Raw genomic sequence first — 130,105 nt, forward strand, 5'->3', positions numbered from 1 at the left:
AACAAAAGCAACGACTCTGTCCTTGACAAGCTGCTCCACTACTACTCTTTCTTTCTTTCGTCCTCTGGCTGTTGAAGGCAGCCCCTTCCCTTTGGAGCACAGCTCCGGCTCGTGGCTGACACCCATCCTCACCTCAGTCTCCAGGATTTCGGGCTGCTGCTGGAAAAGATTTTAGCCTTTGTCGGATGCTGTGAGTACGCGCTTGCAACGTACCTTGTATTTTCTTTCAGCAGCATAAAACTGAAGAGGAAGACCACCCTTCGCATCATCTCAGCAGCTCCACTTTCTCTGCCACAACATAAAGAGCAACACTCGTATTTTTTCCCCCCCTTCAAATGACAGCACAGCTTTAAGCCGTGTTCCTCCATGTTTGCCAAAGTGTTTCCAAGTGTTAGACGTCTGGTTTTTCAGATAGTAGGTGAAAAGCTTAGCTCCCAGTAAAATGCATGAAGTCTGAAAAAGAGGTCATCTCAGAAATCTGTTATGTAACACATCTTTAAAGAAGCTATTTCTCTCTATGTCTGGCAGCACCCGTTGCCAATCGAGACAACAAAAGAGCAATTCTGGGAAGGGGATGCACTGGTTCTGCTCAGCAGAGCATCCGGAGAAGAGGACAGAGTCTCTCAGGAAAAGCCTGAAGGCTTACCGCGAGGACATGGGACACATCAAATGATGCACAACATACAGACAGAGCCATGAATCCACCTGATCTTCACTTTCTGATTTCTTCTGATCTAATGAAAATGCTAAACAAGGCAGGATTTGCTAGGTACAGTAAGTTCCCATTATAATAATAACTATAATAATTTATATTTAATTATTATAATAATTTCCGTGGCTCTTTGATACCCGCATATATTTATACACTTGTCCAAACCTAAACTATATTTCCTCCTTAATGAAAACCTGGTAATTTTTCCCATCAGCCTGGGTGGCTTGCTCTTTACAACTCTGTAGTCCAAGCGTCTAATCCTGCAAGATAGTGCTTACAGTAGTTGGTTCAATTAAAACCTAGTTGCATCTCTCCTACTTTCAACATTCATTATTTTGAAATACAAAGACTACTTTTAATTCTCTCTCCTCCTTCAAGAGTATTTTCCCAAAACACAGATTTGCATGAAGAAATTTGGATACAAATAGGCACTGCGTGATCCTGACCATTCTCCGCAGTACAGCAGCATTTCACAGAGCAGAGGGTCACTGCCAGGGGGTCTGAGTCTCTGCGCTTTGCAGCCTAACACCAAAATCTTTCTCTTTTGTTTCATGGGAACCTCGGGAAGCCACAGTCAGGACTGGCGCCTCGCTGGGCTAGAGGGTGGATAAGCAGCTGTGAGGACGGGGGAAAGTTTGCAGTCCTCCCTGCTTTTTCCAGTGCACATCTATTTCCTTATGAAAAGCGTTAACAGCTGCTCCAGATGAGTTCTGGTAGTTCTAGAGACAAGCACTTTGAGGTGCTTTGGGCAAATATACCTGATCTTGCTCTGCAAAGACTTTTCACATTAGATTAATCCACTCTTCACATCAACTGAACAAACCAGCAAGGCTGGCAGTCCTTTGACATGGGCACCTGCCTCTTGCAATATGGATTAAAGTCATAAGACTCATTTCTTACATACCAGAGGACCTTTCTGAGAGCATCACAGACACCTTGGCTGGGCCGGGCCAGAGCCAACGAGCAGGGGGTGAAAACTCCCCATTTCACAACAAACCTCTGCAGCCGTCCCATCCATCCTGTCAGCACAATGTTGGATTCTGTTCCAGGGAGCCCCTTCTCCATCCTTCTTCAAAGAAAGGTGCGTTTCCTCCTTACCAGGGCTCTGTGAGAAAGAAGAGCTACACTGTAAAAAAACCACTGCTATCACTGCTAGATAAAAACAACCGTGTTGTTTTAGAGGAAATAAAGCACAGAACACAACTGCAAAGTGAACTCCTTGGCGGTCAGCTGGATCGGGCAAAGCTCCTTATCCTTCAGGTAGTCCAAAAAATTACATGTTTTAATGCTTGACAAGAGGTGGCATGCTGAGCATAAATGCCCTAGATGCTGAGACAGCTAAAGAAATGTTTCCATTTCCAGCAACTTCTTTGGTGAACTCTTTGACACTTGAAATAAAAAAAAATGCAGACAAGTTCATTAAATACAGCCCCTGGTACATCTGATCACTTCATGGTATGATGTCACATGCCTACTGCTAATACCTAGGAAAGACAGAAAACCCATCATCACCTGCTGAACCTAAGGACTTCTGCTCCCAAAACGCTCTTTCCTATAAATTTCTATGAACTGATGAAGAAACAGCAGCAACAGAAACAAGACCTGTGTGTCACCTACCCCAATCAAGTAAGCACACAATGTCTTTTTCCCAGGTTTTACACTAACCAGTCATCATGATGAGTGTGACTATGAAACCCAACCAGGATACACCTCCCTAGGCCTCCTGCCCACTTACAGCCATCCCTTGCACTGCCAGTGCAATGAATCAGTTTTAGACTGCCAGTTCACAGAAAATCCTATGCCCACAGTCTTTTCTGCAGCCTTGTTGAAAGCCATGACCCCAGAGCAGACCTTAGCTTCCTTTTGGTTCATGTTTCCAGCCCCACCACCCCCATATGCTCCCTGCTGAAAGCTGAGGGGGAACTGGAGGACTGCAGGGCTCAGGCCCACAAGCTCATTTCTAGAAACCCCACTCACACCAACAGGAAGCTGCAGGCAGTTCCCATGCTCAGCAGGGACACAGTCTTTTACATGGGGCTTCGTGGTGGCAGTGGGCAGCGAGGAGGAAGACTGCTGGTGACCAGGGCAGAGCTCTCCAGGGAACAGGAGGATCCCTCCTGGGCCTCGTGTGCAGGATACAACCGGATTTAGGTCTCTCTGGGCACACAGGGAGAGCAAAAGCTGGGGGAATTGGCTGCCAGCTTGAGCTTTGTGCAGTGGGTCAGGACACAGCTGCAGGCAGCAGAGATCTTGATTGCACCCTCTACCCCACCCAGGGGTCCAGCCTCAGGAGGGAACCCAGCATGCTCCCCATGCAGCCTCCACCTCAGCCCCCCACACCACAGCAGCTGTGGGCTTCCCCACTGTGTCCAGGCTTCAGGAAGCTCAGGGCTCCCACACTGGCAGACCTCATGCCTCCAGAGCAGGACACAGCTGCATCCATGGTGGAAGAGAAAAGGAGGGAGCAAGGGAACCCCTGCGGCTGTACCACTGCACAACCCACTCCTGCACCCACAGAGTGGCAGCTGCTCTTTCCTCCAAGGCTCCTCCCAAATGCTCTCTCTACACCTAGCAGATGAACAGTGGTAGCTCCTGGGCCAGGAGGACAGTCCAAAGCAGCTGACCTGGCAGCTGTCCCCAGCTGCTCTCCACACTGCTGAAAGCAGCTGTCATGTACAGATGAGAGAAAGAAAAGTCTCCTACTTGCACAAATACAGCATATCACAATCACAACACACAGGGTTATCCCCACTGGTTGTGGAGCCTTGTCTGGAAACCACTTAATTATATGTGGGTCTACTCCCTTCCAGCAAGCACACATCTGCCAGCTGAGCAATAGCTTGAGATCCAGGCACTTGACACCTTCCAGGGATAGCTCCATTTTTTCCTCTTTTCCTCAGGCTGACAGAAGAAACAAGTTACTTTGTAGACACACCCAGCACTTGCTGAGGCACCCTTTCCACTGGGGGTCCATTTTATGCTTGGTAGCTTTTAATGAAACATGATCCATCATCAATGGACCCTTATCACAAGGCCTTAAGGCAGTCAACACTGCTCCATGAAGTCCAGTTGCATCAGAAAGTGGAATGACTTATGGTTTGAAGGCTGGAGAAACAATCCCCACGTGTAGCTTTCTCTGCTGAAGAGATGCTGCTCCCTTTCCATAAACCATCTTTGGAAGATGTAGATAATGCCATAAGGCTTCCTGGGAGAACATCCCTCCGATTATCTCAGCTGAAGCCCAGTTCAATTACTAGTCTTGGTTTGATGCATATCAAAAAAACAAAGAGCAACACATGCATCTGGCCTGAAAGGATATTTTCCTGTTTCCACAGGCTCCAGGACAACCCCCAGTGTGTTTTGCATGCTCATCACCAAATGCCAGAAGCACTGCGTTGGCATTTCCAGGAGCTAACAGGTAGCACAGCTGTTTGGGGGCCTGAGTGTGAGACACCCAATCCCTGTCCACAGCAGGCTTTTCAGACCACACTGTGGACACAGCTGCATGGAGGAGGCAGAACATGCCCAGGCCAAGCAGTGCTGCAGGAGCTTTGGGTCCCAGCAGCTGCCTCAGTCATACCCAGGCTTGAGGAGTACAAGGCTTGGCTGCGCAGGCTGACTGGAACACACCAAGGAAAAGATGTCTTCTTCAGCTCTGGGGCTTGCCTGAAGAGCTCTGCCCTTTTCTTAGTAGTCCCCATATGAAGGACAGGCCAAGGGCAGGATATGGCCTCAGCTGTAAGGAATTCCAGCACATCTGCTAAGGAAAAAGACATCTTGGTGAAGAGTTTCTGGCACAGGTACTTACTTCTCCCACACCACAGGTCAAGGGACACAGTGACACAGCCAAGGCGGGCGGAAGGGACACAGCCAGGGTGGGAAGGCGGGCGGGCGGAAGGGACACAGCCAGGGTGGGAAGGCGGGCGGGCGGAAGGGACACAGCCAGGGTGGGCGGGTGCAAGGGGCAGAAGGGCGGAGGGGGCGCAGGGGCAGAAGGCGGAGGGGCGGCGGGGGCCGGAGGGGGGGGGGGCGGGGGGCAGAGGGCGGGGGGGCCGGAGGGGGCAGGGGGTCGGGGGCTGGAGGGGGCAGGGGGGGCGGAGGGGCCAAAGGCCCAAAACAGCCCCCTGAACCTGTTCTCCAGCACCAAAGCCCAGGACTAAGCCCCCTTTCTGAGCTCTGAGACCAGTCCCAGCAGCCTGGGCTTGAGCCCCAGACTCACAGGATGAGCCTCCATTTTGCAGCCCCCAAACGAGCCCCTGGAGCCTGTCTGTGAGCACCAGAAATGCAGGACTTAGCCTCCATCCCCAAGCACTGCGTTTCTGGTGCTCCCAGACAGGCTCCAGGTGCTCATTCGGGGGCTCTGAAGTGGAGACTGAGCCCCCCAAACTGCCCCTTCACCCTCCCCTCCCTGCACCTCCCAGCCCTACACCACCCCCATTTCCAGCCCCACAGCAGTGCCCTGAGCCCCTTTCGCAGCCCCCAGGCACCAGCCCTCCCCTCCCGGCACCAGCGGGTGTTAGCCAGGCCCCTGGGCCGGGGGGACCCTCCACTCCCTGCAGGCAGGGCCCAGCCCCGCAGCACTGGGCAGCCCAGGCCGGGCAGGCGCTGGGCTCCGGCCCCTCGGCCTTTACTGCACCGCGCCGGCCCCCACCAGCCCCGCAGCCCAAACCTGGCCGAGCGCGGCTGCTCTGTGCCTCCACAGGGCCCGGGCCGCGCCAGCAGCGGCACCAACAGGTAGGCACCAGGCCGGGCCTGCAGCTGCCTCCTGCCCCGCGCCCACCCCAGAGCCGCGTCGCCCAGGCAGGCAGAGCCCCCCGCCCCGCCCGCCCCGCACACGGCCCAGACCCTGCCCGGCCCAGAACCCCCGGCCTGGGCAGCCCCGGCCAGGCCGCCCGGCCCCAGGCTCCAGGCTGCGGCAAGCGGGAGTCCCGCACCGGGGAGGGGGCTGCCCGGGGGTCCCGGACACCGAGCGCCACCACCACCCACCGCCACTGCCCGCCCACGGGTCTGGGGGCCAGAGCAGCTGCGCAGGTGCCAGGAAGGGGCCACCTGGGACTGCCCTGCCCATGTCCCCGCCCACAGCTCCACCCCACACTGAATCTGGCCCTGCCCACTGCTCTGGCCCCGCCCCTCCCTTGGCTCCACCCCACCTCGCTCCACCCTGCCCCTGGCACTGGCCCCACCCACCTCCCAGTTCTGCTCCGCCCCTGGCCTGGCCCTGCCCCACCTCACCTGCAGCCTTGCCCCGCCCCTGGTTCCGGCCCCGCCCTGGCCTTCAGCCCCGCCCCACCCCAGCTCTGGCCACGCCCCCTTCAGCCCCAGGACAGCAGCCCCGGCCAGAGCCCTGGGGACCCAGCGGCAAACGGGGGCGATGGGGGGCAAAGCGACTCCCAGGCCCCGGCACAGAAACACCCCCGCTGCTGCGGCAGGTTCCCGGCGAGGTTTATTTCAGCGCCGCCGCGGGGGCTGCTCGAGGCCGGTGTCCCGGAGGAGCCGAGCGGCCGCCTGCTGCACCCGCGGGTCCTTGTCTCTCCGCAGCACCCGCAGAGCTGCAACGGCACCGGCCACGGCGTCAGGGCCGCACCCGGCACCAGCCCAGCCTGCCCGGCAGGGCGACGCCGCTCCACGGCCGCCACTATCTCAGCGACCGCTGCAGTGCCGGGGCCCAAACTCCCCCAAACCCCTGGGCCTGGGGCCCCGTCACCTACCTGCCGAGAGCAGCATCGCTTCCTCCCCTGTCAGCCACTCGGTGCCCGCGTGCACAGGGCGACACACCGACATCAGGGCGACACACCGACATCAGGGCGCCCCCGCAGCCCCCCGGCCTGGGCAGACGGGGACAGCAGCAGTGCAGGGGAAGCAGCCGCAGAGATCGCCCGCTCCAGCTCACCGGTGACGTCGAGGGCCGCAGCCTGCAGGTCCCCGCAGCTCCCCAGGAAGCAGCGCCTGGCAGCGACGTACAGAGTCTGCTGGTGCTCGGGGCTCTCCTGGGCCTGGGGGACGCGGGACACGCTGTCCTTCGCCGCCGCAAAACACCCCCTGCCGCCCCGCGGCAAGCAGGTCGCGCGGACTGAGGGGCATGGAGGAGATGAAGCGGGGCCGGGAGGCATGGCCAGGCCCAGCGCCAGCCCCGCAGCAGTGCCCTGCCGCCCTCAGCGTGTCGCCCGCTCCCTCTTTTGGGGCTGGCAAGGGCCCCATGGCCCCTGCAGTGCACAGCTCCTCCTCAGCTGGCTGCACAGGTCGTCCTGGAGCTTGGCCACGCTCAGCCTGGTGTTGATAGCAATACCCTCCTGCGGGACCCTCCTCAGACCCAAAAACAGAGCACGCAGCCTCTGAGTGCCCTGGCACACCTGACAAGGAGAGTTGAGCCCTGTCACTGCTGTCCCAGCACAGCTGGGCCCTTCCCAGGGAGCTCGTCATGCCGCAGGCTGCCAGTCCCGGCCCTCAGCCCGGAGAAGGGGTCGCGCTGCACGCAGTATCCCGGCGGGAGGGAGGGATGATACCGTAGGACGGAGCCTTCCCCAGCCTTGTCCGCGGCACCCTGCAAACAGCACTGCTGTGGATCGGAGGCGTCTGTGAGGCTGCTGCAAAAGCCCATCCCCAAAACTTAACACCAGGCCTACTCACAGCTTACCACTAAGAGGGCCACCCTCGTAAAACAGCTCCCAAACCAACCAGGGCTCACATGCACAAGCTCTGGGTAGGAAAACATTACTATTCCATGCCTAGGGCAGTCCCACAACAAGTGTCCTGCTCAGCTCCCTCGCCTCCTGTATCTTATGCCAGGCCTACTCATGGCTTACTACCAGGAGTGCCATCCTGTTAAAATGTCTCCCACACCAACCAGGGCTCACATGCACAAGCTCTGGGTAGGAAAACATTACTATTCCATGCCTAGGGCAGTCCCACAACAAGTGTCCTGCTCAGCTCCCTCGCCTCCTGTATCTTATGCCAGGCCTACTCATGGCTTACTACCAGGAGTGCCATCCTGTTAAAATGTCTCCCACACCAACCAGGGCTCACACGCACGAGCTCTGGGCACCTCAAGTTTGCCTCGGCATGACGAGGGCAGCCCTACAACAAGCGTCCTGCTCAGCTTCCTCCCCTCCCAAAACTTACACCAGGCCTACTCACAGCTTACTGCTAGGAGGGACAGCCTGCTGAAGTGACTCCCCCACCAACCAGGCCTCACAGGCAGGAGCTCTTGGCACGACAAGTTTGTCTTCACATGCCTAGGGCAGCACCACAACTAGTGCCCTGATCAGCTTCCTCCCCTCCCAAAACTTACACCAGGTCTACTCACAGCTTAGTCCAAGGAGTGCCATCCTGCTACAATGGATCCCCCACCAACCAGGGCCACACGCAAGAGCTCTGGGCATGACAAGATTGCCTCGGCATACCTAGGGCAGCCCCTCCACAAGTACTGCACTCGGCTTCCTCCCCTCCCAAAACTTACACCAGGCCTACTCACACCTTACCAGGATTTAAAGCGAGTTGCCCAAAACCTCCATACAGCTTAAACTGGATGCTGCTTTTGGGAAAATTCCTTTTTCCTTGCATAAAGAGGCTGCATTTATTCCAGTACCTGATCCTGGGTGTTACCTACAGGAGCCCTCACCCTTTTCACTGTGCTTTCAATTTTTTCAACCTTTCAGCTTTTTCTACCTTTTTGCTGATAAGCCCCTAATGTAATCACAGTATAGGAAGATGACTCACTCTATGCATAGATCAAGAAGTGTTTATACTTGGTGCTAACAGTCAAGAAACCTTCTCCTTAAAAGCTGGACATCCACTGCAAATTAGATTCATGTGGCCCCAAATTATGTTTGGTAATCACAGCTGTACTAAATTGATTTTCCTTACTACCATCCACACCCATCTGTGTTTGCTTAAAGATTATCACTATCCCTGCAGCAAATTAGTGACCTATATGGAATTCAGTTGAGTTACACATAATTTGTAAATTGTAAAATGTATTTTTTACAAATTGTACATTTGTAAAAAAAAAAAAAAAAAAAAAAGCTTGTAAAAAAGGAAATAAAACAACCCCAGGAGGATTGGTGCCAACCCTGCTGGTGCAGCTGCTAACATAACTGTTCTCCAGCCAAAGTGCATTAGGCCAGCCAGTATGTCAGTGCAGTTTACCTAGGAAGGTTTGTGCACACAGACCATGGGGTGGGGAGTGATTACTTTTGGCTGTATTGATCTGAGGTGGGTTTGGTAATTCTGCTTTGCATCAACTTCCACAAAAAGAACAAAGCCTTTCCAATAGCCATGGCTGATGGCTTTGGAGCAGCTCAGTCTCAGGGGAGAAATCCAGCAATACCTGACCAAACTAAAATTGGAAGCACCGGCTCAGTGTTGCTGCCCACATCCCCCATTCAAAACACTCCAGGGCTGTGTCCAGTCCCACCCCTCCCGTGCCACCCCCCCATCCCCATCCCACCCATGTCCATGCTGGGAGCTACCAGAAGACTGAAGATCCTCCCTGCTCGCCTCGAGGCACCCCTGGACTGCAGCGGGTCATCCGGCACAGCAGAGCAACTGCCCCATTGCTCAAAGGGGCCTTTCTGGGGGAACACATGGCTGCCTCCAGTTGCCCTTTTACAAAGCTGTCTGCCCTGGGGGGGCAGGGTTGAGCCCAGTAGATGGATTGAGCCCAGGCATTTGTGAGATACGAGTCTTCCCTTAAAGAAAAAAGCAAAAGAACCACAACAAAACTAACTGCTTGCTGGTTCACACAACCTCAGTCCAGGAGGCCTGATGCAAATCAGACAAGGCAGTAAGTCTGAACTCTTCCCAAGCTTGTTCAATAGGAGAAAGGGAAGGTGCTTCTTTAGGAAACACGTGTTTTGAAACATGCGAAGCCTGGGAAGCAGAAGGAAAAGCAATGCTGCATGACAGGCACTGTCTGACCATGGGGACTCAGGGGGACAAAGCCTTTGTGTGGGACCTTTCACAGTAGGAAAGACAGGGGAAGAAGACTCAAGTGTCTTTGACAAGGAGGATTTTCCAAGTCCTATATGGGACAGTTATAGTCTAGTATTCCTCACTATCATTTGTAAGGGAGTGAAACGTGCCTTTGCTTTAACAAGAGAGGAAGAGCTAGACTTTCTGTTTGCTCTGCAGCTCCGCAGGGGATGGGCTGAGCCCATCCCTGCAGAGCACAGTGCTGGGAGCAGGTCGTGGAGCTGAGGAAGAGGCTGAGCCCATCCCTGCAGAGCACAGTGCTGGGAGCAGGTCGTGGAGCTGAGGAAGAGATTGGAGGCCGGTCTCATCCCTGCTGCTGCCTGGGCCGTCCGTGACGCTGCTCTCGCCTGGCTGCCCTGGTCCTTGCTCTGCGACGTGGCCGTGGAGGTGAGGAGTTCCCTGGCACAGGACTTCTCTCTCTCCCAAGGTGTTACAGCGCCCGGCACAAAGGGGCCCTGGATTTAACTAACAGCCTCTTCAAGCAAAGGGAGGAAATGTTAATCCATTCTTCTTTGTTACTTTCCACCTGGCTTTTTAAGGTGCTTTTCCAAAGCAATAGGTTTTAAAGGGAGAAGAAAAGCCAGGGCAGCGAGCCCTTTTCAGGAGTAAAACGTTTCAACTGTTTGTCCTTTCTAGTGAGCGGGTGTTAAGGGTTCTCTCTTCTGAGGTGCCTCACTCGCATCAGTACATGACCTTGTAGTGTTTTGCACTGAAGGTTGAGCTGCAATTGCGTAGTGGCCCCTGAAACTACCATCGCTTACCTTCTCAAAAGCAGGATGGGGGGAGAAGAAGTAATGAAAAACAGTGGAGCAACTTGAAAATGCTTGAAATAAGAAAGTGACACAGCAAACTACCTGCCTTACTCTGGACACAACTTACCAAGAAAGCTAAGCAAGCAAATGAAGAGGGAATCGCTCAGAGTCTGACTCTCAATTGCCTTCAGCTCCCTTTGCACCACTGTGGAGATGTGACGCTCCCTCCCCAAGCACAAAGGGGTTCAGACTCATCGGGGGGTGCTATGAACAGGGGCCATGTCAAAGTGAGAATAAACCCTTGTGCTCAGTCTGGGCAGCTGATGGCTAGGGCTTGACTAGTTTCCTACCAATGGGAGTGGAAAGATACCTGCTGAGTTTGAAGGAAACCCAACTTGGCTTTTGTGGCTCATCTTCTCAGAGAAGGAAAATAATTCCTGATGGTGTTTCTGCAGTCTCTTGTAGCTGAACTGAAGAGCGGCTCAAAGGAGAAGCTCTTGATTCAGAGCCCCAACCTTCTTTGTACCATCTTGTCTGATCTGCTTTACATGGGAGAAGCTACTTTGTGATGTAGCAATACTCTGAGTTCATCAGGTTGTACCTCGAGACAGTTTCTCTTGTGTTCTCTTTTCTGTTCATCTTTCCCTTTCTCGAGCTGCTTTCTTTTCATGTTCTTATCAAATTTTTAGCAGACAGATGTGCACAGCAGTATGAAGAGGGCTGCCTCGCAGAAAATGAGTTCCAGAACTGCCGTTCATCTTAGTCACTATTTATTTTATTTTTATACCCTCTTATTTGATTTAGAGAAGGAAAATGCATAAAGCATGTTTGAACATCTTACACTTGCTTGGAGAACCCTTCCCTCAGCCAACAATGTCAATGGTGAGGACCAGGACTAGGATGTCGGAGGTGAGCCACTCAGTGGGCGAAACATGACCCGTTGCCCATGCAGTGAATTAGGAGCGGGAAGTCATGCCAGCTCTTCTCGCAGTGACTGTTGCATTTTTAAGTGCTTATTGATGTTTCTCCTGTTAATGGCAGCAGGATTTTCAGGAGCACAAAGAAGAGCCTGCTCTCCAGCAGGCCACTGGAGTGCTCTGTGACCTTGCCTTCTTAAGGGTCCTATTTTGCCCGCGAGCAGCTGAGGTTGCTGTTTCCTTCAGAGGGAGCTCAGCCCGGGAGTCAAGGTGCAATTCAGTTGTGAGCTGCCTCGTAAATGTGTCTGGGGAGAACTCCCATCCTGTCCCAGGCAGCCTTTGTGGCAGTGGAGGGGGAGGATACGTTCCCTTTGCACAAGTGCCACAAAATGTCTTCACCCACCTGCGAGGCAGCTTAAAGAGGGCACGAGGTGATGGTGGATTATGGTATTTGGCCTGTTCAGAAGGTGTGCGAGTATTGGCGGCGGCGGTGGTGGTGCAGTCTGGCTGGTCCTTGTGGGCTTAGCATCTGCCCTCGATCTACTGCCTTGTCTTCTGCTGCTTTTCCTGATTGCTGCCTGGGTCCTTGAGCTCTGTGCAAGAGAGAAATGGGGCAGCTTCTTGCAGTGAGTGCTGGGACACTTCGTCCGTGGCCTGGTAAGCTCCTACAGAGGCACCTGCTCACCCAGAGGGGCCTCCCCTTTGTCTCTGCCTTCTTCACGCCACTCTGCAAGCGCTTGTGGACTCCGCAGCCAGAGTTCCTGGCACTGCAGTCTGAAGGCTACCCGCACATCACCTTGGTGCAGTAAAATTGCTTTTGTTTTTTGTCCCTGGCAAGCGAATGACCAGGGATGACTGTTCAGTGCTGTTCAAACTCTGTGAGGTTTCCTCTTGCCAGGTTCATGCAGTCTGCTCCTGCGCAAGCTGGAGGATCCTTTCTTCCTGGGGGCAGGAGGGAGCCCTGGGTAGGTGGTTCTCAGGCTTGTTCTTTGGCCTGTGTCAAACGAGCCCTTCTTATAGGCAAGTATATATTCAGGTACCCTGGCATAAAGTGTGTAGTATCTTTCTTTTTCTATGCCAGTGCATTGTGGGTTGGACTGGCTTGGTGATGTTTGGTGGCAGATGGCACGTTTCTCCTGGAGGTCTCTGACTCCCCTCCAGGCCAGGAGGTTGTTGCTCTCAGGTAGCTGACAGTGTGTGCAGAAGAGTCTCAGTGTGAGGAGGGATGCTGCACAGGAACCTAGAGAAGTAGGCAAAAGACGCTAGTAGCCAAAGAGAACCATCCCCGGAGCTCCGTGCTTGGGGGACAGCAGAGGTGTGGGTCAGTTTGCCACCAGCGCTGTGGCGGGGAAACTCTCCAGCCCTCCATGCTGGGCTGGGCTGCTCTTGGCAGCGTTGTGTCCTGGGGACAGGAACCAGGGCAGTGGCTGCAGGGCTGTTGCCAGTGGTATGCCTGCTCTGTCTGTGGTCTTCAAGCAAGCAGGGGAAGGAAGAGGGAAGCTGGAGGATGTCAATAAATTAGGAACATGCATTACCACTTACCTGAAAACACGGCCTCTTCAGTGTTTGTATCTCTTCATTTTTCTTTCTTGGTACCCCTAATGCATGCCAAGGCCCCTGTCATTACTGGGAAGGGTGAGTGCCCAAAGTGTGCAAGACTCTCGGCCTTGTGTGTGTAGAAAGCCTGAGCTTTACTGGAAGCGTTTGCCTGAGAAGGTGCTGCTGAGCTTTCAAGCTTGAACTGGAGAGTCCGGCTCCTGGTTTGTCTCCTTTGTGACCGGGCTGGCTGGACTTGGAGCAGGTGACGGTGCTGTGAGCCTTCAGGGACACAATGGCAAAATACTGATGGCCTTCAGGGAGGCCAGAAATTCTCCCTGGGCCTTTGTTGACCCGACCGTTGTCCCTTTCAGTAGAGCTCTGTGCCTGCTTCCAGCTGGGTCTCCTTACTTGCCCAGGGCGCAAGAAGGCCTGGCAGGTTTTAAGGGTCCTGCGAGTCATGTGAATCATGAGCGCACAGTCCTTGGCAGGGTAGGGCGTGTTTTGTGAAATAGCTCAGTACTACCGGGGTCTGCTCTGCAGTTTTGCCCTGAATTAACAAGCTAGTAATGGCAAAATGGTTTAATATTTGTCTCTCCTCTGCGTAGAAAAATGTCATGTGCCTAGGCTCTCCTGTTTTTAAAACCCACACGTTTTGCTGTGACACCCGCACCGTTTCCCCTCCAGTGCACGCAGCCCATGAGTAATTTTCTTGGAACTGCAGACAACCACTGCTTCTCACTGGCTAGGTGATGCCCATGCAAGCTGTATTTTGCTCTGTAACACTCCTTGGCCTTGTGAGGGACTCTGGGGGGCAAAAGGAAATGGCTGAGCAATTAGCTTTCTGGCAGCGCTTTTGTTGCTGCCTCCTGTCCCCCAGCAGGTTTTCTCAGGGATTTGTTGCCACAGGTGGGAAAGCAGCCTGCAGTGCCTGCTGGGGACCTGGGCCTGGGGGCTTTATTTCCCTTGGTGCTCTGGAGTGACGTGCCCAGCCATGGACGGGGCATATGTGACTGCTGTGTGACGGATTGTGAGTGACGGCAGCTCATTGCTGGGCCTTCCAGCCCCACTGCGGGTCGTGGGAGCTTTTCTGTGCCGAGAGGGAACCGGGGAATTGCTGGAGGTGAGCGTCCTTGGTGGGTGGTTTGGGGGAAGCTGGGGCAGGCTGAGTGTGTCTGTTTCCATTCCTGGCGGCGATGAAGCCTCCCGGTGCTGCAGAGGGGCTGGGAAAGTCTGCCTGTGTGCTGCTGGCACCAATAAAGTGTGCGGCAGGTCGTTCTCCCTTGCGCATCGCAGCCCTGCCAAGGCAGGAACGTAACAGCACGGGTGTGGGGTGGGAGAGCTGTTCATCTGTTGCCATGTGCTGCTGACGTGGGTCGTAGCTGGGTTTGGTCTGGGATCCTTCACTCGTGGTACTGGTACGTGCCTGGAGGAGAGCGTGGATGCAGACGGTGGGGATAATTTTGCAGAGTTAGCATTTGGGTTTGATGTTTTGCAGTTGCCCAGAAAGGATCGTGTTCAGCGCAGAAGTGCCAGCGGGCCGTGCTTTCCCGTTGTGTTTGCCTCCCAACCATTTGCTCCTTTTTCAGCAGAGCTGGAGCAGCCATTTCTCCAACAGTTGCTGTTTGATCAGCTGGGGCCCAGCTGCTTGTGGAAAGCAGCAGAACTGCTGCCAGGGGTTTGTAGGGGGCCGAGTAGGCTTGTGGTCAGAGCACTGGGACAGACTTGTGGCGGGAGAAAAGCGGTGTTACCAGCTGATCTCCACAGGGCTGCTTCGGTTTATGCTGATGGGGCTGAGGCATCACGCTGTAGCTTGCTGTCACAGAAGGGGGTAGCTTGAGTCCTGCTTGATCATCTTGTTTCATATTCAGTGAAGAAGTGCCATCAGGCCTCGCCTGGCAGCTCGTGCCTGGAGTGGCAGCAGTACAGTGCATCTGCATCACTACGAGTGCTGCTTACATCCCCCCCAGGACACCCGGAGAAACTTCCTGCTGTCCAAAATCACTGTTTGGAGGACCTTGTTTGCCTTGGTGTCGTGTGCTGTTCAGGGTGCTTCCCGGTTGTGGGCGCAAGGTGGGGGTGCCACCCCGACCCCAGGCAGGGACAGATGCACAAATACAAGGCACACAAGGATCGTTAGAAGATCAAACAGCAGCTGTTGGAGAAATGGCTGCTCCAGCCAGTCTGTGTCCCTGCAGGGGTTCCCCCGTGTTATCCTCATCAAGGCGATAAGAAGATGGGAGAGTCCCCGGCACCGCTGAGCGTCGGTCCATGGCGAGGAACCCAGGGAGGGGGAACTAAGAAGTTTTTATGCAACAAGCGCATGCGCAATAAGCAGAATTACGTTATGCTCATGAAACGGTCATGTGACATTATAGCCACTAAAGCATGCCAAGCTAGGGGTTGTAACAGATAAGATGTGCAGGACAGTTTATACTGTTTCTCTTTCCTCCTGGGACAGTCTGGCTAGTTCCCATCGCCTAGCTCCTCAACGCTCTTCCGCATTACTCCATACACCGGTGTTTGCATGCGTGGAGTTGTAGGGGAAGTTTTCCTGGGGTAGAACCGGCCGGTGAGGTGAGGCGGGGAGCTGGCTTACATGGAAGGGGCAGTTTGAAAGATGATGCTTCTTGGCTGACAGACCTTCCAGTACAGAAGGCCAAGTCCAGCCGAGCAATCTCCAGGCAGCTCTGCTCTTTGGGCTCTGCCATAAAACCCTGGTCTAGTCTGCTGGAACAGCTTCTGATAACGCACGTAAGGATGAATTTCTGCACTGACAGACTCCTCAGGAAACTTCACAAGACAAACATGGGGCTTCTGTAACAAAAGAAAAAAAGCTTTCTAATTCTGCGCTGCAGTTACACGTGTTAGCGATCACAAAAACAAGACACCCCTCAGAGACGGACAGACAGATAGGACCTGCTGTCTGAACATGACTTCCACCTGCTGTACTTAAATGAGACTCTCAGTTTAACGCGTGCATCAAGCATGCAATGCGATTAGCTTCCTGTAGACTCCTTTCTCAAGGAGTTGGGCTTGTAGCAGAGGGAGGATGCCAGCAAAAGAGGAGGACCCAAACCTGCGGAAGCAAGGATGCCTGTTGTGCCAGAAGCAGCCTCTTGCTCAGCTCCAGAGGCTCTCGCTCACCACTTGAAACGTGGCCGCGGGACCTTGTTCGACAGCGGTGGGAGGCTGATGCTGGATGACTCCTTGGTCTGTGAGCGATGAACAGCAGTGCACGACTGCAAACCTCTGCTCACGACTGAGCTCCCTCATTGCCCACAACTGTTGGAGCCAGGCAGGGCAGACGATGCTGAATTCTCCGTGTGCATCTCTACCACGCTCCTCTACGTCATGCTTTGCCACTTCCCTAGCTATGTCCCTGGGAGCCAAACCCCTCCCTCAGGAGCAGGGCAGCTCAGGCAGAGCGGCTTCGTGCCACTCACTGCATTTGCACCAAGGAAATGATGCTGCAGCCTTGGGTCAGGCTCGGTGCTGTTGCTCGGGGCTCAGTGCAGGAGCTCGACCTGCTGGTTCCCAGGCTGGGCCATTTCCCTGGTTTTGCTGCTCCCCTCCCTGCCTTGGGAGAGACTTTGTGCGGGGCCAGTCTGGGCATTAGTGCTGGTGTCTGAGCAGGGCAAAACGCTGCAGGGAAAGAAATCCCCTCTGCAAGGGAGGACGAGGGCGCCTGTGTGGCGTCGTTCAGCCCTGCCGGGAGGAGACTTGGGATGCTTTCTGCAGCAGCTGAGCACTGCTCCCACTGGACTCAGCCTCAGGGCCCCAGAAGAACGGCCTGCCTTGGCGATGGATGCAAAACCCGTCACAGCCCTGCGGAGGGCTGCGATGTCTCCCTGGCTCCCTGTCCCCCACTGCAGAGCCTTGCCTGCTCCCAGGGGGAAGAGGGAGCCAAAATCCTCTGCTGGCTCACAGGTCTCTGGGCACCGGCAGCTGCACCCTCTGCCTGGGGCTGCTACACTGCAGTGGGGAGTTGGGGGAACCTTCCTGCCCCATGGGAAGGGACTCAGCACAGAGCCTGCTGAGAGCCGCTCTCCAGGCAGGCAGCTCCCAAAGCGTTTCACTGGGGGACATGGTCACGGCTCAACAGGGGCTGCGTGCTAGTGATTAAACCGAGGTGCCGGCCCTTTTCTCCCCTTGCGCTGCACCGCAGCCAGGAGAGAGGGGAGCCGCTGCTCTGCTGAAGGAGGCCCTGAAAGAGCCCAGGTCTGCCCTGTCTGCTGTCACGCAGCCGGGGTGCTGTAGCTCCCCGAGCTCTGAGCGCAGCAGTGTCCTGGGCTCCCGCACGTGTCTGGCGGCTGGACCGTGCTGGTCTGCGCCATCTCCCTGGTGTGGAAGGGTGGCTCTGTGTCAGCCAGGGAGAGCAGCTGGGACTTGCTGCCCCCGCACACAGTTTTGGGGCTTCAGTATCCCACCTCACTAGTGAATAAGTAAATAAAAAAGGAAGAACAATGTGTGGTTGCTTAATATCCCAGGCGAGTTTGCTTGCTTTGCTGTCTGAAGAAGAGGGCAAACCATACACTTTGGCAGCTGCACACCTGGTGCTCAGTAATTTGGGTTGTGCCCTATTAAGGCGTTTCCCTGCGTTCCAGGCAGGCTGCTCTCATCACTGAGCCTTTGGGGCCGTTGGCTCTGCCAGGCAGGGAAGAGCTGAAGGCTGAGTGCTGCCAGCCCTGAGTGTGTTGGTGTCTGACAATAATCAGGGTGTAGGGGAGAATTACATGGGAGTTAGGCACGTCTGTGTTGCCCCCAGGCAGTGGGGGACAGACCTGCATTCGCCGTGTTGCCGAAGCCCTAAGTGTGGAGAGCCTGAGACCCCTGAAATGTGGCGCCCGCAGGATAAGTGCAGGAGCCGCTCGCTCCACGTTGGTTATGGTGATTTCAGAGCTGGGACTTGCTGCAGAGCTTGCGGTGCTCCTTCACTGCCCTCTGTCAGGGTTTGGTTTTAGTGATGCCCATTTCTGCTGAGTGTGGAAGGGTTGTTATGGCTTATGCTGATTAAAACCCCCAGTGCTCTTTCCTTTCAGACAAATGCACAGCATTTCTTGTGATTTGCTTGTTCCTGGTGCATCCTTTCATGTATTTAATAATGTTAAATGTAGTACAGATTAAAGCCTGGCAGTAGGCTTCCTGTTGGGCCCGCTGATGCTCTGTGAGTCAAAGGAGCAGGGCTGCAGCTCGCTGCACTTTTCCAGGTGCTTTAACAAAATGGTGCTGGGGAGTGACATTTGTGCTGTAGCCTTGGCACCGGTGATGCATGAATCCAACTGTGTGTGCGCATGTGTTGTGATGGGCTTTGCTTAATTCACTTTGCATTTCACCCCCCGTGATGGCTTTCTGGTTTGATCTGAGCTGCCCGCTCCTGGTGCTGTCCGGCTGCTACCTGGAGCCTTTTCTGATCCTCGTAGGTTGAACCTGGGGTTACTGTTACACAGGCAGCGATCTGCTTCCATTCAATACAACGTGCAATTCCACACGTGCTTACTGATCAAAAGACACTGGATGCATGCTTATGCAGTTTTCATTTAGCTTTAGTTTCTCACAAAACACTCTGTATATGCAGGCTGATTTGAAGCATGACTTCTGAGCGCTCTTGCCTGTGTGCCTAATGCTGCAGGTAATTAAGAGCAGTCCTACTAACTTGTTATGTTGTCAGCAATCGCATGCCAGACGGTTTTCCCTTCCCACCACAGCAACAGTTGGAGTTTCTGTGGGGTGGAGTTGGCAGCACTTTCCTCCTCTCCTGGTTGCAAGACTGTCGGACACAGGGTGTGCAGGCAAGGACAGGAGGCTGTGCCAAGGGATGGGAAGATCCTTTGGGAGCCATTCTCAGTGGTCCCAGGGGCTGCTCCTATCCTTCCCTGCCATCACCCCATGGTTCTCCTTGTTTCCTCTTTCATCAGCTTTGCAGCGGAGCCTCTGCAGGGTGACCTGAAGCCCTGGGAGGGTTTTTGAAGGGCCACTTGGGTTTAAACCGCTCTGCCTCCTGTTCATTTGCAGCCGTGGATTAAGTGGGGCAGCAGAGCTGCCTGAAGGCTCTGTGGTCTCCACCTCCTCAGAGGTGGTCAGAAATCAGCAGTGACCAACTGCTGCCTGCACGGATCAATCTGTTCTGCTCCATGCAGCGCCGGAGAGACACAGTGTGTCGCCTCGGGGCAGCCGGTGCAGGAGCGGTCCCTGATGCCCTGCAGAGCCGGCACCTGGGTTTTTACCCACAGCTTAGAAAAGTGATGTGCTGCGACAGGAGTGCTGCTGCTTCTCTTGCGCTCGTGAGCTGTACGTCGCCACCTTTGCTGTGAACGAGAAGCTGTCAGTGCGGTCTGAGCTGCCGCTTGCATCCCTGTCACGGTGGTCGGGAGGATGGAGGGGGCAGAGAGCTGCCCAGCTCTTATCTTGGGGTTCGGAAATGGTGAGATGGGGCCGTGATTTCTGTTTTACAGAGGCAGTGTTGCCCTCACCGCCCAGCATCTCTCTAGGGTCCCTGGACGGACGGTCACCTCTGGAGGGATGTGTTACAGATAACTGCGTGGGAAGCCCTGGCTACGGTAAGGCTGAGTGCAGGTGTGTGGAGCAGTACTGACCCGAAGGGACCTGAAGGTCAGCTCATCCGCTCCAGGTTTGGGATCATCGGTGTTTGGGGCTCAGTGGCCTTAGTGGAAACTGTTGATCGCTGCCTGCTGTTGTGTGATTCCACGCTGCGTATTTACCTCGGGGAGTTCAGTAGCCACGTGAGGTGTGCGCCAAGCCGAACTCTGCTGGGAGCCAGGGAGATGCTCCGTCCCTCCTCTCGTTGTGTGCGGGGTAACTTTTTCATTTCTTTGGCTGGCTGATGTTTTGTGTGATTGTGTTTTCATTGCAGCAGTCGCGTCAGGATATACAAACTTTTCAACCTGGGGAGATTTCCCAAAGAGGATTATTGCAGCCTTTGGGATTCGGGCTGCCTCCTCACGTGCCCTTTGTGCCCCGTCTTTGTGTGCTCAAGGGAGGTCTTTTACTCTAGAATTTATGAGTGAAGGCTTGTGGCTGACAGTATTTGCTGTCTTTGCAAGTAGCATTGCAATTGCAGAAAGGTCCCTTTTCTCCTCCCTGAGAGCTTTTGAAGAGCAAGGAGCCAGCATTGCTCTTCCTCACTTGTTCCCAAAGCTCCAGGCTGAGGGGTGCGGCTTCATTGCTCCTGGGTACGTTAGCCTTTGCTGGCCGTTCAAATCCTTGTTCTGGGGCTGCCAGTGCACTCTGGGTGCTTTCTGAAAAACGCAAGCTGCAGTTGGCTGTGTGTTGGCTGCGTCTGGCAGCCTTAACAGGCATCTTGGCTCCCGGTCCTTATTACTGGACCTTGATGGAGCCCCGGCTTGCAGAGGGATTTACCTCCTCCAGCAGCAGCAGCAGCAGCGAGCACCAAGGCACTGGTGAAAAGGGAGGTGCCGATCATGCGCCAGCTTGCGAGGATCACTGCCGTTGCCTGGGTAGGGCAAAACTGCCTGTGGGGTAGCTCAGCAGTTCAGTTGATCACCAGGCAAATGAGCCCAAGTTTGCCGTTTTTCTAGATTTGGAAGAATGCCCTAAGTGGCTTCACAAATCCGTGCTACAGCAGGGGAGCTCCCAGTGTATTTGGGATGGGGAGGAAATCAAAGCCTGTTAGCAGTAAGTGTAGAGGAAGTGGGGCTCTGAATGTGCCCTGGCCTTTCTCTTTTGCACGTTAACTCCAACTATTGGAGCTGAGACACTGACCTAGAAGCATTTGAAAGACACGGCAGTGCCTGGCTGGGTTGAGCCGGAGTGACAGGAGAGCGGCAAAGCCTAGCAGGGCATTGCACCTAACCTGGGCTCCTTTTCCCTGCTGCAGAGGTCCCCGAGCAGAGGTGCCGCTCATCTGGAGTCCCCCCAGGAAAATGCGGGCGATGCTCCCCAGGAGCTGGGTGGCCGCTGCAGCCTGCCAGACAGTGCTGTGGCCACGGCCTCATCTGCTGCCCCTTCCTGGGAAGCTGCCGCTCACCTGTGAGCTCCTGCAGCTGCTCTTGTGTCTCCAAGGTCAGACTCGGGGAGCTGCTTTGCACCGCAGGAATTGCTCAAGGTTGGCAATGGCTGCAGTAAGCAACAGGCTGCTGTGAAATCCTCTCCGTGGTTCCTCTCCATCCCTTGTTCTCTTCTTGCTCTCTCTCTCTCTTCTCTGCCTTCCTCTCCTCTCTCTCTTGCCTTCTTTCCCCTCTCTTTCCCTCTCCTTGCCTCTTTCCCTCTTTTTCCTTCTTTCTCTTTCACTTTCTCTCCCTCACTCACTTTCTCCCTTCTTCTCTCTCTCTCTTCTCTCTCTCTGTTCTCTCCCTCTCCCTCTCTGTCTCCTTCTGTCTTCTCTTTGTTTCTCTTACTTTCTCTACCTGTCTCCTGCATTTCTCTTCTTGTCTCATTCTTTCTCTCTTCTCATTGTCTTTCTCTTTCTTACTTTTTCTTTCTCTCTCCCTCTCTTTCTCTACCTCACTTTCTCTTTTTTGCTTTTCTCTCATATCTGCCCATCCTTCTCTCTTTCTGTCTCTCCGTTTGCCTCTCGTTTCCTCTTTTCTCTCTTCTTCCCCCTTTGTCTTTCTCTTGTTCTTTTTTCTCTCCTTTCCCTCCTCTCTCCTTCCTTCTTTCTCTTTCTTCACCCTTTCTCCCTTTTCTCCATCTTTCTCTCTTTTCTTCTCTCCCTTTCTCCCTCCCTCTCTTTCCTTCTCCCTCTTTCTCCCTCTTCTCTCACCCCCCTCTAGTCTCTTCTTTCTCTCTCTCTTTTGCTTTCTCCCCTTTCCCCCTTTCTCTTTTCCCTTTTTCTCTCTTCATTTCTCTCTCCATCTTTCTCTCTCTCCATCTTTCTCTTGTTCTCTCTTCTCTCCTCTCACTCTCCCTCTCTTTCCCTCTTTCTTTCTCTCTTCCTTTCTCTTCCTCTTTCTCTCTCCCTCCCTCTCTTGCTTTCATTTATCTCATTCTGTTCTCTCCGTCTACTTGTCTCCTCTCTCCCACTTTCTCTCCCTTTCCTTCTGTCATCTTGTCTCTCTTCCTCTGTCCTTCTGTATTTCTCTTCCTCTCTCACTCTTTCACTCTTCTCACTCTTGTTCTCACTCTCACTCCTTCCCTCCTCCTTTCTCTTTTGCTTTACCTCACTTTCTCTCTTCCTTTATTCTTTCTCTTTCTCCCTCCCTTTCTCTTTCCCTCTCTCTCTCCTTCTCTTCCAGTCTCCTTTCTTTTTCTTCTCTCCCCCCTCTTTCTTCCTCTTTCTCCCTCTCCCTGTCTCTTTTTCATTCTCCCTCTCCCTCCCTTTTTTCTTTTTCTTTCCCACTTTTTTTCTCTCCCTATCACACTTCCCCTCCCTCTTTCTCTCCCTCTCTCCCTCTTTCTCTTTTGCTTTCCTCTCTTCTCTCCTACCACTCTCTTCTTTCCCCATCACCTTCTCTCCCTCTTTGCCTTTCTCTCACTCACTCCCTTTTTCCCTTTCTCCTTCTCATATTCTCTTCCTCTTTGTCTGTTTCTCTGTCCCTCTCTTTCTCCCTCTCTCTTTCTCTCCCTCCTTCCCTCCCTTTTTTCTGTCTCCTTCTGTCGCTCTCTCTTAGCTCCCTCTTTTCTTTCTCTTACTTTGTCCTGTATTTCTCATCTCACTCACTCGCTTTCTCCCTCTCTTCATTACTTTTTTGTCTCCTTCTCTTTTCCTCTCCTTCCCCTTCTCCCCTCTCCTTCTCCCGCTCTTCTCCCCCCACTCTTTCCCCCTCTTCCCCGCTCTTTCCCTCTTCCTCCCTCTCTTCCCCTCCTCTTCCCCCCTTCCCCCCCTTCCCCCTCTCTTCCCCCCTCTTCCCCCCTCTCTTCCCCCTCTTCCCCCCCTTCCCCACTCTTCCCCCCTTCCTCCCTCTCTTTCCCCCCTTACCCCCTTCCCCTCTCTCTTCCTCCCCTTTCCCCCTCTTCCCCCCTCTTCCCCCTCTTCCTCCTGCTTTCCCCCCTCTCTTCCCCCCTTTCCCCCTCCTTTCCCCCTCCTTTCCCCCTCTCTTCCCCCTCCTTTCCCCCCTCTTCCCCCCTCTCTCTTCCCCTCTCTCTTCCCCCTCTCTCTTCCCCTCTTTCCCCTCTCTTCCCCCTCTCTCTTCCCCCTCTCTTCCCCCTTTCTCTTCCCCCTTTCTCTTCCCCTTTTTCCCCTCTCTCTCTTCCCCCTCTCTCTTCCCCCTCTCTCTTCCCCTCTTCCCGTCTCTCTCTTCCCCCTCTCTCTTCCCCTCTCTCTTCCCCCCTCTTTCCCCCCTCTCTCTTCCCCCCTTTCCCCCCCTCTCTTCCCCCCTCTCTTCCCCCCTCTCTTCCCCCCTCTCTTCCCCCCTCTCTTCCCCCCTCTCTCTTCCCCCTCTCTCTTCCCCCCTCTCTTCCCCCCCCTTTCCCCCCCCTTTCCCCCCTCTCTCTTCCCCCTCTCTCTTCCCCCCTCTCTCTTTCCCCCTCTCTCTTCCCCCCTCTCTCTTTCCCCCTCTCTCTTTCCCCCTCTCTCTCTTTCCCCCCCCTCTTCCCCCACCTGCTTCCTCCCTCCTCCCTCATGCTATTTCTGGTTTTCTCTTTATCTCTCTGTCTCTCTAGCTCACTTCCTCTCTTTTGCTTGTCTCTCCTTTCTCTCCTATCTACCACTCCTTCTTTCTCATTCTTTCCCTCTCATTGCCTCTCTCTCTTTCCTTTCTCTCTCTTTTGTTCTACTCCTTCCCTCTCCCTCTTCCCCCTCTTTTTCTCCTTTTTTCTTTCCCTCCCTTTCCCTCATTCTTTCTCTCTCTCCCTTCCTCCTTCTCTGTTCTTTCTCTTTCCCTCTCTCCATCTCTCCTTTTCTCATCCTTTCCCTCTCTCTGTTCCCCCTGTCTTCTTTTCTTTCTCTCTTTTTCTCTCCCTTTCTCTCTTCTGTCTTCTCTCCCTTTCTCTCTTCTTTCCCTCTTTCTTTCCTGTCTTCCTCTTTTTTCTTTCTCTTTTCTTTTTCTCCCTTTCCCTCTCACTCTTTATCTCCTCTCTTCTTTCCCTTTCTCTCTCTTTTTTTCTCTTTTTCTCCCTCCCTCCCTCTCTATTCCTTCTCTCTTTCCCTGTTTCCCTGTCGTTCTCACTCTCTCCCTTTCTCTCTCCATTTCTCCCCTCTCTCTTCCCCCTTTCTCCTCTCCCTCTTTCTCATTCTTTTTCACTCCTTCTCTCCTCTTTCTCTTTCTCCCTCCTTCTGTCTCCCTCTTTCTTCTTCCCCTTTTTCCATATTTACCTCCCTCTTACTCCCTTTCTCTTCTTTCTCCATTTTTCTCTCTTGCTTTTAGTCTCTTTTCTTTTTCTCTCTCCCTCCCACTCCCCCTTTTTCTCTTTCACTCTCACACTTTTCTCTTTTTACCTCTCTTTTCCCTTTCTCTTTCTTGCTGTCTTATTTTCCTTTTCTTTCTTGCTCTCTCTTCTTTTCGTTCTCTCCGTTATGCTTTTTCTGTCTCACTCCTCCTCCCTCTTTTTCTCTCTCCCTCTATCCTTCTTTCTTCCTCCCTCTTTCTCAATTTCTCTCCCTTTCTTCCCTTTTCTTTCTTTTCTCTATCCCTCACCCTCTTCTTTCTCTTTTCCTCTCTCCTCTCCTCAACTCCCTTTCTCTCGTCTTTCTCTCCATCTTCCTCTCTCTCCTCTCTACTATTCCTTTTCTGTTCCTCTCTTCCTCTCCCCCTTCCTCTCTCCTCCCCTCTCTCCTCCTCTCTTCCTCGCTCTCTTCCTCTCCCTCTCTCCCTCCTTCCCTCCCCCTCTCCCTTCCCTCTTCCCCCTCCCATTTCTTCCCTTCTCTCTCCCTTTTTCTCTCACCCTCTCCTTCCTCCCTCTTTCTCTCCTTCTCTCTCTTCTCTTCCTCTCTTTTGTCTCTGCTGTGTCACTCTCTACCTTTCCCTCTTTCTCTCTCTGCCTTGTCTCTTTCTTGCTCTCTTCCTCTGTCCTTCTGTATTCTCTTCCTCTCTCACTTTCTTTCTCTTTTCTCACTCTTGTTCTCACTCTTTTTCTCTCACTCCTCCCCTGCTTCTCTTTACCTCACTTTCTCTTCCCTCTCTTTTGCTTTTCATTCCTCTCCTTTCTTTTTCCCTCTCTGCCTCCCTTTTTTTCTTACATCTCCCCCTTTTTTCTCATTTTCTCCCTTTCTTTCCCACTTTCCCTTTTTTTCTTCCTTTCCTTCTTTAACTCTTATTCTTTTTCTCTTCCTTTCTCTCTCCCTTTCTTTCCCTCTTTCCCTCCCTCCCTCTCCCTTTTTGTTTCTTCTTGTTTCTCTCTTTCACTTTCTCTTTTCCCCTCCCTTTCTTCCTCATCTGCTTTTCTTTGTCTCTCTGTCCCTTTCTCTCTCTCCTTCTCCCTCCTCTCTCTTTCCCTTCCTTCCTTCCTCTTCCTGTCTTTCTCTCTTGTTCTCTCTTTATTTCTCCCCTTCTCTTTCTCTCCATTTTCCCTTTTTCTTTCTCCCTCCTTTCTTACTTCTCTCTCTCTCCCCTCTTTCTCCCTCCTTTCTTTCCTTCCTTTCTCTTTCTCTGTCTTTGGTCTCTGTCTCTGCCCTTCTCTCTCTCTCTCCATTTTCCCTTTTCTGTCTTTCTCTCCCCTTCTTTCTCGCTTTCTCTCCTTTTCTTTCTTCTCTTTCTCCCCCGATCTCTTTCTCCTTTTCCTGCTTTTTCTCTTTTGCTCTCTCACTCTCTGACACCACTTTCTCTGCCTTTCTCCCTCTTCCTTCCTTTCTTTTCCTCTCTCTACCTTCTTCTCACTTGTTCTCTTTCCCTCTCTTCTCTCTCCAGTCTTCTCTTCCTCTCTCTGTGCTGCTCTCTTATTCTCTCGTTCTATTTCTCTTTTGTCTCAGTCTCTCCTCTCTCTGTACTTGTTGCTCTCCTTCTCTCTGTTCTCTCCTCTTTTTCTCCCTTTCGCTCTTTCTCAATCTCTTTTTTCCCTTTCTCTCTCTTTCTTCCTTATGTTTCTTCTTTTCTCTCTTCCCTCCCTTTCCTCCCTCTTCCCCCCATCTTCACCCCTGTTTCCCCCCTTCTCTTTCCCCTGTCTTCCCCCTGGAATCTGGTGAAGGGAGAAGGTACACCTTGTGGTATTAATATACAGAATCAGTAATTAATAGATAATAAATGTTGCTCATATGTGGCAAACTGAATTGTCAGTATTGCATAAAGATGGTTTTCTTCCTCCTCTGCATGAGTCTCACACAATAAACATGAACTCAGGGCCTGAAGTACTAGAGTCTTTGTGCGAATATGTCTGCGGCTACTTCCAGATGCGCTTGTCTGAGTCGCCATACGAGCTGTAACACTGTGAGGTGCTGCCTTGTCCTCTGCTGGTCTCTGGAGGTAAGCAGTGACTGTACAAAAAACATTCTTGTGCTTGACCAGGCACTCTGTCAAGAGTGTTTCTTGCTGATGTGAGCTGCGTCCAGGTTCCTCAGGCAACATCATTTGGACTGCAGATTTTGCCATTAGCAAAACGCGCACAACTGAGTGTGCACTGTTAGAGAGAGATCTCTGTCAGTTGAACTGGAGTACTCAAGCTTTTGAAGGGCATTGCGTTCATCATTGAATCCCGCATCGTGGGGTGCAGGTTATTTGTATTTCTAACCTCAGGACCAGGAGTGGAAAGGCGAGCAATTTTCCCCTCTGATGTATGGGAATGAAGCCTAACTGTGCAATTCTTAGCTGTGTTTTTTCCTGCACACAGGAAGTGTCACCAAAAACTAGAGCCAGTCTTTGCCCTTAGTGAAGACAGACGTTTTAATTCCTTCTGTAACAGACTAATTCAATAAGACGGCTCCATTTCTGGTAGGTTGTTAGGAATAGGCATTGCGTGTCCCAGGGAACTCTCAAGAGTCCCCCTTCTCTTTTGCGTATAGGTAGAAGCAGTCTGTGACACACAGCGAATGTGATGTTCCCATGTGCCCTGTGCGAGTGGCCGCTGCCCCGGGAGCTTTCCCCTCCAGCCATACCCTGTTGGGTGGTGAGGTGTGTTGGACCAGAGACCGCCCGGGCCCCGCAGTGCCCCCACGGCGCGTGGGCGGACCCGGGCAGTACCGGAACCAGCGAGGCGGGGCGGGGCAGGGCGAGCCGGGCCCTGGCAGTAGCGGCTGCAACAGGAGCAGAAGAGCAAGAGCAGCAGATACCAGCGGGGAGGGGGGCACCAGGGGCGGGACGGGGCTCTGGGTGTGCTGGGAGGGGACCTGGAGATACTGAGGGTCGCCGGAGCAGACTGAGGCAGGGAGGGTCACACCGGGACCGCCTGGCTCTCTCCCCTCCTGATGGGATCCCCGGGGGGCTCGGGCAGGGGCCGCCCCCAGCTCCCCCCTGGCTGCTGGCACCGGCGCTGGGCTGGGGCCCCTCCACTGGGAGAGCCCTGGATCGGGCCTGGTGCGGAGCCAGACAGGGCTGCGAGCGCTCACGGGACACCTCTTCCCTCCTGCAGGACCCCAGGAGCCAGGGAACGGCGGGGCCGGGGCTGCTGGGACCGACCGAGCCAGATGGAGCCGCAGAGACGCTGCCGAGAGCCCAGAGTCACTGTTGCCCGGCCCCGCAGCCTGGGGCTGCTCTGGTGCAGGGCCCCGCGAGAGTGACCCAGCTGGGAAGCAGCTGCTGTCCTGGGACGGGGGGGTCACTGGGTCCTGCTGGGGCAGCCCTGAGCCCCTGTGTGGGGTCAGCGAGTGACCAGCGCGGGGGTGTTGGGATGGTGACGAGCAATGAGCTCGTGTACATGGCATCAATATTGACTCGTTAGTTCATACTGATTCAATACCTATAAGCTAACTGGTTAGTTATTATTGAAAGTACTGACAGCATCATAAGTCAATCACTGCTTTAATAGTGGAGCAGTACTGAAGCCTTAGCTGATGTATATGGAATCAGTGTTGACTAATGACCTTATGTGTATGGAATCACTGTTGACTAATTAGTTACTAAATAACCAGTTACCTTATAGGTACTGAAGTAATAGTAAGCATTCAAAGTATTGTGTAAATGCTAACTGATCAGCTTCTATACGTTGAATCACTGTTGGCTAATTGAACTAACTGAGCAGTTTGCTTAGGTCTGTTGAATTGATACTGACTCAGTGATCAGTCTTGATTCAATACCTATAAGCTAACTGGTTAATTAGGGTTGAAAGGAGGGGATGAGTGTTGCATAAATAGTGGACTTGGCCAATGATGCCTACTGGTGTTTTTCTCCCCAAAAAACTGCTTTTGTGCCAGAAACTCTCAGATGCAAGGTTTGGGCTGGTGCATGCCAGCCTCCCTGCCCTTGGGGCACTCGCAGATCCCTGCACCCCCCCCCACTTTCAGGGAGGGTCCACACACCCTGCCCCTTCCCCCCAGCCCTCTGCCTCCCCCCACCCCAAAAAGGGCCCCCTCATCCCCCACTTTGGGGCTGGAAATGGCCAGACTCACCTCCGTTTCCAAGTCCCCACAACACAGGACTTGGTCTCCATTTTCAGGCACAGAAACAGCACATTGAACCTCCATTTGTGGCCCCCAAAACACAGGACTTAGCCTCTCTTTTGGACCCCCCAATGCAGGCCTCCAGAACTGGGGAATGCGCTTGAAAACAGGGACTAAGCTTCCATTTGTGGGTCCAGAAATGCAGCACTCTGCCTCTGGTTGTAGCACCCCAAAACAGTCAGCCTCACCTCCATTTCCAAGTCCCAGAAACGCACGACTTAGTCGCCTTTTCTGGACCCAAAAACATAGCACTTGGTCTCTGCTTTGAGAATAAAACCCAGCCAACTAAGCCTCCATTTCAGGCCCCAAAAACGCAGGCCTTAGTCTTCACAGTTTGCAACCACACAAGCAGCTAACAGAAAGCCCCTGTATCTGGCCCCCAAAACGCAGGCTTTAGCCTCTGCTTCCAACCGCAAAAATGGCGCGCTAAGCCTCTGCTGCTGATGCAAAACCACAGGGCTTCAGCCCTGCTTCTGAGCTCAGAGACGCAGGGCTTGGGCACCTGGTCTTGGCTCGAACACACAGCCTCCAGCCCCCAAACCCGCAGGATGTGGCCTCTTTTTGCCTGGCAGCCCCGGCCCGCTCGCAGCCCCAGCCCTGGCTCTCCCCCACGTCCCCTCCCCCGCGGCCGAGCCCCCCCCACTCCTCAGCTGGGGCTGCCGCCCTCCCCGCCCCCAGCGCCACGCGGGGCGACGGAAGTGGGACGGAGGCACCAGAACGACGGCAGCCGCGACAGACCAAACTGAGCTTCTCGCACGCGGCGGCCCGCGCATGCGCCCTGGCACCGCCCCGCCCCCGAGCTCCCGGCTCCGCCCCCACCCCCGAGAGCGGCCCCGGCCCGGCCCCGCCCCCTCACTCCGGGCCTCAGAGCGGCCCCGGCCCTGGCAACGGCCCCGCCGCGGCCTGTGTCACGAGCCCGCCGTCCTCGGCCAGGCCGCGCGCGCTGCAGGGGACTTGCCGGCAGTGCGGGGCGACCGGTGGGACGTGCCGGCAGTGCGGGGCGACCGGTGAGTCCCGCTCCCCCGCCGCGGGACCGGGCTGCCCGTGCCCGGCCCCAGCGCTGCGCCCCCCCCGCACCCGCGGTCCTGCCATGCCCCTGGGGAGCAGCCCTGCCCGCTGCCCCCTCGGGGCCCCTCTCAGTGCCTCCCAGTGTCCCCAGTGACCCCGGAGTCCCCAGGCACCTCCCAGTGCCCCCCAGTAGCCCCAGTGCTCCCCGCACCCCCACTTGCCCCTCGGTCCCTCTGCTCCCCCTGGGGCCCCTCCCAGCCCTAGTCCTAGTCCCACCCCATCAGCCCTCTCACTCCAGTTCCCCCTGGTCTCCCCGGGCAACTCTGGGTGCCCCCTCATTTCCCCAGGCACCTCCTGGTATCCCCCAGTGTCCGCAGTATCCCCAAGCACCTCCCAGTGCCCCCAGGGCCCCAGGCTGCTCCCCCTGCCCCCATCGCCCCCAAGCACCTCCCAGTATCCCCAGGCCCCCCAGTGTCCCATATGCCCCCAGGCACCTCCCAGTGCCCCTCAGTGTCCCAAGTGGCCCCACTGTCCCCACTTGCCCCTCGGTCCCTCTACTCCCCCTGGGGCCCCTCTCATCCCCAGTCGCACCCCATAGGCCCTACTCACCCCAGAGCTCCCAGTGCCCCAGGCTGCTCCCACTGCCCCCGTCACCCCCAGGCCCCCCTCACCCCGCTCTCTCCACTCCCCTGTGTCCCCAGGCAGCGCCACACTGCACCAAGGCCACATCTGGGGGGTGGCAGGGCCGGGGCCGGCGCAAGACCCCCCACAGAGCCCCACACGGCTGGCACTTTCCCTGCGAGGACGCAGCTTTATTGATCTCCTGCCCCGAGCAGCTGGGGGCCCCCGGCGTGGGGCACTGCGGCTGCTGCCCGCCACGCGCGGGGGGCCTCGATGGACCGCCACCTCCACCAAGCTGCAACGACACCGACGCCGCGGGGAGGCACCGTGGGCGCCTGGCCGCGATACCACCGGCACCCCGTGGCTCCCGGCCAGGGCGGCTTCCCCAGCAGCACCCCGGGGCCATGCGAGCCCCACGCACCCCCCAGCTGTTGGCATCCGCGGGGCCTCCGGACACCGCCTTGGCCCATGGGGCAGCAGTGCAGCCACCAGCACCTACCTCCCGACAGGAACGCCAGGTCCTGCTGTTGCAGCCACGCGGTCGGCACTGTGTCCAGGAGGAGGCCTGGCATGAGGATGCCACTGTCAGGACATGGCCACGGCCATCGCCATGGCCCCAACCCCACCTCGACCTCAACCTCGACCCCTGACCCCGACCCGACCCAATGCGGCCGCGAGCAGTGCCAGAACCCAGCGCTGCCTCTCACCCAGGACGTGGACGGCTGCTGCCTGCGGCGCCACGCAGCTCCCCATGCAGCAGCTCCGGGCTGTGCTCCAGAGCCTCTCCAGCAGCACGGGGCAGTCTTGGGCCTGGGGCAACACAGGGGCGCAGGAGCTCTTCGCTGGCTCCAAGCGCCCCTCCGTCCCCCCTCCATCCTCCCTCCACCCATGGCCCAGGCCCACGTGGCCCCCCGGCGCGAGAGCCACAGGGCGGGCGGCCGGCACAGGGACACGGCCCCAGCGCAGTGCTCGCTCACCAGGTGCCTGCAGATCTCATCCTGCAGCTCGGCCGCGCTCAGCCCGATGCTTGCGGCGATGCGCTGCCGCACCCTCTTCGACCCCAGAAACGGGGCACACAGGTGCAGGGAGACCTTGCACGCCTGGAAAAGAGCACCGGGCCTGCTCATGGGGATGCTGCGCGCCTGTCCCGGAGCTGAGCGAGGAACCTCGCCGCCGCAGCAGCACCAGCCAAGGCCTGCGGACACGTCGGCAACACGCGCCGGCCAGAGCAGCCCAAGGGCTCTTACGTTGCAGACGGCCGGGGCCGGGTCCCCGAGGTGCAGCACCAGGCTGGGAAATGCCGCCTCCACCTCTCTGCTGAAAAATGACCTCCTCCGAGAGGCAGAGGAGGCCAGGGCGCCATAGAGGACGAAGGCCGAGCGGCGCAGCACCTCTTCCTCCTGCAATGAGAAAGGCCGTTGGGCAGAGGCTGCGAGCGAGGGCGCCGCGCACGAGCCACTTGGCCCCAGCGGGGTGCTGCCCGCGGGGAACGGCGGCCCCGCGACGACTCCCGCCTGCCGACAGGAGAACGAGCGACTCCACTCACCGCCCCCCAGAACGCCCGGCTGGCCCTGGAGATCTCTTCAAAGGCAGAGCCCACGGCCCTCGCCTCCAGCAGCCCCAGCACCTTCGCCAGCACCAGCAGGCTCTCGGCAGCCACCTCTGTGCTGGCCGCGTCCTCCAGGCCTCTGAGCAGCACCGACACCACGGCCGCCCCGTGCCTCCGCAGCTGCAGAGCGACAGGCGCATGAACTGCTCACTGCTCCCACCTCTCACCGCTGCTCTCCGCTGCGGCGCCAAGGACGGCACTTGCCGGAGCAAGCCCGAAGCAGACCCCAGCCAAAGGAGCCCCAGCCGGCACCCCGTGTCCCCTTTGCCACCCTGATGATGCCAGAGCGAGGAGTGCGGCCTCAGCACGGCCCCGCGCCTGCCTCTGCTCCTCTCTCCGGGCTCCTCAAGCCCCCCGGGCAGCTCTCCACTCCGGGCTGCGCTCAGAGCCCAGGAAAGGCCGCCTCACCTTCGCGGGTGCTCCGCTGGCCGCGTTGCCCAGACCTCTCACGGCCATCTGCCGCACGGTGCTGACGGGATCGCGCGCTCTCTCCCCCAAGGCCTCTAGGAGCGGCTTCAGCAGCTTCCTCTCCTCCACTAGCTTGTCCTTCATCAGCTGCAATCAAGTCACGTGGCCGCTAGCATCGGCCGCGATTCGCGCCGGGCGAGACGCAGGAACCCCTCCGAGCCCCCCCTGCTCTGCTGCTGCCTCACCTCGGCAAAGAAAGCTGTGGCCGTAAGCCGCAGGTTGGCAGAGGGCGAATCCAGCCAGGGGAAGAGGCTCTGCAGCAGGCGCTGTGGGACGAGCTCTGCGCGGAGCAGCACGCTGCGCACAGAGCACGAGCAGGCTCGTGACACGCAGTCACGCGGGACGGCCGCAGGCCGCGACTCCCACCTTCTCCCGCTCCCACGCAGACACCGCTCTGCACCTCAGCAGAGCTCCCAAGTGCGCAGGAAGCTCCCAGCAGCCCTTTCCCCGGGCGCATCCCGGGCTCTCACCTCGCCAGGAGACACACGCCGGTGCTGTGAGCCCGGGGCTCTGCCAGGGACGCCCACGCTCCCTGCTCCCGGAGCAGCCGCAGCCACCGATTGTCCAGGCACCTCGCCAGCACCAGCTCCAATGCCGCCACAAAAAGGCTGGTGAAAAAACCCAAAGAAAGCTCCAGGCACAGCAGTTTGGGGGAAGATTTCTCTTCAGCAGAGCCCCGCAACGGCCCCCGGCCGCAACACAGAGTTTATGGGCAGGAACGACCGTGCTGCGGCCAAATCCCCAGGCGCGCTGCCCTGCAGCGACCAGTCCCACCACCTCACGGAGGCAGCCCAGTGCCAGCGGGACAATTGGGTGCTCCTGCAAGGCCATGGACCGCACGACCAAAGACCTGGGGCACAGGCCAGCCCTGCCCCTGCCCCTACTCCTGCCACTGCCGCTCCTCACCTGCCCGGCATGTCAGCGCTCTCCAGGTCCCCAACGGACGGTGCCAGCTCCTCCCCCAGCGTCTCGCTGACCTGCCTCAGAAGGCCGGGAAGCAGGTAGGGAAGCAGGCGCTGGACCAGTGTCTTCCTCTGCAGCACTGACACCACCTCGCAGAGGGCGTGGGTGATCTGCAGAGAAATCCAACCAAGAGCCACCTGGTAAAACAAGGGCTTTTCCCACCAGCCACGGCCCCTGCCAGCCAGGGAGCTTTCACTGTCTCCAATTCTCACTGCAGCGACAGCCTTGCGGCCCAGCAGCAGCAAACTGTCCCGGCTCCCCACACTGCTAACGCTGTCGCCACCCCGGCACAGCACCCCGCGAGGCTCCACGGGCACTCGCAAAGGGCACAAAACTCCCTTGTGCAGAAGCACGAGCTGGAAAGCAGACGTGGAGTGGCACTAATGCCTGGGCCGCTGACCGTACCATGCGAGGCTCCAGGGCAGCCTGGCTGCTGCCCAGCTCCCGAGTGCAGCACTCGCTCCTGTGGCTGCTCTTTCCCGCTGCCCTTAACTTTTCAGTTAAGCACACCAGGATTTGGCACCCCAGGACGCTTCTCCCCAGGCTCCTCCACACCTCCACCATGTCGCTGCAAGGGAACAGATGCTTGCCCGTAAGCCCGCATCCCCGGGTACCTGCGGCACCCTCACGAGAGGCCAAACGCTCCCCTCGTCTGCATCGGGGATGGCGATGCCCAGGTCCGGACAGGGAAACGAGCCCGTGATCCTGCAGCGCTCGCCTTTCCCGGGGAAAAACCACCTGCTTCCGACCGGGACCCCCCACGCAGGCACACCCCACGGCTGGGTCTGGCGGCAGAGGGAAGGGCGAGTGCACAGACCTGTCTGTGGGCAGGCACGCCTGGAGGAGGCTGTCGAGCACCGGCTGTGGGTGAGAGTGGGCCAGGAGGAACACGGCCCGCAGCACAAAGCACCTGCGAGCGCTCTGCCGGGTGCTCCGCAGGCAGGTGTAAAGGAGGTGCACGAGCCTGGGCACCTGAAAGGAGGAAGGCGACAAAGAATGGCTCGGCACGTCCTTTCCCCGTCTGTCTTCGGGGCCAACAGCCAACAACAGAGAGCAGCCAAAGGTGAATGCAAAAAACGCCTCTCTCACCTCCTCCTGGAATATTTGCTCTCCGCAATTCCCCAGGAAGGTGAGCGTCCACCGCTCAGCGGCCCACGCGCACACGGGCCTGGTGCACAGCAGGCTCTCCACAATGCTGCTCATGAAGCCTGAGGCCTGGCCTCGGGGGAAATATTTGCAAACGAGCTGGGGAGAAATCAGAAACACAAGCGACCACCTCACAGGCTGCTCAGATGCAAAACTCACGTCCTGACAGCAGCACCCACCCACACACACACACGCACACACGCACACGCACACACATACATATTGTGGCCCCCACTCTGCACTCCAGGGGCCAGTTACCTTCGCGATGTTGGTGGAGGTGGCCAGCAGAGACTCAGAGGTGACGGCACTGAGCCTCTCACGCAGGCGCCTGATCTCGTTGGTCCAGGGCGCCACGTCTGTGTTCTCGGCTGCAGCCAGGAGAAGGAGGAGTCATGTTCGCGGGGAACCAACCTCCGGCCACGCGGGTGGATAAGGGAGGACCCAAGGGAGGGTGGCGAAGGCCACGTCAAGCCAGGGCCCCCCAACGTAGCGCAGTGGGTTTGCCAGCCAGGCGAGGGTCCGGCCGCAGACAGGGACGGTCCCTGGCACTGGGGACACCGTCCTGCCCTCAGCAGCGGGGACAGCTCTGCCCGCTCTCCTCACCTCCTGTTCGGAGCAGGTGGCCGAGGCAGGTCACTGCCCACCAGCGGGACGCGGCCGACGTGTCGCACGTCAGAGGCCCCAGCAGTCCTGCCAGGGAGCCGAACCACTCGCAGGCACGGCCTCGCTGTGGGAGGAAGAGGCAGGCAAAAAGGTCACCGGTAGCCCCGTGGCCGCTCTCCTTCTCCCGGCCTCACTGCCCCCAAGCCGCAGCTGACCTGGGGGCAAACGAGGGGCTGCCCTGCAGCCCCAGGAGGCCCAAAACCCAGCGCCTGCCCACACAGAGCTCCCTGTGCATGGGGCCCCCGCTCACCCTGTGCTCGCATCTCTCTTCATAAGAGCCCAGCACCTGCACGCACACCTGCAGGGCCCTCTCCCGCTCGCATGCGTGGGCCGAGGTGAGCCAGCGCCGCAGGACCTGGCACAGGCAGACCTGTCTCACCACGGGCATCCTTCTGCTCGACACCCCTCGCTGGCCCCCTCCCTTCCCAACCCTGCTACCTCCACGGCCCCGGTCTCTCCGGGCGACCCGGCCCGTGGCAAGGAGCCCTTCCCCGTGGGGACCTCCCCACTCCGGGCTCCTGCCGTGGGCAGCATTGAGTTGTGCAGCACCCCTCGCTCACAGCTGCGGCTGGGGAGAAGCTCTGGCTCATCTAGGGGCTCTGCAGGACACTGCAAGCTGCCTGCAAGGAAGCTGCGGCCGATGGCAAAAGCCTGGATCCAAACTTTGGGCAAGGGGGCCTGGAACTAGGACCATTCCACTCTCCGCCAATGTGGGCGTTGCACCTAGTTACAGGGAAGCTCCCCTCCTCAGACCAGCCCCACGGGCACGATCCCCACGGCTCTGCCCCGCTCCGGCAGCGGCAACACTTTCCCTGCCACGCCGAGGACACTCACCTGCACCATGTCCTCGAAGCGGATGGGGGCCAGCTCTGCCCAGAGAAGGGCTCCCATGAGCTGGCCCAGCGCTCGCAGGGACGGCGCCTGCACACCCTGACACCAGAAAGGGGGACTGAGGCCGGGCACCCTGCGGAGACGCCAGCGCAGCCAGCGGCTGCCGGAGCATGGGGTGCCCGGACCTGAGCCCCCACCGAGGGGCAGCTGAGAAGGGCCAGCGCCTACCGGTGGGCATGAAGCAGCAACCGCCGTCTGCCCTCTCCTGTCCATCTGCTCCGGGCGACGAAGGCACACGATGCCCTGGCAGCACTGAGCCAGGAGGTGGCGGTTTTCCTCCCTGCTCAGACGGGGCTTCAGCTTGCTGCCAGCAGAAAAAAGGCACAGAAGACAGAGAGGCCGCTTACTAGCACTCTCCAGGCCGAGTCAGAGGACGACTGCCCTTGGCCCCATCGACAGCCCCAAATCCAGCACCCGCAGCCCCAGCCAGACCAGCCAGCTGCGCTGGGACATGCAGTGACTCCCACAGCCCCAGGGACAGACCCTACCTCAACTGCTGCATGGCCACGAGGGCCCGGGGGTGCACCGGGGACTCCTGGGGCTCTTCCTGAATCACCTCCTGCAAGTCACAGGCAGGCACACGCAAGGTGGGCAGCGGGCAGGGGTGCCGCAGAGCCTTCCCACCCACCCCGGCCAGGGGCTCTGCTGCCAGACCCCGCAGGCACCGGCTCCACCACCCCCATGGCTCCCACCAAGGCCCCGCAGGATGACGTGGCAGCTCCCTGCCGCCCGGACACACCACATTCCCCTGCCACGGCCCCGAGCAGCAGCACCCACGCGCCCCGCCGGCTGGGGATGCAGCTCAGGGCCCTCGGGAGCTTGCGCACTGCCCCAGGAGACCATCGGGCTCTGCACAAACCTGCCCCACGGCAGAGCCCAAAGCTCCCCTGCGCAACGTCCCCGGCTCTGGGCACTCACCAGCAGGGTCTGCAGCAGCTCCCGCTTGCAGCAGAGCTCAAACCTGGGGCCGGCGCCTGCAGCCTGGATGGCAAGGCTGATCTCAGTGACGCTCTGCACCAGGGAGAGCTTCAGCTGCGCATCCTGATCCCAGGGGAGAAAAACACACTTGGAGCTCTTCCAAGGCCCCAGGGCTGAAAGAGCAGCTGGGCTGGGGGGGGTCCGCCTCCAAGCACAGCACAGGGACAACACTGTGCCCTCCGGGAGCCCCGCGGAACCCAGCTCAGCACCTGCGCCCCACCAAGGAAACCTCTCTCCCCTCCTGGGAAGGAGCCTCCCACGGGGAGGGGAGCAGCTGCCCAGCTGCCAGCTGGAAAGACCCTGCAGACCCTGGCCCACGGCAGCAGGGCGAGCAGCACTGGTGCTGGCTGTGACGGGAGAGGTGCGCGTGGCAAGGCCCAGGAGAGGCCGGAGCTGGCGGCACCCGGCCGGCTCTGCCTCGCACCCCGAGCACCCACCTGGCAGCCCTCTCGGTAGAGCTGCAGGACATTCGCCACCACGTCTCTCTCGACACGGGCGAGCAGCTGCTCCCTGGGGGCGCGCAGCGCCATCCGGCCGTACATCACCAGCAGCGCAGCGCGAGTAGCGCGGGTCCTTCTTGCCTTGCTCTGCCGGGGGGTCGACGGAGAAGCACCGAGACGTCAGCCCGTGGCCCTGCTGTGCCCGGGACCCCGCGCGCTCCCGAGGCGGGAGCTGCCCCGCACCCGACCGGCGGCTCAGCTCCCCACACACCTCCCGGCAGCTCCCCGCAACAACACCCCGGGCCCTTTACCTTCTTGCGTTTCAAAGTCCCCGTGAACTCCTTCACCAAGGACAAGGCCAGCTGGAAGTGGCTCTCGGCACAGCGGGACACAACTGAAACCATGCCCTGCAGCACAGCAGAAACGGGGAGTCGCTCCAGCCCCAACGCCCAGCCCTGGCTGGCTCCGCTTTCCCCAGGGAAACGGCCGCAAACAGAACAGCAGCAAGGGCTGCAGCAGGGCACGCAGAGCCCCTCTGTCCCAGGGACATGCAGGGGACACGCGGGAAAGCAGGGCGACACGAGGAAACCTCACCTGCGCCTGCCACAGCTCCAGGAAGTTGGCTGCTTTCAGGTGCTCCAAGGTCTGCTCCTGCACGTGGTGGAGACACCCACAAGCTGCCAGGGCCGTGCCGAGAGCCTTGTACAGGAACCGCTGCAAGAGAAGAGGCCGAGCCCTGTCTGTGGTGACAGCCCAGCCTGGCCAGAGAGGGCCAGGCCACACTGGCCCCACTGTGCCAGGACCTGCCGAGGCGCCCATGGCACCGGCCCCACAGCAGCCGGTGGCCAGCCCGGCCCCGCCGCCAGCTCAGCACAGAGGGGAGTGCGAGCCCCTTCCTGGGGAAAGAGAGCAGGCAGCAGGGAAACCAGCCCGCGCGGCAGAGCACCACCGCCAGCCCTCGCCCCGGCCTGAGTGTCCCCGGGCTCTGCCGCCGCAGCCCTCGGGGCGCGCGAGCCACAGCCACGCCATGCAGGGAACACACCTTCTCCCAGGACAGGTGGGGAGAGCTGCCCAGCTGCCGGCTCAGCTCCTGGCTCAGGCCCACGGTCCAGGCCTCGCTCGCAATGAGCTCCAGAGAGGTTTGCAGGAACTAGGGCAGAGTGGGAGATGAAGCAAATGCCCCCCTGCCCTTGGCCGGGGCCTTTTGCTCATCCAAGTGGCCCCGGAGACTGCCGGGCAGAGCTCCCCCTCGCGACAGCCTGTCTCCTCACCCGCCCCTCTTGCAACCTACCTCTCGCTCTTCCCCTAATGCGCCACTCGAGGCCCCTGGGCTCGGCACACGCCAGAAGCAGGCGGTGCCACGGCATGGGGCCACGCTGGAGGCCTCTGCCCCAGCCTTCGGCTGCATTTGTGCTCAGCTGTGCCCCACGTGCCCAGAGCAGCTCCTCTGAGCGGGCAGCACCCACGGCTGGAGCAGGCGCCGGGGGCTTGGGACGTGCCCGCACCGCTCGGTGCCCAAACAGGGAGCCCCCAGGTTGCTCCCACCACTTTTCCTGCCCCCCGTTTGCCCTATCCAGCAAGGGCCCCCACAGGGACGCTGTACCTTCAGCAGAAGGCTCTCCCACTCGGCCACGTCCAGGGAGCTCACTGTTGTTCCTGCAAAGCCCGAGGAAGCAAAGCCCTCGCTGTTATCCCAGTGAGCACCACGGCAGAGCCCGGGTGTCTCCTTTGCAGTCTGATGCCCCAAAGCCTCAGGCCACCAGGCTGACAAGCGCCCGCGAACCCGGCACCGTTCCCTGCTGCCAGGCTGGGGAGCTGAGGGCATTTTGCTGCCCCCTCCGCCCCCAGCCTCTCCCTCCCGCCAGCACTTTACCTGCCAGGTGCTGCAGCAGCAGGGGGATGTCTGCGGCCCACTTCGCCCCCACGGCTCCGTGGATCGTGCCGGGGAGCGCCTGCAGCAGCTGCAGGGCCGCGGCTCCACGGCCACCGCCCGTGTGTGGAGCCACTGCCGCCACCACCTAGGCCAGGGCAGGAGAGAGATGGGCTCGCTCCTGCCCCAGGAGCTGTGGCTACCCTGCAGGCAGGCAGGTCAGCACTGCCCCGGCTCGCAGCAGGCAGCCAGTGGCTTTGCCCAGGGACTGCCGTGCCACAGGAGGAGCAGGAGCCCCTGACATGCACCCTGCGACACGCTCCTGCCTCCTCCCGGGGCACCCGGCACCGGCCTCAGCACCATCTCTCCTGCCCTCTGCCCTTGCCCCAGCCACAAAAGTTCTTTCCCCGGGGCCCCGCTACTCACCAGCAGGCGAGCCAGCAGGGCCTGGGGAGCTGGCAGAGCGGCTGTGGGTAGAAAGAAAGGCTGCGTGAGATGCCCAGCCCCACCGGGCCCTGCCCGCCCCATGTCCCAAGCCCTCACGCGGGGCTGAAGGGGACCCCGGCCGCGCCGCCTCCACGCAGTCCCTGACGGGCTCCCACGCTGAACAGCCGCCGCTGAAGGCAGCCCCAGCACGGCAGGAACCAGCCCCTGGGCCCCGGCAAGAGCTGGGCGCAGCAGCGCCAGGTGGCTCTGCCCCTGCCCCTGCCCCTGCGCGGGGCTGGCAGGGGACGCAGGCACACGCGCTGCCCTGCGCCCACCCAGCCTGGCACAGCGCTCCGCGACTTTCTGCTCCCCACCTGGCTCCTCAGACTCCAGGGCCTCAGGCGCCGCCTCCTCTTGCTCCTGCTCTGCCCTGTCCCGTCTCTCGGCCAGGCTGCGCAGGCAGCGGCAGAGCGGGACCAACATGCCCGTGTACTTGGCTGGCACCACATACCACAGCAGCTTCGGCCACAGGAGCTGCAGGCAAGAACCAGGCCATTTGGCACACTGGCGTTTCCACCTCTCCGGTCCAGTTCCCCCATCGCTGCCGCATCTCCGGCACCGGCCCAGCCCCTCGGCCTCGCTCCTTCCCTAACTCAGCAGCTGTGGTCTCGCCCTGCCTTCCTCCTCCACCTTCTCTCCCTCTCGCCCGCTGTCCTTCGCACCCCTTTCCCCCTCCCAGCACCAGCAAGTCCGGCCCCGCAGAGCTCGCCCCAGCTCTTCTCAGCTGCGCTGGTGGCTAAGGTGGGGGGTCCCAGCGCACAGGTGGAGGACGACTCACTTTGGCCACCGCTCCGGCAGAGACATCCAGCGTGCCCAGCACGTGGGCGCACAGGCTCTGAACAGCCCTTTCTTCCCGCGCTTTCACCATGCTAAGGTTTCCCATTGCCTGCAAGACAGACGCGGGAAACACCCGTCACTGCCCCATCCCAGACCTCGCGATGCATGCGACAGGGAGGCCGCTCCCTCTGGGGCACTGTGGCCGGCTGCCCTGCTGTGCCGGGCTCCCCGCTGCCAGGGACACCCACGGCAACACGGCACGGCCAGGGCATGGGAGGCAGCCCCGGTGCCACACTCTGCCCTTACCAGTCTGCCCGAGGCCCGGCTGAACTCGCTGAAGAGGTGCCCCACCACGTCCCACGCCGAGCAGCCCAGGGCACTGGAGCGCAGCAGCTCCCCAATGAAATGCAGCACTGCCCTCCTCACCTGCAGTCACGGGAGGCTGCAGTCACGACCCGGCCCAAAGCCCAGCGGAGCTGCCTTCGCCGTGCTGCAGCCCTTCTGGCCGGGCCGCGCAGCAGCAGCCCTCACTCCCTGGCCGCCACCGGCCTCCAGCCCCGGGCCCTGCCTTGGCCTGTGGCTATGGCCTCGCCAGGCTCTGCCCGGGAAAAGGGCTGCTCTGCCCCGGTGGCAGCACCAGCCCTGCCCAAACCAGCTCACCTGGGCCGCGCGGTCATGGCACACGGACTGCACCAGCTTCGCAAACAGGGGCAGCTTCTCCCTCGTGTCTGGGGCTGCAGGAGACAAGGAGAGGTGGGTGCTGAGGCCAAGCCCCCGTTCCTGCAGGGATTCGTCACAGCTCCCCGGCTTTCCATACACAAGCGGGACAGAAAAGCAGGGCCAGACTGCGCGTCAGAAGCAGCAGCAGCATCCCAAGAGGACGCCATTTTTCCGGCCTGCCTTACTGACCGTCAGAGCGGACCAGAGCTTGCAGCACTGCCACGGCTGCCACGCGATCGGCCTTGCTCCCGTTCCTCAGCTTGTAGTAGAGGAACTCGATGGTCTCCTCCGGGCAAATTCGGGCTGTGGGGAAGAAATCACACTTGGCATCAGTGAGCAGTGTCTTCCCACTCGGGCAGGTTCGCAAGAGAGCTGCTGGGACACGGCGGTGCGGCACCAGCTCGCCTCTGCTTACCCTGCAGCACCATGCAGCGGCACAGCTCTGCTCTGTGCTCTGGGCTGGGCGGCTCCATCTCATCGCAGAGCTGTGGGAACAAGGCACGTTTCAGAGAAAGCCGGATCGGCGGGGAGAGGGACAGAAAAGCAACCGCACTGTCAGTGCTCGTCTCGCGGGTGGCTCTGGGCACAGAGCCACAACCAGAGCCCCGAGCCCCAGGCACACGCAGAGCTGTGCAGCAGCCAAGGCTGCCCAGGAGCCCCAGGCCAGCGACGCGGCACCAGGCCTTACCTGCTGGTGCACAGCAGTGGCGATGGCCAGATGCCTGGCCCGGGGCACGCGGGTCTGAATGTCTGCCACAGCCCCCAGGAAATAGCCGAGACTCTGCAAGGGAGCGTGGGAGGGAGGGAGAGGGCGGCTGTCACTGCGAGCCACCCAGAAAGCGAGAAAGCAGCATCGCTGGGAGATGCCGCGGCTGGAACCCACTTGCAGGGAAACCCCAGCCCCGCACGGGGCTTCTGGCTCATCCTTCCCGCAGAGCAGCACCGCGAGGTCTCTCTCCTCCACGCAGCCCTGCTGGGATGGCCTTTCCTGGCACACTGCCCCCCCTTGCACCTCTCCCCGTCACAGGGGCTGGACGTGGCCCTGGGCGTGAGGGCAGAGCTCCTCACACACTCCCAGCCCCGGGAGGCGGCGCAGCCTCCCCTCCCAAGCCACTCGCCCCAGCCACTCACCACTCCCTCCTGGCCCTCCCGCCATGCTGGTTTCTTCCAGCATGAGCCCAGAAAGCCCCGGGCCCCCATTTCCTCGTTCCTGCTCCAAGGGACCTGGCTCCTTCCAGCACCCCACAGCTCCCCAACACCTCGCGGCCCCCCCTTGGCCCCTGGCCGCGCCATGTCCCGCACAATGCCTCACCACGGTCACCCCAGAGGGGTCCCAGACTTCCCGATACTGGTGCAGCAGCCAGAGGAGATGCTCCCAGGCGTGCTCACGGTGCTCCTCCACGTGCAGGAGGACACCCATCATGGCACCCATCGCCCTGAGCACAGCCTGCTTGACCTGCCGAGGGACGGTGACACGCCGTGTCAAGGGCTGAGGGTCTCTCCAGCGCTCGCCTCCCCCAGACACCAGCCTGCCCTTCCCGCACGGGGGCTTCCCCTTCCCTGTCGCCCCTGGTGAGAAGGGCTCACTGGCCAGCACAGAGAGCATTTCCTCCCGGCACCCCCAGCCTCCCCCGTCGAAAGGCCCTGGCATTCGGCCGCTTCCCAGAAGGCAGCCCCCAGTCCCCGGACTCCCGGCTCGGGGTGCTTTCGCGACCAGCCTGCTCCCTTTGGCCCCTCGCACAGTGCCGCGGACAACCCCACCAGCCCCCGTGGACATCCCCACTGCTGCCCACGGCTGTGAGAGCATCAACACTCGCCTCTTCCTCCTCGCAGCACCGCCGCTTTCTGCTCACGTAGCAGAAGAGCGGGTAAACGTGGGCACAGAGCTGGGCAGGCCCCAGGCGAGGGAAGGCACCTTTCTCCCCCTCGCGGAAGTACATGCTTATGCCGCTGCACCACTGCTCCAGAACTGCAGCACAAGAAGGGAAACAGGATCGCACCAAAGTCTCTGACTGGTGAAGACCTTGCACTGGCCCCCGGGCCTGCTTTAAGCCCAGGCCAGGCTCGCCAGGGCACAGGTTGCAAGGAGATCTGCCTTCAGGGACGCGTTGTGCCATGGTCTGAGACACCTGGATGGCAACGCTGCCTTGTTTCTCCCCTCTTCCGCCCCAGCACCACACCTTCTCCTCCGCACAGCCTCGCTCCCTTCCACCACTGCCCGCTGCAGCCCCGGCCTCCCCCTTCCCAAACGTCTGCCCCTCAGCACACGCTTGGAGGTTTTGGCTGTTCTTTCCCATGCTCTCCCTTCAAGGCCACCAACACAAAGCCAGGCTGCCCTCAGGGAAAGGGAGGAGAAGGGGAGGAACAAAACTGGGCAGAGCTCGGCCAAAGGTAGCTAAAACCGGGAGGCAAGTGCGGGAGCAGAGACCAGGCAGGGACCCAAGAGCTCCTCAGGGCACCTGCACCCAGCACCATCCCGGCCAGCCCACGGACCCTACCCCCGGCGGCACCCGCTGCTCCCGCACGTTGAGGGCACTTGGCGGCTGCTGAGGCTGGAGCTCGCCGCAGGCTCAGCCCTGCCGTGCTGGCCCCGAGACCCCGGCGAGGCACCCAGGGCCACCCCGATCCCTCCCCCTCCCCCTCCCCCTTCCCCTTCTCCTTCCCCTTCCTGTGGCCCAACCATGGACCCAAAACTCACCACCGCAGACGGCGCACAGCATCCGGCCGCTCCCCACCTCGCTCAGCACGCCGCGCAGGGCTGACAGGGTCGTTGCCGCAAAGGGCACGCACTGCAGGGCTGCAGAGAGGGCAGGGGTGGGCGACCCTGTCAGCCAGAGCCGCCTTGGCCCGCGGGCTCCATCCCCCGGCAGCGCTGCCGCACCAGGGCCAGGGCTACGGGGCCGCGGGGCTGTGCCAGGGGCAGGGGGACGGGAGAGCTGCCGCAGCACTGGGAGAGGCCCCGGCACGAGGAGGCTCCTGCCAGGGTGCCCGTGTGCCGACGGCCTTCCCCAAGGTGCGTGGGAAAGCCCTGGGCACAGCGAGGGCGATGCAGGGCAGAGCCTGGCGTGTTTGGTCTCTGGCGGGTTCCCTCCAGCCCAGCCCAGACCGTTCTGGGCAGGGGCAGGAGTCCCGTCTCCCGCCCGTCACCCGCTGCAACCCGCAGCAGCAGGCTGGGGGGCCGTACCGTAGCGTGTGGCGAGGTTGCGCAGGGTGATGAGGACAAACTCCTCCGACGTCTCCTCCAGGGCCTTCAGGTGGCCCTGCAGCGCCGACACCACGTCGCACAAGTGGGAGCGGGCCAGCGCCACCAGGACATCACTAGCCGCCGTCCTCACGGAGGCCGTCCCACCCTGGAAGACAGCAGCTCGCGTGTGGCAGGAGCACGACCGGCCGTCTCCCACGGCTCGGCCTCCAGGCAGGACACACAACCCGTAACTTGACTCCGACCGTCCCTCGCTCACAAACAGCCCCGCGGCCACCTCTCTGCACAGCCCCGGGCCACCGCCCCAACCCCCCGCCAGGACAAGTCCCAAAGGCTCTCCATAGGACGGCCAGGCCGGGCGCCGGCGGCCGGGGTCACCCTCAGAGAGAACAAGCTCACCTGGGCCGCTCGCAGGTCCTCCAACGCCACTGCTATCACTCTGTCCACCTCAGAGCTCTGCAGATGGCTCTCGTCGCCCCACAAGACGCTCTCCAGCTCGCGGTAGGTCTCCGCTCTGCTGCCCTGGGGACACACCGCACACGGCAGCGATGGGACATGCCGCCCCGCAGCAGCTCCGCCACGCTGACGCCGCGGACGAGCTGCCGGTGCCGCTCAGCACAGCCGTCGGGAGCAGGCGAGAAACCCAGCACTGGGATTTCCTGACCCCGCCCCCAACCCCGGGGACACCGCCACCTCCTGTGGGAAAGGAGGGCACGCGGGAGCCTCCGCCCAGCACCACCGGCAGGATCAGCGTTTTGGGATGAGGCGCAGCAGGAGGGCAGAGGTGCCGCTGGGCGAGATCAGCCTGCGGCACTCGGGGAAGCCAGGGTGCTGCGGGGAGCCCTCAAACCCCACGCAGCCCCGCAGGACGCCCCCGCCTCACCTCGGCGTCTTGCAGCCGGTTCAACAGAGAAGTCACCACGGTGGCAAAGGTAGCGATGGCCACAGGGACAGACCCGGCCGCCTTGCCACCGTCCTCACCACGCGCAGGTCCCGACTGGGCACCTACACAAGTGAAGAAACCTGGAAGGAAAGCAACCGAGGGTTTGCATCGCTCCAGCAGCCGCAGGGACGGGCCCCGAGTCGGGCAAACGTCTCCCCAGCCGGAGCATGGGCCGGCAGGAGAGGCCGGTGGAGCTGGCTCTGTGCAGCCTGGGGAAGAGCAGCCCGGGGCAGCTTGGGGCTGGCCCCAAGCGCGTGACCCTGGCTCTCCCTGTGCCAAGAACATGGGCACCAGCAGGTCCCCGTCCCCCCCACCAGCGTGCTGGCAGGCGTGGTGCTGAGCGCGGTGCCGGTCCCCACCTCGGAGCGCTCGCAGCACCCCCATCGCGGCAGGACTCCCTATACAGATGTGCTGCTCCACCAGCACCTCCTCCCACGGGAGCCACGAGCCACTGGGCCAGCGCCGGCCTCGGGGAGGGGGGGGACCCACAAGGGCCACTGTGACACGCGGGGGCCCCAACGCCTCACAGAGGGCTGCTGGCAACGTGAGGCTGGGGGGGGGCAGGCACCGGGGACACACCCCCCATACACACCCCCCAAACGTGGCACTGTCCCAGGCTCCCGCGCTCGCGGTCGCTCCTCGGCCCCCAGCCCTTTCCAGCGGCGACTGTCTCCTGCCGTCACACAGGGGCAAGTGCTCCGGCAGAGAGGCCCTGGGAGCCAGTTCGCGCCATTGCTCACACAAGCACCTGGTCATTCGGTCGCCTAGAAAGCCTCGCTGGCACCCGGGGCCTGACGGCATCGAGCCACAAGCTGCCAGGTCACACAGGCTGCAAAGCTGCTCTCCATTCCCCCGGCCAGCCCACAACACAAGCGTTTTGTTTAGATGTAGCAGCACTAACTCATTACAAGGTCGTGGAATAAAAGCTGGTGCCAGGTGGAAGGCAACGTTATCGCCCTTCCCTCCGGATTTAGGAGCTGCGTCCCTGCAGCCTCGACGAGCCTTCTGATAGACCCGGGCTCCCTGGGCTCAGCGCTGCACAAAGGCAAAGCAAAGCTGGTCTTTGCCCCACAGTTCTTGCAAGAGTCCATACTTTAAGAAATTATTAATTACACAATCTAAATTTAGAACTGATTCACTTCTAATACAACTCAGATATCTTTATATATTTTTAACTTTAAAGGTTGAACTTGTTCAGCTTTCCACGTCTCTCGAGGTACTGCTTTCACTTAGGTGTAGTGGGTCCAGGAATCAATTCCCTGCAGCTTCACAGCAGCATTTGTTGTTAGCAGTACAAGATACGGTCCTCTCCATTTTTCTCTCAACGGCTCATCCTTCCAGGTTCGAAGACGCACTCGATCTCCCGGCTGCAATGAATGTACAGGTGAATCTAAAAGCACGGGAGATCTTAACTGGATGTACCTGCGGAGAGAAGGAAGAACCTTTGCCAGAGACAAGAGAGAATCCCTTAAAATTTGATCCCCCTTAATGTGCATTGGAATTGCATTTCCAGTTAAATTTACAGGCTAAGGTTCAGCATACAGAATCTCAAAGGGACTAACTTTCTCCCTACCCCTTGGGGTTATTCCGAGTCTTAATAATGCCCGAGGGAAGACATCAGTCCATTTCATCTGAGTCTCCTGACACAGTTTCCCTATCTGTCTCTTCATTGTTTGATTCGTTCTTTCCACTTTTCCCCTGGATTGTGGCCTCCAGGGGGGATGTAAATCCCATTTAATTTGCAGTATTTTTGAGATTTCCTGTGCTATTTCTGCTATAAAATGAGGTCCCCTATCCAAAGAAAATCCTTCTCGTACCCCAAATCTTGGTATGATTTCTTTTAACAACATTTTCACTACCTCCCTTGCTTTATTGCTACGGCACGGCAAAGCCTCAGGCCATCCTGAAAAGGTCTCAGCAATTACCAACAAATATTTATGTCCACTACAGCTTGGTAATTCAGAAAAACCAATTTGCCAGTAATCCCCGGGCGTGAAGGCCCTTTTTACTTCCCCTGGCAGGGAGCGGTTTCTTCTGACTCTCGGGATTATTTCTAAGACAGAGTTCACGTTTTTGTGTAATACCCTTTGCAATTAGGAACATACTAATTCCCACAGCAAACCTTGTAGCTGTTTCAGCCAACGCCTCGGCTCCCATGCGGCTACTAGCGTGTATTTGCTTCATCAGCTTCTTCATTACCGGCAAAGTTCCCACACATTGTCCAGTAGATGTTACCCACCATCCTTCAGAAGTCTTTCTGCACTTCAAGATTTCTGCTAATTTATTTTCTTTTTCAGTGTATACGGGAATTTCCATTTTTAACGTTCTCTCTGGAACTGATGCTGCTACCGACACGGACAATGCTACGCTTTTTGCAGCCTCATCGGCCCTTTTGTTCCCTTGAACTATGTCAGTCTGTCCAGATTGGTGCACTTTGCAATGCACTACTGCTGTTTCTTTGGGTTTATTAACTGCTTCGAGTAGTCCCATAGCCTGGTGCCCTCTCTCAGGTACCTAAAGCTCAAATGGCTTTGTTAGGTTTGGAAGTCCTAATGCGGGAGCACTCAGGAGAGCAATCTTGAGTTCATCAAATCCTTTTTGGCGCTCGGGAGTCCACTCCAGCAAGTCTCCCGGCCCCTTAACAGCTTCACAGAAAGGCTTTGCCGTTAATCCAAAACGAGGTATGCAGAGGCAACACCACCCAGCCATTCCTAAAAAATCCCCTGAGTGCTCTTTTTGATTTTGGGGGGGGGGGGGGGGGCACTGGACAAACTGCTTCTTCCCTTTCAATTCCTGTCAGCCAGAGCCGCCTTGGCCCGCGGGCTCCATCCCCTGGCAGCGCTGCCGCACCAAAAGCAGCTAACTGAAAGCCCCTGTTTCTGGCCCCCAAAACGCAGGCTTTAGCCTCTGCTTCCAACCGCAAAAATGGCGCGCTAAGCCTCTGCTGCTGATGCAAAACCACAGGGCTTCAGCCCTGCTTCTGAGCTCAGAGACGCAGGGCTTGGGCACCTGGTCTTGGCTCGAACACACAGCCTCCAGCCCCCAAACCCGCAGGATGTGGCCTCTTTTTGCACACCCCAAAACAGACGACCTCCCCTCTGTTTCCAAGTCCCCAAAAGCATGTCGCGGCCACTGGTCCCGAGCCCAAGCCCACGGGACTCAGCCCGGGCTCCCAGCACCAGGAGCAGCCGGGTCCCCCCGCCTGCCCCAGGTCTGGCCCCGGAGCCCCGGGCTCGGCCCCGTGTCGCCCCCCCGGCCCCGTGTGCGGGTCGGGGCAGCGACAGCAGCCCCAGCCCGGGCAGTTCCGGGTGGCACTCGGCAGCTCGGCCGGGGCGGCCCCGCGGGGGGAGCAGCGCCCGGGCCCAGGCCCTGCCCGGCCCCGCCCGCCCGCCGCAGCCCGGCAGCCCCGGCCCGCTCGCAGCCCCAGCCCTGGCTCTCCCCCACGTCCCCTCCCCCGCGGCCGAGCCCCCCCCACTCCTCAGCTGGGGCCGCCGCCCTCCCCGCCCCCAGCGCCACGCGGGGCGACGGAAGTGGGACGGAGGCGCCAGAACGACGGCAGCCGCGACGGACCAAACTGAGCTTCTCGCACGCGGCGGCCCGCGCATGCGCCCTGGCACCGCCCCGCCCCCGAGCTCCCGGCTCCGCCCCCACCCCCGAGAGCGGCCCCGGCCCGGCCCCGCCCCCGCACTCCGGGCCTCAGAGCGGCCCCGGCCCTGGCAACGGCCCCGCCGCGGCCTGTGTCACGAGCCCGCCGTCCTCGGCCAGGCCGCGTGCGCTGCAGGGGACTTGCCGGCAGTGCGGGGCGACCGGTGAGTCCCGCTCCCCCGCCGCGGGACCGGGCTGCCCGTGCCCGGCCCCAGCGCTGCGCCCCCCCCCGCACCCGCGGTCCTGCCATGCCCCTGGGGAGCAGCCCTGCCCGCTGCCCCCTCGGGGCCCCTCTCAGTGCCTCCCAGTGTCCCCAGTGACCCCGGAGTCCCCAGGCACCTCCCAGTGCCCCCCAGTAGCCCCAGTGCTCCCCGCACCCCCACTTGCCCCTCGGTCCCTCTGCTCCCCCTGGGGCCCCTCCCAGCCCTAGTCCTAGTCCCACCCCATCAGCCCTCTCACTCCAGTTCCCCCTGGTCTCCCCGGGCAACTCTGGGTGCCCCCTCATTTCCCCAGGCACCTCCTGGTATCCCCCAGTGTCCGCAGTATCCCCAAGCACCTCCCAGTGCCCCCAGGGCCCCCGGCTGCTTCCCCTGCCCCCATCGCCCCAAGCACCTCCCAGTATCCCCAGGCCCCCCAGTGTCCCATATGCCCCCAGGCACCTCCCAGTGTCCCCAGTGCCCCCTACTGTCCCCACTTGCCCCTCGGTCCCTCTACTCCCCCTGGGGCCCCTCTCATCCCCAGTCCCACCCCATAGGCCCTACTCACCCCAGAGCTCCCAGTGCCCCAGGCTGCTCCCACTGCCCCCGTCACCCCCAGGCCCCCCTCACCCCGCTCTCTCCACTCCCCTGTGTCCCCAGGCAGCGCCACACTGCACCAAGGCCACATCTGGGGGGTGGCAGGGCCGGGGCCGGCGCAAGACCCCCCACAGAGCCCCACACGGCTGGCACTTTCCCTGCGAGGACGCAGCTTTATTGATCTCCTGCCCCGAGCAGCTGGGGGCCCCCGGCGTGGGGCACTGCGGCTGCTGCCTGCCACGTGCGGGGGGCCTCGATGGACCGCCACCTCCACCAAGCTGCAACGACACCGACGCCGCGGAGAGGCACCGTGGGCGCCTGGCCGCGATACCACCGGCACCCCGTGGCTCCCGGCCAGGGCGGCTTCCCCGGCAGCACCCCAGGGCCGTGCGAGCCCCGTGCACGCCCCAGCTGTTGGCATCCGCGGGGCCTCCGGACGCCGCCTTGGCCCGTGGGGCAGCAGTGCAGCCACCAGCACCTACCTCCCGACGGGAACACCAGGTCCTGCTGCTGCAGCCACGCGGTCGGCACTGTGTCCAGGAGGAGGCCTGGCATGAGGATGCCACTGTCAGGACATGGCCACGGCCATCGCCATGGCCCCAACCCCACCTCGACCTCAACCTCGACCCCTGACCCCGACCCGACCCGGGGACGCGGCTGCGAGCAGTGCCAGAACCCAGCGCTGCCTCTCACCCAGGACGTGGACGGCTGCCGCCTGCGGCGCCACGCAGCTCCCCATGCAGCAGCTGCGGGCTGTGCTCCAGAGCCTCTCCAGCAGCGCGGGGCAGTCTTGGGCCTGGGGCAACACAGGGGCGCAGGAGCTCGTCGCTGGCTCCAAGCGCCCCTCCGTCCCCCCTCCATCCTCCCTCCACCCACAGCCCAGGCCCACGTGGCCCCCCGGCGCGGGAGCCACAGGGCGGGTGGCCGGCGCAGGGACACGACCCCAGCACAGCGCTCGCTCACCAGGTGCCTGCAGATCTCATCCTGCAGCTCGGCCGCGCTCAGCCCGATGCTTGCGGTGATGCGCTGCCGCACCCTCTTCAACCCCAGAAACGGGGCACACAGGTGCAGGGAGACCTTGCACGCCTGGAAAAGAGCACCGGGCCTGCTCATGGGGATGCTGCGCGCCAGCCCCAGAGCTGAGCGAGGAACCTCGCCGCCGCAGCAGCACCAGCCAAGGCCTGCGGACACGTCGGCAACACGCGCCGGCCAGAGCAGCCCAAGGGCTCTTACGTTGCAGACGGCCGGGGCCGGGTCCCCGAGGTGCAGCACCAGGCTGGGAAATGCCGCCTCCACCTCTCTGCTGAAAAATGACCTCCTCCGAGAGGCGGAGGAGGCCAGGGCGCCATAGAGGACGAAGGCCGAGCGGCGCAGCACCTCTTCCTCCTGCAATGAGAAAGGCCGTTGGGCAGAGGCTGCGAGCGAGGGCGCCGCGCACGAGCCACGTGGCCCCAGCGGGGTGCTGCCCGCGGGGGACGGCGGCCCCGCGACGACTCCCACCTGCCGACAGGAGAACGAGCGACTCCACTCACCGCCCCCCAGAACGCCCGGCTGGCCCTGGAGATCTCTTCAAAGGCAGAGCCCACGGCCCTCGCCTCCAGCAGCCCCAGCACCTTCGCCAGCACCAGCAGGCTCTCGGCAGCCACCTCTGTGCTGGCCGCGTCCTCCAGGCCTCTGAGCAGCACCGACACCACGGCCGCCCCGTGCCTCCGCAGCTGCAGAGCGACAGGCGCATGAACTGCTCACTGCTCCCACCTCTCACCGCTGCTCTCCGCCGCGGCGCCAAGGACGGCACTTGCCGGAGCAAGCCCGGAGCAGACCCCAGCCACAGGAGCCCCAGCCGGCACCCCGTGTCCCCTTTGCCACCCTGATGATGCCAGAGCGAGGAGCGCGGCCTCAGCACGGCCCCGCGCCTGCCCCTGCTCCTCTCTCCGGGCTCCTCAAGCCCCCCGGGCAGCTCTCCACTCCGGGCTGCGCTCAGAGCCCAGGAAAGGCCGCCTCACCTTCGCGGGTGCTCCGCTGGCCGCGTTGCCCAGACCTCTCACGGCCATCTGCCGCACGGTGCTGACGGGATCGCGCGCTCTCTCCCCCAAGGCCTCTAGGAGCGGCTTCAGCAGCTTCCTCTCCTCCACTAGCTTGTCCTTCATCAGCTGCAATCAAGTCACGTGGCCGCTAGCATCGGCCGCGATTCGCGCCGGGCGAGACGCAGGAACCCCTCCGAGCCCCCCCTGCTCTGCTGCTGCCTCACCTCGGCAAAGAAAGCTGTGGCCGTGAGCCGCAGGTTGGCAGAGGGCGAATCCAGCCAGGGGAAGAGGCTCTGCAGCAGGCGCTGTGGGACGAGCTCTGCACGGAGCAGCACGCTGCGCACAGAGCACAAGCAGGCTCGTGACACGCAGTCACGCGGGACGGCCGCAGGCTGCGACTCCCACCTTCTCCCGCTCCCACGCAGACACCGCTCTGCACCTCAGCAGAGCTCCCAAGTGCGCAGGAAGCTCCCAGCAGCCCTTTCCCCGGGCGCATCCCGGGCTCTCACCTCGCCAGGAGACACACGCCGGTGCTGTGAGCCCGGGGCTCTGCCAGGGACGCCCACGCTCCCTGCTCCCGGAGCAGCCGCAGCCACCGATTGTCCAGGCACCTCGCCAGCACCAGCTCCAATGCCGCCACAAAAAGGCTGGTGAAAAAACCCAAAGAAAGCTCCAGGCACAGCAGTTTGGGGGAAGATTTCTCTTCAGCAGAGCCCCGCAACGGCCCCCGGCCGCAACACAGTTTATGGGCAGGAACGACCGTGCTGCGGCCAAATCCCCAGGCGCGCTGCCCTGCAGCGACCAGTCCCACCACCTCACGGAGGCAGCCCAGTGCCAGCGGGACAATTGGGTGCTCCTGCAAGGCCATGGACCGCACGACCAAAGACCTGGGGCACAGGCCAGCCCTGCCCCTGCCCCTACTCCTGCCACTGCCGCTCCTCACCTGCCCGGCATGTCAGCGCTCTCCAGGTCCCCAACGGACGGTGCCAGCTCCTCCCCCAGCGTCTCGCTGACCTGCCTCAGAAGGCCGGGAAGCAGGGAGGGAAGCAGGCGCTGGACCAGTGTCTTCCTCTGCAGCACTGACACCACCTCGCAGAGGGCGTGGGTGATCTGCAGAGAAATCCAACCAAGAGCCACCTGGTAAAACAAGGGCTTTTCCCACCAGCCACGGCCCCTGCCAGCCAGGGAGCTTTCACTGTCTCCAATTCTCACTGCAGCGACAGCCTTGCGGCCCAGCAGCAGCAAACTGTCCCGGCTCCCCACACTGCTAACGCTGTCGCCACCCCGGCACAGCACCCCGCGAGGCTCCACGGGCACTCGCAAAGGGCACAAAACTCCCTTGTGCAGAAGCACGAGCTGGAAAGCAGACGTGGAGTGGCACTAATGCCTGGGCCGCTGACCGTACCGTGCGAGGCTCCAGGGCAGCCTGGCTGCTGCCCAGCTCCCGAGTGCAGCACTCGCTCCTGTGGCTGCTCTTTCCCGCTGCCCTTAACTTTTCAGTTAAGCACACCAGGATTTGGCACCCCAGGACGCTTCTCCCCAGGCTCCTCCACACCTCCACCATGTCGCTGCAAGGGAACAGATGCTTGCCCGTAAGCCCGCATCCCCGGGTACCTGTGGCATCCTCACGAGAGGCCAAACGCTCCCCTCGTCTGCATCGGGGATGGCGATGCCCAGGTCCGGACAGGGAAACGAGCCCGTGATCCTGCAGTGCTCGCCTTTCCTGGGGAAAAACCACCTGCTTCCGACCGGGACCCCCCACGCAGGCACACCCCACGGCTGGGTCTGGCGGCAGAGGGAAGGGCGAGTGCACAGACCTGTCTGTGGGCAGGCACGCCTGGAGGAGGCTGTCGAGCACCGGCTGTGGGTGAGAGTGGGCCAGGAGGAACACGGCCCGCAGCACAAAGCACCTGCGAGCGCTCTGCCGGGTGCTCCGCAGGCAGGTGTAAAGGAGGTGCACGAGTTTGGGCACCTGAAAGGAGGAAGGCGACAAAGAACGGCTCGGCACGTCCTTTCCCCGTCCGTCTTCGGGGCCAACAGCCAACAACAGAGAGCAGCCAAAGGTGAATGCAAAAAATGCCTCTCTCACCTCCTCCTGGAATATTTGCTCTCCGCAATCCCCCAGGAAGGTGAGCGTCCACCGCTCAGCGGCCCACGCGCACACGGGCCTGGTGCACAGCAGGCTCTCCACAATGCTGCTCATGAAGCCTGAGGCCTGGCCTCGGGGGAAATATTTGCAAACGAGCTGGGGAGAAATCAGAAACACAAGCGACCACCTCACAGGCTGCTCAGATGCAAAACTCACGTCCTGACAGCAGCACCCACACACACACACGCACACGCACACGCACACACATACATATTGTGGCCCCCACTCTGCACTCCAGGGGCCAGTTACCTTCGCAATGTTGGTGGAGGTGGCCAGCAGAGACTCAGAGGTGATGGCACTGAGCCTCTCACGCAGGCGCCCGATCTCGTTGGTCCAGGGCGCCACGTCTGTGTTCTCGGCTGCAGCCAGGAGAAAGAGGAGTCATGTTCGCGGGGAACCAACCTCCGGCCACGCGGGTGGATAAGGGAGGACCCAAGGGAGGGTGGCGAAGGCCACGTCAAGCCAGGGCCCCCCAACGTAGCGCAGTGGGTTTGCCAGCCAGGCGAGGGTCCGGCCGCAGACAGGGACGGTCCCTGGCACTGGGGACACCGTCCTGCCCTCAGCAGCGGGGACAGCTCTGCCCGCTCTCCTCACCTCCTGTTCGGAGCAGGTGGCCGAGGCAGGTCACTGCCCACCAGCGGGACGCGGCCGACGTGTCGCACGTCAGAGGCCCCAGCAGTCCCGCCAGGGAGCCGAACCACTCGCAGGCACGGCCTCGCTGTGGGAGGAAGAGGCAGGCAAAAAGGTCACCGGTAGCCCCGTGGCCCGCTCTCCCTCTCCCGGCCTCACTGCCCCCAAGCCGCAGCTGACCTGGGGGCAAACGAGGGGCTGCCCTGCAGCCCCAGGAGGCCCAAAACCCAGCGCCTGCCCACACAGAGCTCCCTGTGCATGGGGTCCCCGCTCACCCTGTGCTCGCATCTCTCTTCATAAGAGCCCAGCACCTGCACGCACACCTGCAGGGCCCTCTCCCGCTCGCATGCGTGGGCCGAGGTGAGCCAGCGCCGCAGGACCTGGCACAGGCAGACCTGTCTCACCACGGGCATCCTTCTGCTCGACACCCCTCGCTGGCCCCCTCCCTTCCCGACCCTGCTACCTCCGCGGCCCCGGTCTCTCCGGGTGACCCGGCCCGTGGCAAGGAGCCCTTCCCCGTGGGGACCTCCCCACTCCAGGCTCCTGCCGTGGGCAGCATTGAGTTGTGCAGCACCCCTCGCTCACAGCTGCGGCTGGGGAGAAGCTCTGGCTCATCTAGGGGCTCTGCAGGACACTGCAAGCTGCCTGCAAGGAAGCTGCGGCCGATGGCAAAAGCCTGGATCCAAACTTTGGGCAAGGGGGCCTGGAACTAGGACCATTCCACTCTCCGCCAATGTGGGCGTTGCACCTAGTTACAGGGAAGCTCCCCTCCTCAGACCAGCCCCACGGGCACGATCCCCACGGCTCTGCCCCGCTCCGGCAGCGGCAACACTTTCCCTGCCGCGCCGAGGACACTCACCTGCACCATGTCCTCGAAGCGGATGGGGGCCAGCTCTGCCCAGAGAAGGGCTCCCATGAGCTGGCCCAGCGCTCGCAGGGACGGCGCCTGCACACCCTGACACCAGAAAGGGGGACTGAGGCCGGGCACCCTGCGGAGACGCCAGCGCAGCCAGCGGCTGCCGGAGCATGGGGTGCCCGGACCTGAGCCCCCACCGAGGGGCAGCTGAGAAGGGCCAGTGCCTACCGGTGGGCATGAAGCAGCCACCGCCGTCTGCCCTCTCCTGTCCATCTGCTCCGGGCGACGAAGGCACACGATGCCCTGGCAGCACTGAGCCAGGAGGTGGCGGTTTTCCTCCCTGCTCAGACGGGGCTTCAGCTTGCTGCCAGCAGAAAAAAGGCACAGAAGACAGAGAGGCCGCTTACTAGCACTCTCCAGGCCGAGTCAGAGGACAACTGCCCTTGGCCCCATCGACAGCCCCAAATCCAGCACCCGCAGCCCCAGCCAGACCAGCCAGCTGCGCTGGGACATGCAGTGACTCCCACAGCCCCAGGGACAGACCCTACCTCAACTGCTGCATGGCCACGAGGGCCCGGGGGTGCACCGGGGACTCCTGGGGCTCTTCCTGAATCACCTCCTGCAAGTCACAGGCAGGCACACGCAAGGTGGGCAGCGGGCAGGGGTGCCGCAGAGCCTTCCCCCCCACCCCGGCCAGGGGCTCTGCTGCCAGACCCCGCAGGCACCGGCTCCACCACCCCCATGGCTCCCACCAAGGCCCCGCAGGATGACGTGGCAGCTCCCTGGCGCCCGGACACACCACATTCCCCTGCCACGGCCCCGAGCAGCAGCACCCACGCGCCCCGCCGGCTGGGGATGCAGCTCAGGGCCCTCGGGAGCTTGCGCACTGCCCCAGGAGACCATCGGGCTCTGCACAAACCTGCCCCACGGCAGAGCCCAAAGCTCCCCTGCGCAACGTCCCCGGCTCTGGGCACTCACCAGCAGGGTCTGCAGCAGCTCCCGCTTGCAGCAGAGCTCAAACCTGGGGCCGGCGCCTGCAGCCTGGATGGCAAGGCTGATCTCAGTGACGCTCTGCACCAGGGAGAGCTTCAGCTGCGCATCCTGATCCCAGGGGAGAAAAACACACTTGGAGCTCTTCCAAGGCCCCAGGGCTGAAAGAGCAGCTGGGCTGGGGGGGATCCGCCTCCAAGCACAGCACAGGGACAACACTGTGCCCTCCGGGAGCCCCGCGGAACCCAGCTCAGCACCTGCGCCCCACCAAGGAAACCTCTCCCCTTCTGGGAAGGAGCCTCCCACGGGGAGGGGAGCAGCTGCCCAGCTGCCAGCTGGAAAGACCCCGCAGACCCTGGCCCACGGCAGCAGGGCGAGCAGCACTGGTGCTGGCTGTGACGGGAGAGGTGCGCGTGGCAAGGCCCAGGAGAGGCCGGAGCTGGCGGCACCCGGCCGGCTCTGCCTCGCACCCCGAGCACCCACCTGGCAGCCCTCTCGGTAGAGCTGCAGGACATTCGCCACCATGTCTCTCTCGACACGGGCGAGCAGCTGCTCCCTGGGGGCGCGCAGCGCCATCCGGCCGTACATCACCAGCAGCGCAGCGCGAGTAGCGCGGGTCCTTCTTGCCTTGCTCTGCCGGGGGGTCGACGGAGAAGCACCGAGACGTCAGCCCGTGGCCCTGCTGTGCCCGGGACCCCGCGCGCTCCCGAGGCGGGAGCTGCCCCGCACCCGACCGGTGGCTCAGCTCCCCACACACCTCCCGGCAGCTCCCCGCAACAACACCCCGGGCCCTTTACCTTCTTGCGTTTCAAAGTCCCCGTGAACTCCTTCACCAAGGACAAGGCCAGCTGGAAGTGGCTCTCGGCACAGCGGGACACAACTGAAACCATGCCCTGCAGCACAGCAGAAACGGGCAGTCGCTCCAGCCCCAACGCCCAGCCCTGGCTGGCTCTGCTTTCCCCAGGGAAACGGCCGCAAACAGAACAGCAGCAAGGGCTGCAGCAGGGCACGCAGAGCCCCTCTGTCCCAGGGACATGCAGGGGACACGCGGGAAAGCAGGGCGACACGAGGAAACCTCACCTGCGCCTGCCACAGCTCCAGGAAGTTGGCTGCTTTCAGGTGCTCCAAGGTCTGCTCCTGCACGTGGTGGAGACACCCACAAGCTGCCAGGGCCGTGCCGAGAGCCTTGTACAGGAACCGCTGCAAGAGAAGAGGCCGAGCCCCGCCTGTGGTGACAGCCCGGCCTGGCCAGAGAGGGCCAGGCCACACTGGCCACACTGTGCCAGGACCTGCCGAGGCGCCTGCGGCACCGGCCCCACAGCAGCCGGCGGCCAGCCCGGCCCCGCCGCCAGCTCAGCACAGAGGGGAGTGCAAGCCCCTTCGTGGGGAAAGAGAGCAGGCAGCAGGGAAACCAGCCCGCGCGGCAGAGCACCAGCGCCAGCCCTCGCCCCGGCCTGAGTGTCCCCGGGCTCTGCCGCCGCAGCCCTCGGGGCGCGCGAGCCACAGCCACGCCACGCAGGGAACAAACCTTCTCCCAGGACAGGCGGGGAGAGCTGCCCAGCTGCCGGCTCAGCTCCTGGCTCAGGCCCACGGTCCAGGCCTCGCTCGCAATGAGCTCCAGAGAGGTTTGCAGGAACTAGGGCAGAGTGGGAGATGAAGCAAACGCCCCCCTGCCCTTGGCCGGGGCCTTTTGCTCATCCAAGTGGCCCCGGAGACTGCCGGGCAGAGCTCCCCCTCGCGACAGCCTGTCTCCTCACCCGCCCCTCTTGCAACCTGCCTCTCGCTCTTCCCCTAATGCGCCACTCGAGGCCCCTGGGCTCGGCACACGCCAGAAGCAGGCAGTGCCATGGCATGGGGCCACGCTGGAGGCCTCTGCCCCAGCCTTCGGCTGCATTTGTGCTCAGCTGTGCCCCACGTGCCGAGAGCAGCTCCTCTGAGCGGGCAGCACACACGGCTGGAGCAGGCGCCGGGGGCTCGGGACATGCCTGCACCGCTCGGTGCCCAAACAGGGAGCCCCCAGGTTCCTCCCACCACTTTTCCTGCCCCCCGTTTGCCCTCTCCAGCAAGGGCCCCCACAGGGACGCTGTACCTTCAGCAGAAGGCTCTCCCACTCGGCCACGTCCAGGGAGCTCGCTGTTGTTCCTGCAAAGCCCGAGGAAGCAAAGCCCTCGCTGTTATCTCAGCGAGCACCACGGCAGAGCCCGGGTGTCTCCTTTGCAGTCTGATGCCCCAAAGCCTCAGGCCACCAGGCTGACAAGCGCCCGCAAACCCGGCACCGTTCCCTGCTGCCAGGCTGGGGAGCTGAGGGCATTTTGCTGCCCCCTCCACCCCCCAGCCTCTCCCTCCCGCCAGCACTTTACCTGCCAGGTGCTGCAGCAGCAGGAGGATGTCTGCGGCCCACAGGGACTGCCGTGCCACAGGAGGAGCAGGAGCCCCTGACAGGCACCCTGCGACACGCTCCTGCCTCCTCCCGGGGCACCCGGCACCGGCCTCAGCACCATCTCTCCTGCCCTCTGCCCTTGCCCCAGCCACAAAAGTTCTTTCCCCGGGGCCCCGCTACTCACCAGCAGGCGAGCCAGCAGGGCCTGGGGAGCTGGCAGAGCGGCTGTGGGCAGAAAGAAAGGCTGCGTGAGACGCCCAGCCCCACCGGGCCCTGCCTGCCCCATGTCCCAAGCCCTCACGCGGGGCTGAAGGGGACCCCGGCCGCGCCGCCTCCGCACAGTCCCTGACGGGCTCCCACGCTGAACAGCCGCCGCTGAAGGCAGCCCCAGCACGGCAGGAACCAGCCCCTGGGCCCCGGCAAGAGCTGGGCGCAGCAGCGCCAGGTGGCTCTGCCCCTGCCCCTGCCCCTGCGTGGGGCTGGCAGGGGACGCAGGCACACGCGCTGCCCTGCGCCCACCCAGCCTGGCACAGCGCTCCGCGACTTTCTGCTCCCCACCTGGCTCCTCAGACTCCAGGGCCTCAGGCGCCGCCTCCTCTTGCTCCTGCTCTGCCCTGTCCCGTCTCTCGGCCAGGCTGCGCAGGCAGCGGCAGAGCGGGACCAACATGCCCGTGTACTTGGCTGGCACCACGTACCACAGCAGCTTCGGCCACAGGAGCTGCAGGCAAGAACCAGGCCATTTGGCACACTGGCGTTTCCACCCCTCCGGTCCAGTTCCCCCATCGCTGCCGCATCTCCGGCACCGGCCCAGCCCCTCGGCCTCGCTCCTTCCCTAACTCAGCAGCTGTGGTCTCGCCCTGCCTTCCTCCTCCACCTTCTCTCCCTCTCGCCCGCCGTGCTTCGCACCCCTTTCCCCCTCCCAGCACCAGCAAGTCCGGCCCCGCAGAGCTCGCCCCAGCTCTTCTCAGCTGCGCTGGTGGCTAAGGTGGGGGGTCCCAGCGCACAGGTGGAGGACGACTCACTTTGGCCACCGCTCCGGCAGAGACATCCAGCGTGCCCAGCACGTGGGCGCACAGGCTCTGAACAGCCCTTTCTTCCCGCGCTTTCACCATGCTAAGGTTTCCCATTGCCTGCAAGACAGACGCGGGAAACACCCGTCACTGCCCCATCCCAGACCTCGCGGTGCATGCGACAGGGAGGCCGCTCCCTCTGGGGCACTGTGGCTGGCGGCCCTGCTGTGCCGGGCTCCCCGCTGCCAGGGACACCCATGGCAACACGGCACGGCCAGGGCATGGGAGGCAGCCCCGGTGCCGCACTCTGCCCTTACCAGTCTGCCCGAGGCCCGGCTGAACTCGCTGAAGAGGTGCCCCACCACGTCCCACGCCGAGCAGCCCAGGGCACTGGAGCGCAGCAGCTCCCCAATGAAATGCAGCACTGCCCTCCTCACCTGCAGTCACGGGAGGCTGCAGTCACGACCCGGCCCAAAGCCCAGCGGAGCTGCCTTCGCCGTGCTGCAGCCCTTCTGGCTGGGCCGCGCAGCAGCAGCCCTCACTCCCTGGCCGCCACCGGCCTCCAGCCCCGGGCCCTGCCTTGGCCTGTGGCTATGGCCTTGCCAGGCTCTGCCCGGGAAAAGGGCTGCTGTGCCCCGGTGGCAGCACCAGCCCTGCCCAAACCAGCTCACCTGGGCCGCGGGGTCATGGCACACGGACTGCACCAGCTTCGCAAACAGGGGCAGCTTCTCCCTCGTGTCTGGGGCTGCAGGAGACAAGGAGAGGTGGGTGCTGAGGCCGAGCCCCCGTTCCTGCAGGGATTCCTCACAGCTCCCCGGCTTTCCATACACAAGCGGGACAGAAAAGCAGGGCCAGACTGCGCGTCAGAAGCAGCAGCAGCATCCCAGGGGGACGCCATTTTTCCAGCCTGCCTTACTGACCGTCAGAGCGGACCAGAGCTTGCAGCACTGCCACGGCTGCCACGCGATCGGCCTTGTTCCCGTTCCTCAGCTTGTAGTAGAGGAACTCGATGGTCTCCTCCGGGCAAATTCGGGCTGTGGGGAAGAAATCACGCTTGGCATCAGTGAGCAGTGTCTTCCCACTCGGGCAGGTTCGCAAGAGAGCTGCTGGGACACGGCAGTGCGGCACCAGCTCGCCTCTGCTTACCCTGCAGCACCATGCAGCGGCACAGCTCTGCTCTGTGCTCTGGGCTGGGCGGCTCCATCTCATCGCAGAGCTGTGGGAACAAGGCACGTTTCAGAGAAAGCCGGATCGGCGGGGAGAGGGACAGAAAAGCAACCGCACTGTCAGCGCTCGTCTCGCGGGTGGCTCTGGGCACAGAGCCACAACCAGAGCCCCGAGCCCCAGGCACATGCAGAGCTGTGCAGCAGCCAAGGCTGCCCAGGAGCCCCAGGCCAGCGACGCGGCACCAGGCCTTACCTGCTGGTGCACAGCAGTGGCGATGGCCAGATGCCTGGCCCGGGGCACGCGGGTCTGAATGTCTGCCACAGCCCCCAGGAAATAGCCGAGACTCTGCAAGGGAGTGTGGGAGGGAGGGAGAGGGCGGCTGTCACTGCGAGCCACCCAGAAAGCGAGAAAGCAGCATCGCTGGGAGATGCCGCGGCTGGAACCCACTTGCAGGGAAACCCCAGCCCCGCACGGGGCTTCTGGCTCATCCTTCCCACAGAGCAGCACCACGAGGTCTCTCCTCCACGCAGCCCTGCCGGGATGGCCTTTCCTGGCACACTGCCCCCCCTTGCACCTCTCCCCGTCACAGGGGCTGGACGCGGCCCTGGGCATGAGGGCAGAGCTCCTCACACACTCCCAGCCCCGGGAGGCGGCGCAGCCTCCCCTCCCAAGCCACTCGCCCCAGCCACTCACCACTCCCTCCTGGCCCTCCCGCCATGCTGGTTTCTTCCAGCATGAGCCCAGAAAGCCCCGGGCCCCCATTTCCTCGTTCCTGCTCCAAGGGACCTGGCTCCTTCCAGCACCCCACAGCTCCCCGACACCTCGCGGCACCCCCATGGCCCCTGGCCGCGCCATGTCCCGCACAATGCCTCACCACGGTCACCCCAGAGGGGTCCCAGACTTCCCGATACTGGTGCAGCAGCCAGAGGAGATGCTCCCAGGCGTGCTCACGGTGCTCCTCCACGTGCAGGAGGACACCCATCATGGCACCCATCGCCCTGAGCACAGCCTGCTTGACCTGCCGAGGGACGGTGACACGCCGTGTCAAGGGCTGAGGGTCTCTCCAGCGCTCGCCTCCCCCAGACACCAGCCTGCCCTTCCCGCACGGGGGCTTCCCCTTCCCTGTCGCCCCTGGTGAGAAGGGCTCGCTGGCCAGCACAGAGAGCGTTTCCTCCCGGCACCCCCAGCCTCCCCCGTCGAAAGGCCCTGGCATTCGGCCGCTTCCCAGAAGGCAGCCCCCAGTCCCCGGACTCCCGGCTCAGGGCGCTTTCGCGACCAGCCTGCTCCCTTTGGCCCCTCACACAGTGCCGTGGACAACCCCACCAGCCCCCGCGGACATCCCCACTGCTGCCCACGGCTGTGAGAGCAGCAACACTCGCCTCTTCCTCCTCGCAGCACCGCCGCTTTCTGCTCACGTAGCAGAAGAGCGGGTAAACGTGGGCACAGAGCTGGGCAGGCCCCAGGCGAGGGAAGGCACCTTTCTCCCCCTCGCGGAAGTACATGCTTATGCCGCTGCACCACTGCTCCAGAACTGCAGCACAAGAAGGGAAACAGGATCGCACCAAAGTCTCTGACTGGTGAAGACCTTGCACTGGCCCCCGGGCCTGCTTTAAGCCCAGGCCAGGCTCGCCAGGGCACAGGTTGCAAGGAGATCTGCCTTCAGGGACGCGTTATGCCATGGTCTGAGACACCTGGATGGCAACGCTGCCTTGTTTCTCCCCTCTTCCGCCCCAGCACCACACCTTCTCCTCCGCACAGCCTCGCTCCCCTCCACCACTGCCCGCTGCAGCCCCGGCCTCCCCCTTCCCAAACGTCTGCCCCTCAGCACACGCTTGGAGGTTTTGGCTGTTCTTTCCCATGCTCTCCCTTCAAGCCCACCAACACAAAGCCAGGCTGCCCTCAGGGAAAGGGAGGAGAAGGGGGGGGAACAAAACTGGGCAGAGCTCGGCCAAAGGTAGCTAAAACTGGGAGGCAAGTGCGGGAGCAGAGAGAGCAGGCAGGGACCCAAGAGCTCCTCAGGGCACCTGCACCCAGCACCATCCCGGCCAGCCCACGGACCCCACCCCCGGCGGCACCCGCTGCTCCCGCACGTTGAGGGCACTTGGCGGCTGCTGAGGCTGGAGCTCGCTGCAGGCTCAGCCCTGCCGTGCCGGCCCCGAGACCCCGGCGAGGCACCCAGGGCCACCCCGATCCCTGCCCCTCCCCCTCCCCCTTCCCCTTCTCCTTCCCTTCCTGTGGCCCAACCATGGACCCAAAACTCACCGCCGCAGACGGCGCACAGCATCCGGCCGCTCCCCACCTCGCTCAGCACGCCGCGCAGGGCTGACAGTGTCGTTGCCGCAAAGGGCACGCACTGCAGGGCTGCAGAGAGGGCAGGGGTGGGCGACCCTGTCAGCCAGAGCCGCCTTGGCCCGCGGGCTCCATCCCCCGGCAGCGCTGCCGCACCAGGGCCAAGGCTACGGGCCCGCGGGGCTGTGCCGGGGGCAGGGGGACGGGAGAGCTGCCGCAGCACTGGGAGAGGCCCCGGCACGAGGAGGCTCCTGCCAGGGTGCCCGTGTGCCGGCCGCCTTCCCCGAGGTGCGTGGGAAAGCCCTGGGCACAGCGAGGGCGATGCAGGGCAGAGCCTGGCGTGTTTGGTCTCTGGCGGGTTCCCTCCAGCCCAGCCCAGACCGTTCTGGGCAGGGGCAGGAGTCCCGTCTCCCGCCCGGCACCCGCTGCAACCCGCAGCAGCAGGCTGGGGGGCCGTACCGTAGCGTGTGGCGAGGTTGCGCAGGGTGATGAGGACAAACTCCTCCGACGTCTCCTCCAGGGCCTTCAGGTGGCCCTGCAGCGCCGACACCACGTCGCACAAGTGGGAGCGGGCCAGCGCCACCAGGACATCACTAGCCGCCGTCCTCACGGAGGCCGTCCCACCCTGGAAGACAGCAGCTCGCGTGTGGCAGGAGCACGACCGGCCGTCTCCCACGGCTCGGCCTCCAGGCAGGACACACAACCCGTAACTTGACTCCGACCGTCCCTCGCTCACAAACAGCCCCGCGGCCACCTCTCTGCACAGCCCCGGGCCACCGCCCCAACCCCCCGCCAGGACAAGTCCCAAAGGCTCTCCATAGGACGGCCAGGCCGGGCGCCGGCGTCCGGGGTCACCCTCAGAGAGAACAAGCTCACCTGGGCCGCTCGCAGGTCCTCCAACGCCACTGCTATCACTCTGTCCACCTCAGAGCTCTGCAGATGGCTCTCGTCGCCCCACAAGACGCTCTCCAGCTCGCGGTAGGTCTCCGCTCTGCTGCCCTGGGGACACACCGCACACGGCAGCGATGGGACATGCCGCCCCGCAGCAGCTCCGCCACGCTGACGCCGCGGACGAGCTGCCGGTGCCGCTCAGCACAGCCGTCGGGAGCAGGCGAGAAACCCAGCACTGGGATTTCCTGACCCCGCCCCCAACCCCGGGGACACCACCACCTCCTGTGGGAAAGGAGGGCACGCGGGAGCCTCCGCCCAGCACCGCCGGCAGGATCAGCGTTTTGGGATGAGGCGCAGCAGGAGGGCAGAGGTGCCGCTGGGCGAGATCAGCCTGCGGCACTCGGGGAAGCCAGGGTGCTGCGGGGAGCCCTCAAACCCCACGCAGCCCCGCAGGACGCCCCCGCCTCACCTCGGCGTCTTGCAGCCGGTTCAACAGAGAAGTCACCACGGTGGCAAAGGTAGCGATGGCCACAGGGACAGACCCGGCCGCCTTGCCGCCGTCCTCACCACGCGCAGGTCCCGACTGGGCACCTACACAAGTGAAGAAACCTGGAAGGAAAGCAACCGAGGGTTTGCATCGCTCCAGCAGCCGCAGGGACGGGCCCCGAGTCGGGCAAACGTCTCCCCAGCCGGAGCATGGGCCGGCAGGAGAGGCCGGTGGAGCCGGCTCTGTGCAGCCTGGGGAAGAGCAGCCCGGGGCAGCTTGGGGCTGGCCCCAAGCGCGTGACCTTTGCTCTCCCTGTGCCAAGAACATGGGCACCAGCAGGTCCCTGTCCCCCCCACCAGCGTGCTGGCAGGCGTGGTGCTGAGCGCGGTGCCGGTCCCCACCTCGGAGTGCTCGCAGCACCCCCATCGCGGCAGGACTCCCTATACAGATGTGCTGCTCCACCAGCACCTCCTTCCACGGGAGCCGCGAGCCACTGGGCCAGCGCCGGCCTCGGGGAGGGGGGGGACCCACAAGGGCCACTGTGACACGCGGGGGCCCCAACGCCTCACAGAGGGCTGCTGGCAACGTGAGGCTGGGGGGGGGCAGGCACCGGGGACACACCCCCACACCCCCCCCCCAAACGTGGCACTGTCCCAGGCTCCAGCGCTCGCGGTCGCTCCTCGGCCCCCAGCCCTTTCCAGCGGCGACTGTCTCCTGCCGTCACACAGGGGCAAGTGCTCCGGCAGAGAGGCCCTGGGAGCCAGTTCGCGCCATTGCTCACACAAGCACCTGGTCATTCGGTCGCCTAGAAAGCCTCGCTGGCACCCGGGGCCTGACGGCATCGAGCCACAAGCTGCCAGGTCACACAGGCTGCAAAGCTGCTCTCCAGTCCCCCGGCCAGCCCACAAGCGTTTTGTTTAGATGTAGCAGCACTAACTCATTACAAGGTCGTGGAATAAAAGCTGGTGCCAGGTGGAAGGCAACGTTATCGCCCTTCCCTCCGGATTTAGGAGCTGCGTCCCTGCAGCCTCGACGAGCCTTCTGATAGACCCGGGCTCCCTGGGCTCAGCGCTGCACAAAGGCAAAGCAAAGCTGGTCTTTGCCCCACAGTTCTTGCAAGAGTCCATACTTTAAGAAATTATTAATTACACAATCTAAATTTAGAACTGATTCACTTCTAATACAACTCAGATATCTTTATATATTTTTAACTTTAAAGGTTGAACTTGTTCAGCTTTCCACGTCTCTCGAGGTACTGCTTTCACTTAGGTGTAGTGGGTCCAGGAATCAATTCCCTGCAGCTTCACAGCAGCATTTGTTGTTAGCAGTACAAGATACGGTCCTCTCCATTTTTCTCTCAACGGCTCATCCTTCCAGGTTCGAAGACGCACTCGATCTCCCGGCTGCAATGAATGTACAGGTGAATCTAAAAGCACGGGAGATCTTAACTGGATGTACCTGCGGAGAGAAGGAAGAACCTTTGCCAGAGACAAGAGAGAATCCCTTAAAATTTGATCCCCCTTAATGTGCATTGGAATTGCATTTCCAGTTAAATTTACAGGCTAAGGTTCAGCATACAGAATCTCAAAGGGACTAACTTTCTCCCTACCCCTTGGGGTTATTCTGAGTCTTAATAATGCCCGAGGGAAAACATCAGTCCATTTCATCTGAGTCTCCTGACACAGTTTCCCTATCTGTCTCTTCATTGTTTGATTCGTTCTTTCCACTTTTCCCCTGGATTGTGGCCTCCAGGGGTGATGTAAATCCCATTTAATTTGCAGTATTTTTGAGATTTCCTGTGCTATTTCTGCTATAAAATGAGGTCCCCTATCCAAAGAAAATCCTTCTGGTACCCCAAATCTTGGTATGATTTCTTTTAATAACATTTTCACTACCTCCCTTGCTTTATTGCTACGGCACGGCAAAGCCTCAGGCCATCCTGAAAAGGTCTCAGCAATTACCAACAAATATTTATATCCACTACAGCTTGGTAATTCAGAAAAATCAATTTGCCAGTAATCCCCGGGCGGGAAGGCCCTTTTTACTTCCCCTGGCAGGGAGGGGCTTCTTCTGACTCTCGGGATTATTTCTAAGACAGAGTTCACGTTTTTGTGTAATACCCTTTGCAATTAGGAACATACTAATTCCCACAGCAAACCTTGTAGCTGTTTCAGCCAACGCCTCGGCTCCCATGCGGCTACTAGCGTGTATTTGCTTCATCAGCTTCTTCGTTACCGGCAAAGTTCCCACACATTGTCCAGTAGATGTTACCCACCATCCTTCGGAAGTCTTTCTGCACTTCAGGATTTCTGCTAATTTATTTTCTTTTTCAGTGTATACGGGAATTTCCATTTTTAATGTTCTCTCTGGAACTGATGCTGCTACCGACACGGACAATGCTACCCTTTTTGCAGCCTCATCGGCCCTTTTGTTCCCTTGAACTATGTCAGTCTGTCCAGATTGGTGCACTTTGCAATGCACTACTGCTGTTTCTTTGGGTTTATTAACTGCTTCGAGTGGTCCCATAGCCTGGTGCCCTCTCTCAGGTACCTAAAGCTCAAATGGCTTTGTTAGGTTTGGAAGTCCTAATGCGGGAGCACTCAGGAGAGCAATCTTGAGTTCATCAAATCCTTTTTGGCGCTCGGGAGTCCACTCCAGCAAGTCTCCCGGCCCCTTAACAGCTTCACAGAAAGGCTTTGCCATTAATCCAAAACGAGGTATGCAGAGGCAACACCACCCGGCCATTCCTAAAAAATCCCCTGAGTGCTCTTTTTGAATTTGGGGGGGCCATTGGACAAACCGCTTCTTCCCTTTCAATTCCTGTCAGCCAGAGCCGCCTTGGCCCACGGGCTCCATCCCCTGGCAGCGCTGCCGCACCAAAAGCAGCTAACTGAAAGCCCCTGTTTCTGGCCCCCCAAAACGCAGGCTTTAGCCTCTGCTTCCAACCGCAAAAATGGCGCGCTAAGCCTCTGCTGCTGATGCAAAACCACAGGGCTTCAGCCCTGCTTCTGAGCTCAGAGACGCAGGGCTTGGGCACCTGGTCTTGGCTCGAACACACAGCCTCCAGCCCCCAAACCCGCAGGATGTGGCCTCTTTTTGCACACCCCAAAACATGCGACCTCCCCTCTGTTTCCAAGTCCCCAAAAGCATGTCGCGGCCACTGGTCCCGAGCCCAAGCCCACGGGACTCAGCCCGGGCTCCCAGCACCAGGAGCAGCTGGGTCCCCCCGCCTGCCCCAGGTCTGGCCCCGGAGCCCCGGGCTCGGCCCCGTGTCGCCCCCCCGGCCCCGTGTGCGGGTCGGGGCAGCGGCAGCGACAGCAGCCCCAGCCCGGGCAGTTCCGGGCGGCACTCGGCAGCTCGGCCGGGGCGGCCCCGCGGGGGGAGCAGCGCCCGGGCCCAGGCCCTGCCCGGCCCCGCCCGCCCGCCGCAGCCCGGCAGCCCCGGCCCGCTCGCAGCCCCGGCCCTGGCTCTCCCCCACGTCCCCTCCCCCGCGGCCGAGCCCCCCCCACTCCTCAGCTGGGGCCGCCGCCCTCCCCGCCCCCAGCGCCACGCGGGGCGACGGAAGTGGGACGGAGGCACCAGAACGACGGCAGCCGCGACAGACCAAACTGAGCTTCTCGCACGCGGCGGCCCGCGCATGCGCCCTGGCACCGCCCCGCCCCCGAGCTCCCGGCTCCGCCCCCACCCCCGAGAGCGGCCCCGGCCCGGCCCCGCCCCCGCACTCCGGGCCTCAGAGCGGCCCCGGCCCTGGCAACGGCCCCGCCGCGGCCTGTGTCACGAGCCCGCCGTCCTCGGCCAGGCCGCGCGCGCTGCAGGGGACTTGCCGGCAGTGCGGGGCGACCGGTGGGACGTGCCAGCAGTGCGGGGCGACCGGTGAGTCCCGCTCCCCCGCCGCGGGACCGGGCTGCCCGTGCCCGGCCCCAGCGCTGCGCCCCCCCCGCACCCGCGGTCCTGCCATGCCCCTGGGGAGCAGCCCTGCCCGCTGCCCCCTCGGGGCCCCTCTCAGTGCCTCCCAGTGTCCCCGGAGTCCCCAGGCACCTCCCAGTGCCCCCCAGTAGCCCCAGTGCTCCCCGCACCCCCACTTGCCCCTCGGTCCCTCTGCTCCCCCTGGGGCCCCTCCCAGCCCTAGTCCTAGTCCCACCCCATCAGCCCTCTCACTCCAGTTCCCCCTGGTCTCCCCGGGCAACTCTGGGTGCCCCCTCATTTCCCCAGGCACCTCCTGGTATCCCCCAGTGTCCGCAGTATCCCCAAGCACCTCCCAGTGCCCCCAGGGCCCCCGGCTGCTCCCCCTGCCCCCATCGCCCCAAGCACCTCCCAGTATCCCCAGGCCCCCCAGTGTCCCATATGCCCCCAGGCACCTCCCAGTGTCCCCAGTGCCCCCTACTGTCCCCACTTGCCCCTCGGTCCCTCTACTCCCCCTGGGGCCCCTCTCATCCCCAGTCCCACCCCATAGGCCCTACTCACCCCAGAGCTCCCAGTGCCCCAGGCTGCTCCCACTGCCCCCGTCACCCCCAGGCCCCCCTCACCCCGCTCTCTCCACTCCCCTGTGTCCCCAGGCAGCGCCACACTGCACCAAGGCCACATCTGGGGGGTGGCAGGGCCGGGGCCGGCGCAAGACCCCCCACAGAGCCCCACACGGCTGGCACTTTCCCTGCGAGGACGCAGCTTTATTGATCTCCTGCCCCGAGCAGCTGGGGGCCCCCGGCGTGGGGCACTGCGGCTGCTGCCTGCCACGTGCGGGGGGCCTCGATGGACCGCCACCTCCACCAAGCTGCAACGACACCGACGCCGCGGAGAGGCACCGTGGGCGCCTGGCCGCGATACCACCGGCACCCCGTGGCTCCCGGCCAGGGCGGCTTCCCCGGCAGCACCCCAGGGCCGTGCGAGCCCCGTGCACGCCCCAGCTGTTGGCATCCGCGGGGCCTCCGGACGCTGCCTTGGCCCGTGGGGCAGCAGTGCAGCCACCAGCACCTACCTCCCGACGGGAACACCAGGTCCTGCTGCTGCAGCCACGCGGTCGGCGCTGTGTCCAGGAGGAGGCCTGGCATGAGGATGCCACTGTCAGGACATGGCCACGGCCATCGCCATGGCCCCAACCCCACCTCGACCTCAACCTCGACCCCTGACCCCGACCCGACCCGGGGACGCGGCCGCGAGCAGTGCCAGAACCCAGCGCTGCCTCTCACCCAGGACGTGGACGGCTGCCGCCTGCGGCGCCACGCAGCTCCCCATGCAGCAGCTCCGGGCTGTGCTCCAGAGCCTCTCCAGCAGCGTGGGGCAGTCTTGGGCCTGGGGCAACGCAGGGGCGCAGGAGCTCGTCGCTGGCTCCAAGCGCCCCTCCGTCCCCCCTCCATCCTCCCTCCACCCACAGCCCAGGCCCACGTGGCCCCCCGGCGCGGGAGCCACAGGGCGGGTGGCCGGCGCAGGGACACGACCCCAGCGCAGCGCTCGCTCACCAGGTGCCTGCAGATCTCATCCTGCAGCTCGGCTGCGCTCAGCCCGATGCTTGCGGCGATGCGCTGCCGCACCCTCTTCAACCCCAGAAACGGGGCACACAGGTGCAGGGAGACCTTGCACGCCTGGAAAAGAGCACCGGGCCTGCTCATGGGGATGCTGCGCGCCAGCCCCGGAGCTGAGCGAGGAACCTCGCCGCCGCAGCAGCACCAGCCAAGGCCTGCGGACACGTCGGCAACACACGCCAGCCAGAGCAGCCCAAGGGCTCTTACGTTGCAGACGGCCGGGGCCGGGTCCCCGAGGTGCAGCACCAGGCTGGGAAATGCCGCCTCCACCTCTCTGCTGAAAAATGACCTCCTCCGAGAGGCGGAGGAGGCCAGGGCGCCATAGAGGACGAAGGCCGAGCGGCGCAGCACCTCTTCCTCCTGCAATGAGAAAGGCCGTTGGGCAGAGGCTGCGAGCGAGGGCGCCGCGCACGAGCCACTTGGCCCCAGCGGGGTGCTGCCCGCGGGGGACGGCAGCCCCGCGACGACTCCCACCTGCCAACAGGAGAACGAGCGACTCCACTCACCGCCCCCCAGAACGCCCGGCTGGCCCTGGAGATCTCTTCAAAGGCAGAGCCCACGGCCCTCGCCTCCAGCAGCCCCAGCACCTTCGCCAGCACCAGCAGGCTCTCGGCAGCCACCTCTGTGCTGGCCGCGTCCTCCAGGCCTCTGAGCAGCACCGACACCACGGCCGCCCCGTGCCTCCGCAGCTGCAGAGCGACAGGCGCATGAACTGCTCACTGCTCCCGCCTCTCACCGCTGCTCTCCGCCGCGGCGCCAAGGACGGCATTTGCCGGAGCAAGCCCGGAGCAGACCCCAGCCACAGGAGCCCCAGCCGGCACCCCGTGTCCCCTTTGCCACCCTGATGATGCCAGAGCGAGGAGCGCGGCCTCAGCACGGCCCCGCGCCTGCCTCTGCTCCTCTCTCCGGGCTCCTCAAGCCCCCCGGGCAGCTCTCCACTCCGGGCTGCGCTCAGAGCCCAGGAAAGGCCGCCTCACCTTCGCGGGTGCTCCGCTGGCCGCGTTGCCCAGACCTCTCACGGCCATCTGCCGCACGGTGCTGACGGGGTCGCGCGCTCTCTCCCCCAAGGCCTCTAGGAGCGGCTTCAGCAGCTTCCTCTCCTCCACTAGCTTGTCCTTCATCAGCTGCAATCAAGTCACGTGGCCGCTAGCATCGGCCGCGATTCGCGCCGGGCGAGACGCAGGAACCCCTCCGAGCCCCCCCTGCTCTGCTGCTGCCTCACCTCGGCAAAGAAAGCTGTGGCCGTGAGCCGCAGGTTGGCAGAGGGCGAATCCAGCCAGGGGAAGAGGCTCTGCAGCAGGCGCTGTGGGACGAGCTCTGCACGGAGCAGCACGCTGCGCACAGAGCACAAGCAGGCTCGTGACACGCAGTCACGCGGGACGGCCGCAGGCTGCGACTCCCACCTTCTCCCGCTCCCACGCAGACACCGCTCTGCACCTCAGCAGAGCTCCCAAGTGCGCAGGAAGCTCCCAGCAGCCCTTTCCCCGGGCGCATCCCGGGCTCTCACCTCGCCAGGAGACACACGCCGGTGCTGTGAGCCCGGGGCTCTGCCAGGGACGCCCACGCTCCCTGCTCCCGGAGCAGCCGCAGCCACCGATTGTCCAGGCACCTCGCCAGCACCAGCTCCAATGCCGCCACAAAAAGGCTGGTGAAAAAAACCCAAAGAAAGCTCCAGGCACAGCAGTTTGGGGGAAGATTTCTCTTCAGCAGAGCCCCGCAACGGCCCCCGGCCGCAACACAGTTTATGGGCAGGAACGACCGTGCTGCGGCCAAATCCCCAGGCGCGCTGCCCTGCAGCGACCAGTCCCACCACCTCACGGAGGCAGCCCAGTGCCAGCGGGACAATTGGGTGCTCCTGCAAGGCCATGGACCGCACGACCAAAGACCTGGGGCACAGGCCAGCCCTGCCCCTGCCCCTACTCCTGCCACTGCCGCTCCTCACCTGCCCGGCATGTCAGCGCTCTCCAGGTCCCCAACGGACGGTGCCAGCTCCTCCCCCAGCGTCTCGCTGACCTGCCTCAGAAGGCCGGGAAGCAGGTAGGGAAGCAGGCGCTGGACCAGTGTCTTCCTCTGCAGCACTGACACCACCTCGCAGAGGGCGTGGGTGATCTGCAGAGAAATCCAACCAAGAGCCACCTGGTAAAACAAGGGCTTTTCCCACCAGCCACAGCCCCTGCCAGCCAGGGAGCTTTCACTGTCTCCAATTCTCACTGCAGCGACAGCCTTGCGGCCCAGCAGCAGCAAACTGTCCCGGCTCCCCACACTGCTAACGCTGTCGCCACCCCGGCACAGCACCCCGCGAGGCTCCACGGGCACTCGCAAAGGGCACAAAACTCCCTTGTGCAGAAGCACGAGCTGGAAAGCAGACGTGGAGTGGCACTAATGCCTGGGCCGCTGACCGTACCGTGCGAGGCTCCAGGGCAGCCTGGCTGCTGCCCAGCTCCCGAGTGCAGCACTCGCTCCTGTGGCTGCTCTTTCCCGCTGCCCTTAACTTTTCAGTTAAGCACACCAGGATTTGGCACCCCAGGACGCTTCTCCCCAGGCTCCTCCACACCTCCACCATGTCGCTGCAAGGGAACAGATGCTTGCCCGTAAGCCCGCATCCCCGGGTACCTGCGGCACCCTCACGAGAGGCCAAACGCTCCCCTCGTCTGCATCGGGGATGGCGATGCCCAGGTCCGGACAGGGAAACGAGCCCGTGATCCTGCAGTGCTCGCCTTTCCTGGGGAAAAACCACCTGCTTCCGACCGGGACCCCCCACGCAGGCACACCCCACGGCTGGGTCTGGCGGCAGAGGGAAGGGCGAGTGCACAGACCTGTCTGTGGGCAGGCACGCCTGGAGGAGGCTGTCGAGCACCGGCTGTGGGTGAGAGTGGGCCAGGAGGAACACGGCCCGCAGCACAAAGCACCTGCGAGCGCTCTGCCGGGTGCTCCGCAGGCAGGTGTAAAGGAGGTGCACGAGTCTGGGCACCTGAAAGGAGGAAGGCGACAAAGAACGGCTCGGCACGTCCTTTCCCCGTCTGTCTTCGGGGCCAACAGCCAACAACAGAGAGCAGCCAAAGGTGAATGCAAAAAATGCCTCTCTCACCTCCTCCTGGAATATTTGCTCTCCGCAATCCCCCAGGAAGGTGAGCGTCCACCGCTCAGCGGCCCACGCGCACACGGGCCTGGTGCACAGCAGGCTCTCCACAATGCTGCTCATGAAGCCTGAGGCCTGGCCTCGGGGGAAATATTTGCAAACGAGCTGGGGAGAAATCAGAAACACAAGCGACCACCTCACAGGCTGCTCAGATGCAAAACTCACGTCCTGACAGCAGCACCCACACACACACACGCACACGCACACGCACACACATACATATTGTGGCCCCCACTCTGCACTCCAGGGGCCAGTTACCTTCGCAATGTTGGTGGAGGTGGCCAGCAGAGACTCAGAGGTGATGGCACTGAGCCTCTCACGCAGGCGCCCAATCTCATTGGTCCAGGGCGCCACGTCTGTGTTCTCGGCTGCAGCCAGGAGAAAGAGGAGTCATGTTCGCGGGGAACCAACCTCCGGCCACGCGGGTGGATAAGGGAGGACCCAAGGGAGGGTTGCGAAGGCCACGTCAAGCCAGGGCCCCCCAACGTAGCGCAGTGGGTTTGCCAGCCAGGCGAGGGTCCGGCCGCAGACAGGGACGGTCCCTGGCACTGGGGACACCGTCCTGCCCTCAGCAGCGGGGACAGCTCTGCCCACTCTCCTCACCTCCTGTTCGGAGCAGGTGGCCGAGGCAGGTCACTGCCCACCAGCGGGACGCGGCCGACGTGTCGCACGTCAGAGGCCCCAGCAGTCCCGCCAGGGAGCCGAACCACTCGCAGGCACGGCCTCGCTGTGGGAGCAAGAGGCAGGCAAAAAGGTCACCGGTAGCCCCGTGGCCGCTCTCCTTCTCCCGGCCTCACTGCCCCCAAGCCGCAGCTGACCTGGGGGCAAACGAGGGGCTGCCCTGCAGCCCCAGGAGGCCCAAAACCCAGCGCCTGCCCACACAGAGCTCCCTGTGCATGGGGTCCCCGCTCACCCTGTGCTCGCATCTCTCTTCATAAGAGCCCAGCACCTGCACGCACACCTGCAGGGCCCTCTCCCGCTCGCATGCGTGGGCCGAGGTGAGCCAGCGCCGTAGGACCTGGCACAGGCAGACCTGTCTCACCACGGGCATCCTTCTGCTCGACACCCCTCGCTGGCCCCCTCCCTTCCCGACCCTGCTACCTCCGCGGCCCCGGTCTCTCCGGGTGACCCGGCCCGTGGCAAGGAGCCCTTCCCCGTGGGGACCTCCCCACTCCGGGCTCCTGCCGTGGGCAGCATTGAGTTGTGCAGCACCCCTCGCTCACAGCTGCGGCTGGGGAGAAGCTCTGGCTCATCTAGGGGCTCTGCAGGACACTGCAAGCTGCCTGCAAGGAAGCTGCGGCCGATGGCAAAAGCCTGGATCCAAACTTTGGGCAAGGGGGCCTGGAACTAGGACCATTCCACTCTCCGCCAATGTGGGCGTTGCACCTAGTTACAGGGAAGCTCCCCTCCTCAGACCAGCCCCACGGGCACGATCCCCACGGCTCTGCCCCGCTCCGGCAGCGGCAACACTTTCCCTGCCACGCCGAGGACACTCACCTGCACCATGTCCTCGAAGCGGATGGGGGCCAGCTCTGCCCAGAGAAGGGCTCCCATGAGCTGGCCCAGCGCTCGCAGGGACGGCGCCTGCACACCCTGACACCAGAAAGGGGGACTGAGGCCGGGCACCCTGCGGAGACGCCAGCGCAGCCAGCGGCTGCCGGAGCATGGGGTGCCCGGACCTGAGCCCCCACCGAGGGGCAGCTGAGAAGGGCCAGTGCCTACCGGTGGGCATGAAGCAGCCACCGCCGTCTGCCCTCTCCTGTCCATCTGCTCCGGGCGACGAAGGCACACGATGCCCTGGCAGCACTGAGCCAGGAGGTGGCGGTTTTCCTCCCTGCTCAGACGGGGCTTCAGCTTGCTGCCAGCAGAAAAAAGGCACAGAAGACAGAGAGGCTGCTTACTAGCACTCTCCAGGCCGAGTCAGAGGACAACTGCCCTTGGCCCCATCGACAGCCCCAAATCCAGCACCCGCAGCCCCAGCCAGACCAGCCAGCTGCGCTGGGACATGCAGTGACTCCCACAGCCCCAGGGACAGACCCTACCTCAACTGCTGCATGGCCACGAGGGCCCGGGGGTGCACCGGGGACTCCTGGGGCTCTTCCTGAATCACCTCCTGCAAGTCACAGGCAGGCACACGCAAGGTGGGCAGCGGGCAGGGGTGCCGCAGAGCCTTCCCACCCACCCCGGCCAGGGGCTCTGCTGCCAGACCCCGCAGGCACCGGCTCCACCACCCCCATGGCTCCCACCAAGGCCCCGCAGGATGACGTGGCAGCTCCCTGGGGCCCGGACACACCACATTCCCCTGCCACGGCCTCGAGCAGCAGCACCCACGCGCCCCGCCGGCTGGGGATGTGGCTCAGGGCCCTCAGGAGCTCGCGCACTGCCCCAGGAGACCATCGGGCTCTGCACAAACCTGCCCCACGGCAGAGCCCAAAGCTCCCCTGCGCAACGTCCCCGGCTCTTGGCACTCACCAGCAGGGTCTGCAGCAGCTCCCGCTTGCAGCAGAGCTCAAACCTGGGGCCGGCGCCTGCAGCCTGGATGGCAAGGCTGATCTCAGTGATGCTCTGCACCAGGGAGAGCTTCAGCTGCGCATCCTGATCCCAGGGGAGAAAAACACACTTGGAGCTCTTCCAAGGCCCCAGGGCTGAAAGAGCAGCTGGGCTGGGGGGGATCCGCCTCCAAGCACAGCACAGGGACAACACTGTGCCCTCCGGGAGCCCCGCGGAACCCAGCTCAGCACCTGCGCCCCACCAAGGAAACCTCTCCCCTTCTGGGAAGGAGCCTCCCACGGGGAGGGGAGCAGCTGCCCAGCTGCCAGCTGGAAAGACCCCGCAGACCCTGGCCCACGGCAGCAGGGCGAGCAGCACTGGTGCTGGCTGTGACGGGAGAGGTGCGCGTGGCAAGGCCCAGGAGAGGCCGGAGCTGGCGGCACCCGGCCGGCTCTGCCTCGCACCCCGAGCACCCACCTGGCAGCCCTCTCGGTAGAGCTGCAGGACATTCGCCACCACGTCTCTCTCGACACGGGCGAGCAGCTGCTCCCTGGGGGCGCGCAGCGCCATCCGGCCGTACATCACCAGCAGCGCAGCGCGAGTAGCGCGGGTCCTTCTTGCCTTGCTCTGCCGGGGGGGTCGACGGAGAAGCACCGAGACGTCAGCCCGTGGCCCTGCTGTGCCCGGGACCCTGCGCGCTCCCGAGGCGGGAGCTGCCCCGCACCCGACCGGCGGCTCAGCTCCCCACGCACCTCCCGGCAGCTCCCCGCAACAACACCCCGGGCCCTTTACCTTCTTGCGTTTCAAAGTCCCCGTGAACTCCTTCACCAAGGACAAGGCCAGCTGGAAGTGGCTCTCGGCACAGCGGGACACAACTGAAACCATGCCCTGCAGCACAGCAGAAACGGGCAGTCGCTCCAGCCCCAACGCCCAGCCCTGGCTGGCTCTGCTTTCCCCAGGGAAACGGCCGCAAACAGAACAGCAGCAAGGGCTGCAGCAGGGCACGCAGAGCCCCTCTGTCCCAGGGACATGCAGGGGACACGCGGGAAAGCAGGGCGACACGAGGAAACCTCACCTGCGCCTGCCACAGCTCCAGGAAGTTGGCTGCTTTCAGGTGCTCCAAGGTCTGCTCCTGCACGTGGTGGAGACACCCACAAGCTGCCAGGGCCGTGCCGAGAGCCTTGTACAGGAACCGCTGCAAGAGAAGAGGCCGAGCCCCGCCTGTGGTGACAGCCCGGCCTGGCCAGAGAGGGCCAGGCCACACTGGCCACACTGTGCCAGGACCTGCCGAGGCGCCTGCGGCACCGGCCCCACAGCAGCCGGCAGCCAGCCCGGCCCCGCCGCCAGCTCAGCACAGAGGGGAGTGCGAGCCCCTTCGTGGGGAAAGAGAGCAGGCAGCAGGGAAACCAGCCCGCGCGGCAGAGCACCAGCGCCAGCCCTCGCCCCGGCCTGAGTGTCCCCGGGCTCTGCCGCCGCAGCCCTCGGGGCGCGCGAGCCACAGCCACGCCACGCAGGGAACAAACCTTCTCCCAGGACAGGCGGGGAGAGCTGCCCAGCTGCCGGCTCAGCTCCTGGCTCAGGCCCACGGTCCAGGCCTCACTCGCAATGAGCTCCAGAGAGGTTTGCAGGAACTAGGGCAGAGTGGGAGATGAAGCAAACGCCCCCCTGCCCTTGGTCGGGGCCTTTTGCTCATCCAAGTGGCCCTGGAGACTGCCGGGCAGAGCTCCCCCTCGCGACAGCCTGTCTCCTCACCCGCCACACTTGCAACCTGCCTCTCGCTCTTCCCCTAATGTGCCACTCGAGGCCCCTGGGCTCGGCACACGCCAGAAGCAGGCAGTGCCATGGCATGGGGCCACGCTGGAGGCCTCTGCCCCAGCCTTCGGCTGCATTTGTGCTCAGCTGTGCCCCACGTGCCGAGAGCAGCTCCTCTGAGCGGGCAGCACACACGGCTGGAGCAGGCGCCGGGGGCTCGGGACATGCCTGCACCGCTCGGTGCCCAAACAGGGAGCCCCCAGGTTCCTCCCACCACTTTTCCTGCCCCCCGTTTGCCCTATCCAGCAAGGGCCCCCACAGGGACGCTGTACCTTCAGCAGAAGGCTCTCCCACTCGGCCACGTCCAGGGAGCTCGCTGTTGTTCCTGCAAAGCCCGAGGAAGCAAAGCTCTCGCTGTTATCTCAGCGAGCACCACGGCAGAGCCCGGGTGTCTCCTTTGCAGTCTGATGCCCCAAAGCCTCAGGCCACCAGGCTGACAAGCGCCCGCAAACCCGGCACCGTTCCCTGCTGCCAGGCTGGGGAGCTGAGGGCATTTTGCTGCCCCCTCCACCCCCCAGCCTCTCCCTCCCGCCAGCACTTTACCTGCCAGGTGCTGCAGCAGCAGGGGGATGTCTGCGGCCCACTTCGCCCCCACGGCTCCGTGGATCGTGCTGGGGAGCGCCTGCAGCAGCTGCAGGGCCGCGGCTCCACGGCCACCGCCCGCGTGTGGAGCCACTGCCGCCACCACCTAGGCCAGGGCAGGAGAGAGATGGGCTCGCTCCTGCCCCAGGAGCTGTGGCTACCCTGCAGGCAGGCAGGTCAGCACTGCCCCGGCTTGCAGCAGGCAGCCAGTGGCTTTGCCCAGGGACTGCCGTGCCACAGGAGGAGCAGGAGCCCCTGACAGGCACCCTGCGACACGCTCCTGCCTCCTCCCGGGGCACCCGGCACCGGCCTCAGCACCGTCTCTCCTGCCCTCTGCCCTTGCCCCAGCCACAAAAGTTCTTTCCCCGGGGCCCCGCTACTCACCAGCAGGCGAGCCAGCAGGGCCTGGGGAGCTGGCAGAGCGGCTGTGGGCAGAAAGAAAGGCTGCGTGAGACGCCCAGCCCCACCGGGCCCTGCCCGCCCCATGTCCCAAGCCCTCACGTGGGGCTGAAGGGGACCCCGGCCGCGCCGCCTCCGCACAGTCCCTGACGGGCTCCCACGCTGAACAGCTGCCGCTGAAGGCAGCCCCAGCACGGCAGGAACCAGCCCCTGGGCCCCGGCAAGAGCTGGGCGCAGCAGCGCCAGGTGGCTCTGCCCCTGCCCCTGCCCCTGCGCGGGGCTGGCACGGGACGCAGGCACACGCGCTGCCCTGCGCCCACCCAGCCTGGCACAGCGCTCTGCGACTTTCTGCTCCCCACCTGGCTCCTCAGACTCCAGGGCCTCAGGCGCCGCCTCCTCTTGCTCCTGCTCTGCCCTGTCCCGTCTCTCGGCCAGGCTGCGCAGGCAGCGGCAGAGCGGGACCAACATGCCCGTGTACTTGGCTGGCACCACGTACCACAGCAGCTTCGGCCACAGGAGCTGCAGGCAAGAACCAGGCCATTTGGCACACTGGCGTTTCCACCCCTCCGGTCCAGTTCCCCCATCGCTGCCGCATCTCCGGCACCGGCCCAGCCCCTCGGCCTCGCTCCTTCCCTAACTCAGCAGCTGTGGTCTCGCCCTGCCTTCCTCCTCCACCTTCTCTCCCTCTCGCCCGCCGTGCTTCGCACCCCTTTCCCCCTCCCAGCACCAGCAAGTCCGGCCCCGCAGAGCTCGCCCCAGCTCTTCTCAGCTGCGCTGGTGGCTAAGGTGGGGGGTCCCAGCGCACAGGTGGAGGACGACTCACTTTGGCCACCGCTCCGGCAGAGACATCCAGCGTGCCCAGCACGTGGGCGCACAGGCTCTGAACAGCCCTTTCTTCCCGCGCTTTCACCATGCTAAGGTTTCCCATTGCCTGCAAGACAGACGCGGGAAACACCCGTCACTGCCCCATCCCAGACCTCGCGGTGCATGCGACAGGGAGGCCGCTCCCTCTGGGGCACTGTGGCCGGCGGCCCTGCTGTGCCGGGCTCCCCGCTGCCAGGGACACCCATGGCAACACGGCACGGCCAGGGCATGGGAGGCAGCCCCGGTGCCGCACTCTGCCCTTACCAGTCTGCCCGAGGCCCGGCTGAACTCGCTGAAGAGGTGCCCCACCACGTCCCACGCCGAGCAGCCCAGGGCACTGGAGCGCAGCAGCTCCCCAATGAAATGCAGCACTGCCCTCCTCACCTGCAGTCACGGGAGGCTGCAGTCATGACCCGGCCCAAAGCCCAGCGGAGCTGCCTTCGCCGTGCTGCAGCCCTTCTGGCCGGGCCGCGCAGCAGCAGCCCTCACTCCCTGGCCGCCACCGGCCTCCAGCCCCGGGCCCTGCCTTGGCCTGTGGCTATGGCCTCGCCAGGCTCTGCCCGGGAAAAGGGCTGCTGTGCCCCGGTGGCAGCACCAGCCCTGCCCAAACCAGCTCACCTGGGCCGCGGGGTCATGGCACACGGACTGCACCAGCTTCGCAAACAGGGGCAGCTTCTCCCTCGTGTCTGGGGCTGCAGGAGACAAGGAGAGGTGGGTGCTGAGGCCGAGCCCCCGTTCCTGCAGGGATTCGTCACAGCTCCCCGGCTTTCCATACACAAGCGGGACAGAAAAGCAGGGCCAGACTGCGCGTCAGAAGCAGCAGCAGCATCCCAGGGGGACGCCATTTTTCCAGCCTGCCTTACTGACCGTCAGAGCGGACCAGAGCTTGCAGCACTGCCACGGCTGCCACGCGATCGGCCTTGTTCCCGTTCCTCAGCTTGTAGTAGAGGAACTCGATGGTCTCCTCCGGGCAAATTCGGGCTGTGGGGAAGAAATCACGCTTGGCATCAGTGAGCAGTGTCTTCCCACTCGGGCAGGTTCGCAAGAGAGCTGCTGGGACACGGCAGTGCGGCACCAGCTCGCCTCTGCTTACCCTGCAGCACCATGCAGCGGCACAGCTCTGCTCTGTGCTCTGGGCTGGGCGGCTCCATCTCATCGCAGAGCTGTGGGAACAAGGCACGTTTCAGAGAAAGCCGGATCGGCGGGGAGAGGGACAGAAAAGCAACCGCACTGTCAGCGCTCGTCTCGCGGGTGGCTCTGGGCACAGAGCCACAACCAGAGCCCCGAGCCCCAGGCACATGCAGAGCTGTGCAGCAGCCAAGGCTGCCCAGGAGCCCCAGGCCAGCGACGCGGCACCAGGCCTTACCTGCTGGTGCACAGCAGTGGCGATGGCCAGATGCCTGGCCCGGGGCACGCGGGTCTGAATGTCTGCCACAGCCCCCAGGAAATAGCCGAGACTCTGCAAGGGAGTGTGGGAGGGAGGGAGAGGGCGGCTGTCACTGCGAGCCACCCAGAAAGCGAGAAAGCAGCATCGCTGGGAGATGCCGCGGCTGGAACCCACTTGCAGGGAAACCCCAGCCCCGCACGGGGCTTCTGGCTCATCCTTCCCACAGAGCAGCACCACGAGGTCTCTCCTCCACGCAGCCCTGCCGGGATGGCCTTTCCTGGCACACTGCCCCCCCTTGCACCTCTCCCCGTCACAGGGGCTGGACGCGGCCCTGGGCGTGAGGGCAGAGCTCCTCACACACTCCCAGCCCCGGGAGGCGGCGCAGCCTCCCCTCCCAAGCCACTCGCCCCAGCCACTCACCACTCCCTCCTGGCCCTCCCGCCATGCTGGTTTCTTCCAGCATGAGCCCAGAAAGCCCCGGGCCCCCATTTCCTCGTTCCTGCTCCAAGGGACCTGGCTCCTTCCAGCACCCCACAGCTCCCCGACACCTCGCGGCACCCCCATGGCCCCTGGCCGCGCCATGTCCCGCACAATGCCTCACCACGGTCACCCCAGAGGGGTCCCAGACTTCCCGATACTGGTGCAGCAGCCAGAGGAGATGCTCCCAGGCGTGCTCACGGTGCTCCTCCACGTGCAGGAGGACACCCATCATGGCACCCATCGCCCTGAGCACAGCCTGCTTGACCTGCCGAGGGACGGTGACACGCCGTGTCAAGGGCTGAGGGTCTCTCCAGCGCTCGCCTCCCCCAGACACCAGCCTGCCCTTCCCGCACGGGGGCTTCCCCTTCCCTGTCGCCCCTGGTGAGAAGGGCTCGCTGGCCAGCACAGAGAGCATTTCCTCCCGGCACCCCCAGCCTCCCCCGTCGAAAGGCCCTGGCATTCGGCCGCTTCCCAGAAGGCAGCCCCCAGTCCCCGGACTCCCGGCTCAGGGCGCTTTCGCGACCAGCCTGCTCCCTTTGGCCCCTCGCACAGTGCTGCGGACAACCCCACTGCTGCCCACGGCTGCGAGAGCATCAACACTCACCTCTTCCTCCTCGCAGCACCGCCGCTTTCTGCTCACGTAGCAGAAGAGCGGGTAAACGTGGGCACAGAGCTGGGCAGGCCCCAGGTGAGGGAAGGCACCTTTCTCCCCCTCGCGGAAGTACATGCTTATGCCGCTGCACCACTGCTCCAGAACTGCAGCACAAGAAGGGAAACAGGATCGCACCAAAGTCTCTGACTGGTGAAGACCTTGCACTGGCCTGCGGGCCTGCTTTAAGCCCAGGCCAGGCTCGCCAGGGCACAGGTTGCAAGGAGATCTGCCTTCAGGGACGCGTTGTGCCATGGTCTGAGACACCTGGATGGCAACGCTGCCTTGTTTCTCCCCTCTTCCGCCCCAGCACCACACCTTCTCCTCCGCACAGCCTCGCTCCCTTCCACCACTGCCTGCTGCAGCCCCGGCCTCCCCCTTCCCAAACGTCTGCCCCTCAGCACACGCTTGGAGGTTTTGGCTGTTCTTTCCCATGCTCTCCCTTCAAGCCCACCAACACAAAGCCAGGCTGCCCTCAGGGAAAGGGAGGAGAAGGGGGGGAACAAAACTGGGCAGAGCTCAGCCAAAGGTAGCTAAAACTGGGAGGCAAGTGCGGGAGCAGAGACCAGGCAGGGACCCAAGAGCTCCTCAGGGCACCTGCACCCAGCACCATCCCGGCCAGCCCACGGACCCCACCCCCGGCGGCACCCGCTGCTCCCGCACGTTGAGGGCACTTGGCGGCTGCTGAGGCTGGAGCTCGCCGCAGGCTCAGCCCTGCCGTGCCGGCCCCGAGACCCCGGCGAGGCACCCAGGGCCACCCCGATCCCTCCCCCTCCCCCTCCCCCTTCCCCTTCTCCTTCCCCTTCCTGTGGCCCAACCATGGACCCAAAACTCACCGCCGCAGACGGCACACAGCATCCGGCCGCTCCCCACCTCGCTCAGCACGCCGCGCAGGGCTGACAGTGTCGTTGCCGCAAAGGGCACGCACTGCAGGGCTGCAGAGAGGGCAGGGGTGGGCGACCCTGTCAGCCAGAGCCGCCTTGGCCCGCGGGCTCCATCCCCCGGCAGCGCTGCCGCGCCAGGGCCACAGCTGCGGGGCCGCGGGGCTGTGCCAGGGGCAGGGGGACGGGAGAGCTGCCGCAGCACTGGGAGAGGCCCCGGCACGAGGAGGCTCCTGCCAGGGTGCCCGTGTGCCGGCCGCCTTCCCTGAGGTGCGTGGGAAAGCCCTGGGCACAGCGAGGGCGATGCAGGGCAGAGCCTGGCGTGTTTGGTCTCTGGCGGGTTCCCTCCAGCCCAGCCCAGACCGTTCTGGGCAGGGGCAGGAGTCCCGTCTCCCGCCCGGCACCCGCTGCAACCCACAGCAGCAGGCTGGGGGGCCGTACCGTAGCGTGTGGCGAGGTTGCGCAGGGTGATGAGGACAAACTCCTCCGACGTCTCCTCCAGGGCCTTCAGGTGGCCCTGCAGCGCCGACACCACGTCGCACAAGTGGGAGCGGGCCAGCGCCACCAGGACATCACTAGCCGCCGTCCTCACGGAGGCCGTCCCACCCTGGAAGACAGCAGCTCGCGTGTGGCAGGGAGCACGACCGGCCGTCTCCCACGGCTCGGCCTCCAGGCAGGACACACAACCCGTAACTTGACTCCGACCGTCCCTCGCTCACAAACAGCCCCGCGGCCACCTCTCTGCACAGCCCCGGGCCACCGCCCCAACCCCCCGCCAGGACAAGTCCCAAAGGCTCTCCATAGGACGGCCAGGCCGGGCGCCGGCGTCCGGGGTCACCCTCAGAGAGAACAAGCTCACCTGGGCCGCTCGCAGGTCCTCCAACGCCACTGCCATCACTCTGTCCACCTCAGAGCTCTGCAGATGGCTCTCGTCGCCCCACAAGACGCTCTCCAGCTCGCGGTAGGTCTCCGCTCTGCTGCCCTGGGGACACACCGCACACGGCAGCGATGGGACATGCCGCCCCGCAGCAGCGCCGCCACGCTGACGCCGCGGACGAGCTGCCGGTGCCGCTCAGCACAGCCGTCGGGAGCAGGCGAGAAACCCAGCACTGGGATTTCCTGACCCCGCCCCCAACCCCGGGGACACCGCCACCTCCTGTGGGAAAGGAGGGCACGCGGGAGCCTCCGCCCAGCACCACCGGCAGGATCAGCGTTTTGGGATGAGGCGCAGCAGGAGGGCAGAGGTGCCGCTGGGCGAGATCAGCCTGCGGCACTCGGGGAAGCCAGGGTGCTGCGGGGAGCCCTCAAACCCCACGCAGCCCCGCAGGACGCCCCCGCCTCACCTCGGCGTCTTGCAGCCGGTTCAACAGAGAAGTCACCACGGTGGCAAAGGTAGCGATGGCCACAGGGACAGACCCGGCCGCCTTGCCACCGTCCTCACCATGCGCAGGTCCCGACTGGGCACCTACACAAGTGAAGAAACCTGGAAGGAAAGCAACCGAGGGTTTGCATCGCTCCAGCAGCCGCAGGGACGGGCCCCGAGTCGGGCAAACGTCTCCCCAGCCGGAGCATGGGCCCGCAGGAGAGGCCGGTGGAGCCGGCTCTGTGCAGCCTGGGGAAGAGCAGCCCGGGGCAGCTTGGGGCTGGCCCCAAGCGCGTGACCCTGGCTCTCCCTGTGCCAAGAACATGGGCACCAGCAGGTCCCTGTCCCCCCCACCAGCGTGCTGGCAGGCGTGGTGCTGAGCGCGGTGCCGGTCCCCACCTCGGAGCGCTCGCAGCACCCCCATGGCGGCAGGACTCCCTATACAGATGTGCTGCTCCACCAGCACCTCCTCCCACGGGAGCCGCGAGCCACTGGGCCAGCGCCGGCCTCGGGGAGGGGGGAGACCCACAAGGGCCACTGTGACACGCGGGGGCCCCAACGCCTCACAGAGGGCTGCTGGCAACGTGAGGCTGGGGGGGGCAGGCACCGGGGACACACCCCCCATACACACCCCCCAAACGTGGCACTGTCCCAGGCTCCAGCGCTCGCGGTCGCTCCTCGGCCCCCAGCCCTTTCCAGCGGCGACTGTCTCCTGCCGTCACACAGGGGCAAGTGCTCCGGCAGAGAGGCCCTGGGAGCCAGTTTGCGCCATTGCTCACACAAGCACCTGGTCATTCGGTCGCCTAGAAAGCCTCGCTGGCACCCGGGGCCTGACGGCATCGGGCCACAAGCTGCCAGGTCACACAGGCTGCAAAGCTGCTCTCCAGTCCCCCGGCCAGCCCACAACACAAGCGTTTTGTTTAGATGTAGCAGCACTAATTCATTACAAGGTCGTGGAATAAAAGCTGGTGCCAGGTGGAAGGCAACGTTATCGCCCTTCCCTCCGGATTTAGGAGCTGCGTCCCTGCAGCCTCGACGAGCCTTCTGATAGACCCGGGCTCCCTGGGCTCAGCACTGCACAAAGGCAAAGCAAAGCTGGTCTTTGCCCCACAGTTCTTGCAAGAGTCCATACTTTAAGAAATTATTAATTACACAATCTAAATTTAGAACTGATTCACTTCTAATACAACTCAGATATCTTTATATATTTTTAACTTTAAAGGTTGAACTTGTTCAGCTTTCCACGTCTCTCGAGGTACTGCTTTCACTTAGGTGTAGTGGGTCCAGGAATCAATTCCCTGCAGCTTCACAGCAGCATTTGTTGTCAGCAGTACAAGATACGGTCCTCTCCATTTTTCTCTCAACGGCTCATCCTTCCAGGTTCGAAGACACACTCGATCTCCCGGCTGCAATGAATGTACAGGTGAATCTAAAAGCACGGGAGATCTTAACTGGATGTACCTGCGGAGAGAAGGAAGAACCTTTGCCAGAGACAAGAGAGAATCCCTTAAAATTTGATCCCCCTTAATGTGCATTGGAATTGCATTTCCAGTTAAATTTACAGGCTAAGGTTCAGCATACAGAATCTCAAAGGGACTAACTTTCTCCCTACCCCTTGGGGTTATTCTGAGTCTTAATAATGCCCGAGGGAAAACATCAGTCCATTTCATCTGAGTCTCCTGACACAGTTTCCCTATCTGTCTCTTCATTGTTTGATTCGTTCTTTCCACTTTTCCCCTGGATTGTGGCCTCCAGGGGGGATGTAAATCCCATTTAATTTGCAGTATTTTTGAGATTTCCTGTGCTATTTCTGCTATAAAATGAGGTCCCCTATCCAAAGAAAATCCTTCTGGTACCCCAAATCTTGGTATGATTTCTTTTAACAACATTTTCACTACCTCCCTTGCTTTATTGCTACGGCACGGCAAAGCCTCAGGCCATCCTGAAAAGGTCTCAGCAATTACCAACAAATATTTATGTCCACTACAGCTTGGTAATTCAGAAAAACCAATTTGCCAGTAATCCCCGGGCGTGAAGGCCCTTTTTACTTCCCCTGGCAGGGAGCGGTTTCTTCTGACTCTCGGGATTATTTCTAAGACAGAGTTCACGTTTTTGTGTAATACCCTTTGCAATTAGGAACATACTAATTCCCACAGCAAACCTTGTAGCTGTTTCAGCCAACGCCTCGGCTCCCATGCGGCTACTAGCGTGTATTTGCTTCATCAGCTTCTTCATTACCGGCAAAGTTCCCACACATTGTCCAGTAGATGTTACCCACCATCCTTCAGAAGTCTTTCTGCACTTCAAGATTTCTGCTAATTTATTTTCTTTTTCAGTGTATACGGGAATTTCCATTTTTAACGTTCTCTCTGGAACTGATGCTGCTACCGACACGGACAATGCTACGCTTTTTGCAGCCTCATCGGCCCTTTTGTTCCCTTGAACTATGTCAGTCTGTCCAGATTGGTGCACTTTGCAATGCACTACTGCTGTTTCTTTGGGTTTATTAACTGCTTCGAGTAGTCCCATAGCCTGGTGCCCTCTCTCAGGTACCTAAAGCTCAAATGGCTTTGTTAGGTTTGGAAGTCCTAATGCGGGAGCACTCAGGAGAGCAATCTTGAGTTCATCAAATCCTTTTTGGCGCTCGGGAGTCCACTCCAGCAAGTCTCCCGGCCCCTTAACAGCTTCACAGAAAGGCTTTGCCGTTAATCCAAAACGAGGTATGCAGAGGCAACACCACCCGGCCATTCCTAAAAAATCCCCTGAGTGCTCTTTTTGAATTTGGGGGGGCCATTGGACAAACCGCTTCTTCCCTTTCAATTCCTGTCAGCCAGAGCCGCCTTGGCCCGCGGGCTCCATCCCCTGGCAGCGCTGCCGCACCAAAAGCAGCTAACTGAAAGCCCCTGTTTCTGGCCCCCAAAACACAGGCTTTAGCCTCTGCTTCCAACCGCAAAAATGGCGCGCTAAGCCTCTGCTGCTGATGCAAAACCACAGGGCTTCAGCCCTGCTTCTGAGCTCAGAGACGCAGGGCTTGGGCACCTGGTCTTGGCTCGAACACACAGCCTCCAGCCCCCAAACCCGCAGGATGTGGCCTCTTTTTGCACACCCCAAAACATACGACCTCCCCTCTGTTTCCAAGTCCCCAAAAGCATGTCGCGGCCACTGGTCCCGAGCCCAAGCCCACGGGACTCAGCCCGGGCTCCCAGCACCAGGAGCAGCCGGGTCCCCCCGCCTGCCCCAGGTCTGGCCCCGGAGCCCCGGGCTCGGCCCCGTCTCACCCCCCCCGGCCCCGTGTGCGGGTCGGGGCAGCGGCAGCGACAGCAGCCCCAGCCCGGGCAGTTCCGGGCGGCACTCGGCAGCTCGGCCGGGGCGGCCCCGCGGGGGGAGCAGTGCCCGGGCCCAGGCCCTGCCCGGCCCCGCCCGCCCGCCGCAGCCCGGCAGCCCCGGCCCGCTCGCAGCCCCAGCCCTGGCTCTCCCCCACGTCCCCTCCCCCGCGGCCGAGCCCCCCCCACTCCTCAGCTGGGGCCGCCGCCCTCCCCGCCCCCAGCGCCACGCGGGGCGACGGAAGTGGGATGGAGGCACCAGAACGACGGCAGCCGCGACAGACCAAACTGAGCTTCTCGCACGCGGCGGCCCGCGCATGCGCCCTGGCACCGACCCGCCCCCGAGCTCCCGGCTCCGCCCCCACCCCCGAGAGCGGCCCCGGCCCGGCCCCGCCCCCGCACTCCGGGCCTCAGAGCGGCCCCGGCCCTGGCAACGGCCCCGCCGCGGCCTGTGTCACGAGCCCGCCGTCCTCGGCCAGGCCGCGCGCGCTGCAGGGGACTTGCCGGCAGTGCGGGGCGACCGGTGGGACGTGCCGGCAGTGCGGGGCGACCGGTGAGTCCCGCTCCCCCGCCGCGGGACCGGGCTGCCCGTGCCCGGCCCCAGCGCTGCGCCCCCCCCGCACCCGCGGTCCTGCCATGCCCCTGGGGAGCAGCCCTGCCCGCTGCCCCCTCGGGGCCCCTCTCAGTGCCTCCCAGTGTCCCCGGAGTCCCCAGGCACCTCCCAGTGCCCCCCAGTAGCCCCAGTGCTCCCCGCACCCCCACTTGCCCCTCGGTCCCTCTGCTCCCCCTGGGGCCCCTCCCAGCCCTAGTCCTAGTCCCACCCCATCAGCCCTCTCACTCCAGTTCCCCCTGGTCTCCCCGGGCAACTCTGGGTGCCCCCTCATTTCCCCAGGCACCTCCTGGTATCCCCCAGTGTCCGCAGTATCCCCAAGCACCTCCCAGTGCCCCCAGGGCCCCCGGCTGCTCCCCCTGCCCCCATCGCCCCAAGCACCTCCCAGTATCCCCAGGCCCCCCAGTGTCCCATATGCCCCCAGGCACCTCCCAGTGTCCCCAGTGCCCCCTACTGTCCCCACTTGCCCCTCGGTCCCTCTACTCCCCCTGGGGCCCCTCTCATCCCCAGTCCCACCCCATAGGCCCTACTCACCCCAGAGCTCCCAGTGCCCCAGGCTGCTCCCACTGCCCCCGTCACCCCCAGGCCCCCCTCACCCCGCTCTCTCCACTCCCCTGTGTCCCCAGGCAGCGCCACACTGCACCAAGGCCACATCTGGGGGGTGGCAGGGCCGGGGCCGGCGCAAGACCCCCCACAGAGCCCCACACAGCTGGCACTTTCCCTGCGAGGACGCAGCTTTATTGATCTCCTGCCCCGAGCAGCTGGGGGCCCCCGGCGTGGGGCACTGCGGCTGCTGCCTGCCACGTGCGGGGGGCCTCGATGGACCGCCACCTCCACCAAGCTGCAACGACACCGACGCCGCGGAGAGGCACCGTGGGCGCCTGGCCGCGATACCACCGGCACCCCGTGGCTCCCGGCCAGGGCGGCTTCCCCGGCAGCACCCCAGGGCCGTGCGAGCCCCGTGCACGCCCCAGCTGTTGGCATCCGCGGGGCCTCCGGACGCTGCCTTGGCCCGTGGGGCAGCAGTGCAGCCACCAGCACCTACCTCCCGACGGGAACACCAGGTCCTGCTGCTGCAGCCACGCGGTCGGCGCTGTGTCCAGGAGGAGGCCTGGCATGAGGATGCCACTGTCAGGACATGGCCACGGCCATCGCCATGGCCCCAACCCCACCTCGACCTCAACCTCGACCCCTGACCCCGACCCGACCCGGGGACGCGGCCGCGAGCAGTGCCAGAACCCAGCGCTGCCTCTCACCCAGGACGTGGACGGCTGCCGCCTGCGGCGCCACGCAGCTCCCCATGCAGCAGCTCCGGGCTGTGCTCCAGAGCCTCTCCAGCAGCGCGGGGCAGTCTTGGGCCTGGGGCAACGCAGGGGCGCAGGAGCTCGTCGCTGGCTCCAAGCGCCCCTCCGTCCCCCCTCCATCCTCCCTCCACCCACAGCCCAGGCCCACGTGGCCCCCCGGCGCGGGAGCCACAGGGCGGGTGGCCGGCGCAGGGACACGACCCCAGCGCAGCGCTCGCTCACCAGGTGCCTGCAGATCTCATCCTGCAGCTCGGCCGCGCTCAGCCCGATGCTTGCGGCGATGCGCTGCCGCACCCTCTTCAACCCCAGAAACGGGGCACACAGGTGCAGGGAGACCTTGCACGCCTGGAAAAGAGCACCGGGCCTGCTCATGGGGATGCTGCGCGCCAGCCCCGGAGCTGAGCGAGGAACCTCGCCGCCGCAGCAGCACCAGCCAAGGCCTGCGGACACGTCGGCAACACACGCCAGCCAGAGCAGCCCAAGGGCTCTTACGTTGCAGACGGCCGGGGCCGGGTCCCCGAGGTGCAGCACCAGGCTGGGAAATGCCGCCTCCACCTCTCTGCTGAAAAATGACCTCCTCCGAGAGGCGGAGGAGGCCAGGGCGCCATAGAGGACGAAGGCCGAGCGGCGCAGCACCTCTTCCTCCTGCAATGAGAAAGGCCGTTGGGCAGAGGCTGCGAGCGAGGGCGCCGCGCACGAGCCACTTGGCCCCAGCGGGGTGCTGCCCGCGGGGGACGGCGGCCCCGCGACGACTCCCACCTGCCAACAGGAGAACGAGCGACTCCACTCACCGCCCCCCAGAACGCCCGGCTGGCCCTGGAGATCTCTTCAAAGGCAGAGCCCACGGCCCTCGCCTCCAGCAGCCCCAGCACCTTTGCCAGCACCAGCAGGCTCTCGGCAGCCACCTCTGTGCTGGCCGCGTCCTCCAGGCCTCTGAGCAGCACCGACACCACGGCCGCCCCGTGCCTCCGCAGCTGCAGAGCAACAGGCGCATGAACTGCTCACTGCTCCCGCCTCTCACCGCTGCTCTCCGCCGCGGCGCCAAGGACGGCACTTGCCGGAGCAAGCCCGGAGCAGACCCCAGCCACAGGAGCCCCAGCCGGCACCCCGTGTCCCCTTTGCCACCCTGATGATGCCAGAGCGAGGAGCGCGGCCTCAGCACGGCCCCGCGCCTGCCTCTGCTCCTCTCTCCGGGCTCCTCAAGCCCCCCGGGCAGCTCTCCACTCCGGGCTGCGCTCAGAGCCCAGGAAAGGCCGCCTCACCTTCGCGGGTGCTCCGCTGGCCGCGTTGCCCAGACCTCTCACGGCCATCTGCTGCACGGTGCTGACGGGGTCGCGCGCTCTCTCCCCCAAGGCCTCTAGGAGCGGCTTCAGCAGCTTCCTCTCCTCCACTAGCTTGTCCTTCATCAGCTGCAATCAAGTCACGTGGCCGCTAGCATCGGCCGCGATTCGCGCCGGGCGAGACGCAGGAACCCCTCCGAGCCCCCCCTGCTCTGCTGCTGCCTCACCTCGGCAAAGAAAGCTGTGGCCGTGAGCCGCAGGTTGGCAGAGGGCGAATCCAGCCAGGGGAAGAGGCTCTGCAGCAGGCGCTGTGGGACGAGCTCTGCACGGAGCAGCACGCTGCGCACAGAGCACAAGCAGGCTCGTGACACGCAGTCACGCGGGACGGCCGCAGGCTGCGACTCCCACCTTCTCCCGCTCCCACGCAGACACCGCTCTGCACCTCAGCAGAGCTCCCAAGTGCGCAGGAAGCTCCCAGCAGCCCTTTCCCCGGGCGCATCCCGGGCTCTCACCTCGCCAGGAGACACACGCCGGTGCTGTGAGCCCGGGGCTCTGCCAGGGACGCCCACGCTCCCTGCTCCCGGAGCAGCCGCAGCCACCGATTGTCCAGGCACCTCGCCAGCACCAGCTCCAATGCCGCCACAAAAAGGCTGGTGAAAAAACCCAAAGAAAGCTCTAGGCACAGCAGTTTGGGGGAAGATTTCTCTTCAGCAGAGCCCCGCAACGGCCCCCGGCCGCAACACAGTTTATGGGCAGGAACGACCGTGCTGCGGCCAAATCCCCAGGCGCGCTGCCCTGCAGCGACCAGTCCCACCACCTCACGGAGGCAGCCCAGTGCCAGCGGGACAATTGGGTGCTCCTGCAAGGCCATGGACCGCACGACCAAAGACCTGGGGCACAGGCCAGCCCTGCCCCTGCCCCTACTCCTGCCACTGCCGCTCCTCACCTGCCCGGCATGTCAGCGCTCTCCAGGTCCCCAACGGACGGTGCCAGCTCCTCCCCCAGCGTCTCGCTGACCTGCCTCAGAAGGCCGGGAAGCAGGTAGGGAAGCAGGCGCTGGACCAGTGTCTTCCTCTGCAGCACTGACACCACCTCGCAGAGGGCGTGGGTGATCTGCAGAGAAATCCAACCAAGAGCCACCTGGTAAAACAAGGGCTTTTCCCACCAGCCACGGCCCCTGCCAGCCAGGGAGCTTTCACTGTCTCCAATTCTCACTGCAGCGACAGCCTTGCGGCCCAGCAGCAGCAAACTGTCCCGGCTCCCCACACTGCTAACGCTGTCGCCACCCCGGCACAGCACCCCGCGAGGCTCCACGGGCACTCGCAAAGGGCACAAAACTCCCTTGTGCAGAAGCACGAGCTGGAAAGCAGACGTGGAGTGGCACTAATGCCTGGGCCGCTGACCGTACCGTGCGAGGCTCCAGGGCAGCCTGGCTGCTGCCCAGCTCCCGAGTGCAGCACTCGCTCCTGTGGCTGCTCTTTCCCGCTGCCCTTAACTTTTCAGTTAAGCACACCAGGATTTGGCACCCCAGGACGCTTCTCCCCAGGCTCCTCCACACCTCCACCATGTCGCTGCAAGGGAACAGATGCTTGCCCGTAAGCCCGCATCCCCGGGTACCTGCGGCACCCTCACGAGAGGCCAAACGCTCCCCTCGTCTGCATCGGGGATGGCGATGCCCAGGTCCGGACAGGGAAACGAGCCCGTGATCCTGCAGTGCTCGCCTTTCCTGGGGAAAAACCACCTGCTTCCGACCGGGACCCCCCACGCAGGCACACCCCACGGCTGGGTCTGGCGGCAGAGGGAAGGGCGAGTGCACAGACCTGTCTGTGGGCAGGCACGCCTGGAGGAGGCTGTCGAGCACCGGCTGTGGGTGAGAGTGGGCCAGGAGGAACATGGCCCGCAGCACAAAGCACCTGCGAGCGCTCTGCCGGGTGCTCCGCAGGCAGGTGTAAAGGAGGTGCACGAGTCTGGGCACCTGAAAGGAGGAAGGCGACAAAGAACGGCTCGGCACGTCCTTTCCCCGTCTGTCTTCGGGGCCAACAGCCAACAACAGAGAGCAGCCAAAGGTGAATGCAAAAAATGCCTCTCTCACCTCCTCCTGGAATATTTGCTCTCCGCAATCCCCCAGGAAGGTGAGCGTCCACCGCTCAGCGGCCCACGCGCACACGGGCCTGGTGCACAGCAGGCTCTCCACAATGCTGCTCATGAAGCCTGAGGCCTGGCCTCGGGGGAAATATTTGCAAACGAGCTGGGGAGAAATCAGAAACACAAGCGACCACCTCACAGGCTGCTCAGATGCAAAACTCACGTCCTGACAGCAGCACCCACACACACACACGCACACGCACACGCACACACATACATATTGTGGCCCCCACTCTGCACTCCAGGGGCCAGTTACCTTCGCAATGTTGGTGGAGGTGGCCAGCAGAGACTCAGAGGTGATGGCACTGAGCCTCTCACGCAGGCGCCCGATCTCGTTGGTCCAGGGCGCCACGTCTGTGTTCTCGGCTGCAGCCAGGAGAAAGAGGAGTCATGTTCGCGGGGAACCAACCTCCGGCCACGCGGGTGGATAAGGGAGGACCCAAGGGAGGGTGGCGAAGGCCACGTCAAGCCAGGGCCCCCCAACGTAGCGCAGTGGGTTTGCCAGCCAGGCGAGGGTCCGGCCGCAGACAGGGACGGTCCCTGGCACTGGGGACACCGTCCTGCCCTCAGCAGCGGGGACAGCTCTGCCCGCTCTCCTCACCTCCTGTTCGGAGCAGGTGGCCGAGGCAGGTCACTGCCCACCAGCGGGACGCGGCCGACGTGTCGCACGTCAGAGGCCCCAGCAGTCCCGCCAGGGAGCCGAACCACTCGCAGGCACGGCCTCGCTGTGGGAGGAAGAGGCAGGCAAAAAGGTCACCGGTAGCCCCGTGGCCCGCTCTCCCTCTCCCGGCCTCACTGCCCCCAAGCCGCAGCTGACCTGGGGGCAAACGAGGGGCTGCCCTGCAGCCCCAGGAGGCCCAAAACCCAGCGCCTGCCCACACAGAGCTCCCTGTGCATGGGGTCCCCGCTCACCCTGTGCTCGCATCTCTCTTCATAAGAGCCCAGCACCTGCACGCACACCTGCAGGGCCCTCTCCCGCTCGCATGCGTGGGCCGAGGTGAGCCAGCGCCGCAGGACCTGGCACAGGCAGACCTGTCTCACCACGGGCATCCTTCTGCTCGACACCCCTCGCTGGCCCCCTCCCTTCCCGACCCTGCTACCTCCGCGGCCCCGGTCTCTCCGGGTGACCCGGCCCGTGGCAAGGAGCCCTTCCCCGTGGGGACCTCCCCACTCCGGGCTCCTGCCGTGGGCAGCATTGAGTTGTGCAGCACCCCTCGCTCACAGCTGCGGCTGGGGAGAAGCTCTGGCTCATCTAGGGACTCTGCAGGACACTGCAAGCTGCCTGCAAGGAAGCTGCGGCCGATGGCAAAAGCCTGGATCCAAACTTTGGGCAAGGGGGCCTGGAACTAGGACCATTCCACTCTCCGCCAATGTGGGCGTTGCACCTAGTTACAGGGAAGCTCCCCTCCTCAGACCAGCCCCACGGGCACGATCCCCACGGCTCTGCCCCGCTCCGGCAGCGGCAACACTTTCCCTGCCACGCCGAGGACACTCACCTGCACCATGTCCTCGAAGCGGATGGGGGCCAGCTCTGCCCAGAGAAGGGCTCCCATGAGCTGGCCCAGCGCTCGCAGGGACGGCGCCTGCACACCCTGACACCAGAAAGGGGGACTGAGGCCGGGCACCCTGCGGAGACGCCAGCGCAGCCAGCGGCTGCCGGAGCATGGGGTGCCCGGACCTGAGCCCCCACCGAGGGGCAGCTGAGAAGGGCCAGTGCCTACCGGTGGGCATGAAGCAGCCACCGCCGTCTGCCCTCTCCTGTCCATCTGCTCCGGGCGACGAAGGCACACGATGCCCTGGCAGCACTGAGCCAGGAGGTGGCGGTTTTCCTCCCTGCTCAGACGGGGCTTCAGCTTGCTGCCAGCAGAAAAAAGGCACAGAAGACAGAGAGGCCGCTTACTAGCACTCTCCAGGCCGAGTCAGAGGACAACTGCCCTTGGCCCCATCGACAGCCCCAAATCCAGCACCCGCAGCCCCAGCCAGACCAGCCAGCTGCGCTGGGACATGCAGTGACTCCCACAGCCCCAGGGACAGACCCTACCTCAACTGCTGCATGGCCACGAGGGCCCGGGGGTGCACCGGGGACTCCTGGGGCTCTTCCTGAATCACCTCCTGCAAGTCACAGGCAGGCACACGCAAGGTGGGCAGCGGGCAGGGGTGCCGCAGAGCCTTCCCACCCACCCCGGCCAGGGGCTCTGCTGCCAGACCCCGCAGGCACCGGCTCCACCACCCCCATGGCTCCCACCAAGGCCCCGCAGGATGACGTGGCAGCTCCCTGGCGCCCGGACACACCACATTCCCCTGCCACGGCCTCGAGCAGCAGCACCCACGCGCCCCGCCGGCTGGGGATGCGGCTCAGGGCCCTCAGGAGCTCGCGCACTGCCCCAGGAGACCATCGGGCTCTGCACAAACCTGCCCCACGGCAGAGCCCAAAGCTCCCCTGCGCAACGTCCCCGGCTCTTGGCACTCACCAGCAGGGTCTGCAGCAGCTCCCGCTTGCAGCAGAGCTCAAACCTGGGGCCGGCGCCTGCAGCCTGGATGGCAAGGCTGATCTCAGTGATGCTCTGCACCAGGGAGAGCTTCAGCTGCGCATCCTGATCCCAGGGGAGAAAAACACACTTGGAGCTCTTCCAAGGCCCCAGGGCTGAAAGAGCAGCTGGGCTGGGGGGGATCCGCCTCCAAGCACAGCACAGGGACAACACTGTGCCCTCCGGGAGCCCCGCGGAACCCAGCTCAGCACCTGCGCCCCACCAAGGAAACCTCTCTCCCCTCCTGGGAAGGAGCCTCCCACGGGGAGGGGAGCAGCTGCCCAGCTGCCAGCTGGAAAGACCCCGCAGACCCTGGCCCACGGCAGCAGGGCGAGCAGCACTGGTGCTGGCTGTGACGGGAGAGGTGCGCGTGGCAAGGCCCAGGAGAGGCCGGAGCTGGCGGCACCCGGCCGGCTCTGCCTCGCACCCCGAGCACCCACCTGGCAGCCCTCTCGGTAGAGCTGCAGGACATTCGCCACCACGTCTCTCTCGACACGGGCGAGCAGCTGCTCCCTGGGGGCGCGCAGCGCCATCCGGCCGTACATCACCAGCAGCGCAGCGCGAGTAGCGCGGGTCCTTCTTGCCTTGCTCTGCCGGGGGGGTCGACGGAGAAGCACCGAGACGTCAGCCCGTGGCCCTGCTGTGCCCGGGACCCTGCACGCTCCCGAGGCGGGAGCTGCCCCGCACCCGACCGGCGGCTCAGCTCCCCACGCACCTCCCGGCAGCTCCCCGCAACAACACCGCGGGCCCTTTACCTTCTTGCGTTTCAAAGTCCCCGTGAACTCCTTCACCAAGGACAAGGCCAGCTGGAAGTGGCTCTCGGCACAGCGGGACACAACTGAAACCATGCCCTGCAGCACAGCAGAAACGGGCAGTCGCTCCAGCCCCAACGCCCAGCCCTGGCTGGCTCTGCTTTCCCCAGGGAAACGGCCGCAAACAGAACAGCAGCAAGGGCTGCAGCAGGGCACGCAGAGCCCCTCTGTCCCAGGGACATGCAGGGGACACGCGGGAAAGCAGGGCGACACGAGGAAACCTCACCTGCGCCTGCCACAGCTCCAGGAAGTTGGCTGCTTTCAGGTGCTCCAAGGTCTGCTCCTGCACGTGGTGGAGACACCCACAAGCTGCCAGGGCCGTGCCGAGAGCCTTGTACAGGAACCGCTGCAAGAGAAGAGGCCGAGCCCCGCCTGTGGTGACAGCCTGGCCTGGCCAGAGAGGGCCAGGCCACACTGGCCACACTGTGCCAGGACCTGCCGAGGCGCCTGCGGCACCGGCCCCACAGCAGCCGGCGGCCAGCCCGGCCCCGCCGCCAGCTCAGCACAGAGGGGAGTGCGAGCCCCTTCGTGGGGAAAGAGAGCAGGCAGCAGGGAAACCAGCCCGCGCGGCAGAGCACCAGCGCCAGCCCTCGCCCCGGCCTGAGTGTCCCCGGGCTCTGCCGCCGCAGCCCTCGGGGCGCGCGAGCCACAGCCACGCCACGCAGGGAACAAACCTTCTCCCAGGACAGGCGGGGAGAGCTGCCCAGCTGCCGGCTCAGCTCCTGGCTCAGGCCCACGGTCCAGGCCTCACTCGCAATGAGCTCCAGAGAGGTTTGCAGGAACTAGGGCAGAGTGGGAGATGAAGCAAACGCCCCCCTGCCCTTGGCCGGGGCCTTTTGCTCATCCAAGTGGCCCTGGAGACTGCCGGGCAGAGCTCCCCCTCGCGACAGCCTGTCTCCTCACCCGCCCCTCTTGCAACCTGCCTCTCGCTCTTCCCCTAATGCGCCACTCGAGGCCCCTGGGCTCGGCACACGCCAGAAGCAGGCAGTGCCATGGCATGGGGCCACGCTGGAGGCCTCTGCCCCAGCCTTCGGCTGCATTTGTGCTCAGCTGTGCCCCACGTGCCGAGAGCAGCTCCTCTGAGCGGGCAGCACACACGGCTGGAGCAGGCGCCGGGGGCTCGGGACATGCCTGCACCGCTCGGTGCCCAAACAGGGAGCCCCCAGGTTCCTCCCACCACTTTTCCTGCCCCCCGTTTGCCCTATCCAGCAAGGGCCCCCACAGGGACGCTGTACCTTCAGCAGAAGGCTCTCCCACTCGGCCACGTCCAGGGAGCTCGCTGTTGTTCCTGCAAAGCCCGAGGAAGCAAAGCCCTCGCTGTTATCTCAGCGAGCACCACGGCAGAGCCCGGGTGTCTCCTTTGCAGTCTGATGCCCCAAAGCCTCAGGCCACCAGGCTGACAAGCGCCCGCAAACCCGGCACCGTTCCCTGCTGCCAGGCTGGGGAGCTGAGGGCATTTTGCTGCCCCCTCCACCCCCCAGCCTCTCCCTCCCGCCAGCACTTTACCTGCCAGGTGCTGCAGCAGCAGGGGGATGTCTGCGGCCCACTTTGCCCCCACGGCTCCGTGGATCGTGCCGGGGAGCGCCTGCAGCAGCTGCAGGGCCGCGGCTCCACGGCCACCGCCCGCGTGTGGAGCCACTGCCGCCACCACCTAGGCCAGGGCAGGAGAGAGATGGGCTCGCTCCTGCCCCAGGAGCTGTGGCTACCCTGCAGGCAGGCAGGTCAGCACTGCCCCGGCTTGCAGCAGGCAGCCAGTGGCTTTGCCCAGGGACTGCCGTGCCACAGGAGGAGCAGGAGCCCCTGACAGGCACCCTGCGACACGCTCCTGCCTCCTCCCGGGGCACCCGGCACCGGCCTCAGCACCGTCTCTCCTGCCCTCTGCCCTTGCCCCAGCCACAAAAGTTCTTTCCCCGGGGCCCCGCTACTCACCAGCAGGCGAGCCAGCAGGGCCTGGGGAGCTGGCAGAGCGGCTGTGGGCAGAAAGAAAGGCTGCGTGAGACGCCCAGCCCCACCGGGCCCTGCCCGCCCCATGTCCCAAGCCCTCACGTGGGGCTGAAGGGGACCCCGGCCGCGCCGCCTCCGCACAGTCCCTGACGGGCTCCCACGCTGAACAGCTGCCGCTGAAGGCAGCCCCAGCACGGCAGGAACCAGCCCCTGGGCCCCGGCAAGAGCTGGGCACAGCAGCGCCAGGTGGCTCTGCCCCTGCCCCTGCCCCTGCGCGGGGCTGGCACGGGACGCAGGCACACGCGCTGCCCTGCGCCCACCCAGCCTGGCACAGCGCTCCGCGACTTTCTGCTCCCCACCTGGCTCCTCAGACTCCAGGGCCTCAGGCGCCGCCTCCTCTTGCTCCTGCTCTGCCCTGTCCCGTCTCTCGGCCAGGCTGCGCAGGCAGCGGCAGAGCGGGACCAACATGCCCGTGTACTTGGCTGGCACCACGTACCACAGCAGCTTCGGCCACAGGAGCTGCAGGCAAGAACCAGGCCATTTGGCACACTGGCGTTTCCACCCCTCCGGTCCAGTTCCCCCATCGCTGCCGCATCTCCGGCACCGGCCCAGCCCCTCGGCCTCGCTCCTTCCCTAACTCAGCAGCTGTGGTCTCGCCCTGCCTTCCTCCTCCACCTTCTCTCCCTCTCGCCCGCCGTGCTTCGCACCCCTTTCCCCCTCCCAGCACCAGCAAGTCCGGCCCCGCAGAGCTCGCCCCAGCTCTTCTCAGCTGCGCTGGTGGCTAAGGTGGGGGGTCCCAGCGCACAGGTGGAGGACGACTCACTTTGGCCACCGCTCCGGCAGAGACATCCAGCGTGCCCAGCACGTGGGCGCACAGGCTCTGAACAGCCCTTTCTTCCCGCGCTTTCACCATGCTAAGGTTTCCCATTGCCTGCAAGACAGACGCGGGAAACACCCGTCACTGCCCCATCCCAGACCTCGCGGTGCATGCGACAGGGAGGCCGCTCCCTCTGGGGCACTGTGGCCGGCGGCCCTGCTGTGCCGGGCTCCCCGCTGCCAGGGACACCCATGGCAACACGGCACGGCCAGGGCATGGGAGGCAGCCCCGGTGCCGCACTCTGCCCTTACCAGTCTGCCCGAGGCCCGGCTGAACTCGCTGAAGAGGTGCCCCACCACGTCCCACGCCGAGCAGCCCAGGGCACTGGAGCGCAGCAGCTCCCCAATGAAATGCAGCACTGCCCTCCTCACCTGCAGTCACGGGAGGCTGCAGTCATGACCCGGCCCAAAGCCCAGCGGAGCTGCCTTCGCCGTGCTGCAGCCCTTCTGGCCGGGCCGCGCAGCAGCAGCCCTCACTCCCTGGCCGCCACCGGCCTCCAGCCCCGGGCCCTGCCTTGGCCTGTGGCTATGGCCTCGCCAGGCTCTGCCCGGGAAAAGGGCTGCTGTGCCCCGGTGGCAGCACCAGCCCTGCCCAAACCAGCTCACCTGGGCCGCGGGGTCATGGCACACGGACTGCACCAGCTTCGCAAACAGGGGCAGCTTCTCCCTCGTGTCTGGGGCTGCAGGAGACAAGGAGAGGTGGGTGCTGAGGCCGAGCCCCCGTTCCTGCAGGGATTCGTCACAGCTCCCCGGCTTTCCATACACAAGCGGGACAGAAAAGCAGGGCCAGACTGCGCGTCAGAAGCAGCAGCAGCATCCCAGGGGGACGCCATTTTTCCAGCCTGCCTTACTGACCGTCAGAGCGGACCAGAGCTTGCAGCACTGCCACGGCTGCCACGCGATCGGCCTTGTTCCCGTTCCTCAGCTTGTAGTAGAGGAACTCGATGGTCTCCTCCGGGCAAATTCGGGCTGTGGGGAAGAAATCACGCTTGGCATCAGTGAGCAGTGTCTTCCCACTCGGGCAGGTTCGCAAGAGAGCTGCTGGGACACGGCAGTGCGGCACCAGCTCGCCTCTGCTTACCCTGCAGCACCATGCAGCGGCACAGCTCTGCTCTGTGCTCTGGGCTGGGCGGCTCCATCTCATCGCAGAGCTGTGGGAACAAGGCACGTTTCAGAGAAAGCCGGATCGGCGGGGAGAGGGACAGAAAAGCAACCGCACTGTCAGCGCTCGTCTCGCGGGTGGCTCTGGGCACAGAGCCACAACCAGAGCCCCGAGCCCCAGGCACACGCAGAGCTGTGCAGCAGCCAAGGCTGCCCAGGAGCCCCAGGCCAGCGACGCGGCACCAGGCCTTACCTGCTGGTGCACAGCAGTGGCGATGGCCAGATGCCTGGCCCGGGGCACGCGGGTCTGAATGTCTGCCACAGCCCCCAGGAAATAGCCGAGACTCTGCAAGGGAGTGTGGGAGGGAGGGAGAGGGCGGCTGTCACTGCGAGCCACCCAGAAAGCGAGAAAGCAGCATCGCTGGGAGATGCCGCGGCTGGAACCCACTTGCAGGGAAACCCCAGCCCCGCACGGGGCTTCTGGCTCATCCTTCCCACAGAGCAGCACCACGAGGTCTCTCCTCCACGCAGCCCTGCCGGGATGGCCTTTCCTGGCACACTGCCCCCCCTTGCACCTCTCCCCGTCACAGGGGCTGGACGCGGCCCTGGGCGTGAGGGCAGAGCTCCTCACACACTCCCAGCCCCGGGAGGCGGCGCAGCCTCCCCTCCCAAGCCACTCGCCCCAGCCACTCACCACTCCCTCCTGGCCCTCCCGCCATGCTGGTTTCTTCCAGCATGAGCCCAGAAAGCCCCGGGCCCCCATTTCCTCGTTCCTGCTCCAAGGGACCTGGCTCCTTCCAGCACCCCACAGCTCCCCGACACCTTGCGGCACCCCCATGGCCCCTGGCCGCGCCATGTCCCGCACAATGCCTCACCACGGTCACCCCAGAGGGGTCCCAGACTTCCCGATACTGGTGCAGCAGCCAGAGGAGATGCTCCCAGGCGTGCTCACGGTGCTCCTCCACGTGCAGGAGGACACCCATCATGGCACCCATCGCCCTGAGCACAGCCTGCTTGACCTGCCGAGGGACGGTGACACGCCGTGTCAAGGGCTGAGGGTCTCTCCAGCGCTCGCCTCCCCCAGACACCAGCCTGCCCTTCCCGCACGGGGGCTTCCCCTTCCCTGTCGCCCCTGGTGAGAAGGGCTCGCTGGCCAGCACAGAGAGCATTTCCTCCCGGCACCCCCAGCCTCCCCCGTCGAAAGGCCCTGGCATTCGGCCGCTTCCCAGAAGGCAGCCCCCAGTCCCCGGACTCCCGGCTCAGGGCGCTTTCGCGACCAGCCTGCTCCCTTTGGCCCCTCGCACAGTGCTGCGGACAACCCCACTGCTGCCCACAGCTGCGAGAGCATCAACACTCACCTCTTCCTCCTCGCAGCACTGCCGCTTTCTGCTCACGTAGCAGAAGAGCGGGTAAACGTGGGCACAGAGCTGGGCAGGCCCCAGGCGAGGGAAGGCACCTTTCTCCCCCTCGCGGAAGTACATGCTTATGCCGCTGCACCACTGCTCCAGAACTGCAGCACAAGAAGGGAAACAGGATCGCACCAAAGTCTCTGACTGGTGAAGACCTTGCACTGGCCTGCGGGCCTGCTTTAAGCCCAGGCCAGGCTCGCCAGGGCACAGGTTGCAAGGAGATCTGCCTTCAGGGACGCGTTGTGCCATGGTCTGAGACACCTGGATGGCAACGCTGCCTTGTTTCTCCCCTCTTCCGCCCCAGCACCACACCTTCTCCTCCGCACAGCCTCGCTCCCCTCCACCACTGCCCGCTGCAGCCCCGGCCTCCCCCTTCCCAAACGTCTGCCCCTCAGCACACGCTTGGAGGTTTTGGCTGTTCTTTCCCATGCTCTCCCTTCAAGGCCACCAACACAAAGCCAGGCTGCCCTCAGGGAAAGGGAGGAGAAGGGGGGGAACAAAACTGGGCAGAGCTCAGCCAAAGGTAGCTAAAACTGGGAGGCAAGTGCGGGAGCAGAGACCAGGCAGGGACCCAAGAGCTCCTCAGGGCACCTGCACCCAGCACCATCCCGGCCAGCCCACGGACCCCACCCCCGGCGGCACCCGCTGCTCCCGCACGTTGAGGGCACTTGGCGGCTGCTGAGGCTGGAGCTCGCCGCAGGCTCAGCCCTGCCATGCCGGCCCCGAGACCCCGGCGAGGCACCCAGGGCCACCCCGATCCCTCCCCCTCCCCCTCCCCCTTCCCCTTCTCCTTCCCCTTCCTGTGGCCCAACCATGGACCCAAAACTCACCGCCGCAGACGGCACACAGCATCCGGCCGCTCCCCACCTCGCTCAGCACGCCGCGCAGGGCTGACAGTGTCGTTGCCGCAAAGGGCACGCACTGCAGGGCTGCAGAGAGGGCAGGGGTGGGCGACCCTGTCAGCCAGAGCCGCCTTGGCCCGCGGGCTCCATCCCCCGGCAGCGCTGCCGCGCCAGGGCCACAGCTGCGGGGCCGCGGGGCTGTGCCAGGGGCAGGGGGACGGGAGAGCTGCCACAGCACTGGGAGAGGCCCCGGCACGAGGAGGCTCCTGCCAGGGTGCCCGTGTGCCGGCCGCCTTCCCCGAGGTGCGTGGGAAAGCCCTGGGCACAGCGAGGGCGATGCAGGGCAGAGCCTGGCGTGTTTGGTCTCTGGCGGGTTCCCTCCAGCCCAGCCCAGACCGTTCTGGGCAGGGGCAGGAGTCCCGTCTCCCGCCCGGCACCCGCTGCAACCCACAGCAGCAGGCTGGGGGGCCGTACCGTAGCGTGTGGCGAGGTTGCGCAGGGTGATGAGGACAAACTCCTCCGACGTCTCCTCCAGGGCCTTCAGGTGGCCCTGCAGCGCCGACACCACGTCGCACAAGTGGGAGCGGGCCAGCGCCACCAGGACATCACTAGCCGCCGTCCTCACGGAGGCCGTCCCACCCTGGAAGACAGCAGCTCGCGTGTGGCAGGAGCACGACCGGCCGTCTCCCACGGCTCGGCCTCCAGGCAGGACACACAACCCGTAACTTGACTCCGACCGTCCCTCGCTCACAAACAGCCCCGCGGCCACCTCTCTGCACAGCCCCGGGCCACCGCCCCAACCCCCCGCCAGGACAAGTCCCAAAGGCTCTCCATAGGACGGCCAGGCCGGGCGCCGGCGTCCGGGGTCACCCTCAGAGAGAACAAGCTCACCTGGGCCGCTCGCAGGTCCTCCAACGCCACTGCTATCACTCTGTCCACCTCAGAGCTCTGCAGATGGCTCTCGTCGCCCCACAAGACGCTCTCCAGCTCGCGGTAGGTCTCCGCTCTGCTGCCCTGGGGACACACCGCACACGGCAGCGATGGGACATGCCGCCCCGCAGCAGCTCCGCCACGCTGACGCCGCGGACGAGCTGCCGGTGCCGCTCAGCACAGCCGTCGGGAGCAGGCGAGAAACCCAGCACTGGGATTTCCTGACCCCGCCCCCAACCCCGGGGACACCGCCACCTCCTGTGGGAAAGGAGGGCACGCGGGAGCCTCCGCCCAGCACCACCGGCAGGATCAGCGTTTTGGGATGAGGCGCAGCAGGAGGGCAGAGGTGCCGCTGGGCGAGATCAGCCTGCGGCACTCGGGGAAGCCAGGGTGCTGCGGGGAGCCCTCAAACCCCACGCAGCCCCGCAGGACGCCCCCGCCTCACCTCGGCGTCTTGCAGCCGGTTCAACAGAGAAGTCACCACGGTGGCAAAGGTAGCGATGGCCACAGGGACAGACCCGGCCGCCTTGCCACCGTCCTCACCACGCGCAGGTCCCGACTGGGCACCTACACAAGTGAAGAAACCTGGAAGGAAAGCAACCGAGGGTTTGCATCGCTCCAGCAGCCGCAGGGACGGGCCCCGAGTCGGGCAAACGTCTCCCCAGCCGGAGCATGGGCCCGCAGGAGAGGCCGGTGGAGCCGGCTCTGTGCAGCCTGGGGAAGAGCAGCCCGGGGCAGCTTGGGGCTGGCCCCAAGCGCGTGACCCTGGCTCTCCCTGTGCCAAGAACATGGGCACCAGCAGGTCCCTGTCCCCCCCACCAGCGTGCTGGCAGGCGTGGTGCTGAGCGCGGTGCCGGTCCCCACCTCGGAGCGCTCGCAGCACCCCCATGGCGGCAGGACTCCCTATACAGATGTGCTGCTCCACCAGCACCTCCTCCCACGGGAGCCGCGAGCCACTGGGCCAGCGCCGGCCTCGGGGAGGGGGGAGACCCACAAGGGCCACTGTGACACGCGGGGGCCCCAACGCCTCACAGAGGGCTGCTGGCAACGTGAGGCTGGGGGGGGCAGGCACCGGGGACACACCCCCCATACACACCCCCCAAACGTGGCACTGTCCCACAGGCTCCAGCGCTCGCGGTCGCTCCTCGGCCCCCAGCCCTTTCCAGCGGCGACTGTCTCCTGCCGTCACACAGGGGCAAGTGCTCCGGCAGAGAGGCCCTGGGAGCCAGTTTGCGCCATTGCTCACACAAGCACCTGGTCATTCGGTCGCCTAGAAAGCCTCGCTGGCACCCGGGGCCTGACGGCATCGGGCCACAAGCTGCCAGGTCACACAGGCTGCAAAGCTGCTCTCCAGTCCCCCGGCCAGCCCACAACACAAGCGTTTTGTTTAGATGTAGCAGCACTAATTCATTACAAGGTCGTGGAATAAAAGCTGGTGCCAGGTGGAAGGCAACGTTATCGCCCTTCCCTCCGGATTTAGGAGCTGCGTCCCTGCAGCCTCGACGAGCCTTCTGATAGACCCGGGCTCCCTGGGCTCAGCGCTGCACAAAGGCAAAGCAAAGCTGGTCTTTGCCCCACAGTTCTTGCAAGAGTCCATACTTTAAGAAATTATTAATTACACAATCTAAATTTAGAACTGATTCACTTCTAATACAACTCAGATATCTTTATATATTTTTAACTTTAAAGGTTGAACTTGTTCAGCTTTCCACGTCTCTCGAGGTACTGCTTTCACTTAGGTGTAGTGGGTCCAGGAATCAATTCCCTGCAGCTTCACAGCAGTATTTGTTGTCAGCAGTACAAGATACGGTCCTCTCCATTTTTCTCTCAACGGCTCATCCTTCCAGGTTCGAAGACACACTCGATCTCCCGGCTGCAATGAATGTACAGGTGAATCTAAAAGCACGGGAGATCTTAACTGGATGTACCTGCGGAGAGAAGGAAGAACCTTTGCCAGAGACAAGAGAGAATCCCTTAAAATTTGATCCCCCTTAATGTGCATTGGAATTGCATTTCCAGTTAAATTTACAGGCTAAGGTTCAGCATACAGAATCTCAAAGGGACTAACTTTCTCCCTACCCCTTGGGGTTATTCTGAGTCTTAATAATGCCCGAGGGAAAACATCAGTCCATTTCATCTGAGTCTCCTGACACAGTTTCCCTATCTGTCTCTTCATTGTTTGATTCGTTCTTTCCACTTTTCCCCTGGATTGTGGCCTCCAGGGGGGATGTAAATCCCATTTAATTTGCAGTATTTTTGAGATTTCCTGTGCTATTTCTGCTATAAAATGAGGTCCCCTATCCAAAGAAAATCCTTCTGGTACCCCAAATCTTGGTATGATTTCTTTTAATAACATTTTCACTACCTCCCTTGCTTTATTGCTACGGCACAGCAAAGCCTCAGGCCATCCTGAAAAGGTCTCAGCAATTACCAACAAATATTTATATCCACTACAGCTTGGTAATTCAGAAAAATCAATTTGCCAGTAATCCCCGGGCGGGAAGGCCCTTTTTACTTCCCCTGGCAGGGAGGGGCTTCTTCTGACTCTCGGGATTATTTCTAAGACAGAGTTCACGTTTTAGTGTAATACCCTTTGCAATTAGGAACATACTAATTCCCACAGCAAACCTTGTAGCTGTTTCAGCCAACGCCTCGGCTCCCATGCGGCTACTAGCGTGTATTTGCTTCATCAGCTTCTTCGTTACCGGCAAAGTTCCCACACATTGTCCAGTAGATGTTACCCACCATCCTTCGGAAGTCTTTCTGCACTTCAAGATTTCTGCTAATTTATTTTCTTTTTCAGTGTATACGGGAATTTCCATTTTTAATGTTCTCTCTGGAACTGATGCTGCTACTGACACGGACAATGCTACCCTTTTTGCAGCCTCATCGGCCCTTTTGTTCCCTTGAACTATGTCAGTCTGTCCAGATTGGTGCACTTTGCAATGCACTACTGCTGTTTCTTTGGGTTTATTAACTGCTTCGAGTAGTCCCATAGCCTGGTGCCCTCTCTCAGGTACCTAAAGCTCAAATGGCTTTGTTAGGTTTGGAAGTCCTAATGCGGGAGCACTCAGGAGAGCAATCTTGAGTTCATCAAATCCTTTTTGGCGCTCGGGAGTCCACTCCAGCAAGTCTCCCGGCCCCTTAACAGCTTCACAGAAAGGCTTTGCCGTTAATCCAAAACGAGGTATGCAGAGGCAACACCACCCGGCCATTCCTAAAAAATCCCCTGAGTGCTCTTTTTGAATTTGGGGGGGCCATTGGACAAACCGCTTCTTCCCTTTCAATTCCTGTCAGCCAGAGCCGCCTTGGCCCGCGGGCTCCATCCCCTGGCAGCGCTGCCGCACCAAAAGCAGCTAACTGAAAGCCCCTGTTTCTGGCCCCCAAAACACAGGCTTTAGCCTCTGCTTCCAACCGCAAAAATGGCGCGCTAAGCCTCTGCTGCTGATGCAAAACCACAGGGCTTCAGCCCTGCTTCTGAGCTCAGAGACGCAGGGCTTGGGCACCTGGTCTTGGCTCGAACACGCAGCCTCCAGCCCCCAAACCCGCAGGATGTGGCCTCTTTTTGCCCGGCAGCCCCGGCCCGCTCGCAGCCCCAGCCCTGGCTCTCCCCCACGTCCCCTCCCCCGCGGCCGAGCCCCCCCCACTCCTCAGCTGGGGCTGCCGCCCTCCCCGCCCCCAGCGCCACGCGGGGCGACGGAAGTGGGACGGAGGCACCAGAACGACGGCAGCCGCGACAGACCAAACTGAGCTTCTCGCACGCGGCGGCCCGCGCATGCGCCCTGGCACCGCCCCGCCCCCGAGCTCCCGGCTCCGCCCCCACCCCCGAGAGCGGCCCCGGCCCGGCCCCGCCCCCGCACTCCGGGCCTCAGAGCGGCCCCGGCCCTGGCAACGGCCCCGCCGCGGCCTGTGTCACGAGCCCGCCGTCCTCGGCCAGGCCGCGCGCGCTGCAGGGGACTTGCCGGCAGTGCGGGGCGACCGGTGGGACGTGCCGGCAGTGCGGGGCGACCGGTGAGTCCCGCTCCCCCGCCGCGGGACCGGGCTGCCCGTGCCCGGCCCCAGCGCTGCGCCCCCCCCGCACCCGCGGTCCTGCCATGCCCCTGGGGAGCAGCCCTGCCCGCTGCCCCCTCGGGGCCCCTCTCAGTGCCTCCCAGTGTCCCCGGAGTCCCCAGGCACCTCCCAGTGCCCCCCAGTAGCCCCAGTGCTCCCCGCACCCCCACTTGCCCCTCGGTCCCTCTGCTCCCCCTGGGGCCCCTCCCAGCCCTAGTCCTAGTCCCACCCCATCAGCCCTCTCACTCCAGTTCCCCCTGGTCTCCCCGGGCAACTCTGGGTGCCCCCTCATTTCCCCAGGCACCTCCTGGTATCCCCCAGTGTCCGCAGTATCCCCAAGCACCTCCCAGTGCCCCCAGGGCCCCCGGCTGCTCCCCCTGCCCCCATCGCCCCAAGCACCTCCCAGTATCCCCAGGCCCCCCAGTGTCCCATATGCCCCCAGGCACCTCCCAGTGTCCCCAGTGCCCCCTACTGTCCCCACTTGCCCCTCGGTCCCTCTACTCCCCCTGGGGCCCCTCTCATCCCCAGTCCCACCCCATAGGCCCTACTCACCCCAGAGCTCCCAGTGCCCCAGGCTGCTCCCACTGCCCCCGTCACCCCCAGGCCCCCCTCACCCCGCTCTCTCCACTCCCCTGTGTCCCCAGGCAGCGCCACACTGCACCAAGGCCACATCTGGGGGGTGGCAGGGCCGGGGCCGGCGCAAGACCCCCCACAGAGCCCCACACGGCTGGCACTTTCCCTGCGAGGACGCAGCTTTATTGATCTCCTGCCCCGAGCAGCTGGGGGCCCCCGGCGTGGGGCACTGCGGCTGCTGCCTGCCACGTGCGGGGGGCCTCGATGGACCGCCACCTCCACCAAGCTGCAACGACACCGACGCCGCGGAGAGGCACCGTGGGCGCCTGGCCGCGATGCCACCGGCACCCCGTGGCTCCCGGCCAGGGCGGCTTCCCCAGCAGCACCCCAGGGCCATGCGAGCCCCACGCACCCCCAGCTGTTGGCGCCCGCAGGGCCTCCGGACGCCTCCTTGGCCCGCAGGGCAGCAGCGCGGCTGCCAGCACCTACCTCCCGACAGGAACGCCAGGTCCTGCTGCTGCAGCCACGCGGTCGGCACTGTGTCCAGGAGGAGGCCTGGCATGAGGATGCCACTGTCAGGACAGGGCCACAGCCATCGCCATGGCCCCAACCCCACCTCGACCTCGACCTCCACCTCGACCCGATCCGGGGACGTGGCCGTGAGCAGTGCCAGAACCCAGCGCTGCCTCTCACCCAGGACGTGGACGGCTGCCGCCTGCGGCGCCACGCAGCTCCCCATGCAGCAGCTCCGGGCTGTGCTCCAGAGCCTCTCCAGCAGCGTGGGGCAGTCTTGGGCCTGGGGCAACACAGGGGCGCAGGAGCTCGTCGCTGGCTCCAAGCACCCCTCTGTCCCCCCTCCATCCTCCCTCCACCCACGGCCCAGGCCCACGTGGCCCCCCGGCGCGGGAGACACAGGGCGGGCGGCCGGCGCAGGGACACGGCCCCAGCGCAGCGCTCGCTCACCAGGTGCCTGCAGATCTCATCCTGCAGCTCGGCCGCGCTCAGCCCGATGCTTGCGGCGATGCGCTGCCGCACCCTCTTCAACCCCAGAAACGGGGCACACAGGTGCAGGGAGACCTTGCACGCCTGCAAAAGAGCACCGGGCCTGGTCACGGGGATGCTGCGCGCCTGCCCCAGAGCTGAGCGAGGAACCTTGCCGTCGCGGCAGCACCAGCCAAGGCCTGCGGACACATCAGCAACACGCGCCGGCCAGAGCAGCCCAAGGGCTCTTACGTTGCAGACGGCCGGGGCCGGGTCCCCGAGGTGCAGCACCAGGCTGGGAAATGCCGCCTCCACCTCTCTGCTGAAAAATGACCTCCTCCGAGAGGCGGAGGAGGCCAGGGCGCCATAGAGGACGAAGGCCGAGCGGCGCAGCACCTCTTCCTCCTGCAATGAGAAAGGCCGTTGGGCAGAGGCTGCGAGCGAGGGCGCCGCGCATGAGCCACTTGGCCCCAGCGGGGTGCTGCCCGCGGGGGACGGCGGCCCTGCGACGACTCCCGCCTGCCGACAGGAGAACGAGCGACTCCACTCACCGCCCCCCAGAACGCCCGGCTGGCCCTGGAGATCTCTTCAAAGGCAGAGCCCACGGCCCTCGCCTCCAGCAGCCCCAGCACCTTCGCCAGCGCCAGCAGGCTCTCGGCAGCCACCTCTGTGCCGGCCGCGTCCTCCAGGCCTCTGAGCAGCACCGACACCACGGCCGCCCCGTGCCTCCGCAGCTGCAGAGCGACAGGCGCATGAACTGCTCACTGCTCCCACCTCTCACCGCTGCTCTCCGCCGCGGCGCCAAGGACGGCACTTGCCAGAGCAAGCCCGGAGCAGACCCCAGCCCCAGGAGCCCCAGCCGGCACCCCTTGTCCCCTTTGCCACCCTGATGATGCCAGAGCAAGGAGCGCGGCCTCAGCACGGCCCCACGCCTGCCTCTGCTCCTCTCTCCGGGCTCCTCAAGCCCCCCGGGCAGCTCTCCACTCCGGGCTGCGCTCAGAGCCCAGGAAAGGCCGCCTCACCTTCGCGGGTGCTCTGCTGGCCGCGTTGCCCAGACCTCTCACGGCCATCTGCCGCACGGTGCTGATGGGGTCGCGCGCTCTCTCCCCCAAGGCCTCTAGGAGCGGCTTCAGCAGCTTCCTCTCCTCCACTAGCTTGTCCTTCATCAGCTGCAATCAAGTCACGTGGCCGCTAGCATCGGCCGCGATTCGCGCCGGGCGAGACGCAGGAACCCCTCCGAGCCCCCCCTGCTCTGCTGCTGCCTCACCTCGGCAAAGAAAGCTGTGGCCGTGAGCCGCAGGTTGGCGGAGGGCGAATCCAGCCAGGGGAAGAGGCTCTGCAGCAGGCGCTGTGGGACGAGCTCTGCACGGAGCAGCACGCTGCGCACAGAGCACGAGCAGGCTCGTGACACGCAGTCACGCGGGACGGCCGCAGGCCGCGACTCCCACCTTCTCCCGCTCCCACGCAGACACCGCTCTGCACCTCAGCAGAGCTCCCAAGTGCGCAGGAAGCTCCCAGCAGCCCTTTCCCCGGGCGCATCCCGGGCTCTCAACTCGCCAGGAGACACACGCCGGTGCTGTGAGCCCGGGGCTCTGCCAGGGACGCCCACGCTCCCTGCTCCCGGAGCAGCCGCAGCCACCGATTGTCCAGGCACCTCGCCAGCACCAGCTCCAATGCCGCCACAAAAAGGCTGGTGAAAAAAACCCAAAGAAAGCTCCAGGCACAGCAGTTTGGGGGAAGATTTCTCTTCAGCAGAGCCCCGCAACGGCCCCCGGCCGCAACACAGAGTTTATGGGCAGGAACGACCGTGCTGCGGCCAAATCCCCAGGCGCACTGCCCTGCAGCGACCAGTCCCACCACCTCACGGAGGCAGCCCAGTGCCAGCGGGACAATTGGGTGCTCCTGTAAGGCCATGGACTGCACGACCAAAGACCTGGGGCACAGGCCAGCCCTGCCCCTGCCCCTACTCCTGCCACTGCCGCTCCTCACCTGCCCGGCATGTCAGCGCTCTCCAGGTCCCCAACGGACGGTGCCAGCTCCTCCCCCAGCGTCTCGCTGACCTGCCTCAGAAGGCCGGGAAGCAGGGAGGGAAGCAGGCGCTGGACCAGTGTCTTCCTCTGCAGCACTGACACCACCTCGCAGAGGGCGTGGGTGATCTGCAGAGAAATCCAACCAAGAGCCACCTGGTAAAACAAGGGCTTTTCCCACCAGCCACGGCCCCTGCCAGCCAGGGAGCTTTCACTGTCTCCAATTCTCACTGCAGCGACAGCCTTGTGGCCCAGCAGCAGCAAACTGTCCCGGCTCCCCACACTGCTAACGCTGTCGCCACCCTGGCACAGCACCCCGCGAGGCTCCACGGGCACTTGCAAAGGGCACAAAACTCCCTTGTGCAGAAGCACGAGCTGCAAAGCAGATGTGGAGTGGCACTAATGCCTGGGCCGCTGACTGTACCGTGTGAGGCTCCAGGGCAGCCTGGCTGCTGCCCAGCTCCCGAGTGCAGCACTCGCTCCTGTGGCTGCTCTTTCCCGCTGCCCTTAACTTTTCAGTTAAGCACACCAGGATTTGGCACCCCAGGACGCTTCTCCCCAGGCTCCTCCACACCTCCACCATGTCGCTGCAAGGGAACAGATGCTTGCCCGTAAGCCCGCATCCCCGGGTACCTGCGGCACCCTCACGAGAGGCCAAACGCTCCCCTCGTCTGCATCGGGGATGGCGATGCCCAGGTCCGGACAGGGAAACGAGCCCGTGATCCTGCAGCGCTCGCCTTTCCCGGGGAAAAACCACCTGCTTCCGACCGGGACCCCCCACGCAGGCACACCCCACGGCTGGGTCTGGCAGCAGAGGGAAGGGCGAGTGCACAGACCTGTCTGTGGGCAGGCACGCCTGGAGGAGGCTGTCGAGCACCGGCTGTGGGTGAGAGTGGGCCAGGAGGAACACGGCCCGCAGCACAAAGCACCTGCGAGCGCTCTGCCGGGTGCTCCGCAGGCAGGTGTAAAGGAGGTGCATGAGTTTGGGCACCTGAAAGGAGGAAGGCGACAAAGAATGGCTCGGCACGTCCTTTCCCCGTCCGTCTTCGGGGCCAACAGCCAACAACAGAGAGCAGCCAAAGGTGAATGCAAAAAATGCCTCTCTCACCTCCTCCTGGAATATTTGCTCTCCGCAATCCCCCAGGAAGGTGAGCGTCCACCGCTCAGCGGCCCACGCGCACACGGGCCTGGTGCACAGCAGGCTCTCCACAATGCTGCTCATGAAGCCTGAGGCCTGGCCTCGGGGGAAATATTTGCAAACGAGCTGGGGAGAAATCAGAAACACAAGCGACCACCTCACAGGCTGCTCAGATGCAAAACTCACGTCCTGACAGCAGCACCCACACACACACACACACACACGCACACACACGCACACACATACATACATATTGTGGCCCCCACTCTGCACTCCAGGGGCCAGTTACCTTCGCGATGTTGGTGGAGGTGGCCAGCAGAGACTCAGAGGTGACGGCACTGAGCCTCTCACGCAGGCGCCCGATCTCGTTGGTCCAGGGCGCCACGTCTGTGTTCTCGGCTGCAGCCAGGAGAAAGAGGAGTCATGTTCGCGGGGAACCAACCTCCGGCCACGCGGGTGGATAAGGGAGGACCCAAGGGAGGGTGGCGAAGGCCACGTCAAGCCAGGGCCCCCCAACGTAGCGCAGTGGGTTTGCCAGCCAGGCAAGGGTCCGGCCGCAGACAGGGACGGTCCCTGGCACTGGGGACACCGTCCTGCCCTCAGCAGCGGGGACAGCTCTGCCCACTCTCCTCACCTCCTGTTCGGAGCAGGTGGCTGAGGCAGGTCACTGCCCACCAGCGGGACGCGGCCGACGTGTCGCACGTCAGAGGCCCCAGCAGTCCTGCCAGGGAGCCGAACCACTCGCAGGCACGGCCTCGCTGTGGGAGCAAGAGGCAGGCAAAAAGGTCACCGGTAGCCCCGTGGCCGCTCTCCTTCTCCCGGCCTCACTGCCCCCGAGCCGCAGCTGACCTGGGGGCAAACGAGGGGCTGCCCTGCAGCCCCCAGGAGGCCCAAAACCCAGTGCCCGCCCACACAGAGCTCCCTGTGCATGGGGTCCCCGCTCACCCTGTGCTCGCATCTCTCTTCATAAGAGCCCAGCACCTGCACGCACACCTGCAGGGCCCTCTCCCGCTCGCATGCGTGGGCCGAGGTGAGCCAGCGCCGCAGGACCTGGCACAGGCAGACCTGTCTCACCACGGGCATCCTTCTGCTCGACACCCCTCGCTGGCCCCCTCCCTTCCCGACCCTGCTACCTCCGCGGCCCCGGTCTCTCCGGGCGACCCGGCCAGTGGCGAGGAGCCCTTCCCCGTGGGGACCTCCCCACTCCGGGCTCCTGCCGTGGGCAGCATTGAGTTGTGCAGCACCCCTCGCTCACAGCTGCGGCTGGGGAGAAGCTCTGGCTCATCTAGGGGCTCTGCAGGACACTGCAAGCTGCCTGCAAGGAAGCTGCGGCCGATGGCAAAAGCCTGGATACAAACTTTGGGCAAGGGGGCCTGGAACTAGGACCATTCCACTCTCCGCCAATGTGGGCGTTGCACCTAGTTACAGGGAAGCTCCCCTCCTCGGACCAGCCCCACGGGCATGATCCCCACGGCTCTGCCCCGCTCCGGCAGCGGCAACACTTTCCCTGCCACGCCGAGGACACTCACCTGCACCATGTCCTCGAAGCGGATGGGGGCCAGCTCTGCCCAGAGAAGGGCTCCCATGAGCTGGCCCAGCGCTCGCAGGGACGGCGCCTGCACACCCTGACACCAGAAAGGGGGACTGAGGCCGGGCACCCTGCGGAGACGCCAGCGCAGCCAGCGGCTGCCGGAGCATGGGGTGCCCGGACCTGGGCCCCCACCGAGGGGCAGCTGAGAAGGGCCAGCGCCTACCGGTGGGCATGAAGCAGCCACCGCCGTCTGCCCTCTCCTGTCCATCTGCTCCGGGCGACGAAGGCACACGATGCCCTGGCAGCACTGAGCCAGGAGGTGGCGGTTTTCCTCCCTGCTCAGACGGGGCTTCAGCTTGCTGCCAGCAGAAAAAAGGCACAGAAGACAGAGAGGCCGCTTACTAGCACTCTCCAGGCCGAGTCAGAGGACAACTGCCCTTGGCCCCATCGACAGCCCCAAATCCAACACCCGCAGCCCCAGCCAGACCAGCCAGCTGTGCTGGGACATGCAGTGACTCCCACAGCCCCAGGGACAGACCCTACCTCAACTGCTGCATGGCCACAAGGGCCCGGGGGTGCACCGGGGACTCCTGGGGCTCTTCCTGAATCACCTCCTGCAAGTCACAGGCAGGCACACGCAAGGTGGGCAGCGGGCAGGGGTGCCGCAGAGCCTTCCCACCCACCCCGGCCAGGGGCTCTGCTGCCAGACCCCGCAGGCACCGGCTCCACCACCCCCATGGCTCCCACCAAGGCCCCGCAGGATGACGTGGCAGCTCCCTGGGGCCCGGACACACCACATTCCCCTGCCACGGCCCCAAGCAGCAGCACCCACGCGCCCCGCCGGCTGGGGATGCAGCTCAGGGCACTCGGGAGCTCGCGCACTGCCCCAGGAGACCATCGGGCTCTGCACAAACCTGCCCCACGGCAGAGCCCAAAGCTCCCCTGCGCAACGTCCCCGGCTCTGGGCACTCACCAGCAGGGTCTGCAGCAGCTCCCGCTTGCAGCAGAGCTCAAACCTGGGGCCGGCGCCTGCAGCCTGGATGGCAAGGCTGATCTCGGTGACGCTCTGCACCAGGGAGAGCTTCAGCTGCGCATCCTGATCCCAGGGGAGAAAAACACACTTGGAGCTCTTCCAAGGCCCCAGGGCTGAAAGAGCAGCTGGGCTGGGGGGGATCCGCCTCCAAGCACAGCACAGGGACAACACTGTGCCCTCCGGGAGCCCCGCGGAACCCAGCTCAGCACCTGCGCCCCACCAAGGAAACCTCTCTCCCCTCCTGGGAAGGAGCCTCCCACGGGGAGGGGAGCAGCTGCCCAGCTGCCAGCTGGAAAGACCCCGCAGACCCTGGCCCACGGCAGCAGGGCGAGCAGCACTGGTGCTGGCTGTGACGGGAGAGGTGCGCGTGGCAAGGCCCAGGAGAGGCCGGAGCTGGCGGCACCCGGCCGGCTCTGCCTCGCACCCCGAGCACCCACCTGGCAGCCCTCTCGGTAGAGCTGCAGGACATTCGCCACCACGTCTCTCTCGACACGGGCGAGCAGCTGCTCCCTGGGGGCGCGCAGCGCCATCCGGCCGTACATCACCAGCAGCGCAGCGCGAGTAGCGCGGGTCCTTCTTGCCTTGCTCTGCCGGGGGGTCGACGGAGAACCACCGAGACGTCAGCCCGTGGCCCTGCTGTGCCTGGGACCCCGCGCGCTCCCAAGGCGGGAGCTGCCCCGCACCCGACCGGCGGCTCAGCTCCCCACGCACCTCCCGGCAGCTCCCCGCAACAACACCGCGGGCCCTTTACCTTCTTGCGTTTCAAAGTCCCCGTGAACTCCTTCACCAAGGACAAGGCCAGCTGGAAGTGGCTCTCGGCACAGCGGGACACAACTGAAACCATGCCCTGCAGCACAGCAGAAACGGGGAGTCGCTCCAGCCCCAACGCCCAGCCCTGGCTGACTCCGCTTTCCCCAGGGAAACGGCCGCAAACAGAACAGCAGCAAGGGCTGCAGCAGGGCACGCAGAGCCCCTCTGTCCCAGGGACATGCAGGGGACACGCGGGAAAGCAGGGCGACACAAGGAAACCTCACCTGCGCCTGCCACAGCTCCAGGAAGTTGGCTGCTTTCAGGTGCTCCAAGGTCTGCTCCTGCACGTGGTGGAGACACCCACAAGCTGCCAGGGCCGTGCCGAGAGCCTTGTACAGGAACCGCTGCAAGAGAAGAGGCCGAGCCCCGCCTGTGGTGACAGCCCGGCCTGGCCAGAGAGGGCCAGGCCACACTGGCCACACTGTGCCAGGACCTGCCGAGGCGCCTGCGGCACCGGCCCCACAGCAGCCGGCGGCCAGCCCGGCCCCGCCGCCAGCTCAGCACAGAGGGGAGTGCGAGCCCCTTCGTGGGGAAAGAGAGCAGGCAGCAGGGAAACCAGCCCGCGCGGCAGAGCACCACCGCCAGCCCTCACCCTGGCCTGAGTGTCCCCGGGCTCTGCCGCCGCAGCCCTCGGGGCGCGCGAGCCACAGCCACGCCACGCAGGGAACAAACCTTCTCCCAGGACAGGCGGGGAGAGCTGCCCAGCTGCCGGCTCAGCTCCTGGCTCAGGCCCACGGTCCAGGCCTCGCTCGCAATGAGCTCCAGAGAGGTTTGCAGGAACTAGGGCAGAGTGGGAGATGAAGCAAATGCCCCCCTGCCCTTGGCCGGGGCCTTTTGCTCATCCAAGGGGCCCTGGAGACTGCCGGGCAGAGCTCCCCCTCGCAACAGCCTGTCTCCTCACCCGCCCCTCTTGCAACCTGCCTCTCGCTCTTCCCCTAATGCGCCACTCGAGGCCCCTGGGCTTGGTACACGCCAGAAGCAGGCGGTGCCACGGCATGGGGCCACGCTGGAGGCCTCTGCCCCAGCCTTCGGCTGCATTTGTGCTCAGCTGTGCCCCACGTGCCGAGAGCAGCTCCTCTGAGCGGGCAGCACCCACGGCTGGGGCAGGCACCGGGGGCTCGGGACGTGCCCGCACCGCTCGGTGCCCAAACAGGGAGCCCCCAGGTTCCTCCCACCACTTTTCCTGCCCCCCGTTTGCCCTATCCAGCAAGGGCCCCCACAGGGACGCTGTACCTTCAGCAGAAGGCTCTCCCACTCGGCCACGTCCAGGGAGCTCGCTGTTGTTCCTGCAAAGCCCGAGGAAGCAAAGCCCTCGCTGTTATCCCAGCGAGCACCACGGCAGAGCCCGGGTGTCTCCTTTGCAGTCTGATGCCCCAAAGCCTCAGGCCACCAGGCTGACAAGCGCCCGCAAACCCGGCACCGTTCCCTGCTGCCAGGCTGGGGAGCTGAGGGCATTTTGCTGCCCCCTCCACCCCCAGCCTCTCCCTCCCGCCAGCACTTTACCTGCCAGGTGCTGCAGCAGCAGGGGGATGTCTGCGGCCCACTTTGCCCCCACGGCTCCGTGGATCGTGCCGGGGAGCGCCTGCAGCAGCTGCAGGGCCGCGGCTCCACGGCCACCGCCCACGTGTGGAGCCACTGCCGCCACCACCTAGGCCAGGGCAGGAGAGAGATGGGCTCGCTCCTGCCCCAGGAGCTGTGGCTACCCTGCAGGCAGGCAGGTCAGCACTGCCCCGGCTTGCAGCAGGCAGCCAATGGCTTTGCCCAGGGACTGCCGTGCCACAGGAGGAGCAGGAGCCCCTGACAGGCACCCTGCGACACGCTCCTGCCTCCTCCCGGGGCACCCGGCACCGGCCTCAGCACCGTCTCTCCTGCCCTCTGCCCTTGCCCCAGCCACAAAAGTTCTTTCCCCGGGGCCCCGCTACTCACCAGCAGGCGAGCCAGCAGGGCCTGGGGAGCTGGCAGAGCGGCTGTGGGCAGAAAGAAAGGCTGCGTGAGACGCCCAGCCCCACCGGGCCCTGCCCGCCCCATGTCCCACGCCCTCACGCGGGGCTGAAGGGGACCCCGGCCGCGCCGCCTCCGCACAGTCCCTGACGGGCTCCCGCGCTGAACAGCCGCCGCTGAAGGCAGCCCCAGCACGGCAGGAACCAGCCCCTGGGCCCCAGCAAGAGCTGGGCGCAGCAGCGCCAGGTGGCTCTGCCCCTGCCCCTGCCCCTGCGCGGGGCTGGCAGGGGACGCAGGCACACGCGCTGCCCTGCGCCCACCCAGCCTGGCACAGCGCGCCATGACTTTCTGCTCCCCACCTGGCTCCTCAGACTCCAGGGCCTCAGGCGCCGCCTCCTCTTGCTCCTGCTCTGCCCTGTCCCGTCTCTCGGCCAGGCTGCGCAGGCAGCGGCAGAGCGGGACCATCATGCCCGTGTACTTGGCTGGCACCACGTACCACAGCAGCTTTGGCCACAGGAGCTGCAGGCAAGAACCAGGCCATTTGGCATACTGGCGTTTCCACCCCTCCGGTCCAGTTCCCCCATCGCTGCCGCATCTCCGGCACCGGCCCAGCCCCTCGGCCTCGCTCCTTCCCTAACTCAGCAGCTGTGGTCTCGCCCTGCCTTCCTCCTCCACCTTCTCTCCCTCTCGCCCGCTGTCCTTCGCACCCCTTTCCCCCTCCCAGCACCAGCAAGTCCGGCCCCGCAGAGCTCGCCCCAGCTCTTCTCAGCTGTGCTGGTGGCTAAGGTGGGGGGTCCCAGCGCACAGGTGGAGGACGACTCACTTTGGCCACCGCTCCGGCAGAGACATCCAGCGTGCCCAGCACGTGGGCGCACAGGCTCTGAACAGCCCTTTCTTCCCGCGCTTCCACCATGCTAAGGTTTCCCATTGCCTGCAAGACAGACGCGGGAAACACCCGTCACTGCCCCATCCCAGACCTCGCGATGCATGCGACAGGGAGGCTGCTCCCTCCGGGGCACTGTGGCCAGCGGCCCTGCTGTGCCGGGCTCCCCGCTGCCAGGGACACCCACGGCAACACGGCACGGCCAGGGCATGGGAGGCAGCCCCGGTGCCGCACTCTGCCCTTACCCGTCTGCCCGAGGCCCGGCTGAACTCGCTGAAGAGGTGCCCCACCACGTCCCACGCCAAGCAGCCCAGGGCATTGGAGCGCAGCAGCTCCCCAATGAAATGCAGCACTGCCCTCCTCACCTGCAGTCACGGGAGGCTGCAGTCACGACCCGGCCCAAAGCCCAGCGGAGCTGCCTTCGCCGTGCTGCAGCCCTTCTGGCTGGGCCGCGCAGCAGCAGCCCTCACTCCCTGGCCGCCACCGGCCTCCAGTCCCGGGCCCTGCCTTGGCCTGTGGCTATGGCCTCGCCAGGCTCTGCCCGGGAAAAGGGCTGCTCTGCCCCGGTGGCAGCACCAGCCCTGCCCAAACCAGCTCACCTGGGCCGCGCGGTCATGGCACACGGACTGCACCAGCTTCGCAAACAGGGGCAGCTTATCCCTCGTGTCCGGGGCTGCAGGAGACAAGGAGAGGTGGGTGCTGAGGCCGAGCCCCCGTTCCTGCAGGGATTCGTCACAGCTCCCCGGCTTTCCATACACAAGCGGGACAGAAAAGCAGGGCCAGACTGCGCGTCAGAAGAAGCAGCAGCATCCCGGGGGACGCCATTTCTCCGGCCTGCCTTACTGACCGTCAGAGCGGACCAGAGCTTGCAGCACTGCCACGGCTGCCACGCGATCGGCCTTGCTCCCGTTCCTCAGCTTGTAGTAGAGGAACTCGATGGTCTCCTCCGGGCAAATTCGGGCTGTGGGGAAGAAATCACGCTTGGCATCAGTGAGCAGTGTCTTCCCACTCGGGCAGGTTCGCAAGAGAGCTGCTGGGACACGGCAGTGCGGCACCAGCTCGCCTCTGCTTACCCTGCAGCACCATGCAGCGGCACAGCTCTGCTCTGTGCTCTGGGCTGGGCGGCTCCATCTCATCGCAGAGCTGTGGGAACAAGGCACGTTTCAGAGAAAGCCGGATCGGCGGGGAGAGGGACAGAAAAGCAACCGCACTGTCAGCGCTCGTCTCGCGGGTGGCTCTGGGCACAGAGCCACAACCAGAGCCCCGAGCCCCAGGCACACGCAGAGCTGTGCAGCAGCCAAGGCTGCCCAGGAGCCCCAGGCCAGCGACGCGGCACCAGGCCTTACCTGCTGGTGCACAGCAGTGGCGATGGCCAGATGCCTGGCCCGGGGCACGCGGGTCTGAATGTCTGCCACAGCCCCCAGGAAATAGCCGAGACTCTGCAAGGGAGTGTGGGAGGGAGGGAGAGGGCGGCTGTCACTGCGAGCCACCCAGAAAGCGAGAAAGCAGCATCGCTGGGAGATGCCGCGGCTGGAACCCACTTGCAGGGAAACCCCAGCCCCGCACGGGGCTTCTGGCTCATCCTTCCCACAGAGCAGCACCACGAGGTCTCTCCTCCACGCAGCCCTGCCGGGATGGCCTTTCCTGGCACACTGCCCCCCCTTGCACCTCTCCCCGTCACAGGGGCTGGACGCGGCCCTGGGCGTGAGGGCAGAGCTCCTCACACACTCCCAGCCCCGGGAGGCGGCGCAGCCTCCCCTCCCAAGCCACTCGCCCCAGCCACTCACCACTCCCTCCTGGCCCTCCCGCCATGCTGGTTTCTTCCAGCATGAGCCCAGAAAGCCCCGGGCCCCCATTTCCTCGTTCCTGCTCCAAGGGACCTGGCTCCTTCCAGCACCCCACAGCTCCCCGACACCTCGCGGCACCCCCATGGCCCCTGGCCGCGCCATGTCCCACACAATGCCTCACCACGGTCACCCCAGAGGGGTCCCAGACTTCCCGATACTGGTGCAGCAGCCAGAGGAGATGCTCCCAGGCGTGCTCACGGTGCTCCTCCACGTGCAGGAGGACACCCATCATGGCACCCATCGCCCTGAGCACAGCCTGCTTGACCTGCCGAGGGACGGTGACACGCCGTGTCAAGGGCTGAGGGTCTCTCCAGCGCTCGCCTCCCCCAGACACCAGCCTGCCCTCCCGCACGGGGGCTTCCCCTTCCCTGTCGCCCCTGGTGAGAAGGGCTCACTGGCCAGCACAGAGAGCGTTTCCTCCCGGCACCCCCAGCCTCCCCCGTCGAAAGGCCCTGGCATTTGGCCGCTTCCCAGAAGGCAGCCCCCAGTCCCCGGACTCCCGGCTCGGGGCGCTTTCGCAACCAGCCTGCTCCCTTTGGCCCCTCGCACAGTGCCGCGGACAACCCCACTGCTGCCCACGGCTGCGAGAGCATCAACACTCACCTCTTCCTCCTCGCAGCACCGCCGCTTTCTGCTCACGTAGCAGAAGAGCGGGTAAACGTGGGCACAGAGCTGGGCAGGCCCCAGGTGAGGGAAGGCACCTTTCTCCCCCTCGCGGAAGTACATGCTTATGCCGCTGCACCACTGCTCCAGAACTGCAGCACAAGAAGGGAAACAGGATCGCACCAAAGTCTCTGACTGGTGAAGACCTTGCACTGGCCTGCGGGCCTGCTTTAAGCCCAGGCCAGGCTCGCCAGGGCACAGGTTGCAAGGAGATCTGCCTTCAGGGACGCGTTGTGCCATGGTCTGAGACACCTGGATGGCAACGCTGCCTTGTTTCTCCCCTCTTCCGCCCCAGCACCACACCTTCTCCTCCGCACAGCCTCGCTCCCCTCCACCACTGCCCGCTGCAGCCCCGGCCTCCCCCTTCCCAAACGTCTGCCCCTCAGCACACGCTTGGAGGTTTTGGCTGTTCTTTCCCATGCTCTCCCTTCAAGGCCACCAACACAAAGCCAGGCTGCCCTCAGGGAAAGGGAGGAGAAGGGGGGGAACAAAACTGGGCAGAGCTCAGCCAAAGGTAGCTAAAACCGGGAGGCAAGTGCGGGAGCAGAGACCAGGCAGGGACCCAAGAGCTCCTCAGGGCACCTGCACCCAGCACCATCCCGGCCAGCCCACGGACCCCACCCCCGGCGGCACCCGCTGCTCCCGCACGTTGAGGGCACTTGGCGGCTGCTGAGGCTGGAGCTCGCCGCAGGCTCAGCCCTGCCGTGCCGGCCCCGAGACCCCGGCGAGGCACCCAGGGCCACCCCGATCCCTCCCCCTCCCCCTTCCCCTTCCCCTTCTCCTTCCCCTTCCTGTGGCCCAACCATGGACCCAAAACTCACCGCCGCAGACGGCGCACAGCATCCGGCCGCTCCCCACCTCGCTCAGCACGCCGCGCAGGGCTGACAGTGTCATTGCCGCAAAGGGCACGCACTGCAGGGCTGCAGAGAGGGCAGGGGTGGGCGACCCTGTCAGCCAGAGCCGCCTTGGCCCGCGGGCTCCATCCCCCGGCAGCGCTGCCGCACCAAAAGCAGCTAACTGAAAGCCCCTGTTTCCCCCGTGCCACCTCCATCCCTATCCCACCCGCGTCCATGCTGGGAGCAACCAGAAGATCCTCCCTGCTCGCCCCAAGGCACCCCCGGGCTGCAGGGGGTCATCTGGCAACAGCAGAGCAACGGCCCCATTGCTCAAAGGGGCCTTTCTGGGGGACATGCTGGGCACGGAGGGGACTGGCTGCCCCAGCTGCCCTTTTGCAAAGCTCTCTGCCCTGAGGGCATTGAGCCCAGGCAGATGGAGCAGGCGTTTATGAGAGACTCATCTTTCCTTAAAGAAAAACACAAAAAAGAACAACAAAACTAACTGCTTGCTGGCTCACACAAGCTGAGTCCAGGAGGCCTGACACAAATGGGAGAAGGCAGCAAGCCTGAGCTCTTCCCAAGCTTGTTCAGGAGCAGAAAGGGAAGATGGTCCTTTAGGAAACCCCTTTCCTTTCGTAGGCGCTTTGCAAACCCTCATTCATAAGGCTGTCTGGTGAGGGGAATTGCCTGCAAAGCCTGGGAAGCAGAGGGAAAAGCAATGCTGCATGACAGGCACTGTCTGACTGTCTGAGTCCAATGGGGACTCAGGGGGACAAAGCCTTTGTGTGGGACCTTTCACAGTAGGAAAGACAGGGGAAAAAGACTCAAGTGTCTTTGACAAGGAGGATTTTCCAAGTCCTATATGGGACAGTTATAGTATACAGTATATATAGAGAGGCAGCGCTGGATTCTGGCGCTGCTCGCAGCCGCGTCCCTGGGTCGGGTCGGGGTCGGGGTCAAGGTGGGGTCGGAGCCATGGCCATGCCCTGACGGTGGCATCCTCATGCCAGGCCTCCTCCTGGACACAGCGCCGACCGCGTGGCTGCAGCAGCAGGACCTGGCGTTCCTGTCGGGAGGTAGGTGCTGGTGGCTGCACTGCTGCCCCATGGGCCAAGGCGGTGTCCGGAGGCCCCGCGGATGCCAATAGCTGGGGGTGCGTGGGGCTCGCACGGCCCCGGGGTGCTGCTGGGGAAGCCGCCCTGGCCGGGAGCCACGGGGTGCCGGTGGTATCGCGGCCAGGTGCCCACGGTGCCTCTCCGCGGCATCGGTGTCGTTGCAGCTTGGTGGAGGTGGCGATCCATCGAGGCCCCCCGCGTGTGGCGGGCAGCAGCCGCAGTGCCCCACGCCGGGGGCCCCCAGCTGCTTGGGGCAGGAGATCAATAAAGCTGCGTCCTCGCAGGGAAAGTGCCAGCCGTGTGGGGCTCTGTGGGGGGTCTTGCGCCGGCCCCGGCCCTGCCACCCCCCAGATGTGGCCTTGGTGCAGTGTGGCGCTGCCTGGGGACACAGGGGAGTGGAGAGAGCGGGGTGAGGGGGGCCTGGGGGTGACGGGGGCAGTGGGAGCAGCCTGGGGCACTGGGAGCTCTGGGATGAGTAGGGCCTATGGGGTGGGACTGGGGATGAGAGGGGCCCCAGGGGGAGTAGAGGGACCGAGGGGCAAGTGGGGACAGTGGGGCCACTTGGGACACTGAGGGGCACTGGGAGGTGCCTGGGGGCATATGGGACACTGGGGGGCCTGGGGATACTGGGAGGTGCTTGGGGGCGATGGGGGCAGGGGGAGCAGCCTGGGGCCCTGGGGGCACTGGGAGGTGCTTGGGGATACTGCGGACACTGGGGGATACCAGGAGGTGCCTGGGGAAATGAGGGGGCACCCAGAGTTGCCCGGGGAGACCAGGGGGAACTGGAGTGAGAGGGCTGATGGGGTGGGACTAGGACTAGGGCTGGGAGGGGCCCCAGGGGGAGCAGAGGGACCGAGGGGCAAGTGGGGGTGCGGGGAGCACTGGGGCTACTGGGGGGCACTGGGAGGTGCCTGGGGACTCCGGGGTCACTGGGGACACTGGGAGGCACTGAGAGGGGCCCCGAGGGGGCAGCGGGCAGGGCTGCTCCCCAGGGGCATGGCAGGACCGCGGGTGCGGGGGGGGCGCAGCGCTGGGGCCGGGCACGGGCAGCCCGGTCCCGCGGCGGGGGAGCGGGACTCACCGGTCGCCCCGCACTGCCGGCACGTCCCACCGGTCGCCCCGCACTGCCGGCAAGTCCCCTGCAGCGCGCGCGGCCTGGCCGAGGACGGCGGGCTCGTGACACAGGCCGCGGCGGGGCCGTTGCCAGGGCCGGGGCCGCTCTGAGGCCCGGAGTGCGGGGGCGGGGCCGGGCCGGGGCCGCTCTCGGGGGTGGGGGCGGAGCCGGGAGCTCGGGGGCGGGGCGGTGCCAGGGCGCATGCGCGGGCCGCCGCGTGCGAGAAGCTCAGTTTGGTCTGTCGCGGCTGCCGTCGTTCTGGTGCCTCCGTCCCACTTCCGTCGCCCCGCGTGGCGCTGGGGGCGGGGAGGGCGGCGGCCCCAGCTGAGGAGTGGGGGGGGCTCGGCCGCGGGGGAGGGGACGTGGGGGAGAGCCAGGGCTGGGGCTGCGAGCGGGCCGGGGCTGCCGGGCTGCGGCGGGCGGGCGGGGCCGGGCAGGGCCTGGGCCCGGGCGCTGCTCCCCCCGCGGGGCCGCCCCGGCCGAGCTGCCGAGTGCCGCCCGGAACTGCCCGGGCTGGGGCTGCTGTCGCTGCCGCTGCCCCGACCCGCACACGGGGCCGGGGGGGGCGACACGGGGCCGAGCCCGGGGCTCCGGGGCCAGACCTGGGGCAGGCGGGGGGACCCGGCTGCTCCTGGTGCTGGGAGCCCGGGCTGAGTCCCGTGGGCTTGGGCTCGGGACCAGTGGCCGCGACATGCTTTTGGGGACTTGGAAACAGAGGGGAGGTCGCATGTTTTGGGGTGTGCAAAAAGAGGCCACATCCTGCGGGTTTGGGGGCTGGAGGCTGTGTGTTCGAGCCAAGACCAGGTGCCCAAGCCCTGCGTCTCTGAGCTCAGAAGCAGGGCTGAAGCCCTGTGGTTTTGCATCAGCAGCAGAGGCTTAGCGCGCCATTTTTGCGGTTGGAAGCAGAGGCTAAAGCCTGCGTTTTGGGGGGCCAGAAACAGGGGCTTTCTGTTAGCTGCTTGTGTGGTTGCAAACTGTGAAGACTAAGGCCTGCGTTTTTGGGGCCTGAAATGGAGGCTTAGTTGGCTGGGTTTTATTCTCAAAGCAGAGACCAAGTGCTATGTTTTTGGGTCCAGAAAAGGCGACTAAGTCGTGCGTTTCTGGGACTTGGAAATGGAGGTGAGGCTGACTGTTTTGGGGTGCTACAACCAGAGGCAGAGTGCTGCATTTCTGGACCCACAAATGGAAGCTTAGTCCCTGTTTTCAAGCACACTCCCCTGTTCTCGAGGCCTGCATTTGGGGGTCCAAAAGAGAGGCTAAGTCCTGTGTTTTGGGGGCCACAAATGGAGGTTCAGTGTGCTGTTTCTGTGCCTGAAAATGGAGACCAAGTCCTGTGTTGTGGGGACTTGGAAACGGAGGTGAGTCTGGCCATTTCCAGCCCCAAAGTGGGGGATGAGGGGGCCCTTTTTGGGGTGGGGGGAGGCAGAGGGCTGGGGGGAAGGGGCAGGGTGTGTGGACCCTCCCTGAAAGGGGGGTGTGTGTGCAGGGGTCTGCGAGTGCCCCAAGGGCAGGGAGGCTGGCATGCACCAGCCCAAACCTTGCATCTGAGAGTTTCTGGCACAAAAGCAGTTTTTTGGGGAGAAAAACACCAGTAGGCATCATTGGCCAAGTCCACTATTTATGCAACACTCATCCCCTCCTTTCAACCCTAATTAACCAGTTAGCTTATAGGTATTGAATCAAGACTGATCACTGAGTCAGTATCAATTCAACAGACCTAAGCAAACTGCTCAGTTAGTTCAATTAGCCAACAGTGATTCAACATATAGAAGCTGATCAGTTAGCATTTACACAATACTTTGAATGCTTACTATTACTTCAGTACCTATAAGGTAACTGGTTATTTAGTAACTAATTAGTCAACAGTGATTCCATACACATAAGGTCATTAGTCAACACTGATTCCATATACATCAGCTAAGGCTTCAGTACTGCTCCACTATTAAAGCAGTGATTGACTTATGATGCTGTCAGTACTTTCAATAATAACTAACCAGTTAGCTTATAGGTATTGAATCAGTATGAACTATCGAGTCAATATTGATGCCATGTACACGAGCTCATTGCTCGTCACCTTCCCAACACCCCCGCGCTGGTCACTCGCTGACCCCACACAGGGGCTCAGGGCTGCCCCAGCAGGACCCAGTGACCCCCCCTGTCCCAGGACAGCAGCTGCTTCCCAGCTGGGTCACTCTCACGGGGCCCTGCACCAGAGCAGCCCCAGGCTGCGGGGCCGGGCAGCAGCGACTCTGGGCTCTCGGCAGCGTCTCTGCCGCTCCATCTGGCTCGGTCAGTCCCGGCAGCCCTGGCTCCGCCGTTCCCTGGCTCCTGGGGTCCTGCAGGAGGGAAGAGGTCTCCCGTGAGCGCTCGCAGCCCTGTCTGGCTCCGCACCAGGCCTGGTCCAGGGCTCTCCCAGTGGAGGGGCCCCAGCCCAGTGCCGGTGCCAGCAGCCAAGGGGGAACTGGGGGCGGCCCCTGCCCGAGCCCCCCGGGGATCCCATCAGGAGGGGAGAGAGCCAGGCGGTCCCGGTGTGACCCTCCCTGCCTCAGTCTGCTCCGGCGACCCTCAGTATCTCCAGGTCCCCTCCCAGCACACCCAGAGCCCCGTCCCGCCCCTGGTGCCCCCCTCCCCGCTGGTATCTGCTGCTTCTGCTGCTCTTGCTCTTCTGCTCCTGTTGCAGCCGCTACTGCCAGGGCCCGGCTCGCCCTGCCCCGCCCCGCCTCGCTGGTTCCGGTACTGCCCGGGTCCGCCCACGTGCCGTGGGGGCACTGCGGGGCCCGGGCGGTCTCTGGTCCAACACACCTCACCACCCAACAGGGTATGGCTGGAGGGGAAAGCTCCCGGGGCAGCGGCCACTCGCACAGGGCACATGGGAACATCACATTCGCTGTGTGTCACAGACTGCTTCTACCTATACGCAAAAGAGAAGGGGGACTCTTGAGAGTTCCCTGGGACACGCAATGCCTATTCCTAACAACCTACCAGAAATGGAGCCGTCTTATTGAATTAGTCTGTTACAGAAGGAATTAAAAACGTCTGTCTTCACTAAGGGCAAAGACTGGCTCTAGTTTTTGGTGACACTTCCTGTGTGCAGGAAAAAACACAGCTAAGAATTGCACAGTTAGGCTTCATTCCCATACATCAGAGGGGAAAATTGCTCGCCTTTCCACTCCTGGTCCTGAGGTTAGAAATACAAATAACCTGCACCCCACGATGCGGGATTCAATGATGAACGCAATGCCCTTCAAAAGCTTGAGTACTCCAGTTCAACTGACAGAGATCTCTCTCTAACAGTGCACACTCAGTTGTGCGCGTTTTGCTAATGGCAAAATCTGCAGTCCAAATGATGTTGCCTGAGGAACCTGGACGCAGCTCACATCAGCAAGAAACACTCTTGACAGAGTGCCTGGTCAAGCACAAGAATGTTTTTTGTACAGTCACTGCTTACCTTCAGAGACCAGCAGAGGACAAGGCAGCACCTCACAGTGTTACAGCTCGTATGGCGACTCAGACAAGCGCATCTGGAAGTAGCCGCAGACATATTCGCACAAAGACTCTAGTACTTCAGGCCCTGAGTTCATGTTTATTGTGTGAGACTCATGCGGAGGAGGAAGAAAACCATCTTTATGCAATACTGACAATTCAGTTTGCCACATATGAACAACATTTATTATCTATTAATTACTGATTCTGTATATTAATACCACAAGGTGTACCTTCTCCCTTCACCAGATTCCAGGGGGAAGACAGGGGAAAGAGAAGGGGGGAAACAGGGGTGAAGATGGGGGGAAGAGGGAGGAAAGGGAGGGAAGAGAGAAAAGAAGAAACATAAGGAAGAAAGAGAGAGAAAGGGAAAAAAGAGATTGAGAAAGAGCAAAAGGGAGAAAAAGAGGAGAGAACAGATAGAAGGAGAGCAACAAGTACAGAGAGAGGAGAGACTGAGACAAAAGAGAAATAGAACGAGAGAATAAGAGAGCAGCACAGAGAGAGGGAGAGAAGACTGGAGAGAGAAGAGAGGGAAAGAGAACAAGTGAGAAGAAGGTAGAGAGAGAAAAAGAAAGGAAGGAAGAGGGAGAAAGGCAGAGAAAGTGGTGTCAGAGAGTGAGAGAGCAAAAGAGAAAAATCAGGAAAAGGAGAAACAGATCGGGGGAGAAAGAGAAGAAAGAAAAGGAGAGAAAGTGAGAAAGAAGGGGAGAGAAAGACAGAAAAAGGGAAAATGGAGAGAGAGAGAGAAGGGCAGAGATAGAGACCAAAGACAGAGAAAGAGAAAGGAAGGAAAGAATGGAGGGAGAAAGAGGGGAGAGAAAGAAGTAAGAAAGGAGGGAGAAAGAAAAAGGGAAAATGGAGAGAAAGAGAAGGGGAGAAATAAAGCGAGAACAAGAGAGAAAGACAGGAAGAGGAAGGAAGGAAGGGAAAGAAAGAGGAGGGAGAAGGGGAGAGAGAAAGGGACAGAGAGACAAAGAAAAGCAGATGAGGAAGAAAGGGAGGGGAAAAGAGAAAGTGAAAGAGAGAAACAAGAAGAAACAAAAAGGGAGAGGGAGGGAGGGAAAGAGGGAAAGAAAGGGAGAGAGAAAGGAAGAGAAAAAGAATAAGAGTTAAAGAAGGAAAGGAAGAAAAAAGGGAAAGTGGGAAAGAAAGGAAGAAAATGAGAAAAAAGGGGGAGATGTAAGAAAAAAAGGGAGGCAGAGAGGGAAAAAGAAAGGAGAGGAATGAAAAGCAAAAGGGAGGGAAGAGAAAGTGAGGTAAAGAGAAGCAGGGGAGGAGTGAGAAAAAAAGAGTGAAAACAAGAGTGAGAAATGAAAAAGACAAAGTGAGAGAGGAAGAGAATACAGAAGGACAGAGGAAGAGAGCAAGAAAGACAAGGCAGAGAGAGAAAGAGGGAAAGGTAGAGAGTGACACAGCAGAGACAAAAGAGGAAGAGAAGAGAGAGAAGGAGAGAAAGAGGGAGGAAGGAGAGGGTGAGAGAAAAAGGGAGAGAGAAGGGAAGAAATGGGAGGGGGAAGAGGGAAGGGAGAGGGGGAGGGAAGGAGGGAGAGAGGGAGAGGAAGAGAGCGAGGAAGAGGAGGAGAGGGGAGGAGAGAGGAAGGGAGAGGGGGAGGGAAGGAGGGAGAGAGGGAGAGGAAGAGAGCGAGGAAGAGAGGAGGAGAGAGGGGAGGAGAGAGGAAGGGGGAGAGGAAGAGAGGAACAGAAAAGGAATAGTAGAGAGGAGAGAGAGGAAGATGGAGAGAAAGACGAGAGAAAGAGGGGGTTGAAGAGAGGAGAGAGGAAAAGAGAAAGAAGAGGGTGAGGGATAGAGAAAAGAAAGAAAAGGGAAGAAAGGGAGAGAAATTGAGAAAGAGGGAGGAAGAAAGAAGGATAGAGGGAGAGAGAAAAAGAGGGAGGAGGAGTGAGAAAGAAAGCATAACGGAGAAAGAACGAAAAGAAGAGAGAGCAAGAAAGAAAGAAGGAAAATAAGACAGCAAGAAAGAGAAAGGGAAAAGAGAGGGAAAAAGAGAAAAGTGGGAGAGTGAAAGAGAAAAAGGGGGAGTGGGAGGGAGAGAGAAAATGAAAAGAGACAAAAAGCAAGAGAGAAAAATGGAGAAAGAAGAGAAAGGGAGTAAGAGGGAGGTAAATATGGAAAAAGGGGAAGAAGACAGAGGGAGACAGAAGGAGGGAGAAAGAGAAAGAGGAGAGAGAAGGAGTGAAAAAGAATGAGAAACAGGGAGAGGAGAAAGGGGGAAGAGAGAGGGGAGAAATGGAGAGAGAAAGGGAGAGAGTGAGAACAAGACAGGGAAACAGGGAAAGAGAGAAGGAATAGAGAGGGAGGGAGGGAGAAAAAGAGAAAAAAATGAGAGAGAAAGGGAAAGAAGAGAGGAGATAAAGAGTGAGAGGGAAAGGGAGAAAAAGAAAAGAGAAAGAAAAAAGAGGAAGACAGGAAAGAAAGAGGGAAAGAAGAGAGAAAGGGAGAGAAGACAGAAGAGAGAAAGGGAGAGAAAAAGGGAGAAAGAAAACAAGAGAGGGGGAACAGAGAGGGAAAGGATGAGAAAAGGAGAGATGGAGAGAGGGAAAGAGAAAGAACAGAGGAGGAGGAAGGGAGAGAGAGAAAGAATGAGGGAAAGGGAGGGAAAGAAAAAAGGAGAAAAAGAGGGGGAAGAGGGAGAGGGAAGGAGTAGAACAAAAGAGAGAGAAAGGAAAGAGAGAGAGGCAATGAGAGGGAAAGAATGAGAAAGAAGGAGTGGTAGATAGGAGAGAAAGGAGAGACAAGCAAAAGAGAGGAAGTGAGCTAGAGAGACAGAGAGATAAAGAGAAAACCAGAAATAGCATGAGGGAGGAGGGGGGAAGCAGGTGGGGGAAGAGGGGGGGGAAGAGGGGGGGGAAGAGAGAGGGGGAAAGAGAGAGGGGGGAAGAGAGAGGGGGGAAGAGAGAGAGGGGAAGGGGGGGAAGAGAGAGGGGGAAGAGGGGGGAAGAGGGGGGGAAGAGAGAGGG

The 130,105-nt window shown here is 63.1% G+C and overlaps 7 protein-coding genes and 10 long non-coding RNA genes across 17 annotated transcripts; all 17 read right to left on the reverse strand.

Annotated features, from left to right (window-relative positions):
* Positions 1 to 30,470: 30,470 nt before the first annotated feature.
* On the reverse strand, positions 30,471 to 30,998 carry LOC135328088 (uncharacterized). Its single transcript, XR_010388814.1, has 3 exons — positions 30,939 to 30,998; positions 30,669 to 30,771; positions 30,471 to 30,526 (listed from the first exon to the last, which is right to left on the reverse strand). It is a non-coding gene; the product is annotated as an uncharacterized LOC135328088 (long non-coding RNA).
* A 3,841-nt stretch (positions 30,999 to 34,839) lies between these two features.
* Positions 34,840 to 35,735, reverse strand: LOC135328085 (uncharacterized). Its single transcript, XR_010388811.1, has 3 exons — positions 35,645 to 35,735; positions 35,061 to 35,165; positions 34,840 to 34,874 (listed from the first exon to the last, which is right to left on the reverse strand). It is a non-coding gene; the product is annotated as an uncharacterized LOC135328085 (long non-coding RNA).
* Positions 35,736 to 35,881: 146 nt separating this feature from the next.
* On the reverse strand, positions 35,882 to 41,139 carry LOC135328199 (maestro heat-like repeat-containing protein family member 2B; the record flags this gene model as incomplete). Its single annotated transcript, XM_064510738.1, has 15 exons — positions 41,070 to 41,139; positions 40,913 to 40,986; positions 40,559 to 40,678; positions 40,254 to 40,361; positions 39,790 to 39,949; positions 39,338 to 39,456; positions 38,993 to 39,137; positions 38,723 to 38,775; positions 38,162 to 38,269; positions 37,714 to 37,833; positions 37,431 to 37,526; positions 37,117 to 37,266; positions 36,620 to 36,742; positions 36,190 to 36,260; positions 35,882 to 36,005 (listed from the first exon to the last, which is right to left on the reverse strand). Coding segments are annotated over exons 1-15 (1,641 nt in total), but the record flags the coding sequence as incomplete, so codon positions are not given.
* A 3,023-nt stretch (positions 41,140 to 44,162) lies between these two features.
* Positions 44,163 to 45,189, reverse strand: LOC135328086 (uncharacterized). The gene is made up of 3 exons (XR_010388812.1): positions 45,058 to 45,189; positions 44,574 to 44,696; positions 44,163 to 44,322 (listed from the first exon to the last, which is right to left on the reverse strand). It is a non-coding gene; the product is annotated as an uncharacterized LOC135328086 (long non-coding RNA).
* Positions 45,190 to 52,075: 6,886 nt separating this feature from the next.
* On the reverse strand, positions 52,076 to 53,821 carry LOC135328089 (maestro heat-like repeat-containing protein family member 7). The gene is made up of 5 exons (XM_064510299.1): positions 53,670 to 53,821; positions 53,398 to 53,552; positions 52,986 to 53,148; positions 52,524 to 52,690; positions 52,076 to 52,227 (listed from the first exon to the last, which is right to left on the reverse strand). The coding sequence occupies exons 1-5, from the start codon at positions 53,781 to 53,783 to the stop codon at positions 52,086 to 52,088; spliced, it is 741 nt and encodes a 246-aa protein (XP_064366369.1). The 5' UTR covers positions 53,784 to 53,821; the 3' UTR covers positions 52,076 to 52,085.
* Positions 53,822 to 53,881: 60 nt separating this feature from the next.
* LOC135328203 (maestro heat-like repeat-containing protein family member 2B) lies at positions 53,882 to 56,730 on the reverse strand. The gene is made up of 9 exons (XM_064510760.1): positions 56,689 to 56,730; positions 56,194 to 56,316; positions 55,764 to 55,834; positions 55,444 to 55,579; positions 55,219 to 55,314; positions 54,635 to 54,739; positions 54,324 to 54,447; positions 53,956 to 54,088; positions 53,882 to 53,888 (listed from the first exon to the last, which is right to left on the reverse strand). Exons 1-9 carry the CDS (start codon positions 56,728 to 56,730, stop codon positions 53,882 to 53,884), a joined length of 837 nt encoding a protein of 278 aa, XP_064366830.1.
* Positions 56,731 to 56,743: 13 nt separating this feature from the next.
* On the reverse strand, positions 56,744 to 58,397 carry LOC135328090 (uncharacterized). The gene is made up of 5 exons (XR_010388815.1): positions 58,295 to 58,397; positions 57,734 to 57,841; positions 57,286 to 57,405; positions 57,003 to 57,098; positions 56,744 to 56,838 (listed from the first exon to the last, which is right to left on the reverse strand). It is a non-coding gene; the product is annotated as an uncharacterized LOC135328090 (long non-coding RNA).
* Positions 58,398 to 58,726: 329 nt separating this feature from the next.
* Positions 58,727 to 59,684, reverse strand: LOC135328346 (uncharacterized). Its single transcript, XR_010389182.1, has 3 exons — positions 59,608 to 59,684; positions 59,144 to 59,303; positions 58,727 to 58,810 (listed from the first exon to the last, which is right to left on the reverse strand). It is a non-coding gene; the product is annotated as an uncharacterized LOC135328346 (long non-coding RNA).
* A 7-nt stretch (positions 59,685 to 59,691) lies between these two features.
* On the reverse strand, positions 59,692 to 60,323 carry LOC135328347 (uncharacterized). The gene is made up of 3 exons (XR_010389183.1): positions 60,267 to 60,323; positions 59,913 to 60,032; positions 59,692 to 59,715 (listed from the first exon to the last, which is right to left on the reverse strand). It is a non-coding gene; the product is annotated as an uncharacterized LOC135328347 (long non-coding RNA).
* Positions 60,324 to 63,516: 3,193 nt separating this feature from the next.
* On the reverse strand, positions 63,517 to 64,490 carry LOC135328348 (uncharacterized). Its single transcript, XR_010389184.1, has 3 exons — positions 64,412 to 64,490; positions 63,928 to 64,050; positions 63,517 to 63,676 (listed from the first exon to the last, which is right to left on the reverse strand). It is a non-coding gene; the product is annotated as an uncharacterized LOC135328348 (long non-coding RNA).
* Positions 64,491 to 69,446: 4,956 nt separating this feature from the next.
* Positions 69,447 to 69,918, reverse strand: LOC135328349 (uncharacterized). The gene is made up of 3 exons (XR_010389185.1): positions 69,886 to 69,918; positions 69,616 to 69,718; positions 69,447 to 69,470 (listed from the first exon to the last, which is right to left on the reverse strand). It is a non-coding gene; the product is annotated as an uncharacterized LOC135328349 (long non-coding RNA).
* Positions 69,919 to 71,441: 1,523 nt separating this feature from the next.
* Positions 71,442 to 73,188, reverse strand: LOC135328350 (maestro heat-like repeat-containing protein family member 7). The gene is made up of 5 exons (XM_064511757.1): positions 73,037 to 73,188; positions 72,765 to 72,919; positions 72,353 to 72,515; positions 71,891 to 72,057; positions 71,442 to 71,593 (listed from the first exon to the last, which is right to left on the reverse strand). The coding sequence occupies exons 1-5, from the start codon at positions 73,148 to 73,150 to the stop codon at positions 71,452 to 71,454; spliced, it is 741 nt and encodes a 246-aa protein (XP_064367827.1). The 5' UTR covers positions 73,151 to 73,188; the 3' UTR covers positions 71,442 to 71,451.
* Positions 73,189 to 73,248: 60 nt separating this feature from the next.
* Positions 73,249 to 84,418, reverse strand: LOC135328205 (maestro heat-like repeat-containing protein family member 2B). The gene is made up of 28 exons (XM_064510777.1): positions 84,349 to 84,418; positions 83,975 to 84,114; positions 83,491 to 83,613; positions 83,073 to 83,238; positions 82,587 to 82,685; positions 81,706 to 81,857; positions 81,223 to 81,366; positions 80,601 to 80,693; positions 80,328 to 80,397; positions 80,102 to 80,215; positions 79,853 to 79,926; positions 79,499 to 79,618; positions 79,194 to 79,301; positions 78,730 to 78,889; positions 78,356 to 78,396; positions 77,933 to 78,077; positions 77,662 to 77,714; positions 77,101 to 77,208; positions 76,653 to 76,772; positions 76,370 to 76,465; positions 76,055 to 76,204; positions 75,560 to 75,682; positions 75,130 to 75,200; positions 74,810 to 74,945; positions 74,585 to 74,680; positions 73,691 to 73,814; positions 73,323 to 73,455; positions 73,249 to 73,255 (listed from the first exon to the last, which is right to left on the reverse strand). The coding sequence occupies exons 1-28, from the start codon at positions 84,416 to 84,418 to the stop codon at positions 73,249 to 73,251; spliced, it is 3,036 nt and encodes a 1,011-aa protein (XP_064366847.1).
* A 6,591-nt stretch (positions 84,419 to 91,009) lies between these two features.
* LOC135328206 (maestro heat-like repeat-containing protein family member 7) lies at positions 91,010 to 92,405 on the reverse strand. Its single transcript, XM_064510782.1, has 4 exons — positions 92,332 to 92,405; positions 91,920 to 92,082; positions 91,458 to 91,624; positions 91,010 to 91,161 (listed from the first exon to the last, which is right to left on the reverse strand). Exons 1-4 carry the CDS (start codon positions 92,403 to 92,405, stop codon positions 91,020 to 91,022), a joined length of 546 nt encoding a protein of 181 aa, XP_064366852.1. The 3' UTR covers positions 91,010 to 91,019.
* A 410-nt stretch (positions 92,406 to 92,815) lies between these two features.
* On the reverse strand, positions 92,816 to 103,891 carry LOC135328207 (maestro heat-like repeat-containing protein family member 2B). Its single transcript, XM_064510788.1, has 28 exons — positions 103,544 to 103,891; positions 103,060 to 103,182; positions 102,643 to 102,808; positions 102,157 to 102,255; positions 101,276 to 101,553; positions 100,793 to 100,936; positions 100,171 to 100,263; positions 99,898 to 99,967; positions 99,672 to 99,785; positions 99,423 to 99,496; positions 99,069 to 99,188; positions 98,764 to 98,871; positions 98,300 to 98,459; positions 97,926 to 97,966; positions 97,503 to 97,647; positions 97,232 to 97,284; positions 96,671 to 96,778; positions 96,223 to 96,342; positions 95,940 to 96,035; positions 95,625 to 95,774; positions 95,128 to 95,250; positions 94,698 to 94,768; positions 94,378 to 94,513; positions 94,153 to 94,248; positions 93,569 to 93,673; positions 93,258 to 93,381; positions 92,890 to 93,022; positions 92,816 to 92,822 (listed from the first exon to the last, which is right to left on the reverse strand). The coding sequence occupies exons 1-28, from the start codon at positions 103,886 to 103,888 to the stop codon at positions 92,816 to 92,818; spliced, it is 3,402 nt and encodes a 1,133-aa protein (XP_064366858.1). The 5' UTR covers positions 103,889 to 103,891.
* Positions 103,892 to 108,211: 4,320 nt separating this feature from the next.
* Positions 108,212 to 108,733, reverse strand: LOC135328351 (uncharacterized). Its single transcript, XR_010389186.1, has 3 exons — positions 108,685 to 108,733; positions 108,415 to 108,517; positions 108,212 to 108,276 (listed from the first exon to the last, which is right to left on the reverse strand). It is a non-coding gene; the product is annotated as an uncharacterized LOC135328351 (long non-coding RNA).
* Positions 108,734 to 110,260: 1,527 nt separating this feature from the next.
* On the reverse strand, positions 110,261 to 111,701 carry LOC135328352 (uncharacterized). The gene is made up of 3 exons (XR_010389187.1): positions 111,566 to 111,701; positions 110,692 to 110,858; positions 110,261 to 110,392 (listed from the first exon to the last, which is right to left on the reverse strand). It is a non-coding gene; the product is annotated as an uncharacterized LOC135328352 (long non-coding RNA).
* Positions 111,702 to 130,105: the final 18,404 nt, after the last annotated feature.

Source organism: Dromaius novaehollandiae, chromosome 4 (assembly GCF_036370855.1).
Source record: "Dromaius novaehollandiae isolate bDroNov1 chromosome 4, bDroNov1.hap1, whole genome shotgun sequence".
Classification (NCBI taxonomy): Eukaryota; Metazoa; Chordata; class Aves; order Casuariiformes; family Dromaiidae; genus Dromaius; species Dromaius novaehollandiae.

Bases quoted from the DNA above. Each gene is read 5' to 3' on its own strand.
- LOC135328089 (XM_064510299.1), bottom strand. From the start codon at position 53,783: ATGAGCAGCATTGTGGAGAGCCTGCTGTGCACCAGGCCCGTGTGCGCG. The intron at 53,553-53,669 runs GTGAGAGAGGCA...TCCTCCTTTCAG, and splicing joins AGCAAATATTCCAGGAGGAG to GTGCCCAAACTCGTGCACCT. The intron at 52,228-52,523 runs GTGAGGAGCGGC...TTTTTTCACCAG, and splicing joins AGCGCTGACATGCCGGGCAG to CCTTTTTGTGGCGGCATTGG.
- LOC135328203 (XM_064510760.1), bottom strand. From the start codon at position 56,730: ATGGTGGCGAATGTCCTGCAGCTCTACCGAGAGGGCTGCCAG. The intron at 55,315-55,443 runs GTAGGCACTGGC...TTCTGGTGTCAG, and splicing joins TGGCTGCTTCATGCCCACCG to GGTGTGCAGGCGCCGTCCCT. The intron at 54,089-54,323 runs GTGAGGAGAGCG...TCCTGGCTGCAG, and splicing joins CCACCTGCTCCGAACAGGAG to CCGAGAACACAGACGTGGCG.
- LOC135328350 (XM_064511757.1), bottom strand. From the start codon at position 73,150: ATGAGCAGCATTGTGGAGAGCCTGCTGTGCACCAGGCCCGTGTGCGCG. The intron at 72,920-73,036 runs GTGAGAGAGGCA...TCCTCCTTTCAG, and splicing joins AGCAAATATTCCAGGAGGAG to GTGCCCAGACTCGTGCACCT. The intron at 72,058-72,352 runs GTACGGTCAGCG...ATTTCTCTGCAG, and splicing joins CTGCCCTGGAGCCTCGCACG to ATCACCCACGCCCTCTGCGA.
- LOC135328205 (XM_064510777.1), bottom strand. From the start codon at position 84,418: ATGGGGGTGCTGCGAGCGCTCCGAGGTGGGGACCGGCACCGCGCTCAG. The intron at 84,115-84,348 runs GTGGGGGGGACA...CTTTCCTTCCAG, and splicing joins CCACGCCTGCCAGCACGCTG to GTTTCTTCACTTGTGTAGGT. The intron at 73,456-73,690 runs GTGAGGAGAGTG...TCCTGGCTGCAG, and splicing joins CCACCTGCTCCGAACAGGAG to CCGAGAACACAGACGTGGCG.
- LOC135328206 (XM_064510782.1), bottom strand. From the start codon at position 92,405: ATGTTCCTCCTGGCCCACTCTCACCCACAGCCGGTGCTCGACAGCCTC. The intron at 91,625-91,919 runs GTACGGTCAGCG...ATTTCTCTGCAG, and splicing joins CTGCCCTGGAGCCTCGCACG to ATCACCCACGCCCTCTGCGA. The intron at 91,162-91,457 runs GTGAGGAGCGGC...TTTTTTCACCAG, and splicing joins AGCGCTGACATGCCGGGCAG to CCTTTTTGTGGCGGCATTGG.
- LOC135328207 (XM_064510788.1), bottom strand. From the start codon at position 103,888: ATGTTCTTGGCACAGGGAGAGCCAGGGTCACGCGCTTGGGGCCAGCCC. The intron at 98,460-98,763 runs GTGAGTCGTCCT...TCTTGCCTGCAG, and splicing joins CTGCCGGAGCGGTGGCCAAA to CTCCTGTGGCCGAAGCTGCT. The intron at 93,674-94,152 runs GTGAGTGTCCTC...TGCCTGTGCCAG, and splicing joins GCTTCGAGGACATGGTGCAG to GTCCTGCGGCGCTGGCTCAC.